This window comes from Malania oleifera, chromosome 13, assembly GCF_029873635.1.
Source record: "Malania oleifera isolate guangnan ecotype guangnan chromosome 13, ASM2987363v1, whole genome shotgun sequence".
NCBI lineage: Eukaryota > Viridiplantae > Streptophyta > Magnoliopsida > Santalales > Ximeniaceae > Malania > Malania oleifera.
In genome coordinates, this window is record NC_080429.1 from 33,536,536 (window position 1) to 33,680,714 (window position 144,179).

Consider the following 144,179-nt stretch of genomic DNA (forward strand, 5'->3'; position numbering starts at 1 on the left):
TATTAAGATAGAAGCAGTGGTTGATTGGGTGACACCAAAGAGCGTACAAGATGTTCGGAGTTTCCTAGGACTGCCTAGGTATTACCAGTGGTTCGTGGAGGGATTCTCTAAGTTATTTGACCCTCTAACACGGTTGACGAGGAAGGGTGTGAAATTTTTTTGGAATGGCGAGTGCGAGCAGAGTTTCCAGGAGTTGAAACACTGACTGGTCACTGCTTCGGTTTTAACCATCCAATCTGGGGATGGTGGTTTTGTGATTTATAGCGACATATCGCTGAAGGGGTTGTGATATGTGCTGATGCAATAGGATAAGGTAATTGCTTCTCAACAACTCAAGGAGCACGAGAAGAATTACCCTACGCATGATTTAGAGTTGGCGGCAATAGTATATGCATTGAAGATCAGGAGACACTACTTGTACGGTGTACATTATGAGATCTTCACGGACCACATGAGTCTCAGATACTTTTTCACACAGAAGGAGTTAAACATGAGGCAGAGGAGGTGGCTAGAACTAATCAAGGACTATGATTGCACGATTAGCTATCACTCGGGAAAATCTAATATGGTAGTTGATGCGTTGAGCCGGAAGTCAAAACACGCGTCAGTATTTGCAGTGATAGGTCAGCATCATATCAGACAAGATCTAGAGAGTCTTGCGTGGAGTTGGTGGATGGTAATCATCAGGCTTTCATTGCTAGCTTGGCGATCCAACCGACATTATTTGAGAGAACTAAAACCACGCAGGCTAATGATGCGGAGTTAGTCGAGGTTGTAGAAAAGGTGCAATAAGGGTTGGTTGCAGATTTTAACATCTCAAAGAGAGGTGTGTTGAGGTTTGGGATGAGACTGTGTGTTCCAAATGATGAGGGGATAAAGAGGACGATTCTAGAGGAGGCTCATCGTTCTTTGTATACGGTACATCCGGGTAGTACGAAGATGTATCAAGATTTGCGCAAATATTTCTAGTGGAGTAGCATGAAGCGGGAGATTGCTCGATTTGTAGAGCATTGTATGACGTGTCAGCAGGTGAAAATTGAACATCAGAGGCCGGTAGGGCCATTACAGCCATTGAGCATCCCGAAGTGGAAATGGGAGCACATCTCCATCGATTTTGTCACCAGGTTACCATCGGCACTACATGGGTAGAATGCCATCTGGGTGATCGTGGACAGGTTGACAAAATCTACTCACTTTATATCAATGAAGATTAGCTACTCTTTGAGTAGGTTAGCAGGGTTGTGCATGCATGAGATAGTCAGAATGCACGGGTACTGGTGTCCATTATTTCTGATCGAGATCCAAGGTTTACTTCTCGATTCTGGAAGAGCTTATAGGAAGCACTGGGGACGAAGCTTACTTTCAGTATAGCATTCCACCCCCATATGAATAGACAATCAGAGAGGACGGTACAGATCTTAGAGGATATGTTATGGGCTTGTGTATTAGACTTCGGTGGTAGTTGGATTCAGTTTCTACCATTAGTGGAATTTTCCTATAACAATAGCTTCCAGGCTAGTATCGGGATGGCACCATTCGAGGCATTATATGGTCGGAGGTGTCGATCTCCTTTGTGTTGGGACGAGGTCGGTGAACGATAGGTATTGGGTCCCGAACTCGTACAGTAGGCGTCTGAGAAGGTCAGATTGATCAAGGATAGGATTAAATCAGCTCAAAATCGGAAGAAGAGCTACTCAGATGTTCGCCATCATGAGTTAGAATTCGAGGTTGGGGGTAATATATTTCTGAGAATCGCTCTGATGAAAGGGGTGATGAGATTCAAAAAGAAGGGCAAGCTTAGTCCAAAGTATATCAGACCATTCGAGGTATTGGAACGAGTGGGTCTAGTGGCCTACAAGATTGCACTACCCCCAGTGCTCTCGATGATCCATGATGTGTTTCACGTATCCATGTTGAGGAGGTATGTGCCGGATCTGTCACATGTGATTAGTTACGAGTCCTTAGAGATTGGGGATGCTTTGGCATATGAGGAGATACCCGTTCAGATTCTAGACCATAAAGTTCAGAAGTTGCATACCAAAGAGATACCGTTAGTGAAGGTATTGTGGTGGAATCAAGCGGTTGAGGAGGCTTCTTGGGAGTTAGAGACGGAAATATGCCAGAAATATACGTAGTTGTTCCGAGTAGTAGTTTTGATAGCAGGATCGGTATGGATATGTATGTATGTATTTAATATTCTGTTATCATAGTAATGATGTGTGGTTAGTCTTTGGGAGATTATGTGATATTGTGAGTGTAACGACCCGACCCTTTTATATGGACCCAGGTGACACGCACTTATACCAAATACCTATGTTCAAGATATGGAAATAACCCGCCCTAAACAGGGACATACGGGTATAAATCATACAAAATCATGATGTAAATGTCGCGGAAAAACATAAACATCCATTGGGATTTCTACTGGACTTATACCTGAGCTTACTAATACATCCATAATTTACATAAATTTGGACTTAGAATAATTTTCATTATTACAACCCTCCAAAAAGGAACTTCATCCAAGTTTAATGCAAAATTCATATGCTTACGTAAGCTAACCAAAATAATCTCCCCAGTCCCTTTAGCTACTAGGACCAATGGACTAATGGACTTGAAAACAAAGGTTGTAAGATAGGGTGAGACACCTCTTAGTAAGGAAGAAGGAGTTACAACAGTGTGTGACTACATACATACATATTTTAATAAAAACTCATGCATTCAAAACATTTTTTTATAATACTGCACATCAATAATTAAATCATGCATATGAATATTAGAACAACTCCAGCTTGGTAGACAGTTTGCTTATTTATCCCCTGACACGGGTTATGCACTGATTGCCTCTGATAGTGTCTTGTTCGTGCAGACAAAAGCCGAGCATCTTTTATGATCCGACCCCCCCTGGTTTATTTTTACCAGCAGCTTACTAACTCCTCGCAGGTTGACCATCTAACGTACCCATACTGATTTCTCATGTATGGTTGCACTGTACTGCCAGCATCGGTACCTAGCCCTAGGAGTTTATTTCAACCCCCGAACTGGAGTATTTTTCAACCCCTTTTACTAAAGTTTCTTTCGACCTCCTTTGGTGACAAGCTGTGGTTCCAATATCATATATACAATTTATAGAAAAACAGTAACCTGTGCAATTTCAATATTTTTCACAAATTCAGATAATCGCATTGGGTTCAAATCGCCGCCTTTCCACTCGGTTTACCCCTCTTTGTTTACTGATTCAGCTCGGTGTATCACCGGCCTCCGTTTATCACATTCCCAGTATAACAAATTGGAACTTCGTTCCCATATTCTATATCAATAGTATAGAAAATCCATTCATTTCCGTTTCAACATATATCACACAAGTTTAATCCAAAAACCCGCTAAATGATAGAAATCAAGTAAACATCATTTAAATGAACAAGTAAAGGATTCGAGCATCTCCTATTATCGTATAAATGAAAATAACTGATTTTTGTAAAGTTTGGAGATCATATGCCAAAATCCTCATTTTTACCAAAAATCGTAAAATCGTAAAATCAACTTTTCTACTTGGTAGAATTTAGCAAATAAGCAGTTAAATCATACATAATAACATAAGCTAGCTTTTTAGCGGTTTAGTTTTCCAAAAATGTTGTTGTAATCAAATTCCCCTTACCTTATACTCAAAATAAAACTTCCTACGAACACAATCCAAATCGATAACCCGGAATCCCGAAAACCTAAAACCACATAACAAAATCTTACTACAACTTCGACTACTATCCAAATATCTAATCAAAACTAAGATCAGATCCCTACCTCAATTTTTGGGAAAAACCCAAAAATCTTCGAAACGACAATCTGATCCGCTGAAATTGTAGAGTTTTCTTTTCTGATCCACACAATACCCTCCGTTTTTGGAAACAAACGACGAATGGCGAAGAATCCTAGAGAGAGCGAGAGAGATTCGCATCTTAGAGAGAGAAAGAGAAAGAGAGAGAAAGAGAGCTTTTGGGTGAATCTTAGCTCCTAAGCAACTTAAATGAGATATTTATAGGGCCTTTGACCCCGTCCAATTCGTCGACGAGGCCCTGAATTTTGTCGATGAGGATTTCCCGAGAACCTCCCAAAATCCCTCGGCATTCTCTCGTCGACGAGGCTCTAAATTTCGTGGACGAGGTTTTGAAGGACTTCGTCGACGAACGTGATCCTTCGTCGACGAATCCAGCTTATAAAGGTTTATGTTTCTACAGTGAGCTCCTGAGACAGTGTATGTTTGTAACCACGACATTTCTTTGCCATAAATGAGGGTATGTATGTATTTGGAAAGGGGCTGCAATGTGGGTGGCCTGCCGACTCTTCCTAGAGTTGGGTATGCGTTTGGGTATGTAGTCAGCTGGTAAGTGAGAGATTACAAATATCGAAGACAAAATTTTTGTAAGGAGGGGAGGTTGTAAGAACCCGACCTGAGGTATGTAGATTGACTAAATAGCGAAAGGGTAAAAAGGTAAATTTTGTACGCTTCATCAACAAAGTCATTGTTCACATCGACGAAGGCCCTCGTACTCTTCATCACCGAAATTTAGAGCCACGTTGACAAAGGGATACCGAATGTGTTGTAAAATATCAAAATAGGGTTCGTCGCCGAAGGAGCCAATTCGCCGACGAAATGTATGGATGATGATTCGTTGACGAAGGCGTCGTCTCGTCGATGAGGTTGGCCGAGTCAAAGGGGCTATAAATATCCTATTTCATTGCTTAGGTGCTAAGAAACCTCAAATTCTATCTCTCTGTCTCTCTAGAACCAGCGGGATCTCTCTCTCTCTCTCTCTTTCCTCAATTCTTCGCTATTCTTCACCTAATTCGACGATCTGACATTACTGCATGGATCAGGGGAGGAATATCTTTGAGAATAGTGGACCTGATCTTCGTTTCGAGGATTTTCTGGTTTTGATCCAAAACCGAGGTAAGGGTCCAATTTCAGTTTTGTTTCAGTTTATACGTAGTAGTTAGAATTATAGTGAAGTATAGTTCTTGGATGTTTAGGTTTTGGTGTCTCAGTTCATAGTTTTGGAGTCGTAGAATTCGTATTCTGGTATTCGGGAAAGGCAAGGGGATTCTATTTATATCAATTTATTTTTGAAATCAGGATTGGTAAACCTTTAGTTTATGATTGTATGTATGTTTTAATTACTTATTTGGGAAAATTTATCGGGTAAAAATGCAAGATTTTCGGGTTACAATTTTTGCAAAATTTGGGGGTTTTGGGTATCATCTCTATTTTGTTAGAGAAACCATATGTTGTATTAAAATTGTAGTATTGAGATGACCGTACCCATATATGTATTAAATTGTATTCTTGAATTGAAAACAATAGGATTTGTTGTATACCAAATAAGTGTGAAATGAACTGTTGTGTGTAAAATGTTCCAGGTTTTGTAAAAACAGCTAGGGGCGGCTAATTACCGTAAGTTGACGCCATGTCTCGGCTAATTACCATGGGCGAGAGTGTCCGACTCTATATCCGAGGGTGTGAAATATCGTCTGTTCTTTCCTGTTGGTCAGCGATGTGTGTGAGCTACACCGTACTAGCAATAATATCGTTATGAGGCTTCGTTATTGCAGGGTATCGGGTGCTTGAGTGTGACGACACTGACCGTATGTTTGGTATCGTATGTACTAGAATGGATTTGTGAAAAATACTGGAATTGTATTGAATTGTATTGTATTGTGTTATGTTTTACGCCGAAATAACACTTGTATGCCACACACTAATATAACCTTCTTTCTCCGTTACTGAGAGGTGTCTCACCCCAAATATACAAATGTTTTTCAGGTCCTTCGGGTAGCCAAAACTAGCATCCTAGCGTTCGGAAGCGGGGGTGTCGTTTAGCTATGTTTAGTACGTATGTAGGTACGAGTTTTGTAACCGGGTTGTCAGTGTTGGGTTTTGTAGACACCTAGAGTATGTATTATATATTGAGAACGTATATTCCAATTATATATAGATTGTGGTATGGTTTGATATATGTATCGAGAGAAGATTTTCCACTGTGTATTTGATGAGTATGGACACGTTTGTAATTTTGTATAGGGTTTATGTGTACCCCATGGGGTCGGACCCTCATTTAGTATAGTATCATGTATGTTTTAAATGATACAGAGACAGGTTAGGTTACTAAAATCATGTCTGGGACCCATTCGTGGGTTCGGGGCCTGACATATATGCCCTTTGTTATCATATTTCGGAGTTATGCAAGGTTTATTTGTGTTTCAGGAAAAACAGGTTAAAATCATGGAGTTAAGCAATACGAGAAGCCAAGGGAGTATATGAGATACTTAAAGCTCAAATCAGCTGCTAGCCAAACTCCTAGTTCCTCAACACTCATAAAAGTGAAAAAGACTATGTTCGACCATGTGGTGCGGCCAGCTAACACAAGGGGCGACCAGGTCAATAGCTAAATTCCAAGGTTCAAACTGAAGAAAAGATGTTGGAAGGCTCAACCAAATTCTCAATTAGGAAGACCTTAAGGGGCGACTAGGTCGAGTTCCTGAGCTGAACTAAAGATTGAAATACTAAGAGTCTTGACCAATTGCTCGACGAGCAAGTCCTATAGGGGTGACCAGGTCTAGATCTCGACTAGCTGCTCAACCAGCAAAAATAGGGGTGCGACCTGGTCCCCAGCGACAATCTTCTGCGCGAGATTTTGTGCTAAACTTTCCTATTTCAAAATTCAAACCTTGTAAACCCTAATGGGTATAAATATTAGCTACGATATGTTCTAGGGGTTCCTCTTTGGTCGATTTTGGGTTAATGACAAACCTAGAACACCATTTAGAGCCAATGTACATTAGTTAGATTATATTTCAATATCAGTTCTGCATTGTGCAAAAGGTGTTCGACGGCCTGTGACAATCGGCGGCGCTTTTGAATTTTCCGAGTAGATTAGATGGTCATTCCGTTGCATGGACAGTTGTTTGTGAGAGATAACTCGAATACCTAGAGATGATTTTGACATGCTTTCGATTTACTGCTTTCATTTATACACTTTCCTTTCTTTACTGCTTTGATTATGATGAAAGGCTGCATATAAGGATAAGCACTATTACAGTTTTAGTCAGGTAGAAGTAGTTGGCTACGGATCCGCGGAGGTGTTTGTGTGATCATTGAGACAGGGTATACTTCGGTTCCCGACCATGCTTTAGACGGTTGGTGCACCCTTGCTACCCTGTGCTCTCAAATGACCCTATCCCGCTTTGGCCTGAGAATCTCGGTTTACGTCCAGTGTCTGATTCTTATCTAAGCATCGCTTTGTAGGAGTAAGGTACTTTAGATTTTACATGCTTTCATTAGGACTGTTATAAAAACTCCACCTTTACACTACAAAAATCCCACCTTTACACTTCTTTTTATACAAAGCTTTAATAAACTAATCTAGAAGTGGTTGATAACTGCACTCTAATCCCCATGGATCGATATGTGACTTACCCCACTTTATACTAAACTTGAGATTAAGTTAGGTTTTATAAATATTATTTTTTATAGTTAAGGACCCAAGCCTTGGCGAGCCTACCACACGATACAAAAATGTTTTACCAGTACCACCAGGTCCATCAATGAAGAATATTCTATTGGTGCTAGTATTCACATGAGCTAATATAGTAGTGTAAGTTAATGTTTGTTCACTGTTCAAGTATGATGACAATTATTGGTCTTCTAGTGAAATGGGTATGGATAATTCATCAACAATTTCCCTTTTCTCACTAGAGAAATTATAATCATCACTTAAATGAATGACTGGTAAATCATAGTCAACTATTTTTTTCCCCCATACTTTCAATAGAGAACTTCACATCCTTAATTGTTTTCCAAATTTGTACGTGTGACATGATACCTTATTCGTATTTATAATCTCCTAATAATGCTTCATAATATTTAACCCATAATTCTCGTACATCGGATGGCTGACAATAAACCAAAATAGTAGCAAAGTGGTAGCGTAAATATTTTGGCATTTCATATGAAATTGCCTCATATAGACATTGTGAAATGTTGTCATCTACTTCTAGACGACCTTATTTTTATGCATCTTCCTTAAATGTTGTATGAAGAATACCATTATATGAATATAAATCATCATATGATGTTGGCCCCTCACATGACTTAACAACAACCTCAAATAGTATCTATCTCATTCTGAAGGATTTACACCTTTTATGTGACCAATTACTCTTTTTGCTTTTCTCTTTTGCCATACTCTACCTTCTTTTTTCCAAACATAATGTTATGAAAATTCTCTATAAATATATAATTGCGCGTCATCATCTTGAGCACATGTATTTGTGAAAATTTTTGTAAGCATTGAATTTGACAATAAATTTAAGTTAATAACGCTAAGCAAATTTTGGTGTTCACCATATGTAATGCATTGCTTGTTTGAGAGATGCAATTGTAGATTTATCACAGCTGGATACATTTCATTTAGATTGAACTCTAATATCCTCCATGCTGCTTCTTGTGTAAATACCCAATGTGCATCTTGAAAACATTATATCTCATCAATTGCTTCTTCACCATCGTTTTTGATTATATAAATTACAACTTTGTCATGACCTTTGTATATGTATTTATAAATATATTTAATTGCTTTCAAGTCAGAACATATTTCGACATTTATATGGCAATTATAATGTGATAAAAGAAAGGGATTATAAGGCATAGCCTATCTATTATCAAGAATTGCATTAGAACAATTACCTTTGGTCCCTCAACCCTCCTTCTATAAATAGGATAAGAATCCTTTTCCTACTTTGTGTTTTGACAAAATGCCTTATGATAATGATTTTTGCATTTGTCATATTTGCATGCATGGATTTTTCTTATCAATCTTTCCACATGGTCTGTGAAGCATATGTTTAACTACCTTCTCATATAAATCAGGATTTTTCATTGGATTTGGAATCTCTGCTAAAAAAAAATTTGTCAAATTGATTTGAACTTGTAATCTTATATTCTGCCTTTAAAATGATTAGTATATAAACATGAGATAGTCCCCTTTTCTTAAATTATATTATGTAGACATATGCTGCAAACTTGCCAAAAACATTTTTCTTGAACATTTGATACTTCAAATCATGTAGTTTGGTTAAGACACCCTAGATATCGATTTAGGTTTATCTTGGGTTGATTGTCCTTCCTTCATTAGTCTACAATTTCCTCCCACTCAAGATCATGTCATTGCAATAAATTCATTTGGCTTAACAAACTTTTACGCCAATGACATTGCATCTAAATATTGGCGTTTCATATCTCTAAGTTTGCCGACAAATGATGTTGGTAAAATATTTTTTTACAACTTTACAACTTTGTTTTCACCCTACAATACATTGTCTACAATATCTTGATATAGAGCAACTCGTATCCTTGATTGTTGTCTCCTATAAAAATATGGACGTGTCATTTCTAATTTTACGTACATGTCTACAATGCATTGTTGAAGTAGTCTTCCCAAATACAAAAGTGTACATCCGTCCATATCCCTAATTTGAAGTTTATAGCAATAATACTGCTGACGTGATACCTACTTCCTTATGCTACTTTTGAGAACTACATTTTCCAAAATAAAATAAAGAAATTAGAAAAATGTCATCAAATTTTAGGTTATATATCTATCTACATTTTTTTCTACTTTCAAAATCAAAATATAAAAGATAATAAGTTTTACCTTATTCTTCATGCCTTATAACATTATCTGCACTTGGAAACCCTTGAGTTGCTATCTCTTTTATGTTTGTATTTGACACACTATTTCCATAACTATTCATCCTTTTGTGTATGTTTTATTGTCAACCAACTTCTCCATGAGGGTATAGTAAAGGGTATTGCCTAAATGTTTTACTTGATGCTTTTGGCCTAAGTGTATATGGACAATCATTTTTCACTCATAAAGAATATTAGCATTATTTCCCTTCAATCCAAATAGTTGCTACTTGATCCACTATAGGACAATTGTATTCTCGCTGCACATCACTTTTTTTTTTTTGGATTACGTCGGGTTCCTCTTATCCCTATCACCACCAACGGACACTCCCCTTCGGGGCACACAACCTAGCAGAACTGGTAAGAGAGACTAATCCCATGCCTGCATACAGGACGCCCTCCACATGTGCAGAAGTAAATCGCGGATGTGCATGTGGAATGACAGGGTTCGAACTCTCAACCTCTCCGTCAAGCGGTCTACACATCACTTCTTAATATTATCTTTAATGGATCCATATGCATATTTTATAACCTCCTAAAAAAATGTGCATATGGATTTCTCTCAAAAATTCTCATAAACTTTTTGCAATAGACTCATTGAGATCAACATCTTCAAGAATTGTCATTTTGTTTCTCACATCATTCTCAATATCATAAAAATATAATTGATATTAAATTGGTCCATTCTCAGGTGGCACCAATGATGGAAGATCATGATGTATTTGACCTTTAGCATGGAATGTGTAGACACATTTCCTTGAAGCTACAAGTTCTTTATCCAAGCTCACGCCAAGAAATGTAAAAGAAAATAAACTATTGTAGACTCTTATATTCTTCCTAAAGAGTATAACATCATTACTTTATGATGTGAATAAGTCTCATAATTGATTTGGGGTTTCTTGTTTTACTAGAATAATTTAGCCCTTACAGCAACAAAAGTCTTGAGGTTCATTTTCAAATCTTTTGGTCCCACAATAACGACATGGCAACACATGCCTTCTTTCATGTTTCGTCAAACATAATCCTTTCCAAGTTAGTTCATTCCCTTTGCTTATACTATTAGAATGTACGTTGGAAGATGTTGAGACATATGTGGCACATACATTGCGTTTGTTTATATTTTGACATAATCTAAAATCTGGCCTCCCCCTTTTCAATTATTACTCACTCTTAATATGTATTGTTCTTTTTCTATAAATTAAAGTTCAACATATCTTTTTTTTATCATAATCTTGATGGCCTAAAAATTAAATGTACATGTAAAATTTGAGGTCATATTTCGCACTTAATAATGACCAAAATAATTTAGTAAAAAAAAACTCATCCATCAAAAAAAGCATAAATGTACATATACAATTTTGTGACATGATTTTACATTCAATAATAATTCAAATAATTTTATGCAAGTTAAATAATTAACATATAAGTCAAACATCATTCATAATATAAATAAACTATAATGGATCATAAAAGAAAATATCATGGATTAAGTGCTACAAATCTATCTTTGAAATTGTAATATAAATGTTGTAGACATCTAACTATATATATAGGAGAATGAATGGATTTAATACTTTTAAAAAGGAAATATATTAATTAAATAAATTTCATATTCGCACCTTTGTTTAAATCCATTATTCTGAGCTTAAGCACTTAAAATGTACTTTATATCCTAAATAAATGTTTCTTGCATTAATAAAAATGTATATCATTAGTACTAGCCGTGGGCATGAATTATGTGTGTGCTCTCCACAACTCTCTAGTATTTAAAATGTTTAAAAAATTATAAAAAACAACAACAAAAAAATTAATAGTATAAGGACACTTTAGAATAGTTATAGACAGTTATAGGGGTTTTTTATATACTTATGAGTAATTATAGGAATAAATTTGACATTATTAATTGGGATCAACGTGTCTTATCTATCTCTTTTATTGATATGGTGACACGTGGACGATCTCTCGATGTCCACTACTTTGCTGACATGGTGACACATGGATGACCTCCAGATGTCCCCTATTGTTCATAATTGTTTTGTATGTACACGTGGGATTGCTTGAAGACCATACTTGAAGACTTTTGTTGATTTTATATTTTGCTTGGATATGTTATTTCAAAATTATTAGGTGCTTGAAGACCCATGTGAAGTATTGAAGCAAGATTTAACTCAAGACCCATGTGGCCCCCACACGGCTCCATGGGCCCTCACACGACTCCATGGGCCCCACTCGAATTTGACTTTATTTTGGCTTATGTCTTTACATTTAATGCAAATTACAAGACAATTAAGTTTGCATGAGTGTGTTTAGTAAGTTGTGAGAGTTTTATTGTGTTTGTAAGTTGTGTTAGCATTAATTGTATTTGTCTCCCATGCTTGTGTGGGAAGTGTAAGATAGTAATGTCCTTGTCCCCCCATGCTAGCTAAGCTTGTTAATGCTTTGTTTCCCCTATGCTAGTTATATATATCTCTCCATTGTAAGAACTAGAAGTTTAGCAAAGTTTGAATATTGAATAGAATTCCATTGTTGAGCTTGAAAGCTCATCCAATATTCTGATTGTGTAGTGTGAGGTTATGGCGTTCTCTCCGGAAATCAAGTAGTGAGAGACCACTACTTTATCCAGCGACTCCATCTCCATCTCCTCCCTCTCACCCACACGGCCACCACCTAAACTACACCCCCACAACCACTTAACTTATACACCAACATGGTTATTATCCCTACACTCCAGTGCTGCGTTCATCTTGTGATTCAAAACTTGATGAAGGACTTATGGTGTAAGAACCCAACTCGAGACAGTTGAATTAAATAAATAAGAAAAGAGAAGAAAATTTTAAAAGGTAAAAATTAGCAGAGCTCGTTGACGAGGCTTCTTTTCTCATCGACAAAGTCTCTTGTGCAGTTCGGCGATGAGATTCAGTAGCCCGTCGATGAGGAGATACCGAGAGATTTTGGGAAATCCTGAAATCTTAGGCTCATCAACGAACTTCCTTCTACGGCCTATCAATGAGGACGTCGTCTCATCGACAAGTCTGGTCGGGTCAACCAAGTTATAAATATCTAAATCACTTGCTTAATGAAGAAGAAACCAAAATCCTCTCTCTCTCTAGGATTTTGGGTCATCTGTTGCCGGAATCAATGATTCGATGTTGCCATGTGGATCAAGAGGAGAATCTCTTCGAGGGTAGCGGATCAGATCATCATTTTTGGGATTTTCGGGTTTTGTCCCAAAACCGAGGTAAGGCTTTAAATCCGTTTTCGTTTCGCTAGATTTGTGGAGAATAGTATTGTAAAGAAGTATTATTCTTCGTTGTTTAGGTTTTGGGAACTTGGTTCGTAGTTTTGGAGCCATAGAGTTTGGGTTTTGGTATTTGGGGAAAGGTAAAGGGATTCTGTTTATATCAGTTATTTTTGAAATCAGAATTGGTAAACATATAGTTTACGATTGTATGTATGATTTGGCTACTTATTTGGGAAAATCTATGGGGTAAAAATATGAGATTTTCGGGTTACAGTTTTTAGGAAAAATTTGGGGTTTTGGGTATCATCTCTGTTTCTGTTAGAAAATTGTATATTTGTATAAACTGTGGTATTGAGATGACCATATCTGTATTTGTATTAAACTATGTTCTCGAATTCAAAACAATATGATTTGTTGTATACTCAAATAAGTGTGGATTGAACTGTTGTATGTAAAATGTTCCAGGTTTGTGAAAAACAGTTGTGACGGCTAATTACCGTAAGTTGAGAGGTATAGGAACATGAGTTCCAAAATGTTTTAGGTTTTGTGAAATTGCCACGTCTCGACTAATTACCATGGGCAAACGCTATGTCTCGGCTAAATACCGTGGGCAAGAGTATCCAACTTTATATCCGAGGGTGTGAAATATTGCCTGTTTATTCTGGTTGGTCACCGATGGGTGTGAGTGGACACTGTATTAGCAATGATATCTTTGTGGGGCTTCATCCAATGCCAGGTTATCAGGTGCTCTGTGTAATGTGGCTGATTTCAAACGAAGAGTGTGACGATACTGACCATATGTTTTGTATCGTATGTACTAGAACTGGATTGTGAAAATATTGGAATTGTATCTTGTTATGTTTTATGTTGAAATAACACTTGTATGCCACACACTGATATAACCTGTTTCTTCCTTACTGAGAGGTGTCTCACCCCCATTATACAAATGTTTTTTAGGTCCTTCGAGTAGCCATCACTAGCGTCCTAGCGTAACGGGAGCATGGTTGTCGATTAGCTGAGTATAGTACTTGTGTAAGTATGAATTTTGTAACTGGGTTGTCATTGTTGGGCTTTGTAGACACTTGGGGCACGTACTATATGTTGGAGCGTAGACTCTAGTTATGTATAGACTCCGGTATGGTATGATGTATGTATTAGAAAGAACATTTCCGCTGCGTATGTGATGTGTATATGAATGTGTATAGGGTATACGTGTACCCCACGAGGTTGGACCCTCATCCAGTGTAGTATCATGTATGTTTTAATTGATACAGAGATATGTTAGGTTACTAAATTCACACCTAGGGCCCATCCACGAGTTCAGGGCGTGATGACTTGGTACCAGAGCTAACCAGGTTGTTAGGTCTTGTAAACTTGGTTAGGTATAGTTATGTGAACATACCAAAGTATAGGATGTAGGAAATGGATAGATTAGGTCGAGGGTTGTCTTTTAGCTAGACGAGGACTCATTGACGGTGTTCTGTGTTTTTCTTAGGATGACGATTTCAGTAAAATCACGACAAACCATTGATGGTTTTGTGTCGGTGTGGTAAGACAGGCGTGGACCCATGAGAGTTTTAGTTGACATGATTAGTTTTCAATGATTGTGTTAACTGTGTACGATATAGGAATTCTAACTGATTCCTATCTTCCTTTAAGAATGGAGCCCAAGGATAATAACTTGGATAGTCGTTCCGAGGGGACTGCGAGTGACGAGTCTCCTTTTATGCCTCGGGGTTTGATGAGGCAAGTCATGCAGGTGATCAGGCGAAGTGTTAGGAGATGTGAGCATTCTCCTACTGCTATGGGTTGTACCATAGAGAGGTTCACCCGCATGGACCCTCCGACGTTTACTGGAGGACCCGATCCGATAGTAGCAGAAAATTGGTTGCAGAAGGCCGAGAAGGTATTGGAAGTTCTGCACTACATTGACCAGCAGAAGGTTCTCTATTCTACTTTTCAGCTGGCAGGAGAAGCTGAAAGATGGTGGACGGCTGTGAGTCTACTTGAGAAGCAAAGATCTGGTCCATCTGGTATGACTTGGAGCTGCTTTAGGGAGGTATTTTTCGAGAGATACTTCTTGACTTCCACTCATGATGCAAAGGACGATGAGTTCTCGAACCTGACTCAGGGACCCCTAATGGTGTAGAGATATGCTTTCAGATACATTGTGCTATCTCGTTTCGCGCCTTATTTGATCTCGAACAAGTATGAGAAGACTTGGAGGTTTGAGAAGGGTCTAAGGAAGGACATCCGCATGCTTGTGGGTATGCTACAGATTCGAGAGTTCTCTGTTTTAGTGGATAAAGCCACCATAGTTGAGGCCAATCTCCAGGGGGATGAGGTGGTACAAGAACAAAAGAAGATGCTAGTATCTTCTGGTTCTCAGACTGGTTCTCGGCAAGGACCATGGAAGAAGAAGAAATATGGTGTGAGTTATCGCTAGAATATCGAACGATGAGGTCCTTAGGGGATCTATCTTTCGCACAATGCACCAAGTGTCGTAAATGGCATGATGGTGAATGTCAGTCGTTCGTGGGTAACTGCTACAATTATGGCAAATCAGGCCACATGTCCCAAAACTATTAGGCACAAAGGAGAGATGCGCCTGCATCAAGCCAGAACCGTGCAAGTAATCAGATGCCTCGGGAAAACTATCAGGCAAACACGGCTCTGGCAAGGGTGTACTCACTTACTCCAGCCGATGCTGAACATACTGGAAACGTGGTCACAAGTACCATGTTATTGCTTTCGAATAAAGCTATGGTCCTATTTGATTTGAGAGCAACCCATTCTTTTATATCTGCAAGTTTTGTGAAACTGTATGGGGTTGAAACCCAAGTGATGGATGAGTGGTTGTACATGGCTACACCAACCGAGAGTGTAATGATTTGTAGTAAGATGTTAGGAAATTGTCCAGTGGTTATTTAGGGAAGGTTGCTACCGGTGAACCTAGTAGTGTACGACATGTGTGGATTTGACATCATACTGGGGATGGATTGGTTATTCTCTAGTTATGCGGTGATTGATTGTCGTAGGAAGGTAGTATTGTTCATATGTCCTAGGGAGCAGGAGTATGAGTTCATAGGATCGTGTGTGCATTCGATGCCACAAATTCTATCTGCTATACAAGCGAGAAGGCTACTTTAGATGGATGTCAGGGGTATCTAGCTTACGTGAAGGAACCACCTTGGGATGATTTGAAGCTCGAAGATATCTGAGTGGTTAACAAATTTCTAGATGTATTCTCAGAAGATTTACTCGGTTTACCTCCTGATCGTAAGGTGGAGTTCGCTATTGAATTGCTGTCGGGCAAGGTACCGATTTCTAAAGCTCCATATCGGATGGCTCCAGCTAATTTTGGAGAGTTGAAGGAGCAGTTGCAGGACGTACTGGATAAGGGCTTTATCAGACCTACTGTTTTGCCTTGTGGAGCTCCAGTATTGTTCGTAAAGAAGAAGAACGGGTTGATGCGAATGTGCATTGATTACCATGAGATCAACAAGGTAACAGTGAAGAACCGATACCCATTGCCTCGTATAGATGATCTATTTGACTAGCTGTAGGGAATGCAGGTCTTTTTGAAGATCGATCTACGGTTAGGGTATCATCAGGTGAAAGTTAGGACGGAGGATGTTGCAAAGACTGCTTTTTGGACCAGATATGGTCACTACGAGTTTTTGGTCATGCCATTTGGGTTGACTAAAGCTCTGGTGATATTTATGGATCTAATGAACAGGGTTTTCCATGAATACATGGATCATTTTGTAGTGGTGTTTATCGACAATATTCTGGTAAATTCTAAGAGTTCGTAAGAGCATGAAAACTATCTAAGGTTGGTACTTCAGGTTCTACGGAAGAAGAAGTTGTATGCCAAGCTGAGGAAATGTGAGTTCTAGTTGAAGCAGGTCGCATTTCTTAGCCATGTTGTGTCGGGAGGTCGTATCTCAGTTGATCCAGCTAAGATAGAAGCAATGGTTGATAAGGTGAAACCAAAGAGTGTGCAGGATATTCGGAGTTTGCTAGGACTAGCTGGGTATTACCGGCGGTTAGTGGAGGGATTCTCTAAGTTATCTGGCCCTATAACATGGTTGACGAGGAAGGGTGTGAGATTTGAATGGATCGACAAGTGTGAGTAGAGTTTTTAGGAGATGAAACACCGACTGGTCATTGCTCCGATTTTAACTATCCTATCTGGGGACGGTGGTTTTGTGATTTACAGTGACGCATCGCTGAAGGGTTTGGGATGTGTGCTGATGCAACAGGGGAAAGTAATTGCTTGTATTTCTCGGCAACTCAAAGAGTACGAGAAGAGCTACCCCACAAATGATCTGGAGTTGGCAGTAATAGTGTATGCGTTAAAGATCTAGAGACACTACTTATACGGTGAGCAGTGTGAGATATCACGAGAGCCTCGAATACTTTTTCACGTAGAAGGAGTTGAACATGAGGCAAAGAAGGTGACTGAAACTGATCAAAGACTATGATTGCACCATTAGCTATCATCCGAGGAAAGCTAATGTGGTAGCCGATGCTTTGAGTTGGAAGTCATAGCACGCGTCAATATTTGCAGTAGTAGGTTAGCATCATATTAGACGAGATCTGGAATGTGTTGGCGTGGAGTTGGTGGATGGTAATCATTAGGATTTCATTGCTAGCTTGGTGGTCTAGCCAACGTTATTTGAGAGGATTAAAGCCATGCAAGCTAGTGATGTGGAGTTAGTTGAGACCGTAGAGAAAGTGCAACAAGGGTTGGCTGCAGATTTTAACATTTCTGAGGGAGGTGTATTGAGGTTTGGAAATAGACTGTGTGTTCTAAAAGACAAGGGGATAAGGATGACGATTCTGGAAGAGACGCATCGTTCCTTGTATATGATACATCCGGGTAGCACGAAGATGTATCGAGATTTGCGTGAATCATTCTGATGGAGTGGTATGAAAAGGGAGATTGCTCGATTTGTGGAGCAATGCCTGATGTGTTAGTAGGTAAAGGCTGAACATCAAAGGCCGGCAGGGCCATTGCAGCCATTGTACATCCCAGAGTGGAAATGGGAGCACATCTCCATGGACTTTGTCACCGGATTACCACTACCAGTTCACGGGCAGAATGCAATCTGTGTAATCGTGGATAGGTTGACTAAATCTGCTCACTTTATACTAATGAAGGTTAGCTACTCCTTGAGTAGGCTAGCAGATCTATACATGATGGAGATAGTCGGAATGCATGGGGCACCAGTGTCCATTGTTTCAGATCGAGACCCAAGGTTCACTTCTCGATTCTAGAAGAGCTTACAGGAAGCACTGAGGATGAAGCTTACTTTCAGTACAGCGTTCCACCCCCAGACTGATGGACAATCAGGGAGGACGATACATATCTTGGAGGATATGTTATGGGCTTGCCTGTTAGATTTCGACGGTAGTTGGATTCAGTTTCTACCGTTAGTGGAATTTGCCTATAAGAATAACTTCCAAGCTAGTATTGGTATGGTACCATTCGAAGCGTTGTATGGTTGGAGATGCAGGTCTCCTATGTATTGGGATGAGGTCAGTGAACGACAGATATTGGGTCCTAAACTCGTACAACTAGCTTATGAGAAAGTTAGATTGATCAGAGATATAATTGAATCAGCTCAGAGTCGGCAGAAGAGTTACGTGGATGTTCGCTGTCGTGAATTGGAATTCGAGGTGGGGGGGTAACATATTTCTAAGAATCGCTCCGATGAAAGGGGTGATGAGATTCAAAAAGAAGGGCAAGCAGAGCCTGAGGTATATTGGGTCATTCGAGGTACTCGAACGAGTGGGTCTTGTAGCCTCCAGGATTGCACTACCCCCAACGCTTTCTCAGATCCACGATGTGTTCCATGTATCCATGTTGAGAAGGTACATGCCGGATCCATTGCATGTGATTAGTTTCGAATTCTTAGAGATTAGGGATGCTTTGGCGTATGAGGAGATACCTGTGCAGATTCTGGACCATAAAGTTCAGAAGTTGCGTACCAAGGAGATATCGTTAGTGAAAGTGCTATGGCAGAATCATGCGGTTGAGGAAGCTTCTTGGGAGTTAGAAACAGAAATACATCGGAAATATCCACAGTTGTTCTGAGTAGTAGCTTTGGTAGCAGAATCGGTATGGGTATGTATGTAATATTCTGTTATCGTAGTAATGGTGTGTGATTAGTCTCTAGGAGAGTTTCATAATATTGTGAGCTACCGATATGGTATGTATGTAACCATGGTATTTCTCTGCCATAAGTAAGGGTATGTAAGTATTTGGGATAAGGCTATTATGTGGGTGGCCGCCAGCTATTTCTAGAGTCAGGTATGCGTTTAGGTATGTTGTTGAGTTGGTAAATGAGAGATTACAAATTTCGAGGATGAAATTTTGTAAGGAGGGGAGGTTGTAAGAATCCGATCTGAGATAAGTGAATAAATAAGAAAAGAGAAGGAAAATTTAAAAGGTAAAAATCAGCAGGGCTCATCGAAGACGCTTCTTTTCTCGTCGATGAGAATCAGTAACCTATCGACGAGGAGATACCGAGGGATTTTGGAAAATCCTGAAATCTCAGGCTCGTCGATGAGTCCACTTTGACGTCAACAAACTTCCTTTTGTAGCCTGTCGACGAGGATGCTGTCTCGTCAACAATTCTGGTCACTTGCTTAATAAAGAAGAAACCAAAATCCTCTCTCTTTCTCTCTCTCTCTCTCTAGAACTCGAACACACACTCTCTCTCTCTCTAGGATTTCGGGTCATCTGTTGCTGGAATCAATGATCTGACATTGCCACGTGGATTAGGAGGAGAATCTCTTCGAGGATAGCAGATCAGATCTTCATTTTTAGGATTTTTGGGTTTTGACCCAAAATTGAGGTAAGGCTCCGAATTCGTTTTCATTTCGATAGATTTGTAGAGAATAGTATTGTAAAGAAGTATTGTTCTTCATTGTTTAGGTTTTGGGAACTCGGTTCATAGTTTTGGAGCCGTAGAGTTCAGGTTTTGGTATTCGAGGAAAGGTGAGGGGATTTTGTTTATATCAAGTATTTTTGAAATTGGAATCTGTTGACCCTATGGGTCATACCCTATTTTGATTATGACAAATACTCAGGTATTTAATGATTGCCAAGTTGATGTGCAGGTTTATCTTGGCAGTATCCTATGATGGCACTCGGAGACCCGGAGGAAAACGAAGACTCTGAAGACCCTTGATATAATTGAGTTGTTGTAATTTATATTCGGGTCTGTAATAGTTAAGTAGGAAAGGTCTGTAATAGTAAATAGGTCTTTGGTTTGTGATAAGCTCACACACATCACATGCATGATAATACGTAAGCTCAAACCAAACCATGAATGAGAAAGGACCTTAGACAGACCCCAGGGTGTACCCTTCGGTCGACCGACACCGGACTTTTTCAGTGTCTTCAAAATTGGACCCCAAGTGGCCTTAGGACACACACATATGCACATATGTTTATTAGGCACTTAAAATTGATTGAGTTGGGTCAATTCGGGACCGAAATGCACACTTGGTGCACTTTCGGTCGACCGAGCCAAACAGTTCAAATTGGCCCGGTCGACCGAAACCAGTCCGGGTCAACTATTTGACCCGGTCCCGGTCGACCGACCTCTTACAGGTCATTTGACCTCGGTCGACCGAACCACCTGGGAGTCAACCATTTGACCCCCCGGTCGACCGACCACTTTTGTACTCCAACAACTCGGTCGACTGAAGCGCCTCGGGAGAATTCCCAACAACTCGGTCGACCGAGCCGTGCAGTTCAAAAAGGCCTCGGTCGACCGAAACTCGGAGATTTCAAAAATCGCCCTACCCGGTCGACCGACCCCTTAGTTCAAAATGCCCTCGGTCGACCGAGCTACTTGAGTCCCGGTCGACCGAGCTACTTTTGGTCGACCGGACCTCTCGGGTTGCCCTATTTTTTTACCACGATTAAATGGTTTAAGCAGGGTTAAAATATTTGAAAGGTCATTAAACTTTCCTAATTATTCCCAATAGGTCCCCAACGGTTATATTTCAAGGGTTGTCTATAAATACCCCCTCATTTGGGATAATTAGTATGGGATTAAAAATATTGATTAAGAGAAATTCTCTGAAAATCCCAAATCCTATAATATTCATATCCAATCCCCATTCACTCATGCTTACCTTCTTCGATCTCTTAAATCCTCTGTAAGTCGATTGAGTGTTTATATTTAATAGGTTTGCTCTCCCATTCATATTTGATTGATTTATTTTCATTGAGAGCTAAACCTAAGTATTCTTAGGAGACTTTGTTAATAAGTCTATCCTAAGAAGACTTTGATAGATCTTCTAAGATTTGCACCTTCATTGCAACATCTTAAGAAGATTGTATTTGTTTTTGGTTGCAAAACATTTTCAAAATACATTCAAATATCTAGCGTGCTTTGTCTTGATAAAGCTTTAAAGAGATATTTGTTTGTGTGAGAAAAATCTTTGTTGCAATATTCATTGATTTATATCCATAGTTGAATACAAAGATTAAACTCCTTTTGCAAACCAAACTTATACATTGCTAGAGCTTCATATACATATATATATTGAGAAAACTTGTTGATTGAAATATATGAAGTTTGGATAATATCTTTGTTTGAACACTTAGATTGAATAGCCTATGATACAAAGATCATTTAGGTTTGCACTCTCACGTACTCATTACAACGATAGTAAATCTATTTGAGAATTGACATCTTAGACCACATTGAGCTTACATATTGAATCATACTGTGGTGTTTGTAATTGCGCGTATTTGGGTACACATCCGCTTTACTTGAAAGCCTATTCATTGTACCATTTGATTGTATTTCAAATACTGTTGTATTTCCAGGCACGGGCCTGAAGAGGGAGACTAGCCCTGGAATAGTCTCGGATTGGCTTAGACCCGGTTAGGAAAGCTAGGTGCGTCGTCCTGTTAAGGCGTGTAGGTTGAGGTCAGCCCCGCTAATTGACCTGGTTAAGGTTGAGGTCAGCCCTGTGTTAATTTGACCTGGTTAAGGTTGAGGTCAGCCCTGTGTTAATTTGACCTGGTTAAGGTTGAGGTCAACCCTGTGTTAATTTGACCTGGTTGTAAACGGTGCCGCTCCACCCTTAAGTGAGCTGTTAGTGGAATCCTCTAGCTTGCGAGCTTGAGGCGGGGACGTAGGCACGGTTGGCCGAACCCCGATAACATATCGTGTGTTCATTTTTATTTCCGCACTTTATATTTACCGCACATGTATGTTATGGGTGAATGATGCGTATGACTTAATTTTCACATTATATTTATCTACGCATTTGGAAATTGAATAGGCATACCCTAGGTTGTGTATATATTGCCATTTATCCAGTTCAACCTAGGTGATAAATTTTAAAATTCCAATTCACCCCCCCTCTTGGGAATACACCAATTATAACAGAATCGGTAAACATGTAGTTTACGATTATATGTATGATTTGGCTACTTATTGGGAAAAATCTATCGGGTGAAAATATAAAATTTTTGGGTTACAATTTTTGGGGAAAATTAGGGGTTTTGGGTATCATCTCTGTTTTTGTTGGAAAATCGTATATTTGTATAAACTGTGGTATTGAGATGACCATACCTGTATTTGCATTAAACTGCATTCTCTAATTGAAAACGATATGATTTGTTGTATACTCAAATAAGTGGAATGAACTGTCGTATATAAAATATTCTAGGTTTGTGAAAAAACAGTTGTGATGACTAATTACCGTAAGTTGAAAGGCATAGAAACATGAATTCCAAAATATTCCAGGTTTTGTGAAATTGCCACGTCTTGGCTAATTATTGTGGGCAAATGCCATGCCTCGGCTAAATGCCGTGGGCGAGAGTGTTTGAATCTATATCCGAGGGTATGAAATATCGCCTGTTTGTTTTGGTTGGTCATCGATGGGTGTGAGTGGACACCGTATTAGCAACAATATCTCCGTGGGGTTTCAACTAATGCCAGGTTATCGGGTGCTCCAAGTAATGCAGCCGGTTTCAGCCGAAGAGTGTGACGACACTGACTGTACGTTTTGTATCGTATGTACTGGAACTGAATTGTGAAAATATTTGAACTATATCTTGTTTTGTTTTATGTCAAAATAAAATTTATATGCCACACATTGATATAACATGTTTCTTCCTTACTGAGAGGTGTCTTACCCCGATTATACAAATGTTTTTCAAGTCTTTCGAGTAGCTGTCACTAGCGTCATAGCATAACGAGAGCGTGGTTGTCGGTTAGCTACGTATAATACTTGTGTAAGTACAGATTTTGTAACCAGGTTATCATTGTTGGGTTTTGTAGACATCCGGGGTACGTACTGTATTTTGGAGCATAGACTTTCGTTATGTATATACTCCGGTATGGTATGATGTATGTATTAGAAAGAACATTTCCGTTGCGTATGCGGTGTGTATGTATGTGTATGTGAATGTGTATAGGGTATACGTGTACCCCACGGGGTTGGACCCTCATTCAGTATAGTATCATGTATGTTTTAATTGATACAGAGACATGTTAGGTTACTAAATTCACACTTGGGCCCCATCCACGGGTTCGGGGCGTGACATACGGCGTGCTCTAACTCGTGTTGAACAACATCAAGTCATCCAACGAATCTATTGGTAAATCAGTATTTGTTTGAATCCTTACTATATTTTGTGAACTCTTGCTAATAGATTAAAATCACATCTTTAAATAACCCATTTGAATCAATAGATTGCAACATTGACACTTGCTAGCAAAAATCAATTGCATGAATATTTGTTTTTTAAGCTAGAACTTGTAATATTGATTTTGAAATTAACGTCTATATGCATAAAACTTGATTCTTTGATATGGAACCTTGGGACTTATTTGCTGAACAAAATCATACACCTTCTCAAAATACAACAACATGTGAAATGTCACATAGTTTATGGTACTTATGTTTGGTTAATTAAATTCTTGAATCAAAGTGTTTTGAGTGTATGTGCTTGTGTGAGGGTTGAATCATAAGACATAGGTCAACCAATCTCGTCCTACATCAATTATGATAAGTGTATTTTTGGATAGTTGCGGGTAGTTAAAGAAGTATTTTGTAATATATGTTGGAAGATGTTGAGACATATGTGGCACATACATTGCGTTTGTTTATATTTTGACATAATTTAAAATCTGGCCTCCTTCTTTGATTGTTACGCCCTCTTAATATGTACTGTTATTTTTTGAAAGATCAACATATCTCTTTTATTATCATAATCTTGGCAACCTAAAATTAAATGCGCATATAAAATTTAAGGTCATATTTCACACTTACTAATGACCAAAATAATTTAGTTAAAAAAAACTTATACATCCAAAAAAAAATTAAACATAGATACAAAAATTGGAGATATAATATTATGCAAGTTAAATAATTAACACATAAGTCAGACATCATTCATAATGTAAATAAATTATAATGGATTCTAAAAGAAAATATCATGGATTAGGTGTCACAAATCTCTCAAAATTGCAATATAAATGTTATATATATATATATATGTTATATGTCTATAACATTTATATTGCAATTTTGAGAGATTTGTGAATGGATTTAATACTTTTAAATATAAAATATATTAATTAAATAAATTTCATATTCGAACCTTTGTTTATATCCATTATTTTGGACTTAAGGACTTATAGTGTACTTTATATTTTAAATAAATGTTTCATGCATTAGTACAAATGTATATCATTTTTTTTTTTGGGTAACGCCGGGTATCCACAGCCGTCAAACTCGCGTCCGTTTTACGGTCCGCACGCACCGGCATGTGACTAATCCCACGCCCTGTAGCAGGAGCCCCACCCACCACAGAGAAGTAATTCAGGCGCCCGATGCAGGAATCGAACCCGGGATGCCAGGATTAGGCTCACCTCGTGAAAGGAAATCCCGGAGTCCGCCCTTACCAACTGAGCTCAGCCCTGGGGGCTAGAAATGTATATCATTAGTACTACTCATGTGTGCATGCTACATGACTTTTTTTTTTTTAAATATAAAGAAAAAATAAATAAAGTAAGGGCATTTTAGAATAGTTGTAGAAAGTAATCATTAGTAGGTATAGGGACAAATAAGAAATCTTTCAAAGATGGAGGAATAATTCCCTTAGAAATGTAAATATAGTACTAGTCATGGGCATATACTATATGAGGGCTCCACCTGTCTTTAATTTTTAAAATTTTTAAAAAAATTACAAAAAATTTAATAATATAAATAAATTTTAAAGTACTTGTCCAAAGTTATATAGTATTTTAAAATAATCTTCAATAAATTTTACATTCTGTTTTTTTTTTAAATTTTTATGTCAGGTTCCTCTCATTCCCATCACTACCAGCGGACACTTCCCTTCAAGGCACGCAACCTAGCATATGGGACCGGTGAAAGAGACTAATCCCATGCCTACACGCACGACGCCATTCATACGTGTTGGAGTAAATTACGGATGTGCAATCGGAATGGTAGTGTTCGAGCTCTCAACCTTTTTGTCAAGCGACCTACGAGACTCTGTCCTTACTATCCCGACCTTATGCGTGGGGGCATAAATTTCACATTCTTGAAAGATGACATGAAGATTTTTTTAATAGAGAAACATGTAATTATAACATTCAATAATATAAAAAGGAATGAAATGCTGATTCCAACATTTATTTTCATTTTAGTGTTTGATTATGTTTTTTAAAATGGAAATACTCATTTTTTGGAATGCTCAATCCTACTAAAAATGAAAATAGGGATTCCATTTTATGATCGTAGGAAATGTGATTCTATCCTTAAAGCTGGAGTCGCCTCCAAGTCCCTCCCGACTCTCCCCGAGACTCCGCTCGCTCTCTCTCTCAACACTCTTCCATCCCTCTCTCCTCTCTTTTGCGGGGATGAGCTTCTAGGAAATCTGGGTGCTGCAAGTCGTGTGTGCTGATTTACAGGTGAAGTTTGGAATTGTAGCTTAATTCTGGGAAATACTTTCATTTTAGAAGTTCAAATTCTTCCAATTATCTATTTTTTTTCGTTTTTTTTTTTTGGCTTACTGCTTCATTATGCTAATGACTCGGGCAATGACCTTGAAAGGGCAGAGCGATTGAGTATTCCGTACTCTTTAAATTGTTGCTTCTTTCTTAGAGCTATTGAGAACTATTGCCCAACAAAACATGTTGGCAGCCTGTCAATCCTGCCATTGTTGTTTTCTTAATTGTGTTTTTTTTTTTTTTGTTAGGGACCATTTTGATTAATGAGTGAATAATTTGTATTATTATGTGTGAGATTGGTATTTGTTTAATTACTGGTTACTGCTGTATGTATTTGGCTGTTAAATTGAGTTGCCAGATGGTTGTGCTGTGTCAAGGTGTCTGGCAGGCAATGCAATCGCTTGACTTTTTGTTTGGAAACCCCATGGGAGAAGGGTTGGCCATACTTTGCTTAACTTCTCCATTCCCCTCCATTAGCTCCTGTTTTGGTATTATATATGAATATATTTGATGCATATGGGTTGTGATTTTGGATCATCAATGAGGAATAGCTGAACATCTGCATTTCAGGGTTTTCTGCCATCACTGCATATTTACTAATGCTATTGGGTACAACTATTTTTCAATGAATGCCATTTATTGAGAGATGTTGGATTGGTGCCATCATTGTGTGATTGACTAATACTTCACTCTGTAAAAAAACATGCAGGAGATTATGGTATGCCTGCCTGGTTAACATTTATCAAGCAGTCAGCAAATTTATGTGCGAAGTGAATCTTGAGTAGTGATATGGAAGATTCTCATTTGCCACTAATTTTATAAACAAGAAACTCACTACATTATTTTCCATGTCAAAATCATAGTTCTACTAATAGACAATATATGCCACAATAAATGTGATTTTGATTTACTACATATGGAATATAGGTGTGGAAGAAGAATATGAGTATCCCTCCTAACTTAGCTAACATGTAGTTACAACTGAAAGCTACCCCTGCTGTGGCCTCTGCCGAAGTCTACAAATATTTACGCAGTTACTTGCAAACAAGTCAAAAGTTAAAATAAAAATGTTTATTTTAACTTAAATAAACACTTTTGGAAACACCTTTGAACAAACGTTAGGCTTAATTCTGGCTTTAAACAATCCCAACATCTGCAGATGTATCTGTATCATCTCTGTGCTTTATGTCCATGAATCAAAGATAGTGGGTAGCCTTTCCTTCAATTATTTTTCATTTGGCTAATACGATTTTTGAACCTCCTTCTTGTTACCTTTTTGATGGGTGATTTTTAGTCTTATTGCTTACCACTCACTGCAACTTGATACTGTTGTTAGCCTATTATAATATTCAATTATCATTAAGCTTCATGCTGATCCACGTAGCTGCCACTGTCATTTTTCTTCCATAAGCTCCATGCCAATCTTGATTTGAGTAGAATGAATGTGACTATATGCTTGTTGAACTTAGCTTCCCCTTTCTTCAGTGTTATTGCTTAATGTGGTGACTATTATGTTCCTGCAATGGATATATATAGAGAACAAAATCCTGAGACTTGTTCTTCACTAAAGAAAAATTGCCAACCAAAATTTTTTATTGTGGTATGGTTAAATTTCCTTGATATTGTATGACCTTCTGTGGATAAGTTAGTTGTAGCTCAATCATAATCTGACAATCAGAGCCCCTAGGTCCATGGAGGCTGTAATCATGGGAAGAAAATGGAGGTTCACTATAGTTGAAGGGCTGGTTTTTTTTTTTGTTGTTTTTTGCTGTTCTATAATTTATGAAGTAGAACAAAAAGTAAAGATAAAATATTTGCAGGATAATAATGCTATTGAAGTTGTTTTGATGGTTTAGAATATGTGAATAAACATGGTTGAAAATAAAGCTGAAAAACAATTGAAACGAGCTAGCTAGGCAGAGTGTAAGGCCACCAGAAAAAAACACACAATCCCAGTCCCCAAAGTTACAATCCAGCAGTATAAGGTCATATTGCAGGTGCCAGGTATACATTAATACCTGATCAAGCCAAGAATAGAATAGGGCTGATTATTTCACATCACATGTGTTTACAGAACTCCATGACCCAAGTGTTGAATGCACAGCAAGCCACTCAGGCACCAGCAAAGCCTGCCCCTTTGGCCAGAGCCTGAAACTCCTTCAAGGTCCTCTCTTTTCCTCCTGGATTATGGGCCAGCATTATGACATCAATATAGACCACCCCCCTGGGTTATGGGCCAATATGATTAATTAATCTCATCTCATCTCCTCCTTCTATAACTCTATAAAGGTAGATGCCATGGGCTGTCTTCTAGTTTGCAGACAAGGATAAATCCCACCTTCACATATACCTATGCCACATGGATTGCTGCAAATGTCTGTCTATTTCACAACCCCCCCCTCTAGTATTTGATGCTTAATTTTTACTCTTCTTTTATGTGCATGGACTCTTTTTCACTTATTTCCTATGATATTTCTGGTTCAATCCATTGGTCACAAAAACAATGGATCAAGACGTGTATGGTCTCCTGCATCTTTAGGTTGATGTTCCCGAGTCTTCTCACTGCAGTTCTCCACTGTTTTTACTACAGAAAAAGAAGATTGAAAACTCATCGTTAAGGGCATGACTTTTTTGTTATTGGTTTTCTTTTTTGGGGGATCAATAATGATCTTTTTAATTTATTTATTTTTTGCTTCTGTACATGGTTAAACTAATCATTGAGACACAAGTAATGCAGTCATCGTATTATTATTATTATTATTATTATTATTATTTTTATAAATTTTGTCAAAATTGATTTTACTGAAAACAAAATAAGAGGATTTCTATGGAGATGGCTTTCTATTTATTTTCATTTTCAAAGATATCATACAGAAGTAGTAATATGATCTATTATGATTGAAAGTTAAGGTGTAGTCCCAAGAGGGGGGGTGAATTGGGTTTATAAAATTCTTTTAAGTCTTTTTACAAATTCACAACCTTTTGTATACTTGGAAAACATACAAGAATATTTTAATTTTAAATGCTCAATTACACCAACCACAATTCACACTCAATATCAATCACAAACCAAATACCTTTAACAATAACAACCAATCAATCACACAATACTTAACCAATTGCTGCAGCACTTTCTTATTTCAGCGTTTGCAAAAACTCAGTTTAAAACCCTGTATGAATGAATGTCTGTGCCCTTATTTTAACCAAGATTTCCGCAAACAATTAATTAACGTACTCCCTTTAAGGTTTCCGCAAAAGATTAATCAACGTACTCTCTTAAATTAAAAGTTTTTTCTCAATCTCAATTTTCAGCAACCTGCATTTAGAAACACAATTTATATATGCTGAAATTTAAAGAGTAAAGGTTAAGAGTGAGACCAAGATTTTTTACGAGGTTCGACTTATACGCAGCCTACGTTGTCGCCTTAGGCAATACCACCTAAGGATTCGACTAACACGTTCCTTTGTGGGCGGAACAAACCGTTTACAATCTCTCCTTTAGGGTGGAACCCCCTCTCCAAGCGATATCCCATGCTCGGTTACAACGATCCAATGACCTGAACCGTCAAAGAAACAAGGAAACAAGAAAAGATTTCTTTTGTACAAGAGATGCTCTCAGATAGAGCTGGTTAGTACAAATAAAGCTCAGCTGATATACTTCAAAACAAATATCAAAAAGAAATTGAATTGAAGCTCAAGAATTATTTCACCGGATTTCTTCTCTCGATAAGAATCAGCAATTCAGAGGTTTGAACTCAGAGAAGATTGATCAGAGACTTAGAATATCTCAGCAATTCTCAGTATGAAAGTATGAGCAAGAGAGCTTTGAGAGAGCAAGAGCAATATGGCTTGAAAGCAGTTTTTTCAATTCTTGGTACTGATTTGATTCAAGAAATCATGTATTTATAGGCCCAAAAAGGTTTAATTCGTGTTGCCCAAGTTACTTGGAGTGTTTCCCAAGTTTGTACAAAGTTTGGAGCATAAGTAATATAAATTTGAATTTTAAAACTTTTAAAAATTATAACCGTTAACAGTGGTTAGGCACCTGAGGTCTCAGGGTCAGTCGCCTGAAGTTTCTCAAAACTGTGAAAATTCAGCTTTAAAATAGGGTCAGGCGCTTGAGGTTGCAAGGGTCAGGCGCCTGGGCCTACACTGCCTCTTTAGAATTTGTTCAGGAAAATCTTTAGGCGTCTGAGGTTTGAACTTCAATTGCCTGAACAGTTATAAACACTGTTTTTTCAGCTTAGTTTCAAAAACCTCTTAGCCATCTTGCTTTGTTACTTTTAAAAAACATTTTCCGGGGTTTTAAAATAAGGTCTCTAAGTCCATGACAACCCCTAATGAGCTTCAAAGCATTTCAAAATGATATTTAGTATGAAGTACTTACATAAGTTATCCTAAAGACTCAAACACTCTAAGCTTGAAGTTTTCATATATGTCTTTGCTTTGAATCCTCTTAGACTTGAGCTTGAGTCATCTTTAAGCTTCCATTTGCTTTGAACATTTTGGTCCTCTTGAGCTTTCTTTTGATCACTATGTTGATGGAGTATGGCTTTATGGTGCTTGGGATCTTGAATTCTTATTTCTTTGATCCTTTTGACCTTTGTCATATAAGGTTTCTTGAAATATCATCACTTAAACACAAACATGTTAAATTAATCTTTATTTGTTATCATCAAAACAAGATTCGAAAGCCATGTTAGGCCAACAATGATTTTGATAAAATTGAATATGATCCAGTTGTTCTATGTGAAATTGGTTGTGCTCTATTTTTGCATTTGATATGATATTTAGATATATGAAAAAATTACAGTCCATGAGTTAATGCAGTCATTTAATGTTTTAAGGAATGGTAACTAATTTTTACTTTCCTTAAGGAATGCTAGCTAATTTTTACTTTCATATCCAAATGATGGATCATTAGATAAATGTTTTTTCTTTCTGTTTAAATAAAGATTGAAGGCTCACTTATTTGTGCCCCTTCCAAATTATTGTTGTTTTAATTTCTTTTTTTTTTTTTTTTAAAAAGTGACAAAGATGTTAAATGTCTATACTGCAGTTTCTTGTTGCTTGAGCTGTTTCTTTTGCCTATTCCGCTCGGAGGCCTATTTAAAATAGTTTCTATTTCTTTTCAGCTAATCAGGGCCTATTTTGCATTCTTGGAGGTTCTATTCAACAGCCTTATCGTTTTTATATTGAATCTGGATACCAACACCTTTATGCATATAGTTGGATCTCTTGAATCTGGTCTTAAAGGCTTGGACACAAATATCTCATCACAGGTGTGTGTAATTCCATGTATTTATGTTAACATCTTGCATAAGCATATCATTTAAGTCAACTTGTTTCTGCTAAAAGTATGAAATCATATTATGTATTTACTTTCAAATTTTCATGTCAGTGTGCATCTGTTGTCGATAGGTTGGCATCCTCTTATTTCAACATTACTTTGGGGGAGGCACCAACTTCACCAACTGCTATTAATCTAGCTTGAGACATTGTGGACTGCCCCAATTTGTTTCTTGAAGTAAGTGAACTGGTTCTCATCTTATCATATGTTTTAATTATTTCTGTGACGTTTCATGGTTCCAGCTCTGATGGGGATCATAATTTAAGTCTCAAGGGAATTTCACATTTATCGTAGGTGGATGTGTGATTTGGAATTTACTTTTTAGACTTATTTTGTAATTTTAGTGCTCAGAATATTTTGCCTTTCCTTTATTTCCATTATTTCTTTCATTTTCTTCCATTGTTTCATCCTTGCCAATCAGTGCTGAATCAATTGGTATTGGAGCTTAACCAATCCACCTGCTGCCCCTTAGCATTAGACAGTTCACGAAAACAATAAAACAAGAGAGAAAATTCTCCTTTAGAAACCAAATACCCTCAAACACAGTATTCCTAAAATGAGCATTCCATGTTGATATTTAGCCCCCTTAGCATTATCTTACTGCAAGACAAAATAAGGCCTTCTAAATTGGTGTGCTTACAAACAAGCATACCTTTTTTTAAACACCTTTTTATTTCTTTTTTAAAACTAAATATTGAACAAGCATTGATATTTATCAACCACATCACTGTTGAAAGCATCAAGTTGATTAGAGAGGCTGTTGAATCAAATCAAACTTATAGCTGTATCGTTAAAATCCAGACTTGTCAATGTCTAGAAATATATTTTCTACGAATCATAATTTTTTTTAAGACTTTTTAGGAATATATAAAATATTCAACTACAACTAAATCTCAAAGAGAAATAAACTATAAACAAACAAATTAAATTTCTTTTGTGTATCACTAAGCGCATATTAACAAGGGAATCACAAAATAATTGACTTTTCAATGTTCAGAAATATGATTTTTAGTCTCCCTTAAGGAAAGTCATCCTTTTCTCCAATCCAGATCAGCCTTATTCAGTATATCTTATATGTTTATAGACTGACATGAACAAATCAAATATTTACATAAAATTGAAGCATTTTCTTGCATGATAGCGACGATAGCTAAGCTGCCAAAATCCATCTCATGATCAGAGGGGGCACATGCATCAAGGACCAAGAAGATAAATTGAATCATGGGGTCCGTATTATGATTAGAAAGGCAAGATGCATCAAGGATTGAGAACATAATTTAAATCACTGGGCCTAGTAGATAAGTCAGGATTGAAGAGAGCTTCATGATAGAAATATGAACCAAAACTTTAAAAAATTAAAATCTTTTCAAGGATCCCAAGCAAACCAGTCAAGTGACAAAAAAATAAATGGGCAATAAAAGCTGATATCAGAAGTTTGACAATATTAATTTGTGTGTATTGTGTAAATTAAAACAGAACTCACCTAAATTACAGTATACTGAAAAAAAAAACACATACTCTAGGTTACAATTGTACTCTTTGGATTTCTGAGCTCTAAAAGTTCAGCAGACAGAGGCAACACCTTGCCCTTATCTCTGAGAAGATTAATTTCCTAAACTCAAATTTATGCCCATACTAAAATATTTTATGCTTAAATTTGCACCTCAAGGAATCATTGCTTTCTTTATGGGGAAAAAGGTAAAGGATAAAAGAGAAAACAGAAAAAGTGGAACAAGGAGGATAAGACATCCTCTTGCGAGGAACAAAAAAGAATAAAAGCAGAGAGCTATAGATACAACAAGAAGGCTGCCCAATCCCGCTGGAAATCCCATTAAAACAACCAAAATAATAAGTCCACAGAGAAATAAGAAAAACAATTCAAGACCAAAGGAAATGAGAAGCCATAGAACGACATCTAAAATTGAGAGCATGTCTCTCCAACAAGAGTCCTCAAAACGCTGCAATATATGACATGATGGATGACACCAATTCATTTATTTATGAGTTTATTTTTTAGAAGTTTTCTTATGAATTTTTTTATTTTTATTTTTATTTTGCAATTGAATCAATATAATGGATTTATTAGTACTTTCTAATGATACAGGATCTATGATAGAATGATTCAATTTTCATGCAATGCCTAAATGCTATTTGACACTGCTACATTATAAACAAAATGTTGACCACATGCAGCAACGAAATTTTTGTAGCAAAAGAACTGATTATATGAGTATGGTACTTCCATTAGCGTTACTAAAAATTTCTCATCTTTGTGAAGCTACTTATAATCCAAATGGATCATTTCACCAGTAGGAGTGTCCTAATCAGTCTGGGGGAAGGCCACTTACCTAGCATTTCATGGGCATATGCAGGGAACAGTAAAAGAACCAGTAAAGAAACAATACAAAAAAAAAAAAAAAAAAGAGAGATCAAACAACATCTACAAAATTATCTGAGGGTCTTATTAAGTTTGTCAACAAAACATATATGATAGCAAGTACGAAATAATCTAGAAGAAATGTACAGTCATCAGTCCTGTATAACTGTCTATAACAAAACCCTTGGTGTTATCTAGGTAGGCTTCTAAAAATTCCTTCATTGCCTTGCAAAGCAAAAGTTGCTTAGCTGTATTAAATTTGTTAATAGTGCATATGTTTCATCTAGTTTGGGTTGGTACATGGGTTGACAGAATTGATGTGACATTAGTAATTCCATTTGTTCCAGAAGCAAATCTAAAACAAACATAGCCTTATCAAGCTAATTACAGACAAACGGTAATAGGTTGAAGCTCCTTTTTAATATCTCTGAAATAAAATCTTACAATGTGTTTTATGTCCTTATTTTTAATTTTTCATTTAATGGTAAATAGGAGATTGAAATCAAAAGGCCAAAGTACTAAAATGTACATTTTTTGGTAAATAATTGTTCAAAATCAAAATATTGTTTGGAATTTTAAACCCATTAACTTCTCTAACCATGAACATCTTAAACGAGTTCTGTCGTTCAAATTGTGGGTGTGCACGCAACTCAACACCACCATGTTACTGTACATATTTCAACAGTGAAAAGGGAAGATTGATTCTTGAGTTGTTTGATTAAAACAAAACTTCAGAGCAAGAATGGGGTCGAATTAATCTGAATAAAGTAACAGATCCAGGATCTCTTTTTAATAAGCCAAACACTTTAATAGCATGGTATATTAACATTTATTTACTCATTAATACTTGAAGGTGTTTTCCTATTTTAGTAATAAACAATTTGAGTAGTAAGACAATTACAACAACCCACATTAGGTAGTAAGAGACTTGAAACCTAGATATAGACATGGTGTCACAGGTGAGCTCAACAATAAGGAAAGAACATTCCGTACCCACAAGGGAGTTGGTAGCTTGGTGATTTGTTCATACACTTGTAAGTACCCAAGCCCTTACATTTCAAGTCATGGTCTTGGAGTAGGCTCCTGGTTAGTTACTCCAAAATTTCTTTTCGTCTAGTTTTGAAGAAAATTTCTTACAAAACTAATGAATTAATGAAGCCATTAACAAATAACAGTGTTTCTCCAGCTCTTGACCATTTTATTTTCTTTTATTTCTATTTACTCCTCTTCTCTGCAACATCCATGAGGCAAAAAAGAGAGGAAAAACTATAGGCTCTAAACATCTAATAATACATGATCTGGGACACTGTGTACCAGGGCATTTGAATGTGTGGCAGTTTTGTCCATTCTATTTTCTGACCAAACTGCAAGAGTTTTTATTTATTTATTTATTTTTTCCCCTGGAGGGAAATCTCATTTGGAGTGATTGCCCCCATGGAGAACTATGTAGCTACACCTGTGTTTGAACTGAACAAGCCACATACACAACATAAGCCGTTTTGATAATTAAGCCACACATTAAACTATATTCTTGTATCACTCTAGAGGAGTCTGGGAGAAGCAAATTGACAAAGGGAAGAGCCTGACAAGATATCAAAGAATCTTTACCAAAGAATACAAGAATGTCCTCAAAGAAATTAAAGTTTCCAACAAATAACTTTATTCCATTTACAAGGTGGAATTATAAGTAGATTTCAAATTCTGAGGACAAGAAAAAGCAATCAGGAAATACCAGTTGGGAATAAGTGGGTCCCATTACTCGAGCAATACTTCATAGTTCAAACAGAACAATTTTACAGACCTTTTTTTTTAAACAAAAGAAGGGATTGCAGAGTCTTGTATCTCTTACACAGCAGCAAATGGATGGATATCCACAAGGGAGTGTTGGCTTGGATTTGGAGTGATGACCTGCTTCTAAGCCTCAGTCACTCTAAAATTTATTATCTTCTAGCTTTGAAGAAATTTTCCCACAAAATTAATAAGTTCATGAAGCCATTGACAGATATCACTGCTTCTCCAACTCTGTATAGTTTTGTTTTGTTTTTATTTCTATATACTCCTTATCTCTACATCTCATTTTTCCTCCATTTTTTATAGCATATTTTCCTCTACTTTTGTAAATTTAAAAATTTTTAAAAAGGTCAACCCCCATGAGGCAAAAAAGAGAAGAAAATATAGGATCTAAATATCTAGTGATACATGATATGGTACTTTCTGTGCAAGCTTCTGCAAATATGTGGTGGCTTTGTCCATTCTTTTTCTAACCAAGCTACAATTATTTATTTATTTATTTATTTATTTTTTGGAAGACATCTCACTGGGAGAGATTGCTAGTATGCCAAAACAACAAACAACAATACAGTTAGAGAACCAACAAGGGTTTTCAATCATTTCATTGAACACATACAATGCATTCCAAATGTATATGCAACCAGAAAATCCATGGTGACTGGTTATATAACTGTTTTTGTTCGAATATGATACATCCAAAAAATTACAAAAATCTAAGATGAACCTGAGTTATGGTGCTTCAAAAGTGGCTCCTTTATATGATGCTCCAGAGGCTGAAATTTTGAATATTTTTAGATTATTAGATAGATTAGATTTCAGAGGAGACTAAGGTAGAAGAAAGAGAGAGAGATCTGGGAGTAGGGAGAGATTGGGAACAAATCAAATCAATTTGGAACTAAATACAAGTTGCCCAACATATCCATACCGGCGCAATGAGTCAGAATGTTGCATTTGTTGATGCTTGGAAGAAAACAATTTGAAGAAAACAGCTAGAAAAGCAGTTGGAATAAAATGACTGGAAAACAAGAGAATGAGAGAAAAAAGGAAGGGAAAAGAATAAAATAGAGGAAAGAATTTTCCAGTGTGGGAGGAAAAAATGGTTGGAAGAAAAATGGCTGGAAAATAGGACAATGAGAGAAAAATGAGGGGAAAAAATAAACAGAGCAAACAGACATACTAGTGCAGGATGAAAAAAATAATAAAATAGTAAAATAATTTTAATTAAAAAATAAAAAGCACCCAATGTAATAAACAATACCTTTTCCTTAGGCACCCCAGTGTGAAAACACACATCCCTTCTTTGTCTTTTTATAAGTAGTATAGATTATTCAAAAAAAATAAGGAAGAAGATAGAATTAGATTTATTAAAAGTAAGTTTATGTTTGTTTAATATTCATATTAATTTATGTTTGCTCCCTTGCATTTCTCCTTAGTTGCACTCTCTTTCTCTCTAGAGTGGGAGAAGCAGGGAAGAGAGCAAAGCTCTGAGAAGCGGACAAGAACAACACGAAGACGATAGAAAACTTGTTGGCGACAAGGTACTTTCTCCTCCTCCTCCTCCTTCTTTCTGTGTCACATGTATATTCCCAAGCGTTTACATTTTTTGTTTTCGCCGGAAGCTGTGGAATGCACAAGGCGTCGACATAGTCATTAAACACTCTAACCTGGTGCAATGAACCCTTTCTGGGATTTATTTTCAGAATTTGGTTAATGGATACTTTAGAAATGAATTTGGTAGACCTGAAATCTATATAGAGGTATTTTTTCCAGGAGAAAGAATTTTCCTTCCTTAGATTGATTGACATTGCTTTTGGCACAACTTTTGTTGATCAGTGTTTGTATAATGGCATTCATGCTTAAAGGCCCAACCAGTGTATTTAAACAAAAAGACAACATTTCATTACCTGAGGCTTGGAGATGGAACAAATGCTGTTTTAAGAAGCGAAGATCCATAATGCCGGTGGCGTCCGTTTCACAATTTCAACACATTGAGAAACATTCAACAGCGTCACAAAGTGTCGGGCTTCCTATCATGGTAAGCAGGGGTTAATATATCTTACCCAAAATTGTTCTCGAATTTACTTACTCATTTTCAGTGTTTGATGCGGATGTATAATTTTCCAGTCTTGAGTCATCTCCACCAGTATAATCTGCTTATCAAATAAAGTCTGATATGCGCACAAAGTACTAATGCTATCACTAACATCACTTCATAGCCTTAACCTTATTGATCATCAAGCTTTTTAATGGTTTTCATATTTTCCATTTGGTCTGAATCTCTTATCCCACATGTTTTTTGATTTATTGCGCTCCAATTGTTACCTATTTTTCATTTTGCTGTCCATAATTTCTTCTTGAATTTTTAGAGTTAAAAATATATATATATATATATATATATATATATATATTGCTTTAGATTTGTTCCTTTAGATGTATCAATGCTTCAGGAGGCACAATCATGACTTGCCTTGTGCCTTGCCTTGAGGCTGGGTGTACTCTGCAAGCACCACTGCTTAGTTAGAATCACCTAATTCTGAATCTTAAGAGGTGACTATCTCACTATCATTGCAGCGAGGCATACACCTCATCCCAAAGACATACATTGACACACCTCATATGCATTTCTGATAAGGCGTATTCCTAGATTCATGTTCTTGAGCTACCTTTTTGAACTTTCTATGGTTTTAACAAGACAAACAACTGTTTTTTTTACATGTAAAGTATTTAAGTTGTACTATACTTTCATTTCAAATCATTGTTTATAATTGGTGAGGCCTTATACTTTAGTATTAGTTTTAGTGTATTGCAAAATGCAGGCTCAACTTATATGTATGCCCTCGTTTCATAGATACATACATGCACGCCGCCCCACACACGCGAGCACCCGTGTGTGCGTGCGTATATATATAATATATATTATTTTTAATAGCATTCTTTGATAGTTTGAATCATGAAAAATTATCTTATAGCATGGTGAGTTCACACTTTTTTAAGCTTATGATGGTCTTCTTCTGGTTTGGAGTTTAAATATTATATTTGTTTTTGAAGTTTTTCTTTATTTTGCTGTTAGCGTGTGGATTTTTTAACAACTGTATATGTAGCTAAGGAAATTCATGATAGGCTTGTGTTGTAAAGTTAGAGATGGAGAAGAGAACAAAAGGAGAGAAAAGTCTGCTCTGCCCTCTTATATTAATAATACAAAGACATTCAAGAGCAAAATACCCCCACTCACACCACATTATTACTAAAATAGCATATTATTCTAACACTCCCTTGAAGCAGGAGCTGCATAAACATCTTCTTACTCTATCCTGTTAAACCATTAGAAAAGGCAAACTTAAATAAATCCTTCTGAAAATATCACCTAATTGATAAAAGGAATTCACAAATGGAGCCCGTACAACCTTTTTCAGCACAACATCCCTCATTAAATGACAAACAACTTCAAAGTGGTTTGTCCTCGTGAAATTTTGGGTTTCTAACAATATAAATGGCATCTTGAATATTATAAGACATTTCTTTGGGTTTTGTTACCAAGAATCCTATCTCTGACATAAGAGAGGCTTCAACCACATAAGCTCACTCATTGAGTCATAGCTCAGTCTTTACTTTAGCACTAAATTTTGCTATGGTAGTTTGTTTCTTGCTATGCTCTGTAACAAGATTAGCTCCGGTGAATGTATCATGAACACAACCAGCTTGATCTGCATAAGAGTATCCTATGATATCGCGGTTTCTATTATTTTTATATATCAAACCTCTACACTAATAGCCTATGAGGAATTATGTTTTTTTTTTATTTGGATTTTTTGTAAACTGACTCACCACCCCTATAAAGAATATGTTAGGTCTAGTATGAGTCAAGTGGGTCAACATGCGAACTAACATACAAAGTGCCAATATGGATGTTTGTCTTCAAAGTCTGGCTTGGCATCCCTAGACAACTTCATGTATCAACTGTATCGATCTCATTTAGCAAGTCCAAGGTATATTTTCACTAATAAAGAGTCAACCCTCCTTACATCATACAATCTCAATACTAAGAAAGTAGAACTGATTTGAAATTTTTTGCTTGAATCCACATTTGTAATCCTGTTTTGGTCATTGTGAGTTATTATGATATCATCCACATAAACTACTAGAAGTTTCACCCTATCTCCTTTTTGCAGAAAAAGAACGAATGATCAGTGTAGCACTCGATAAAACCAAATGCAAGTACCACATTAAATTTGTCAAACTAAGCTCAAGAAATTGCTTTAGCTTGTTAATGGCCTTGTGCAACCTATGTACCTTTCCATCCTCCCCTTGAGCAACATACCCAGGAGGTTGCTCCATGTATACCTCTTCCTACAAATTTCCATACAATACATCTGACTAGTACAAGGACCCATTAAAAAATTAATACATGAACATAATTTCGTTGTGCAACATAGGAGATAAGGGTGGCAAAATGGGTTCACGGGCTGGGTTTGGGCGGGTTGAAAACGGGTTAGGTTGTAAACGAGTCGATGTTAAATGGGTCTTAACCATATAAACCCTAACATGCCGGTTTATTAAACGGGCAGGTCATGGGTTACCCGTTTAAAAATAATTATATATTTTATATTTTTTATATTTATTTTTTTAAAGAAAAGTACTTATTTTATTTATTGATTTTTTTTTAAAAAAAAGGTGAAATGAAAAAAAAAAAAATCAAAAGCAAGCATCCACTTGTTCGAAGCTGCCCTTTGCATTTGGATTTGGTTCACAATTTTTGTTTTCTGGTAGAGAGTTGAGAGAGGGGGTGTTGATGTCGGAGTCTGAGAGAGCCGAGAGAGGGAGATTGACACTGAAGTCTGAGAGAGCCGAGAGGGACCTAGGGAGATTGAGAGTGAGAGGGAGGGGGACGGGTCGGATGGCGTGCGGCTACGGGAGTGAGAGGGAGGGGGACGGGTCGGATGGCGTGTGGCGACGGGAGTGAGAGGGAGAGTCGAGATTGTGATCCAAGAGGGACTTAGGGAGACTGAGAGTGAGAGGGAGGGGGATGGGCTAGACAGCATGTGGCGATGGCGACGAAAATGGCGTGCGGTGACGGTGATGGCATGTGGTGACGACGATGGCGTGCTGGGCTGCCTGGGGTGTGGGCCATGTGGCGCGCGGGCGGCATGGAGTGTTGCTGTGCTGGGCAAAGGGCAGTGGCAATGGGTAAGAGTGTTAGACAGATTAGGGTTTCTTGTTAAATGGCCAAATGGGTATATATATGTACGGGTGACCCGACCTGAGGTTGACCTGTTTATAAATGGGCGGGTCAAGGGTTGACCCGTTTATATACGGGTTGACTTTCAAAGACCCAAACCTGTCTTAACCGGGGGGGTCACGGGTGACCCATCGGGTCATGACCCGTTTTGCCAGGCCTAATAGGAGAATGTCCCAAAATAATCAATACCATGTGTTTGGGTGTATCCCTTGGCAGCCAATTAAGCTTTAAGATGAAGATATTTGATGGTGTATACCCAATGATATAACCAACTCCTTACTTGGACAAAGATCCACCAAAGTCTCATGTTTTCTTGAAGTGGTCTAGGCATCCATTACATGCTTACACCAAGGTTAACAAGGTTATCATGCGCTTTAACATGTAAGGAGGGGATAGAAACATAGGGAATGTACGAGGGAAAAAATGAATAGGACTATAACTGAAACATAATGAGCAATAGGATAAACAACTAATGACTGTTGAGTGCATGTTTAGGTACCTTTGTAGTGAGCAATTTCCATATCCAATGTTGGGATGCATCTCTATAACCAAACGTTGAAATAGTGAAAGGCAAAAGAGGCAGCTGTGTGGTGTTGGTGGTGTTTGTGCATGTTTTACATTATTATTTTTTTTATTAGTTGAGAGAAAATATATTAGCAAGGAATCAAGGTGATGCCAACCTGTGGTACTAAACATCAACCACTTTGTAGAGTGTCTCGCAAACATCAAGGATTACGTTATGATCATTAACAATTTGTCCACTAATCCAGTTTGAAATAGGAGCAATCCAATAGTCTTTGCAAGTCTGAAGCGAAGTAGTTGAATCTTTGAATACTTTCTTATTTCTTTCTTTTCAAGCACAACAAAAAAAGCTGGTGAAAGGGATGAGGTTCAAAGCCTTTTGCTTCTCCTTGGTGGCTTTGATGCCTTTCCAAGCCCAAATCTCCCCTCTAGCTGAATTTATTCACTATCCTTAATTGTATCTTTGGGTTTATAAACCATATTAAGAGAATTTTTAGATTTCATCAATGTGGATGCTCAAGGGGAACCCAGTTGCAATGGTAAAGTTGTCGTCGTGTGACTTGGAGGTCATGGGTTCGAGGTATAGAAACACCCTTTTGCAAAAATGCAAGGTAAGGCTGCGTTCTATAAACCCATCATGGTCTGCCTCTTCCCTGGACCCCACATATGCGGGAGCTTTGTGCACCATGCTGTCTTAAGCTAAGTATCAATGTGAATGCTCTCATTCTTCCTCTTATGGCTGGCACCTTCACTTGGTTGGCTGGTCCAATTCTAGATAGCCATCTTCATTCTGGAGGGTCGACAAATTCATACTTTAAGCAGATTGGGAAACTCACTTCCCTAGAACCACCTAGAACATCCTTCCTAGGGTCATATTGTACCATTTATCCACTTTTATTGACACAGGAGGGGTTAAATGGGGGCCGTCCCCTTTTCGCTTTGAGCACATATGGGTAAAGCACGATGTTTTTGGGATCTCATTAAACTTTGATGGCCTCTGCTTCAGATAAAGGGGAAAGCTAGCTTCGTGCTAGCATCAAAATTGAGTGGGTTGAAAGAAAAGCTAAAGTTGTGGGACAAGAACACCTTTGGAGATATCCAAGCTAAAAGAATGCTGCCCTTCATGGTATCAAGGATCTTGATGTACAGGAGCTGGAACAAGGGCTTAATGTAGATGAAAGGCCAAACAAGTGTCATTGAGGAAAGAATTGACCGAGGTTATTATCCTTGAAGAGATTTCCTGGAGACAAAAATCCAGAGCCTTATGGCTAAAGGAGGGCAATCATAATACTAGATTCTTCCATTGGACAACGAATGCCCATTGTTGATTGAACATCTTCTCTAGTATTGATATTGGGGAGTGCACCCTAACAAAGGAAGAGGAAATCAAAAAGAGCGTATGGGAGTTCTATAAAGTCCTTTACTCCGAACCTGAAGAATGGGGACTTGTGGTAGACCGAATCAACTTTAGATCTCTTTGGTCTTTAATCGTTGAGTGGCTACAGAGACCCTTTGTAGAAGCAGAAAATCCTTCAAGCCATTAGAGATTGAAATGGGGATAAAGTGCCGAGTGTGGATGGTTTCTCTTTGTCTTTCTTTTTGTCAAAATGGGGAATTCTAATGCCACTTTTTGAACATTGGTCCCAAAGAAAATGAGGGCTGTTAAAATCAAGGATTTTCGTCCAATATGTTTGGTTGAAAGCATCTATAAGATCCTTGTGGAAGTTTTCTCCACAAGGATCAAAAGATTCATTCATGAAGTCATTGGGCACTTCCAACATGCCTGGTGGCTAGAAGATAGATTGTAGATGCTGCCCTTATTGATAATGAAGTTGTGGATTCTTATTAGAAGGAAGGCAAAAAAGTGGATTTGTGTGCAAACTTCATAAGGAGAAAGCTTTTCACCCCATTAGCTAGAATTTTATCCTTTACCCCCTAAGGAAAATGGGCTTTGAGAAACAATGGTGCAGCTGGATCGCACAATGCATCAGAACCCCAAGCTTCTTAGTGCTCATAGATGGTTGTTCTTCTAATTTCTTTCACTCCTCAAGAGGTTTGAGGGAAGGGAATCCTTTGACCCCTTTTTTGTTCATCGTGGGGATGGAAATGTTGAGTCCCATGCTGAAGAAATCTATCAAAAGAGGGCTCATTAATGGTCTCAGAGTAGGTGAGAATGGCAGATCCATGGAAGTGTCACATATTTTGTTTGTGGATGATACCATTATCTTTTGTGAAGGTGACCTCTTCCATATTCTCAATCTATGATGCATTTTGGCAGGGTTTGAGGTTCTCTTAGGCTTGAAAGTTAATCTTAAAAGCGAAATCAATCCAATTGGTGATAATACAAGAAGGCTTTTCTTTGTGGCCTTCTAGGATGCAAGATGGGGTCTTTCCCCATCAATTATATTGGGCTCCCTCTTGGAGCTAAATTCAAAGATTGAGGAGTGTGAGACCGTTATTGGAAAATTCAACAAAAAAATTGGCAGAATGGAAAAGAAACTTCTTGTTGAAAGTTGAGAGACTCATGGTTATTAGAAGTACCTTGACAAACCTTCCCATCTATTTCATGTTTCTCTTTCCTCTTTCAACTTCAGTTGCCAAGAGGCTGGAAGGAATTCAAAAGAGGTTCTTATAGGTTGGTGTGGGAGTAGAGTTCAAATTCCACCTTGTCAAATGGGGCATAGTCAAACAACCCATTGGCATGGGAGGTTTGGGGTTGAAGCCCCTTCACATTTTCAATAAAGCACTTCTTGGGAAATGGTTGTGGAGATTTATGAAAGAGAAATACCATCTTCAGCGGGGTGTCATTGCCTCTAAATATGGGTTGGAGCATAAAGAATGGATTACCTAGGCTGGGAGAAGGCCACATGGTGTAGGTATGTAGAAATTCATCAGGAAAGGCTGGTATGACTTCTTCGGTTCTTTCCTTTTATCAAATTTCAAGTGGGGAATAGGGATGACATTCGATTTTGGCATGATGTGTGGCATGACCTGGATGCCCAAAGTTCTTTATTTCCTTCTATGCACAACTCGGCCTGCAATAAGGAACTTTTTATCAACCATCACATTCAAATTTCTGAGTGGGGATCTTTTGAAACATTCTCTTTTGCAAAAACATGGAAGATTGGGACATCCATCATCTTATAAGTTTTGTAGCCTTCTCTATAACTTTCTACACCAAAACATACCCAATCAACCAAAGTTAACCATTCTCAAAAACAGAATTTTCTCATCTAAAGGAAGCTCTCACCAATGGAAACAAATCACAACAATCTCCTTTGGGCTCACATTAGGAATACGGGTGCCCCTACAAAATTAGCTTTTCTTGCTTGGGAGGCAACACATGGTAAGGTCTTAACTTTGGATAATTTGCAAAAAAGGGTCTGATTGTTGTCAGTAGGTGCTCCCTTTGCATGGCTGTTGCAGAATCATTTGAACATATCCTCCTTCATTGCCTCTAGACAAGAAACCTTCGTAGTATGGCTCTAAATATGATTGTACAAAGGTGGGCTACGACTAGCTTGGTGGTTGGGGAACTCTAGGTATGGAAAGGGACTCAAGCAACCAAGGAGAATAAAAAGGCTTTGTCTCTCATCCCTTCTACAATTTTCTAGTGTGCTTGGAAAGAAAGAAACAAGAGAGCATTCAAAAACTCTCTCATGCTGCTTCAGACTAGTAAAGAGTAGTGGATTAATATGATTTCCAGCTAGCATAGTAGGAATGTAATGAATGACAATGATGTAATTTTAGATTTTTGTGACATCTTGTGTGAGGGATGATTCTGTGTGATTTGGATTTAATGGGAAGCAAGAGTAGCGGATGTTACATAACAGGAAGCGGGTGTAACGGCTGTGAATTTTTTTCAAGCACGCACAACCTTGTGCATATTAGTGTATTTGAATGTTGTAAGCCTTTAACCCTTTTTTAAGAGTTTTAGTGTATTTTGGATTCTTTAGTTCAACTAAGTTGTTTGGTAAGGGCAAGAAGTTTACATTTGTTTTAAACCACCATTCATAGAAAAATTACATGTACAATACTCCTCATTATACTTATGCTTGATAAATTCTTATCTGTGCTAACTTAATTAATAAAACAAAATACATTATACACTCCATCAATCTATTAGACTCATAAGGCTATGAATAATACAAATATACAATAACTAGAAAAGAAAGAAGGTTGAAGTTGAAAAATATAGAACATAAATATCAAAATTCTAATATTATAAAAATAAAATATTTTCCTAACAAGTTAGTACTTTATAATTGTTACTTAATGCATCTTCTGTGAGGATTTTAAAAAATAGTAAGTTTTGTATCATTATCATCCTCATTATAATCTTTTCTCCCTCTCACCACGTAGTATATTGAGAATAATAATTAATGAAAGTGAGGGAAAAAACAAAAGTGAGAAGAAAAAGTAAAAAATAAAATAAAATTTTTGGGCATAACAGTCCTGTAGCGGTCTTTACGTAATGGTCGCAGTCCGTAACGGTTGCTACGGCCGTGATTTTTGTTCCCACCGATTTCGTGGCCGTTATTTAGAACCATGGTGCCAAATGTATCTTGATTCTAGGGGATTAGGGTCTCTCCCGATCAACATAGAACCTGGGTAGCCAACCCATCTTTTCTTAATCACTGGGCAATAGAATCAGTTAAGGAAAGATAAAAGTCATCATACCATATTTATGAAACTTAGATTTGTTGACTTGAAACTGCATTTGTCTTTCCTAAGAACAAGACAGTTTGAAATGGATGGAGCTTCCATTGTGCATCAATAAGAAGGAACTACATATTCACAGTAAAGAAGAGAACTAAGGCTATTTAGATCAAGCCCAAACCAAATGAAGGGTAAGACATAGTTACTAGAAAACATGAAACCCCCAGCAAGCCACGTGGTGGTATGAATTTTCCAAAACATGGAACATTTTCGTTCTGGAACACTAAATTTAGCATCCAAAGTTTTAATTCAATATTTTTCATTTAACATGAAACTTTTTATTTGTTAAAAGTGAGCAATCGTCCCAATTTAATTCCATTGTTGTCATTGTTAATCTATTTCTCATCAGGATATCTTTTCGACCTTTAGAAACAACTTAACATTCTCTCTAAAATATATAAGTAACTTTACTCCTTTTTCACCAGTATATCTATTTATGTATACCCGTAACTTTCCACATTTTAGAGCATGTGCAGTACCGCGATCCCATTCCCGTTCCATGAAACTGAACGGTCCACATTCTAGGTAACATTAGGTAAGCATTTCTTTGAACAGTAGGAAAGCATTCCACCTCGGATGAGGAGTAGTTTCAAATAGAGGTCAAGTAAATTGATTCAAGTTAGCCCAAGCATAGGGGCAATCAAGCCTTGGAAACTAGTGAGAATAGAACTCAAAAGCAATCCAACTTCCATTGAAGCGGTCTCCCAAGAACTAGCTTCCAGCCTACCATTTGGTTCCATTTCTTCTCCTGGAGGCAGGGCAATAAATTAAGATTAGGTGGTAAGCTATTGAACTGTAGGGCAAGGGCAGTGAGTGAGCCTTAGGTAGGCTACTTCAATAGGTCAAGGGGACGAGTTTCTCGTAAATTCAGCTTTTCAAGAAGTAGGTGCAAGGGAAATGCCTTAGGAGTAAGTATTAGACAGAAGTCTTCTTAGGATTCTGCTGGAACTAACTTCTCTTGTCCGAAGCTACGTTTCTATCCGAAAGGACATAAATAGACGCAAGCACATTTGTAGATATAAGTGATTGAGATCTCTCAAGAGATTCCTGTTTCTCAAGGGTTCCTAGCCTTTGCTTCCTCGGACATCTATATGCTTGTTAATGCCTATTCAGTCTTGGTGCCTCAAATCCATTACTAATTGGACATGTATGGTATGACCTTCCTATGAAGCCAGATTCCTGGAGTCATTCCTACAACTATTCTCTGGTCTTTTTTTAAGTTTTTCATCAATTGGAGAGAGGTTGTTAGGCCTGTAGTTGTACTTAGTAGCTATGACTTTGGAACTATGGGCAAGTGGCCTATTGGTAGCTGCTTTCCTAATCAAGAGGGCAAACTCGATTGCAGGTATGTTATATATGCGGATATGCATGTATAACTTGATCTTCTTCTGTAGTTGTGGTGAACCCGCCTTGATATAGCAAAGCCATATGCTTACCCATGCATATTTCATTGTCTTTTTGGAGATTAGTTAAGGTAGGTCTACTATTGTTTGATTGGGGTTAGCAAGGCCGTAACAAGGTGGCAGTAGGGGAATAAATCCTAGTTTATCTTATTTGGGACTAAAACGAAGCGATGATTTCATGTAAGGAGTTGTAGGGAGGTTGACTCTGGATGGCACTGAAGTGCCACACATTGGGAGATATTTGAGGAGGTTGACATAGGGAAGTGCTCGATTGGAAACTAGGAGGAGCTGAAGACTGAGTTGAAGACTCATTTCTTACTTGGAAAGGTGTCGTGGATGGCTCATCATTTCTTGATGAATGTGTGACCGACTAGAACACTCTGACATTACAAAAAAAATACTTTTCTGTGATAATGCTCAATATAATGGACATGTTAGATGAATACTTGGAAATCACTTCGAGGATGACTCCCATACGATTCTTGTGAGAGCTATAGAAGCATCTGTGGTTATAGCACCATATCCATATAACTGCTTGCCATCTATGCTCTGTCATCCATACCAAGTTTAGGAACCTAGGTAATAGTATTTGATCAAACAATTGACGAAAGGGATGAGCGGAACAAAGAGTAAACTAGACGTGGTTCAACTAGTAGAGACTCTTGGAACATTTGGAGTAAAAAGTCCTTAAGTGAGCTATTATTGGGGACTATCACATCCGGCAAGGATCTAGGGGGATCTCATTGTTGCATAGCTCAAGTTGGAGCAACGTGCCATGGGCCTTTCAACAAGCAATCTCATAATCAGGCATGATTGTACAGAAGTTGTCATTGTATACTCCTACGGATTGGGAGGCAGTGGGAGGAGGAGGGGGACACTGGGTGAGATTTAGCAGCTGTGAATTCCCTATACAAATTAGGGTGCCAACCAAAATGAGAAATAGACTTGACCATGGAAAAACTTGTTTTTCAATTTTTGAAGGAATGAATGACCCAAACGAGCATGCTATTGATTTAGAGAAGCACCATGAGTTGATATTGAAGAGGCCATGTGACAAGAATTGGATATACCACCATTGCCATTGAAATGGTGTAGGTCATTCTTCTCACTCCCTACACCAATCCTTGTCCCTGTATAACACAATGTGAATGAAAGAAGGTCATGTAGCTCTTATGAGATTTAGTTAACTACAGTTGACAGTTGAGGGAAATTTAGGCACATAGAGCATATATGAATAAAGAATAGAATGTAATGAAAGAATATTACCACAACAAGAAGTCAGGGTAACTGAACCATGAGCAACAATAATCTTAGTGTGAAGTGGTGGGATTCAAGGACTGAAATACCTTAGGACTACATGTGTCATATGGGATGGGGCACTAGAATCAATAACCATAGGTGAGGAAGTTGAAAAAGCAAGAAGCTTTGTTGGATCCTAGCATATACTTCACTCATGGATGATACGGATTCAGCAGCAAAAATCTAATCACGGATGGATTGAAGCTCAATGCTCAACCCAAAAACTTGTCAGCCAAGAGTTCAGCCAAATGCTTCTTAAATCATCTCAATGTCAGAGCTAACTGGTTAATAGATATTAAGTTCCTCACGCAAAACCCTTCAAAGTGCTATAATGCTCATTGATGGACCTACCTCCTTGGTCATATTTGAAAAACTTCTCATGCATGTCAAAACCATGGGTTTGTTTTTTATCTTTTGAGAAGCTTTCACGAAGATCATTCCTTGCAACCTTGGCTGTTCCACAAAAGCATCATATTTGAAATAATTTGTCTTCCCTGCCTTTCCTCAAACACTCAAGCAGTCGCCAGTCTCTTTCATCCAACCTTCATAATTCTTGGAGTTTGGAGACTGAGGAGAATGCAGTAGATAATTGGGCTTCCCTTTTGCGTTAATATACACGTACACTACCTGAGACCACAATGAGTAGTTGGGGATTCAAGCAATTTCTTGGCTTTGATTTGTATGTTAAAAGTATCCTGAAGCTCTCTCTGTGTGTAGAGGGCAATCAGCAGAACCACCATTAATACACTACAATCCACACAAACCAGTATCCGAAATGAATGACAACAAAAATATTGCAGAATAAGGTAGTATACACTAGCACAGAAAAGCACAGAGCTTCAAAGGTCTGGAACTTCAAGATGCAGCCAGGATCACAGAACTAAAGTCGCAATATCCTAGAGGAATCACTTGACCAAATAGGGAACAACAAAGCATGCAGGCACTTAAACAACCTGGCTGCAGGCATTATGGTTAGTAGCAACTTGAAGCGAGTGCAGGAAAGAGAAGGAAATAGAGTCATTCAAGACCACTCTAAACCAAATAGCAACTATACAAGATGGCTAAGAATGTTGTAGTATGTCTATTATTATTATAGTTTTAATTGAGTTTTAGCTGAATAATCTACTCTCTTAACATGAAAGGTTTAAAAAAAAAAGGTTTATTATTATAACCATGAGTAAATACATCCCAACAATAGTAGAAAAAAGAGTCAACTATAACATTTTCAACTGTTTAAAAATGAATGAAGAATTTCCACTGGAATCCTCGCTTGAAACATTATGTGATGCTACTTTTGAAACATTTGTTTGAAACATCAACTAGAGGCTGAGCTTGGGGTACTGGAGCTGCTTTGGGAAATTTCATAGATAATATTGCAAACAGGGCAACCCCCAGTCCCTCATCCAAAAAAATTAAATAAGAATTTAAATATTTTTAATATCTGATTTATAAAGGTTTAATAGTTGTACCACTAGTAAGTGTTGAAGACTCGAAAAATTACAATTATCTGTGGTAGGACTCTCATATTACAAAAAGAAGAAAAGACAAAGTGTTCAAATGGTTGCATTCCTAAATTAATCAAACCAGCTTACAAAGAAAATGAAATAATTGCGCATAAAAAAAAAAAAAAAAAAACAAGAACCTAATTTTTGGCACAAGCTAGTCTACAAACAACCACATAACATGAATATCCATTTTTTGTTTTCAAAAAAATTCATGACAAACAAAAGCTAAACTATCAAAATAGCTTCTACATTAAATGTCCGCATCCTAGCCGCCATTTGTCTTATTGATATCACCAAGACTATCATCAATGACTTAATCAAGGCCATCATTAAAATCAGCATGATCATTATCATTATTATTGTTAAATGCATCATTGTGTTATTTACCTATATTTTTTCTTTACTTTTAAAGTTTGCACCACTTAATAATGACTGATGAACCAAAAAGCAAATTTTTGAGTCATAAGCTTGTCAATATAAGATAAACCAAATCATTTTTTAAGTTGTTCATTTCATGTATGAGTTATACAACACAAAAGCCCTACCTATATAAATGCTTTTTAGTTAAAAAGATTTTTAAAATATGAAAGAATGTGGGATCTTATGATCCTACCAGTTTGCGATTCTAGGTAGGATTAGAATTGTTTTAGTAAAGTAAGATCGGAGGATTGTAAGATCCTGTGGTCTAGATCGTGATTTTAACAACCATGGTTGGCGGCTCTTTGGGTTGTGGGGAACTTCCTGCAAGGGAGATATTGGGCGTTTTTGCAAAACTAGAAAGGGAAGAGATTTATGGAGTTGCAAAGGGATTGGAGTGGGAGGGCATCTCTATTGTAATCGAATGTAACTTTTCTCTCTGTTTTTCAGGAGGAGATCTTGTTTTGCTCTCATTGTACCTTGATTCCGTTGTTAATTTATTTTTTCTGAGGAGGAAAAAAAATAATAATTGAAAGTGCATTCTTAGTATACCAAATAGATGGTAGAATTGTTTACATATTGTTTACCTCTTGAACGAGTATGAACCTTTGCGCCTAATTTAATGCATGCTAGTCTAAAACCATTGTGTAATGGCCGTTGGCTGTTAGATTGGTGGCTTTCAGACCGTTTCAAGGTGATATCTTGGAGGTTCTCTGATTCACAACTGTATGGTCTGGTATGGGCAGGTACATTGTCAGACTGACTTTGACTAAAATAGGTTTATGTCTCCTTTTTTTTTTTTTTATGCATTTCCTCATTTTTTACCTTTATTGAAGTTGAGAAACTCAATTTTAAGTTGGTTTATTTTAGTGAGTAATTTTTTAAAAAAAATAATTTTTGGGTTAATTTTCCTTAACAATTAGTATATATTTTTTTTTTAAATAACTAGCATTCAAATAAACCTGATTTTTCCTCTCATTGAATTACATATTCTAAATTCTTTCAATTTTGTTTGTTTTTGTTTTTTTAAATGTTTTTCTTAGACCTAATTTGAAGACAAACACATTCTATTGCTATGCAATATTTTTTGATAATAAAAGAAGGTATATTGGACTGAGAAAGAGAAGCTACAACCAAAGGGGACAATAAGTTCACCTGAAAATATAAAAAAAATAGAATAAATAAAAAATGAAAAATAAAATAGAAAATTAAAAAAAATAAAACATGAAAAATAAACAAATAGTACACTTAACCAAGAAAATCTCTTTTCAATCCTTTTCCGTTGCAATTTACGAGCACTTTCAATTTTCTAGCTCCTCTGATCCTTCTTCGCTTTATACTTAACCCCCATCAAAGCACACTTCAATTCCACCAGCATCATACATTTTTAAATCCAGTTTATGTGTTATATCTTGGGCTTCTAAGTCCGTCCAAGAGATCACCTCCACTGGTGAGGTAAAAATCCATCATTGCACTGCAGTTTATTATCCAACCCATTGCTCTCAAAAATAAGAACCCCTCCAATCCTTCCAATGGGGCAGGATGTGCATACAATAGCTCCCTGTGAGCATCACATGTCAGAAACATATCCATATTGTTCCCAAATCTCATCCAACAGCAAACACCATCACAGTCAAACTCACAGACGTCATCACTATTGTTATCTGAAAAATCTCCTCATTTTTTAGGCTCGTTTCCTTTTCTAACTCCATAACTATTGTATGCATTTTTGTTCTTGTTTAATATATGAACATACTATATTTTGTAGGATGAAAAAAATTCCATTAAAGACTGAAAGAGTAAAAATGATGACATTCTATATTTATATTTCTTTATATTTATGATTTCTTAGATTAAGCTTCACTTATAATCTATAAAGTAGTGGAAGTTGCTAATATGCATGCTTCTTCTTGCCAATGGCAACTAAAGCAACAACGATGATGTTCAATTCTTGTAGTATATGTTATATTTAAAGTGATTAAAATTTACTAAAAACTATTAATCATTAGTATATAGGATTCTGGGGTCACAACATGTGAATCTGTATGTTTTTAACAAGTTCACTAATGGGAAAAAATGAATTCACGGATGTGGTGTTTATCACCTGTTATGTAACGCACATCCGTGATGGCAGCAACTGTTACACCACGACTGTCACCGCCACATGGATCGTTACCATTATTTCAAACCATGAATGCATCCATCATGAAAATTACAATTATTTTAGTTCCTCTCCTTTTTCTTTCGTTTAGTATTGTATATTGAAGGAATGTTGTATGTGGTGGAAATATATCTTTTTAAAAGGGATGGAAACTACATTATTTGAACACACTTGTGGTGTTTTAATATTTTACATTTTTGTGGTTTACTTCTTGCAGGTGAATGGATGTACTGGCAAAATGGGTAAGGCAGTTATAGAAGCTGCAATTTCTGCGGGGCTTCATCCTGTTCCTGTGTCATTTAGTTGTGCAGAGGACTCAGGTAAAATTGTCCAAGTAGGTGGGAAAGAGATTCAAGTCCATGGCCATTCTGAAAGAGAGAGCATTCTTGCATCCCTTTTAAGGGAATATCCAAATTTGATTGCAGTAGACTACACTGTGCCTGCTGCTGTAAATGGTAAGCATGCGTGGCTCTGTGTTACATTTGAAAAATGCAAATTTTTTTATTATTTTATTTTTGATAATGATAAGAAAATTTTATTATGAACCGAAGCAATGTACTGTAGTATGAGGACAAGGTGTCTTCTAAGAATAATAAGCAACAACCTAAAAAGACTACAATAGAGCTGCCTTCCAATCTCTTTGAAGGTGGAACAGTGAAAAGCCCCAAAGAAGAAAAACCAAAAAACTAGTAGGCCCTAAAAGAAGCCATGGACACCACTCTATTCCATAATAAACAAGAACAAGTTGGTGATGCTTAAAAGTTCTCGCGTCTGTCTTTATCCAAAGAGTCCATTAGATAATTGCATCAACCCATAGAACACAACCCTTTCTATTTGAGCCAAGAACACAAGGTTTCCTGAGCAAGAGGCCTCCCATATTTTGAGGCACTGCTCAAGTTTCACCAAGTAAGAGAAGAGAGCATTCCAAAGATGGGATGTTACCTTACAATGTAGAAAAAGGTGAGTTATTGTTTCATTGGACTTGTGGCACATCAAGCACATGTTGAAACTGAGAGCCATTTAGGTCTTCTTATCTGTGTAGCATATTATGTGTATAAATCCTATTTGGAGTTAAAGTCTAGATGAAGGTCCAAATATTTAGAGGAAGCTTAGCCTTCCAAATGATGTTGCCACTAGGTAAAAAAAAGTTTCTATTTCTAGTTTTTTATTTTCGTTTCTCTTATTTTTTGACAGTGATACCAAATGACCCCTAAGTTTACGACTCTCGTGTGCAACATAATGGCCATCCCATAACAAGACACAAGCAAGGGCATAGTATGATGCATCTGTTTTACCTCAAAGGGATGTTTGGAAGAGCAAGTACTGAATCTCACATCATGGTTTCTTTCAAGTTGTTAAAGGCTTCCTAACATTCTTTGTCTAGTTCTACCTATGAACTTTCTTCAATAGTTTTGTCAATGGGGTAGTTCTCCTGGAGTACCCCTCCACAAACTTGCAATAGTAGTTGGTGAGTCCAAGAAGGGAATGCAACTCTTTTTTACCATCATTGGGATCTCTGGTCTTGATTCTCTTGAACAGCTCTCATATTCTCTATCCATCCGAATACGACCTTGTTTAATCACACGACCAAGGAATTGATACTCTTCTAGATGAAAGAGCACTTCTCTTTCATATAAAGGCTGTTCTCCTTGAACTTGTCAAACATCCGGGTACACCACGACAAACTTGTCGAGGTATTTATAATACCTAGTTCATCAATGTGCATAATGTAACTGATGCATTCATTAACCGAAAGGGCATCACTAAGAATTCATGCCTTGTACCGTGTCAAGCAAGTAGTCTTTGGCTCATCACCATTTTCTATCCTCACCTAATAGTAGCTTGATCACAAGTCAAGTTTGTTGACGTACTTGGCATGACTTGGATGATCAAACAAATTAGCAATTAGTGGAATGAGATACTTGTTGCGCACAGTCACTTTGTTGAGCATGCAATAGTCCACACACACCTTCATGTTTCCATCATGTTTTTACTAAAACAACACTAGTGCTCCAAACGGTTCTTTGGAAGGATGTATACTCGCTTCCTATAGCTCATCAAGTTGGTTCCTTGACTTGGCTAACTACGGAGGCAACATCCCCTTTAGCAGGAGGCTTCACTCTCGATAACAACTCGATCTCATGCTCCACACTTCGCCGTGGAGGTAAGTTGTGAGGTAGCTCGTCCGAAATCACAATTTTATACTCATCCAACACAACTTGGATTCCAATAGACACCCGCTCTTGGCCTACCTCCTTATTCATCACCAATATGGTGAGATATGTCTGTTTCCCCCTCCTCGAACTTTTCCTGAGATGCATGGTTGGGAGGAACTTCTCATCGTCCCTTTTCTTTGCAACGATTTGCACCACGCAAACGTGGTCTCCCATTATATGAAGGGAATTGGCAAACGACATCAGTACAATCTTAGTATCCCTCAAGAATTCCATTCCAAGTATCACTGTTTGTGAAATTCGCATGTCCTACCCATTGTCCAAGTTTCATTGTCACTTGCATGGCTACCCTTAGAGTAGGCTGAGCTGCAGAGTTAACCGCTTTCATGCGTCATGAGTCCTTTTCTAAGTTCAAGTTGATTCTCTACACTTCCACTTGTGAGAAAAAGTTATGGGTAGCCCCATATCCAGCACAGTATGGGTGATCTTCCCATTGACCCTCAGATGCACAAACATTAACCCTTTCGCTTGGGTAACTTTTGGTTCTTTTGCCTGCCTTTCCAACTTATTGAGTAACTGCCTTACACCCATCCTTGGTATTTCCTCATCATCCTCTTGTGCCTCCTCCGCAATGGAAGCTTGCAAGGCATTGAGCGATGACTTGTGAGGGCAATCAACAACTTTGTGAGGGTCTCGACATAAGAAGCACGCCATCTTACCATTGGTTGTGTTAAAATACCGAGATGATGAAGATTCCTTTAAAGTTGATGCCTTGATGTTGATTCACCCACATTTTGGTTTATCATTTTTGACAAACTTTTTGTTGCTTCCACCCATGTTGCTCTCTTTGAGCATTGTGGATCACTATCTATCATAGTCAATCAAGTGTTCCACGGTAGCTTGTGCGTTAGACAAGTCTTGAACTCTTTGTTGATGAAGTTCTACTCTTGCCCACTCACAGTTTTAACCCCTTATGAAAACAAAACAACTTGTCTTTCTTTGACATGTCCTGGATAATAGATATATAACATCAAAGCAGAGAACTTTTTCACAAACTCTTTGATAGTACCACTGTATTTGAGGTCTTGCCTTCTCTGCTGAGCATTGTAGTCTACATTCTCAAGAAAAAATTGGACCTTGATCTCTCTCTTTAAGTCTATCCAACAATCAACTTCACACCGTCCATTTTGTATCTCAACATACTTGGTATGCACCACAGCTTAGCGCCACCACTTAAATACATTGTCACTGTGGATACTTTCGCCTCCTTTGAGTTGGTCTTCATGGCAAGAAAGCATTGTTCTATGTCAATTAAGAAGTTCTCCAACTCCTTAGCATCCCAAGCACCCCCATATGCTTGGGGTTCCGGCACCTTTGTTCATCCATACTCTATTCCCATAGAGTTGGAATTTCCCATAGCATGAACCATCATGTTTGTGCACGAACTAGATCACTCATCTAGATTTATAGAATTTCTACTGTAGCATGGAAGTCCTCTGACATCTCTACCATAGATCCATTTTGATGCTTTTTTCATCCCTCCAATGCATCAATATGGTCAGCTAATTTTGCAATCTCTATGGCCACATTGTTGGTTGTCTCAGCTATGCCTCTAGTGCTTCAATTCTCTTGGTATTGGTTAGCATGGTCTCTTACCGATGCTTCACTCAATCCCACAATACGAAGGCAACCAAATTCACAAAGCAATAAACCAAGCTCTGATATGAACAGAATTCTTCAAGTAAAAGGTTTAAATATTGCAACTCAGTGTCCCAAATTGTTGAAGAATTGAATAGATTTTTCCCCGCTGAAAAAATATTGTAACTCAGCATCCCAAATTTTGGAAGATTCAAATAGATTTCTCCAACTCCGATTATCTTTGGAATCCTCATGCAGTATACCTTTTAATTTCATCTTCTGTTCCTTCCTTGGAACTGTCCTTAAACCATGAAGTCAATGCCTGTGAGTTTCTTCGTACTGTTGACATAAGCACCAAGAAATTTCTCCATATAAGTGGAAAAAACAAACAGATATTGAGAAAATTTTGGTTGAAACAGTCAATAAAACAACTAATTATGCTCCAGATTCAGAAATGATGCAGAAAACACAATGGATCGGCGCAAGTTAGTTCAATAATACCAAATTGCGCCAAGAGAAATAAACTTGCCTGCTGAAATTGATTTTTAAAAAAAAAAATTTGTCTAGTCTAATAAAGTTAACAATCTGTTGAATAGGAGGCCTTTTGAAGTTTTATCTCTGGATTTTTGTTCTTTATGTTTCGATACTTCAGAATCTGTCTCCCATTTTTTCCTGCATTGAGTGAGTGGAACAATTTATTTGGACTATTGGAGAGAATTGGGTCTGTCCAGAGTTGGTGGAGGATCTATTGGCTATGTCATTTTCAAGTTTGGGAGGATAGAGATGGTTTGGCTTTATGGAATTGCAGGCTTTCTGCTGTATTTTGGGGTATTTGTTTGGAATGTATATTTCCAGGAAAGAAGATATGTTCATTTATGACTTGGGATAGGATTTTAGTATTTGGCCTCATTGTGGGATTTTGCTACTGATTGTTTTAGAGGATCGCCTTTTTCAGACTTACAGCATGATTTGGAGGGCATTGCTTTTGCAATATTTCTCTTTTTATTTGTTAGATTACCACTTTGCCTAAAAGCTTAAGCTGTTAGGTTGTGGGCCAACAATGTATATCAAGCTTTGACACTCCCCCACACGTGCAGCCCGACAGCAGGTCGAGAGATGCACACACAATAGATAGCACCCATTACAGGGAATATAATAATTTTTTTTAAACGCCACATAATAAATGCAGGCAATGAGACTAGAACCCAGGACCTCCTGGTAACCAGCTCTAATACCATGTTAGATTATCACTTTACCTAAAAGCTTAAGCTGTTAAGTTGTGGGCCAACAATATATGTCAAGCTTTGATATTATTCTTGTATATTCCAAGGAGGATGTTAGTGCTCTTTGTTGTACTTTCTCTTCTTTTTAATAAATTTATTCTTCTCTAAAAAAGAAAAGCCAGGGTTAGGTGATTATTTATACACCTCCAGCCTGAGGGGGGTGTTAGAAAATATAATGTGATTTTAGCAATTAGGTGGCGTAAGTTGGTGTATTTTTGTTCTTCATGTCCTATTATTATCAATATATAAAGAGAGCGGACCTGGGGCTGTACGCAAGCTCCATAGAACTGCCAATTAGGTCTTCTTCCTCTAATCTCTTCTTCCCTTTTCCCTTGCTAACCCTAGGTGCTGTACTGAAACTTCAATTTATTTCCAATTTCCAGCATCCCAAACTCATACTCAATGTTTAGTTACATTATGGGCTTCCTATGTTCCTCCTGTCCTCAAATATTCCAAATGAATAGAGTTGAAACTTTCTTAAATTCAAATGATATTTAAAATTTCCTACCATGCATTCCTTTAGAAGGATCCACATTCTTGTGGATCATGCATAGGTTTTATGGACCGAACACTTAACACCGTGTGAAGGGCTGTGCAGCACTAGTTGCAGAACACAAGCTTGACTAGTCAACCCCCAAAGTAAACCTTGGATTCATCACATAAAGAAGTTCACAAACATAGAATGCAAGTTACATGGAAGCAATAAACAAGCATGAAAGTAAACATGAGTCAAGTGGTAAACCATAAAGCAGCGCAATTCATCTTGTTAGACCTCTGTGGGCAATGTGTGTTTAGCGAGGGAGGGAAGTAGGCTAAACATGTTTACAATAGTTTGTGAGTTATACAATGATGAACATTCACCCTCCCCTAAAGAGCTTTCTATGAAATTCCTACTTCAGCACGAGGAAACATCAATATGACCAAGGATTCATGCTCACCCTTTTCACTAAAGCATCACCGTACTTAAAGAATAGAACCTACGCTAATATTACATGACTGTTGCCCATCAATGTACCAAAGATGAATGGTCTCAAACAAGCATAAGGCTCTGAGTAAGCTTGGCTCTTACCAATAGGTAATGGATATACCCTTTCTCAAAATTGATCCAGTGGAATGCCTGCGTACTTGACAAATATACTTTTCTGAATGATGAGGGCTTTGGATGGTTGTGTTGGTGAAGTAACAGGAATTTGCAGTGCATTTGAACTTACCTCTGCAAGGGGAGAAGGTATTGGTTAAATGTTGTTCCTATCCTAGTCTTTAGTATCTAAGCCATTTGGTTCATGCAAATTTATTATGTTCATTATTTAAATAAGGTGTTTAATATGATATTATTTCCTTTTTGCTGCTTTGGATTTCTTTATCAAATTTCCTTTAGTTTTATTATGCAAAATGCAGATAATGCAGAGCTATATTGCAAAGTTGGTGTACCCTTTGTAATGGGAACTACTGGTGGAGACAGGGAAAAGCTGTATAAAACTGTAGAAGAATCCAAAGTTTATGCTGTGATCTCTCCCCAAATGGGAAAACAGGTGATCAGAATTTATTATCCTCAAATTTATTGTAGTTCAGTATAAAATTCTATTGATGGTATTTTCCATTTTCCAATAGAAGTTGCTTGGTCTGTTTTGTTCAGGTTGTAGCATTTCTAGCAGCAATGGAAATTATGGCTGATCAATTTCCAGGGGCCTTCTCAGGCTATTCCCTTATGGTACTATATTTCTATCTCTTTTTTTGTTTTTGTTTTTTTAATTGTGATTTGTGATGTATGAGTTATACTGTGTATCTGAATTTTTTATTTGATATACTTCAATGGCATTAGACAAAAATTCTAAAATTTTCTGGTTCAATGAGGGAGTGCTCTCAACCTGCTCATTTCTGGTGTGGGATACTTGTTTAGGAATTTTTTGGCTGTACATGTGTAGCTGAAATTCAACTTCTCAAAGCTAACTATAGATAATCCATTCTAAATGAGCATACAACATGAATTCTGCAGAATGCAGATCGTAGTGATCCTAATTGATTGCTGAACGTGAAGAATCCATTATTAATTGTTGGTGATTTGGTGGCGATAGGATCATTTTTCTTTCTTTCTTTTTATTGATATCAATTCTGTAAAATTTAAGTAGCAATCAGTGACATCATGGTGAAAAAGTGATTATTGATGGGACAAAATGCTCTAATTTTTTTATATTATTTATTTATTTGTTATATATGGCTGCGCTTTGTTTTTTTGAACCTTTTTATGGGGTTATAGATGGGGCATAATGCTCTAATGTCTGTGGAGGAGATGTCATCTCTTAGGAGCCTGGCTAATCTTCGATACCTTTGAAAATTTTTAGATAATTAAATTGATATATTTTCTGTTGATGTTATAGAATATAATTTAATTTTTAATTTTCTAATTTGGTTGTGCGAACAGTTTGTGCCATCATAAATATAGCATTTTTTGCAGCAAAATCTTGTATATATTTGCCATCTGCTTGTACCAAAGATGTTATGATAGCTCCCTCATGCTAGTAATACTATGGCTGGCAATATACATGGCTAGCAAGGAGGATGGAAACCTCTCTTCTGGGAAACATGAAATTACCTTGTTGTAAGGGATCATGCTCTTGAGGAGCTTGTTGGGGAGGGTACTTTCAGGACATGATCACCCCCATTCCACTCTAGGAAGGGAGCTAGATGGAACCGTTGGCAGAAGTTGGAACAATTGTTCTCATTGAGGATACAAACATCATTAAAGAGACTTTTGGAATAGACCAAACAAGGCTAGATGGCATCTTGAGGGTTGGCATGGAATGGATTACTATTGGTACTATTACCCCGCCCTTGATCTTTATCAATGTTGATTATTCTTGTATGGACCTTTCAGGTGTTGCTAACTCACAATTTAAAAGAAATTTGTAGTAGTTAAGAAGGAAGCTTAAGCCTAATGTTTGTTTATTTATTTATTTAAAACTCAATAAGCTTCATGGTGCAAGGACCATTAGTACTAGTAGAAACCTAGGTTTAATAGGCTAATGCCCTAATGTTTGTTGAGGAGATATCATCTGTTAAGAGCCTGACTAAGCTTTGATACATTTTGAAAGTTTTTAGATGTTTAAGTTAATATATTTGCTAGCGGTGTTATAGAATAGAATTTAGTGTTCATTTTTCTAAAATTTGATTGTGCAATTGGTTAGTGCCATCATAACTATTGTATTTTTTGCAGCAAAATTAAGATATGGAGAGTGATGAGGAGAATTAGGTGATTTTAGGAATATCATCCTATATAGTATATTCCAACATTTGTTCCAACTTCCAAGTGCTTTTGTTTTGCATTGAGATTGGTCGCCACCTTCTGGTTTGCTTGCTTTCTTCATTTTCCTTTAATCCATCAAAAGTTGCAACTCCTATGTGAACCTAAAGTTCAAGTTGAGTGGTAGACCCTGAGGAAATCCCATTAGAGGAAACTAGCACGTGTGTGTGTGTTTTGTAAAACGAAAACCATGGTATATGTTGTGCAAATTAATGTGCAGTGGAAACAAACGGTCTTACAACGCAGCAACCAACAGTAAAATATACAGAATACACAATCATGTGGATTATATGAAAGCAATAAAACAAGGACACGAAGAATTACGTGGTTTGGCAATGCCTACATCTATGGGAGCAAACGACAGTAATTTTTGACTATCTTCTGTCAAAAGACATATGGATTACAACATACATGTATATATAACCCTCTTGAAGGTTTTCCCCCCAAAATCTTACCTGTACAACTTCCCAATTCAAAATTTGAAAACCAGTGCTGAGTAACCGAGCAAAATCGCTGACGGTTTCAGACATACCATCGACGGTTTGAAGCCGAGACCAAGTAGTCGATGTAACACAGCAAAACAGTCGACTGTTTCTTCTGCACCTAGACAAAACTGTCGATGGTTTCAGGCAAACTGTCAATGGTTTTTTCCTCCAAGTCAGCAACTCTGTTTTCCACCATGTTTTCTCTTTGTACATGCATTCCACTCAATATATGAGCCACATATTACAACAATCTCCACCTTGGCAAATATATGCCCTTTAGGAGAAAGTCGAAAACATAATCCGCTGCTCCACTTGGGACAATAGGTTGGGACCGCCTTCTGTCTAGCAACTAGAGACATTAAGTGAGTCTAAGCAATGCGTGGTAACTGGCTTCGTCAATACATCTGTTGCATTTTAAGAAGTGTGAACTTTCTCAAGTACAGTTCACATGAAGAAACCAACTCCAGGATCCTGTGGAACCTCACATCTTTATGCTTGGTTCTCGCATGATACACTTGGTTCTTCGCCAAATAGATGACACTTTGACTCTCACAACGCAGCTGGACTCCACTTTGCTGTATGCCCAGCTCCTTGACTAAACCTGTAAGCCACAATGCTTCCTTGGCAGTTTTGGCGACTATCATATACTCTGACTCAGTTGTTGATAGTGCAACTAAATATTGTACCATAGACCTTCAACAAATAGGCCCTCCCACAAGGGTGAACAGATACCCTATTGTAGACCTCATGTCATCCAGATCTGCTGCATAATTTGCATCCACATATCCCACAATTGACGGATCACTTTGTTGCCTGCCAAACATGATGCCATAGTGAGAAGTACCCCGCAAGCATATGAAAATCCATTTAACTGCATCCCAATGCTGTCTACCCAGATTTGAAAGAAACTTACTACATTGACAGCTTGTGCCAGATTGCCAGGTCTGGTCTTGTACATACCATACATTAAACACCCTATTGCACTAGCATAGGGGATCTTTGACATGTCACGGATATCATCATCCATCCTTAGACACTGAGTGGTCGACAATTTAAAATGATTCGCTAATGGTGTACTTACCGGTTTTACATTAACTATGCTAAACCTCTCCAACACTTTCTCCACATACCTACCCTGAGATAACCACAATCTCCTTGCAACTTTGTCCTTGCGAATCTCCATCCCAAGAATTTTCTTGGCCGTGCCAAATCTTTCATGTCAAACTCTTTAATCAACAAAGTCTTCAACTGATTTACCTCAATCATATCCTTTGCAGCAATTAACATGTCATCAACATAAAGCAATAAAAAAAAAATGAGAGAACCATCCTCAAGACTCTTCACATACATGCAGCAATCATACTCACACCTCCTATAGCCTATCCGGATCATGTTGGAGTTAAAACGTTTTACCACTGCCTCGAAGACTGCTTCAGTCCGTGAAGTGACTTCTTCATTTTACAAACTAAGTGCTCCTGTCCAGGTTGACTAAACACTTCTGGCTATACCATGTAGATCAGCTTCTCCAAATCACCATGGAGAAACACTGTCTTTACGTCCATTTGCTCCAGATGCATATTGTAATGCGCCACCAATCCCAACACTACTCCGATAGCAGTGTGTCTGATCAAAGGGGAGAAGATTTCATCATAATCAACTCCTTCTTTTGTGAGTAACCCTTTGCTACTAATCAAGCCTTGAACTTCCCTCATTCTTTTTCTGATACTGCTTCTTTCTTCCTATACACCCACTTGCAACGTATCGCCCTCTTCCCTTTTGGAAGCTCCACTAACTCCCACGTCTGGTTCTTATGCAATGATTCCATCTCCTCCACCATAGCACCCATCCATTTACTTTTCTCCTAGCTATGCACTATGTCACGAGCTAAGCTTGTTCAGGGCATTATGCTTGCCTGTGTCCGCTTATCTCGTGTGCTTAGGATGGGTTTCCATCATGTAAATACTAGTGTAGGGTTATTTTCTGCTAGTAGAGTCTTTGTAAGCTAAATAAGGCAGTATGACTCCTCGGTCACTTTGATGTTTCCTAGTGCCAGGATGATAATTACATAAAAACCTCTTTAGGGGAGGGTGAGTGTTCATCAGTCATTGTAAAACTCACTAGCAATGGTCAACGTGCTTAGCCTACTTGCCTCCCTCACTAAGTACAACATGTCAACGGAGGATTTGTTAATGAATTACGTTTGCTTCAATGTTTACTGCTTGTTTGCCACGGCTTTCGTGAATTGATTATTGTTTCCGCTGCTATTTGAATGAATGTTAATGAAAGTGCTTCGTGGATGAATGTTGGTAAACGATAGGCTGGCTAGTTAAGCAAGAGTGCTTTAGCTAGTGCCATACGGCCCTTCACAACGGTGTGAAAATAGTCGAACCGTGACATTTGGTATCAGAGCCAAGTCGGTGACACTTGGTGAGAGCCCAAGGTTGAGTTGCTACGTGAATTCGATTGCCTTCGTTGTTGGATTTGGGAAGCTTTGGTAAGTGACCATGGCCCCAAACACTGCTGAGAGGATCAGCGTGTTGGAAGCACAGGTTGAGACAACAACCAACACTATGGCCGCGGAGGTGGCCCAGATGAGGGAACTTGTTGATGAGGTGATGGGATCACAAAAACATCAAACAGGTTTGCTAGGCGACTTGTCAGAGGACTTTCGCCACATAGTGGAAGCTTTGCAGGCCCGGATGGCAGATCTGGATGCAAAGATGAATGTGATGGTTCTTGCTATGGGGAACTCCAACACTCCGGGAGTTAGCAAGACCAAGGTGCCAGAACCCAGGACGTATGGGGGCGCCTGAGATGCCAAGGAGTTAGAGAACTTCTTGTTTGATGGGGAGCAGTACTTTCGTGTTGTGAGGATGGCCTCAGAACAGTCAAAGGTGGATACTGCGACCATGTACTTGATTGGCGATGCCAAATTGTGGTGGTGTACCAAGTACAGAGAAATTGAAAATGGAAGTTGTGTAATTAATAGTTGGGCAGACTTGAAGAGAGAGCTCAAGGCTCAATTCTTTCCTGAAAATTTTGAGTATAATGCAAGGAGAAAACTAAGAGATCTCAAGCATACGGGGTCAATCAGCGAATATGTGAAACAATTTTCTGCTTTAATGTTGGATATTTGGGATATGTCGGAGAAGGACAAGTTGTTCTATTTTCTTGAGGGGATGAAACCGTGGGCAAGAACTGAACTTCTTAGACAAAGGGTTCAAGACTTGTCAACTGCACAAGCGGCTGCAGAACGCTTGACAGACTACGCTGGTGATGAGACCGCTTTGTCCAAACTGTTTGGCGGAGAGGGAAACAGTGGAAAGTCTTTCAAAAATAGCAAACCCAAGAGTGGGGGAGCTGACTCTAAATCATCAACCTCACAGGAAGCTTTGTCGTCTCAAGGGTTCAACACACCCAATGGAAAGGGGAAGAGTAAAATTGAGTGTTTCTTGTGTCGAGGTCCTCATAGAGTTTTTGAGTGCCCTCACAATGCATCACTTAATGCCTTACAGGCTTCCATTGTAGAGCAGGCAGTGGAAGACGATGTGGAAGAGGATGATGCCCCGAGGGTGGGTTCAGTGCGGCTGGTGAACGTATTGGAAAAGCAGGCAAAAACACCGAAAGTTACATGAGTAAAAGGGTTAATGTTTGTGGACTTGAGGATAAATGGGAAGAGTACTTGCGCTATGGTGGATACGAGGGCTACTCATAATTTTGTTTCACAGTTGGAAGCAGGGAGATTCAACTTATCCTTAGAGAAGGATACAGGATGCATGAAAGCAGTTAACTCTGTAGCCCAGCCCACTCTGAGAGTAGCCAAGCAAGTGGCTATAAAGCTTGGACAGTGGAAAGGTCATGCGAATTTCACAGCGGTGCCATTGGATGACTATCCAGTCATTCTAGGAATGGAGTTCCTAATGGGGACGAGGGCAGTGCTGATGCCTTCGGCTGGTTCCCTGTGTCTGATGGGAGATCACTCATGCATGGTGCAAGTCGTTGCAACGAAAGGAGACGACGGGAAGTCCCTTTTAGCCATACAACTCAATGAAGGATTGGGTAAGGGTGAGCAGACATGTCTAGCCATGGTGGTGGTAGACAAAGAAGTAGGCCAAGAGCTAGAGCCTACGACCATCCAAGCAGTGTTGGATGAGTATAAGGAGGTGTTGCCTGATAAGCTGCCTCATAATTTGCCTTCACGACGGACTGTGGAGCATGAGATCAAGTTGTTATCAAGAGTGAAACCACCTGCTAAAGGGCCATGTCGGATTGCGCCTCGAGAGATAGTAAAGTTGGGGAAACAGCTTGATGAATTGGAAGCGGGATGTGTTCGCCCTTCCAAAACACCGTTGGGAGCATCGGTGTTGTTTCAGAGGAAACATGAAGAGCATCTACGGATGGTGTTCGACAGGCTGAGGGAAACAGTCTGGATGTGAAGAAGGAGAATTTCTCTTTCGCTCGGTGGAACAACAAATTCCTTGGTCAAGTCATTGAACAAGGTCGTATCCGGAGGGGTGTGGAGAAGGTAAGGATGATTCAAGAACGGAAGATCCTCACGACAGTGAAGGAGTTGCGTTCCTTTCTTGGCCTTACTAGATACTACAGGAAGTTCGTTGAGGGGTATTCGCGGAGAATGACTCCAATGACAGGACTACTGGGAAGGTATTATTGGCCGCACATGCGGGATGATGTGGTTGATTATACCAAAACTTGTCTCACTTACCAACAAGACAAGGGGGAGCGGAAGAAGTATGGTACTTTCATGGCCGCACCAAAGTACTGTTTGGCAGAGGAGACGACACAATTGTTCCTTGTGACTATTGTGAAACGTTGGGGTGTTACCCAAGTTATTATTTGTGACCAAGATTTAACGTTCACTGACAACTTCTTAACAGAGTTTTTCAGGATATTCAGGTCACACCTTGACATCTCTTCGAGTTATCATCAACAGAAAAACGGACAGATGAAGAGATTCAGAGAGCTGCTAGAGGAGTACTTGTGCCATTGTGTCAACGACAACCAAAAGAATGGCGTGCAACTACTTGATGTGGCTCCGTTCTGTGGCAATGCCCAAAGGCGCTCAACAATCAACAAGAGCCCTTTTGAGCTTGTTACAGGCCAGCTGCCGCTGTTACCTCACACAGTGGGCGAGCCGTACAGATGAAAGAGTCCTAGGGCGTACATCTTCACCAGTGAAGGGAGACAGAATGCAGACTTTGCCCAAGCCTATCTGGAGAAAGCTTCTAAGCAGATGAAGAAGTGGGTAGATCATGAGAGAAGACCGCAATTTCATGTCAACTGCCTTAAGCCATTCAACGCCAACACCAACGACCTGAGCAGAAGTCAGTCAAACAGCGTAGAGTTGAAGACAGTGCAACTTGACAGACATGAAGTTGAAGAGATCCTTGCAGATAAAAAGTTCATATCCTCAAGGAAGAAGCGGCATAAGTTCCTAATGAAGTGGAAGTGCCTTGATGACAAAGAAATCAGCTGGATTTCTGCGGAAGATTTGAAGCCATTCGTGGACAAAGTTGAAGTGTACCTATCGCCAAAAGTCTACGAGGATGTCGACAGCATAAGTGGGGGAGAATGTCACGAGCTAAGCTTGTTCAGGGCATTATGCTTGCCTGTGACCGCTTATCTCGTGTGCTTAGGATGGGTTTCCATCATGTAAATACTAGTGTAGGGTTATTTTCTACTAGTAAAGTCTTTGTAAGCTAATAAGGTAGTATGACTCCTCGGTCACTTTGATGTTTCCTAGTGCCAGGATGATAATTACATAAAAACCTCTTTAGGGGAGGGTGAGTGTTCATCAGTCATTGTAAAACTCACTAGCAATTATCAACGTGCTTAGCCTACTTGCCTCCCTCGCTAAGTACAACATGTCAACGGAGGATTTGTTAATGAATTACGTTTGCTTCAATGTTTACTGCTTGTTTGCCACGGCTTTCATGAATTGATTATTGTTTCCGCTGCTATCTGAATGAATGTTAATGAAAGTGCTTCGTGGATGAATGTTGGTAAACGATAGGCTGGCTAGTTAAGTAAGAGTGCTTTAGCTAGCGCCGCACGGCCCTTCACAACGGTCTGAAAATAGTCGGACCATGACACACCGCCTCTTGAAAAGTAGTAGGACACCAGATCATCAAATCCATACCTAGACGGTGGCCTGATAGTGCGTCTGGGTCTGTGTATAGCGATATTGTGATCTTGTTGGTTTTCCAAGTTTGAACTCCCTGCATTCTGAACACTGTCATCACTGCCCTGAGTCTCTAACTCCATTTGCACCACGTGCTCATTTTTGCTCTAGTTTTCTAGCACCCATTTCTCTTCATCTTCCTTTTGAGTATGTTTCACCATGACTTTCTCATAAAAAACCGCATCTCTTTTTGATCACCACCTTGTTTGCCATTGAATCCCATAGTTTGAACCCTTTCACACCTTTCTGATACTCTATAAAAATGCAACGTCTAGAATTTGCATCAAGTTTGGATCTCTGCTCACTAGAAAAGTGCACAAAGGCTGGACAACCAAATACTCTCAAACTGGAGCAATCTACTGCATCACCTGTCCACACCTCCTCTGCAACTTTCCCCTCTAGTGATGCCCTTGGTGATCTTTTAACCAAGAAACACGACATACTCACTGCCTTGGTCTAAAAATTCTTTGTAAGCCCTGCATTCAACTTGAGACACTGAGCTCTTTCAGCTAGAGTTCGGTTCATCCTTTCTACCACATTATTCTGTTGCAGTGTCTGACGAATTGTGAAATGTATCCTTATGCCATGCTGCTTGCAAAACTCCATGAACCTTGAATTAGCGTACTCGGTTCCATTGCTCGACCTGAGACATTTAATTCTCCTCCCGGTTTGGTTTTCCACCTCAGCTTTCCACAATTTAAACCTGGAAAATGTCTCTGACTTGTTCCGCATGAAGTACACCCAAACGTTCCGTGAGTAATCATCAATAAAATTCACGAAATACATATGTTCACCCCGTGATGCTACCCTCACCGGCCCCTAGACATCTGAATGAATGTAGTCAAGAATACCCTCCCTCTTGTGAGTGGCTGTTTTGAACTGCACCCTGTTTTGTTTTCTTAGAATACAATACTTGCAGAAATTTAGCCTGCATGTTTTGACACCCTTCAAAGTATTCCTCTTATAAAGTTCCTTCATCCCATGCTTACCCATATGCCATAACCGCATATGCCACAAAACAGTATTATCTAACTCAGAATCTACAGATCCAACTCGACCCACAACTGTAGTACCCAGCAGTGCATGGATATTTCCCACTAACTTCTGCCCCTTCATCACCGTTAGAACGCCTTTACGCACCTTCATTACCCCACTTTCAGACTTGTAACTAAACCCGTTACAATCCAAAGTGCCCAATGAAATTAAATTCTTCCGTAGATCCAGTATGCGCCTTACATCACATAATGTTTTCACAACACCATCATATATTTTAATTCTTATGTATCCTATTCCAACAATTTTGCATGAAGCATTATTTCCCATCAGAAAAAATCGAGAATTAACTGACCTGTTGGTGCTGAACCATTCTTTATTTTATGTCATGTGATGAGAGCATGCCGAATCTAGGATTCAATAATCCGTAAGGCGATCTGACCCTGATGAAACATAATGCATATCACCATCACTACTCTCTGAGTTTCCTTCTTCTACTACATTCGCTGATTTAAACGAACCCTCTTGATTTTTTGCATCCCCCTTCTTCCTTTCCGGACACTCCGGTTTTATGTGTCCCTTTTTCCCGCACTTAAAACACCTTATGTCCTTCATCTATTATATAGCGACCGAGACTTATTACTACTTGATCTACTTCAGAATTTGCTTCTCCCACGTTCCTGGTTACTCTTCACCACAAGTCCTTCACCTTGTGAAATCTCATCGCTGACCTTCTTTCTTTAATGAAAACCCAACATAATGCTTGTTACTTCTTCCAAATTCAAGGTTTCTTTACCCCATGTTAGAGTCGTAACCAGATTTTCATACATATGAGACATAGGTATGGAATTCAATAGCATCAATGCCTTGTCTTCTTCTTTGAACTTCACATCAACCCGCTTCAAATCACTTATAATTTGATTGAATACATTGATGTGTTGGTTCAAATCTGAACCCTCCACCATCTTAAGCCAATACAACTTCTTCTTAAGATGCAATTTGTTCGTTACAGACTTAGACATATACTAGCTTTCCAGTTTCAGTCAAACAGCCACAGGAGATTCCTCATCCATGACGTGATACAATACATCATCGGCCAGACAAAGCTTGATAGTCGCCACAGCCTTCGCTTTCAATTCCTTACAACTTGTTTCATCCATGCCTTCCAATTGATCTCCGTATAATGCCTTCACCATACCTTGCTGCATTGACAGACCTTTAAATCTTCTTTGCCATAATTCGAAGTTTCCCGTGACTCTGATACCAATTTGTTGTGCAAATTAATGCGCAGCGGAAACAAACGGTCTTACAACGCAGCAACCAACAGTGAAATATACATAATACACAATCATGCGGATTATATGAAAGCAATAAAACAATGACACGAAGAATTTCGTGGTTTGGCAATGCCTACATCTACAGGAGTAAACGACAGTGATTTTTCACTATCTTTTGTCAAAAGACAAATGGATTATAACATACAACATGTATATATAACCCTCTCGAAGGTTTTCCCTCCGAAATCTTACCTATACAACATCCCAATTCAAAATTTGAAAACCAGTGCTGAGTAACCGAGCAAAATCGCTGACGTTTTCAGACATACCATCGATGGTTTGAAGCCGAGACCAAGCAGTCGATGTAACACAGCAAAACAGTCGATTGTTTCTTCTGCACCTGGACAAAACTGTCGATGGTTTCAGGCAAACCGTCAACGGTTTCTTCCTCCAAGTCAACAACTCTGTTTTCCACCATGTTTTTTCTTTGTACATGCATTCCACTCAATATATGAGCCACATATTACCACAGTGTATTTATAGATACTAGAGACTAGTCACCTCATAAAAGCTACAGCTATTGTGGAGACTGGAGACCAAAAAAAAAAGAAGACACGTGACTGAGTTGCTAATTTTTTCTATAACTAATTCATATCATATTTATCTAGATTTAAAACAAAAATGAGAGAGAATTTCTGAGAAAACATGGAACTAAAAGAGGAAGTGGAACGCTATAGAGAGAAATTGAAGAGTGCTTTTCTGCTGTTTGTTTTGCAATTGTCAGACTGATCCTTAGCTTTGATATTTCTGTACACTGAAAGAGTTTCTTGTAGATTAGTTAGTGTAAGGTCTGTTATGTGTTTGCCGGGATTGTTGGATGTAGTGCATGTGTCAAGGATATGCAAAACTTTTGAGGTTGTAAACAAACGAATGCCCAATTTGCAGTCCACTGGTTCAATGAATCTTGGATACAAGTTCAACTCTTTTTTTTTTTAATTGGATAAGAAGAAGTATATTAATAGAAAAAGAAAAAGAATGTATAGAATAGGAGAATGAGGAATCCTCCAAAAAAACAGGGAAAAGCTCAAGTTAAAAAAAAAAAATTAATATAAGACAGCAAACCAACCCTGCTGAACATCTTCATGACAATCCCTTGAAACAACCAGCAGAAACAGCCCATAAATAAGCCAAACAATAATCTTATCCCAAACCAAAACCCAAGATGTCATCTTCCCCTTCCAAATGTGATTATTCTTTTCTATTCTAATTCCCAATAACACAGCAAACAAACCACAACTCTAAAGAGCCGCATTGGCTTTGCTCCTCCTGAACCCAAAAGGGAAGCGGCCAATATATCTTCGGACAACCCTAACTTTCCCCACTAAAACCAAATATCTTGTTCCAAATCCTCCAAGAAAAATAATGATACTCGAACAAGTTTAACTTGAATTAGGTAGACTTAGAACTAATTCGTGTAGATGTGGCTGCCCAATTTCTGATGGTATTCTTTTTTTTTTTTTTTTTTTTTTTTTTTGGGGTTGGGAAGGGGAGGTTGAAGGTAAGCTTCAAATATTGACAATGAGGGCCATCAGCCTTTTGCAATGTATATGACAGATTCTATTACTTGGAGAATGTTAGATTCTGGGGTAATTGAGTATAAAGAACAAACCAGGCTATCCTGAGAAGTTCCGGCATGTGCTCAGTTTTCATGAGACCTGAGAACCAGTTAATGTTCCTATCCAATCTTATTTCAGTCCCTCAGCAAGGTAGAAACTCGATACTCTTTATCTTGGAGCAATTAAGGTTTACATCCAAAGCAATCTATTAGAAGATGGAATTCAGGTTAGGATCTATACCTGAATATAACATTGATGGAGAACCCCCATTGGAGAACTTTAGTTGTTTATATTGTAGCTAAGTTTTTTATTTTTAGTATGGGAAAACTCTGTTTATTTTAAAAGTTTAGTAATTTAACATTTTGTGTGTAAAGTACTTTGGGGTTATTTTGTAATTTCATTTTTTATTGGGGTTTTTATGTAAATATGTGTTTTAGTTCGTAGTGGGCATAAGTACCTGATATGTAAGTTATTCTTCTTCTTCTTCTTCTTCCTCATTCTCCATGAGTGCTAAATAGCAGAAGACTAGATAAGCTTAGCTGCTTCCCCCTTTGAATTGCCAATGTTACTTGGCCAAGTAATGCTACCATCCCATTTGCAATCAGCTCCCACAATTCTCAAATCAGTATTTGCTTTGAAATAGATCTGTTGTGTGGTTTGACACTCAAAAAACAGAGGATTTCTTGTTTCAGCACTAATTCTACACTGCCTGCAAGTATCATAATTTGTTTTACGACAAGCTACCAATTTGTCCTATGTTGTGAGCCTGTTCAGGACAGCCAACCAACAGATGAAAGCATGTCTTGGAATAGCATGCTTTGTCCATCTTATGGGTATTTTAATATGCCCACTAAAATCTATTGGCAAACTCCAATGTTTTTATAAGAATTTTTGTTTAGATGACTTGAGTAAATGGTGGGAATATACAAAATTCCTATTGATCAAATTCTGTAAAATCTGATTATCTCCCCTTTTCTTTATGTGCAATAAACGTCAAGTGGTCATACTTTTTGTGATTTTTTGAATAGGTCTGTTAAGATTTGATTAGAATGAATGACCTAATTTGAAGATAGGTCGCATCCTTTATTTATAATACAAATTAAATACATTCTTATGGCAATAATACTTTTACTAACTCTCACCAATAAACATGCTAACACACTCAATAATAATAATAATACTAAAAGACATATATAACCTCTTAACCCTCCCCCTCAAGCTAGAGCATAAATGTTATATGCTCCTAGCTTGTTACAAATGAATATAACACGAGCACCCCCCAACGCTTTGGTTAAAAAATCTGCAAGCTGTCTGTCCGACTTCACATAAGCAGTTGTAATTAGCTTATGCACAAGTTTCTCCTCGAACAAAGTGGCAATCAACTTCAATGTGCTTTGTCCGCTCATGAAAGACTGGGTTGGAGGCAATATGAAGAGCAACTTGATTATCACACATCAACTTCATAGGCTGAGAATGCCAAAAACCCAATTCTTCCAACATGTTCTTCAACCAGTCACAAGCAGTGTGAACCATTGCTTTGTATTCAGATTCAGCACTTAACTTTGCTACCACAATTTGTTTCTTAATCTTCCAAGAAACCAAATTACCACCAACCAAGATGCAGTTTTCGGTGGTGGATCTCCGATTGGAAGGCATTCTAGCCTAATGTGCATCTGTATATCCATGGATATGAGTGTGACCTTGATCATGATATAAAAACCTCTCCCGGGTGCACCTTTGAGATATTTCAAGATGCGAATTACTGCGTCCCAATGACTTGCCCTCAGAGAATCTAGAAATTGACTCGTTTTCTAGATTTGCAACACTTGTTGCAAAAGATATATCCGGCCGAGTAACTGTGAGATAATTCAACTTTCCAACAAGTCTTTGGTATTGTCTAGGATTAAGTAGCAAATCACCCATATCTGGCATTAACTTGTTGTTAGGACCCACGGGTGTATCAACTGGTTTAGATCCCAACAAGCCAGTTTCATCCAACAGATCAAGAACATACTTCCTCTATGACACAATAGTTCCGATAAGAGATCCAGGTACTTCTATACCCAAGAAGTATTTCAACGGTCCCAAATCTTTAGTCTGAAACTTAGATTGTAGGAAAAGTTTGAGACTCTGAATACCTTTATCATCATCACTTGTAATAACAATATCATCCATATAAACAACAAGAATGATCCTACCCGATGAATTATGACAATAAAACATATAATGATCCGCAAAACACCGCCGAAAACCAAACTCAAGTACTAAGCATTGAAACAACCAAACCATGCTTTGGGAGACTGTTTTAAATCATATAAAACCTTCTTGAGCCGACACACTAATCCTGACTCCCACTGAGCAACAAACTAGGTGGTTGCTCCATATAAACCTCCTCCTCAAGGTCAGCATGCAAGAAGGCATTTTTCACATTTAGGTGATGTAAAGGCCAATGAAAATAAGTAGCCAAGGAGATGAACAAACGTACTAATGTAAGTTTGGAAACTGGAGAAAAAGTATCAGAATAATCCAGACCATACACCTAAGTGTATCCCTTAGCAACAAGATGGGCCTTTAGAAGAGCCACATAACCATTAAGGTTGACTTTCACAGTGTAAACCTAGTGACAACCAACCATAGACTTGTCAGGAAGAAGAGGTACCAAGTCCCAAGTACCATTGTCATGTAAAGCGTTCATCTTTTCAACCATTGCATCCCTCCACTCTGAATGGGCTAAGGCTTCCGAAACAGATTTAGGAAGGGTAGTATATGATAGAGTAGTGACAAACAATAATAGGAGGGTGATGAGGAGTTATAAGAAACATAGTTGGAGACGGGGTGTTGAGTACATGTGCGTTTACCTCTCTGAACAGTAATAGGAGGATCAACATCATGAGAAGTATGATCATCGGACGAGGAAACCAAAGGTGTGGTAGTAGCAGCTAGAGGGGACTCTCTTCCTTGGATTTGTCGTCGTGAATACACTTGCAAATTAGGATGATCAAGGCAATGAGAAGGACTTGAATTACATGGAGACTTAGATGGTTGGTTGGGCAAAGATGACAATGTATATGGAAGATTAGGCAAAGGAAGAGACTCATTGATCTTAGAAGAGCTTAGTGGCTGGGTGTAGTAAGGTGTAGACTCAAAGAAGGTAACATCGACGGAAAGAAAGAAGTGACGCAGCACAGGACTGTAACAATGATATCTCTTTTGAGTATATGAGTAGCCTAAAAAGACACATTTTATAGCACAAGGATCCAACTTATCCACCCCAGGAGTTAGTTGATGAACAAAGGACACTCAAATATATGAAGGAGGAAGAGAAAATAAAGGTGAATTAGGAAAGAGAATGAAGTAGGGAATTTTACCACTAAAAGCAGGGGATGACATTCAGTTGATCAGATAACAAGCAGTAAGTACAACATCACTCCAAAATACGTACATGCATTTGATAAAGTAAGGTGCAAGTGATTTCAAGAAGATGTCTATTTTTCTGCTTTGCAACCCCATTTTTTTAAGGAGTGTGGGCATAGGATGATTGATGAACAATACCAAATTGAGTCATATAAGTACTTAATTGTGCTCTTAAAAACTCTTTAGCATTATCGCTTCGAAGTATTCAAACTGGCAGACCAAATTGAGTCTTTATTTCAGAACAATAGGCACAAAATACATGAAATAACTACGAACGATCTTTAATTAAATATAACCAAGTCATTCTTGAATAATCATCCACAAAGGTTTCAAAGCACTGGAAATCCAACTTGGACACGGCCCTACTAAGACCCCAGACATCTAAATGAACAAACATAAAAGGGCTTGCAGCTTGTTTATTGACTTAGGAAGCGAAAGAAACACGATGGTGCTTTCCCAATTGACATGACTCACAGTCGAGACTAGATACGAACTCAAACTAGAAAAAAGACATTTTAACTTTTCCAATGAAGGATGACCCAGGCGACAATGAATTTGGAAAGGTGTGGCAGCAGCAGTGTAGGCGGTAGAAGGAGATAGTGGCTCAAAGTGATAAGAGTCCACTAGCTTCACGCCCTCCACCAATCATCTTCTTCATCTTCAAATCCTGAATAACCACAGAATCAAGGAATAATTTCACTAAACGATTCATGGATTTAGTAATTTTGTTAACGTACATAAGATTGAAAGGAAATTTGGGAATTATAAAATGGAAGGAAGAGAAATAGAAGAATTGGGATTTATAGTCCCAATTCCCTTGACTGCAGTAGTGGTTCCATTAGCAAGAGTAGCAAAAGGTAAAATTGCAGGATATTGAAGAGTGGAGAAAAATCTAGGTATACTCGTGATACGATCAGTGGTAGCGGAGTGTCTAATCCAAGGACTAGGACGAGAAGTACTGGATGACAAACATACCATGCGATAACCTGTTTGGGAAAGAGATGCAATGGGAAGAGAAGTTTGTTGTGACGCTTGATATTGCTGGAACTTGGAATACTCTTCCTTTGACATAGATATAGTGCGTTGCCCCCTAGCTTGACCCCAAAGGTGAGGATTCGGTGGTGGCTGCATTGGTTGTCTTATGGTTGCATTGACAACATGTGAAGGTCTGCCATGAGATCCCAACACTGCTTAATAGTATAATTATTTTGTCCACAATGAGTGCACTTGCGAGGAGTACCTCTGCCTTGTCTGTCTTTACCATTATGACCACTTGAACCACTGTGATAACTTTTGCAATTGTTTGATAGAGAACTAGAATCACTCTATGTAGCAAAGATTGTCCTCTCAGAGCCAGATGTAAGAGCAGAAGAATGTGTGGTAAAGGAAGTACGAAGGTCACGAGAATAAACAACGGAAAATGATGGCAGCTTGGCTCTATTGAGTATCTAGGACCGAACTGCCTTAAACTTCGGTCTCAAGCCTGCTGGAACACGAAGAATTGTCATCTACTCCCTCTGCTTCTGCATCTCACGAATGTTGGCGGTTATAGGTTACATGATATTAAGCTCCTCATGAATACACTTCATCTCTCCAAAATAATTTGCAATGCTCCTATCTCCTTGTTGTAACTAGAAGTACTCATGAGATAAATCATATGTACGTGTAATATTACTGGAATATAGAAGTTTGACATAATCACAATTCTCCTTGCACGTATCTTGATGCATACATATTCGTGCAATCTGTGGCTGCATCGAACTCCATAATAGGGTAACAATTAAGGCATCTTCCTCAACCCATACGTCTTTTCTCTTCTCATAAGAAGAATCAGATTGGAGCAAGTGGTCATATTTTCCTAATCCTGCTAAATAATTCCAAACAGCTTTGGACCATTGAATATAGTTCTTTCCATCCAACTTTTGAGTAGCTATTTGTGGCAGCGATGTAGGAAACAAATTTTTGGGATTCATAGATTCCATCCCAACACTCACAAATCAGCAACCACATCAAAAACAAGAAGAACAATCAAAACTAATCAGGACAATCAGAAACTATGTTAAGCACTTAACAACAGACAAGATCAACAACTCACTGACGGACATAGTGCTTCCACAGCACTCACAACTCAGCAACCACACCAAAAACAAGAAGAACAATCAATAATCGGGACAATCACAAACCATGTGAAGCACCGACGCAACCACGGACGAGGTGAACAGCTCACCAACAGATATAGCACTGCCACAGCCTCACAACTGAACATATGAACGCTGCCATGACTCCAAAATACTCACAAGGAAGCCTTTACAGACCCTGAACAGAAATTAAGAGAATGCCGCTAGTGCATGGTCGAAAAAGGTTGAATTTTTGAGCAAAAAACTGGCCTAACAGCTTAATAATATAGTCTAAAGAAGGAATCAGAGCCTGGCAGAGGGGAAAAAATTTGAAAAAAATGGCCGGAACTTCACTCATGCGCTGGCGCGTGGGGTCAGCCCTGCCGGAATTTGGCCGGTGTGTGGGGGCGCGTGGAGTGTCCTCCGGTGATGAGGTTTTGTGGGGTGGGCCGTCCACCGGTGCGTGGGGGTGTGTGGAGTGTCCTCCGGTGATGAGGTTTTGTGGGGTGGGCCATCCAGAGGGGGTGGGGTGGTTTTATGGATGTATGGTTGGTTTTGTGAAATAGTATGGGATGGAGGTGGATCTGGGAGGGACAGCTGGATCACGCTCTGATACCATGTTAAGATTTGATTAAAATGAATGACCTAACTTTAAGATAGGTCTCTTCCTCTATTTATAATACAAATTAAATACATTCTAATGACAATAATAGCTTTACTAACTCCCACTATTTAACATACTAACACACTCAATAATAATACTAAAAGACATATATAATCTCTAAAAGGTCTAATTTATCTTTTCCTCTATATAGTTCCATTTTGGAAGGCCAAAATCGCCTTTAAAATTAAGGATTTTATCTGGTTGGTTGCGCTTGATTGAATTAATCCCACTTGCTGCAGGTTAGTAGACCTTTGAAGGCTATATCTCCATACATGTGTTCTCTGCTTTAATTGTTCAAAATCATCATTGCATTTGTTCATTCATTATGACTATGGTTGGAGTTGGAATAAGTTATTTGGTATTTTAGGTGAATGTTGGGTGAGTTCCACGAAAGTGGAGGATTTTCTGGCAGTCTCTTTTGCTGGATTTGGCAGGAAAAAGGAAAGGGCAGCGTTTCAGAAATGTGTTTTTTTTTCAGTCTTTTGGGGGTTGTGGATGGAGCGTAATGCACACAATTTTATAGGGAAGAAGTTGTCCCAGTTGCTGGTTTGGGAAGAGATACATTATTTGGCTTCTCTTTAGTGTGTGAGGCAAGGGAATTTTAAGAGGGTGAGCTTTTTTGATATTCAGCTTGATTGGCGTCATGTGTTGGAGTGTTAGTTTGTGCTGGTTTTTCTCTCTTTTGTATTTTATTCTTTAGGTTGTTTTCTTGTGTTTTCTATCTGGATTCTACTTTGTTAAGGAGATGTCTTATTCTTCTAGCTGTATATTCTTATTCTATCAATGAAATTCTTTTATTATCAAGAAAAAATATAAATAAAGTGGATGATACAGGTTTTTTTTTTGGGAGGATATTTGTCTTCAGGATCATTGTTTTTCTATTGCTTTTCCTTCTCTTTGTCATCTTGCTTTGCATCAGGATGCACCTATATCTTTGATTTTGCTTATTGGCAGTCGCATTTCCTGTGTTTTTCAATTGTGTATGAATATGAATGATGAGGGGGCAGAGGAGCTTTCTTTGCTTAGTTTGTTGGAGGCCTTTTGTTATTCCTATAGTGGGGATGTCTGGGTCTAGAGTTTGGATGGTTATGGTGCTTTTTTTTTTTGGAAATCTGTTTTATTCATATCTTACCCATTCATTTCACTCTTTTTCCTCTTTTTTAATCAGTTGTGGAAATCTAAAGTTGTGTTTGGGAGCGTGGATTTTCCTTTGGAACCATGCCTGTGTGTTGGAGCGAATTGGATGATCGGGCCGAGGGCTGCCCTGTTTTGTCTGAATCCACACTCAAATCCCAGGCCTGAATCCAAGCTCCCACACAGAGTCAGATTCTTTCTTAGGCAAGGCATTTGGGTAGATGGCTGTTCCTTGTAGAGTTAACACAAACAATCTGTTATAAAGTAAAAGACCTTACATGTTTCTGTGACATGTTATGCCAGTGGTGAATCTCATTGATGCAAGACAGGAGAGGAAAAAAAGAAATAGAACGAGTAGAAAAAGTAGAAGATAGAAGAGAGAAAACAGGGAGAGGAGAGAATAGAGGGAAGAGAAGATGATGGCAAAAGCGAAGAAAGAATGGTCATATGTCAAGAGCCATGTATGAAACTATTGATGTAATTTGGAACGTCAAAAGGTCATGTCAAGAAGTGATGGAAAATGTAAAGAGTTCATGTCAAGAAGTGATGGTGAGACTCATTGATGTAAGACAAGAAAGTGAGAATAGAATGAAATACAAGATAAAGGAGAGAAAATAGGGAGAGAAGAGAGAACAAAGAGGGAAGAGAAGATATAGAAATCCAAAGCAAAGAAGAACTGATGAGGAACCTCAAGAGGTCATGTATGGAAAGATTGAGGTATTTGGAGATCTTTGCCTTTACCATATGTGTAGGCATAATTTAGTATTGTTGGATTTTAGTTATGTAGTTTCCAGCATTTAGGGATTCGTGATTATGTTTCTGTTAGAGCTTTATTTACATTGTTGGTCCACAATCTATCCTTCATCAATTTGGTATCAGTCTATTACAGCCTTATCTCAATTCCCCAGCACAGCTTCAGTAGCCACTATTCAGTCACCAGCCCTGCTTTGGCTTCCAGTATCCCAGCCTTTGCTGCCATCATTCTGCTCAGCTATTGACGCATATCTTCTTGTACGGTCTCTGTCGCAGAACCAACAATTTGGTCTCTGCACGTGTATATGTACATTGAATAGAGCTATATTCATTATTTGCTTTGTAACAAGCAAGCTGCTTAAGTTGGTGCAGCAGTAACTCACAATTAAAATGTTTCTGAGGTCCTGTGTTCGAGCTTATGAAGCTGCTCCTTCTGTTTTTGGCGAGCACAGAGTGCAGCTGGGTCAGTACCAGATTACATATCACCAGTTCTGGATGCTTGATGTACCAGCGGGCCTAGAATGGGTTTTAAAGCCATGGTTTTTCTTTAGGTGGTTTTGGTGGTGGTGGTTTCTGATATTCGGCCTGAATGGGAGGCTTTATTGGTCTAATTTTCCTTCTTTTTTTTCTGGTATATATTTGTTTTTATTTCTTTTTATTTTCTCTGTTTTGTGTTAGGAGGTTTTCTTATCCTTGTTCTTTCTCTTGAAAGTATTTTGCTGTTCATTCTACAAATATTGTGAAATGTTGTTATCGTGTTAGTTTTTAATTCAACATATACAAGCACTTTTCTATATAAAAATACTATACTAGTGTGATGGTGTTAGATGATTTCAATTTGTTGCCTAAAATAAATGAAATTCATTAGTTATCGGCAATGGGTTTTTATTGAGTTCATTTTCTCTAACGTCTTTCTCTATTTTTCCAGGTGAAAGAGTCTCATCAAGCAAGCAAGTTGGACATATCTGGAACTGCCAAGGCTGTCATCTCTTGCTTTCACAAACTGGGAGTCTCCTTTGAATTGGATCAGGTTGGTCAAGAACATCATTGGTTGTTGTGTGAGTTCTTGGAGACAACTACTTACCCAATTAATGTGGAGAAATCTAGCTGTCAATTCTGACATTTTATTGAGTTGCCTGAAATTGATGGGAACACATCTTGGTGGTGTTTATTGAATAGTATTTTCTTAATTTTGAGAAATTTATTGAGGTTAAATCATACCAATTCACTACCTTCATATGCTAGTTCCATATCTACTCCTACCAAAGTACCAATCCTTCTAGTCCATCTCATCTTAAAGAGTTATAAGTGAAGCGAGAAGAGTTGATAAAAAACACAATGCTGCTGAATCCTCCCCTTGGTTTTATGTTTGCTTTGTTGTTTGTTGTTGGGACTGCTAAAAAGCTTGATATGCTATTCAAATATGGCTTTGTCATCGTGTGTCTAAAATGCTTTTCATTGATATGTGTTGACATAATGAGAAGAGCAGAATAGGAGTCTTTGCTTATTGGATGGTGAAGGTTGATGAGGTTCAAAACCTACTTAGATGCAAGGTGGAGTGAGCCCATCGCCACTGAGCCAGCACATATTCTCTTGTCATTATGATGTTAATTCAGAGATTCATGTATGTGGGGGGATGGTACTGTCCTGAAGACTAAGGCAAGGGGATTTGTTGCTTTTCTCAATGTCCATTTATTCAATTTTTATCTTCTTGGAAGATCTATTCCTTGTTTTCTTATAGGCGAAATGGGAAAGGACGACTCCAGGGTTTCAACTTAGGTGGGTAATGTTGGGAGCAAACCCAAGTGCCTCCTGGCCGCCATTGGGGGAAGTGGCTATTTTTCCATTTTTTTGGGAGTCTGGGAAAGAAGGAATACTGTGAAGTGAATGCATTCATGGTGTTTTCTTAACATGTAAAGTTTTTCGTTTTCTTAAAGAGGGTGCTGATTTTAGGACAGAGGGAGCGTGTCTGTGTGTGTGCATGTGTGTTTGAAGCATCCTTTCTCAACGAATTTCATTTTCTTATCAGGTGCAACAAATTCGGGATCCCAAAGAACAAGTTGAGATTGTGGGTGTTCCCGAAAAGCACCTCTCTGGCCATGCTTTTCATTTATATCATCTGATTTCACCTGACAAAACGTAATCCTCTCTCTCTCTCTCCCTCCGAATTATGTAATTTCCTCTCTTTTCAAGAAGCATTATTGGCATTTTATGCTCTTTGTTGGCAGAGTTACTTTTGAATTCCAGCATAATGTTTGTGGTAGATCAATATACGCTGAGGGTACTGTCGATGCTGTACTTTTTCTTGCAAAGAAGGTGATAATCCTAATTTTAGCCCCCTACTTGGTTGCACAAGTGTTAAATCTAATTTTATGACGGCTAATCATGATGAGGTGTATGATAATCCTAGTACTTAAACCGTCTCAATGCTGATTGTATTTCATCATCTCCTCTCATTTTTCATAGTAATTTGCAAAAATTAAAAATCTTATATTTTACGTCCATCAGAAACTGTCGGTTAAAAACATTAATGGGGGATTGCCTCTTTTAAGTTCAGCAGGGAATTCCTATTGATAATGATGGTTGTTTCTCATGTTATACGTTAAAACATTAGAAGGGTTTTGCTTTCTTAACTACCAATATACTATTATGGTAGGGTATTATTTCTTCATCTATTTATTTATTTTCACGATGAAGTTTGATCAGTAGAAGCTTTTGCCAATGCAGGTTGGCTCAAAGGCCGACAAGCGGATCTACAATATGATTGACGTCTTGCGCGAAGGCAACATGAGATAAAATTTTGTTTTGGGTGCAGAGTTTTTGTTGTATTATGTTTTATTATTTAGCCTACTAAATTTTAAAATTTTTCCGAGAAAGAAATTTTACCTACTCTACCCTATCCATCCCCAAGAAAAAAAGGAACATATATCATGAACAATTTCTGCATTTTAATTATCATCTCCGGTACTAATTGTTTTGTTGGGGTTGAGGTGACTCACTACTCCCTCAATGATTTTGTCAGCTGTGTCTATTTTTGCATATGACCAGTGTGTGGGTAGAGGTGGAACATCTGAGTAATTGGATAGGAAAAGTTGGGAGGTTTTCATATTGTATTTGGATTCATTGAAGATATTATTTTATAGAATATTAAAAATAAGCAAATGCACTTAAAAATATTGTTTTTTAGAATCTTAAAAATAGGGAGTAAAATCCTAAGAATATTTCTGTGATAATAACTAATTATATATATATATATATATATAGATATATATAATATATATGTTTCCTTGTATATTTTATTTTCGAATACAAATATTTATAACTAAATAATTAACTAATTAGGTCCTAAATTAACCAGAACACCTAGGAGAAAAGACCTACCATAATTTTGTCCCATATCAAATAGTAAACAAGCAAGAAGAGGAATGGAATGGACTTAATAATTTGTTATTCTGCACATAAATTATAATTTGTTTGGCCTTTACTTAAGAATAAGATGAAATGGAATATAATAGGTTTAACTAATTTTATATTTGTCATATAATTTTTCATTTCGATCAACAATCAATTTATTTCATTCCAATTTACTAAACATTAGTAAATCTCAGGTTTGATTTGTAAATAAATGAAAAGTTGAATGGAATTTTAATGGACATCAACAATCATATAATACTAGCACGGTACTCGTAGCTTGTCACCTAAAAGAGGTCTAATGAGATTCTCAAGAAACGAGACCCTTTCATCATCTATATATATATTTGTAAATCTTGTACTAATATTTTTGAAACGGATTGTTGACCTGATAGGTCATATCCTATTTTGATTATGACAAATATTCGGATATTTAATGAATTTGTGTAAGATCAATTGGAGGTTTCAATATGATGTATATGGACTTGAAGAAACTAAAGACCCAGTCTATTTATTTGTTGTAATTTAATTAAGGTTTATTTGGGTCTGTAATAATTAAAGATTAATGGTCTGTAATAATTTAATGCACTGCATGCATGATAAGATAGATAAGCTCAAAGGCCTTAGGTTGACTATATGACCTACAATTATGCATGAAAAAGTTCCCTATAATCTTGGAATTAACTATCATATGAATAGAGACAATTTTATAAAAAGAATAAGATCGAAACGCACAATGTTGGCATGTTCGGTCGACCGAACCCCAACACTCTATGCACTTTGGTCGATGCACTTCGGTCGACTGAAGCTCCCTAAGGTCAATGGTTTGACCCTTTGATCGATCGACCTCAAAATAAGCAGCAACGTCCTGGTCGACCAAACTTTTAGTAGAAAATTGACCTGGTCGACTGAATACCCAAGTTCGATCAATCGAACTCAATCTAGTCGACCGAACCTCGGAGGTTCTGAAATCGCTTCAAGATTGATTGACTGAACCTACAGTTCAAAAATGCCTCTGTCGACCGAACCTGGAAATTGGGTCGACCGAACCTCAAGTACGATTGACCGATCCTCTTGGGTTGCTTAGATTTTACTGAGGTTAAAATGATATTAATTTTTATTTATCCTATTTAAACTTTTCCAAAAATGTCAGATAGGTCCCAAACGGTTATAATTTAAGGGGTGTCTGTATATACCCCCTCATTTGCATGGATTAGGGTAAGATTAGCAAACAAAATTAGCAAATTTTCTCAAAAATTCAAAAATCCCATTTCTTATATTCAAGCATCCTACTTCCATTTTTACTCATCCTCATTGCAAATCTTGCTAAGTAAGAGTGTTCTCATGATTTTCTCATTAAACTTACACTCTCATTTGTTCTAGTTGATTAAGATATATTTTTATTTGAGAGTAAGCTAAAAGTCTTTCTTGGAGACTTTATCAATAAGTCTTCATTGGGAAAACTCCTTAGAGCTTGTGAGTTTTGCATCATCATTGTAATACTCAAAAGTTCGTATTGCTTTTTGTTTGTGAAATAATTTTTACAAACTATTTTCAAATATCTCTTGTGCCTATTTTTAAGAAAAATATTTTTGAGATATTTGCTTGCGTTGTGATGATCTTTGTTGCTGCATTGAGATTGATATTATTATCTTGACACAAAGATCCTAACACATACACTCTCACGTACTGATTGTTATATTTGCATTAATCTTTGAGAGTAAACATTAAAATAGCATGGAGCTTATCATATCTTATCATACAATAGTGTGTTAAGTGAGCCTTAGTGTAATCTTTGTACTTATGAGTCAAAGCGGGGACATAAGCACTGTTGTCGAACCTCGATAACATATCTGGTGTTATCTCTCTTTTACTGCTTTGTTGTGCATGCTTAATTAGATTACTTGTGCAGTTTAATTTCCTCTAAATAGATGTTGATTTATTTTATCCGCACTAGATTGACCTTAGGTTTGTGTAATATCGCTGTTAGTTGATTGATTTAGGGGATTAATTTTTAAAATACCAATTTACCCTTCTCTTGGGATTACAGTAAAGCTAACATGGATACAAATGATTGCACAAAATTTTACGCACACAAATATTTTTCTCTTCTTTGCAAACAACTGCAATAGTTTTAGAAATGATTCATTACAAGCAAGTGAAAAGGGCCACAAAATAATGTTGTGAACAAACCTTAAATTAAACACTATAGTAATTAGATAAACAAGCAAAACAAGTGGGAAAGGAAATAACAACAGGAAAAACATAAAGAAAAAACTAATATATGTATGATTCATCTTTGAAATCCACACCAAAAACCTAAGAGGAGAAAATTTCATCTATGTATTAAACAAAGGCATAAGAAATCTTTCATAACTAAAAGCATTTACCCATATTTAGAAAATTCAAGACACATAGCATAGGAAAGCACTTGCAAAAGGTATTACAAATGAACCAATTGTTGTCCCCATTAAGAGGTCAAATTTTCTAGTTTAATTTAGCTTATCATTAATGAAGGAGGAATTTGATTGTGTGATCTTATGGAAAGTTTTCATATGAGTGAATTAGGACGTTACTTTATTTGGATAACTAGGAGAGAAAATGAAAAGTGGTAATTTTTTCTTCAATAAAGAGAAAGAAATAAGAAGGGAGTGATTTCTAATTTGTGTTTTTTGGAAAAATAAAGAAATGAGAGAAGAATGATTATATAAGATATATTGCTTAGCTAGGAGAAGAAAAAGAGAAGTGATTAGGAATGAGTGATTTCTTGCTTACATTGTTTGAAAAACTCTGTGGAAAAGACTCTCTTTACATTTTGAATAGAATGAGAAAAAAGAAAATATTTACGCTTTATTGGAAATCGAGAAAATGTTAGGAAAAAGGAAAGGAAAATATCAAGGAATCCATATTTTCATGTTTAATTATCAAGGAAAATGAAAGGGAAAATAAAAACATACCAAATCTATGAATAAAAATTTGATTTCACACATAATTAATATTTAATTTTTTCTTTTTTTAGTCATATTAAAATAAACTTTCATTTTTGTGAGTATTTAATAAAGAAGGAAAATATAAGAGAACATAAATTTCCTACTTATTTTCCTTTTTTTTTTTTTTCCTTTTTCTAAATAAAATCTTTGATCCAAACAGACCCTTAATATTATTTTACCAAATTAATATTTTATTTTCTAAGTAAACTAATTAACTCTCTCTTTACATTACATTTTTTTTTTTTTTTGGTTCTTGAAATTTACAAAAAACACAACAAAACTGATTTCTTTTCTAACCAAATCTTTCTACTTTTGGGGAGAGTTCAAAATGAGTATTTCTCTTCTTCCTTTTCTCTTACTTTCTATCCTTTCATTTTACGAAAGAAAATCCGAACTAGTGATTTGGAGAGAAAGGACTTTGTTTGGTTTCCCTCCTATGTGGAGAATGACCTACATGTATAAAATGATCCTCTTAGAAATCTTGATCAATGCCCAAATATAATCCATGTTCAAGTGGAAGCGAAGACCTTTGTGTTTAGTGGTATCCCACTTGTTGTCTTGGAATGAAGTGATTTATTAATTAGTTGATTGACTTTCTTTGGAAGATTGTGGATCATCTTTGGAGAAGCAAAAATACTTAATTTGGGAAGTATTGCTGCAAGAATTGAAGTTTTGTGTATCCTCGGGACAACTAAGAAAAGAGAGAGAGAGAGAGAGAGAGAGAGAGAGAGAGAGAGAGAAGAAAATAGTTTGCTAAAATTTTAGGATTGAAGGTGCTTGTGCAGTCAGCTTGATGTTAACGATCAGATCGTGATTTCTTGTCCGATTGAATTGAAATTTTCGACACGTTGTTTGTGACTCATCATTCTTCATTCTGGTCTATCTAATTGTCATTTGGAGCTTTGTAGATTTGGGTTGCTGGCTTGAACAACAACCTCTATTTTGGGTGAGACCTCTTCATTTCTCATTCAAGTTTGATTCCATCTTGATGGAGATGGCTCATATTATTTTCTTTACCAAGAATTTGCGATTCTTGATGATTGTTGTTGATGTATGCCTCTAGTTTTAACTAGAAAAGACCTATTGTAACCTACTATTTTGAAATAGTGGAAGATTGGAAGTGGACTTTGGTCTTGTGGTTATTTCCTTCATGATGAAGGGTTTTCCACGTAAATCTTGGTGTTCTCTTTGTGATTGTGTGGGTGGTTTTGTGTCTTTGGTTGCAATGTATTTCTATTTTTGGATAATTAATTATTCTACTTAGTGTTGATTGGACTAGGGAAAGGTTTATTTTTGGGCCATTGTGTTATGGACATCACCTCTATAACCCTCTCTTCTCCAACAGTGGTATTAGAGCTTGGTTCTTTGTAGTCATGGAGGTGAACACTACTAGAATGATTAGTTTGAATGTGAGTAATTATCACATTTGGAAAGGAAAAATGGAGGACCTACTTTATTGCAAAAATTATCATGCTCTTATTCTTGGTGAGTCAGCCAAGCCCAGTGATAGAACTGATGATGATTAAAAATTGTTAAATAGGCAAGTATATGGTTATATTCGGCAATAGGTTGATGATAATGTCCATAACCACGTGGCTGATGAAATTGATGCACTCTCACTTTGGACAGAGCTAGTTAAGCTTTATGCCAGAAAAACAAGGTGAAATAAATTGTATATGATAAAGAAGCTTATGAATTTGAAATATAAGGATGGTATTCCTATTGCTAATCATTTGAATGAAATGTAGGGAATTATAAATCACTTGGCACCTATAAAAATTTCTTTTGATGATGAGGTGCAGGTTTTATGGCTTCTTGGTTCTTGGTCAGATAGTTGGAAGACTTTAAGAGTTTCCATCACAAATTACTTAGCCCCTGAAGGAGTAGTATCTATGAGTTTGGTAAAAAGTAGTCTGCTAAATGAAGATACAAGGAGAAAAACTACAGGTTCTTCACCCCTTTAGTTAGAAGCCTTTGTCACAAAAAATAGAGGGAAGCAAAAGTAGAGGTTCTGGAAATCATGATAAATCCAGAAGCAAGTCCCACTCAAAGAAATATATTGAATGCTTTGCTTGTGGTAAGAAAGGTCATATAAAGAAATATTATCTAAAGTGGAAGAAAGAGCAAAGAAAAGAAAAGAAAAAATATGACAAGAAAGATGAAGATAAAGACAAACCTGCTACGGTTTCTGATGGCTTTCTTATTGTTTGTGAGAATGATGAAATTAATCTTACTTGCTAGGAGACTAGTTCGGTAATAGACAGTGGTGCCTCTATTCATGCAACCTCCAGAAGAGATTTTTTTCTCATCATATACATCAGGTGACTTTCGTGTAGTGAAGATGGAAAATGATGGCTCATCTACAGTTGTTGGCATTAGAGATGTAAACTTGCGAACTAACAATGACAGTAGGGTAATTCTCAAAGATGTAAGACATATTCTAGACATTAGATTAAATTTAGTCTTTATAGGGAAGCTTGATGATAAGGGATATTGTAACACCTTAAGTGATGGGCAGTGGAAGCTCACTAAAGGTTTTATGGTTGTTGCTAGAGGAAAGAAGCGTTCTACACTTTACTTGATGGAGGCAAAGCTCTCCAAGGGCATGGTCAATGTGGTGGAGAATGATTCAAATTCAGAGTTATGACCCAAAAGAATTGGGCACATGAGTCAAAAAGGAATTGAATTTCTAGTCAAGAAAAAGCTACTTCCAGAAATGAAAGGTATATCTTTGAAGCTTTGTGAACGTTGTTTAGTTGGAAAGAAACACAGAGTATCCTTTAAAAGTGCTCCTCCATCTAGAAAATTTAATGTTTTAGATTTGGTGCATTCAAATGTGTGTGGTCCCATGAAAATTAATACACTTGGTGGTGCATTGTACTTTGTTACTTTTATTAATGATCATTCTAGGAAAGTATGGGTGTACACCTTGAAGACTAAATATCAAGTGTTGGATATTTTTAAACAATTCCAGGCTAGTGTTGAAAAAGAAACAGGGAGAAAATTGAAGTGCATCAGATCAGATAATGATGGTGAATATTTAGAGCCATTTGATGAGTATTGCAGAGCTTAAGGCATTTGACATCAGAAAACTCCTCAGTTGAATGGTTTGGAAAAAAGTGAATAAGACTCTGATAGAGAGAGTGAGATGCATGTTATCACATGCTAAGTTGCCAAAATCCTTTCAGGGTGAGGCATTGAGTACAACAATCTATTTGATTAATCTCTCTCCATATATTCCCTTGCAGTGTGACATACCAGAAAAAGTTTGGAGGGAGAAAGATGTTTCTTGTCATCACTTAAAAATGTTTGGCTACAAAGCTTTTGTACACCTTCCTAAGGATGAGAGATCAAAACTTGGTGCAAAAACAAAGTCATGTATATTTATGGGATATGAAAATAAAAATTTTGGGTACAAGTTGTATGATCCATTTGAGAAGAAATTGATTAGAAGCAAGGATGTTGTATTTGTTAAAAACTTTACTATTGAGGACATTAAAAAGTTGTTGAAAAGGAAAAGACAAATAGCAATGTCTTAGCCTTGGTGTATTCCCAAGAGGGGGAGGGGGGTGAATTGGAATTTATCCAACAACCAGTATTACACAACCTAAAGCCTCTCTATGCAGTTCCAATATGCGCAGATAAATGTAATGTGCATAAATTAAATCATGCGCAACATTCACAATATAACATATACGTGTAGAAATATAAATTGCGAAAATATAAATAGAGTACACACGATATGTTATCGGGGTTCAACCAACTGTGCCTACGTCCCCGCCTCTAGATCGCAAGCCCGAGAATTTCACTAATACTCACTTAACGGGTGGAGCGGCACCAGTTACAACTAGGTCAATTTAAGGTGCCGACCTCAACCAACACGCCTTACCAAGATGTCGCACCTAACTTTTCTAACCGGGTCTAAACCAGTCCGGGACTATTCAACAGGGCTAGTCTCCCTTTTTAGGCCCATGCCTAGAATACAACATATTTGATAAACAATTTTTGCATACACGGAAATGCTTCTTACACAAGCTGATGTGTACCAGTATGTTCAACTAAATAATGCACTCACAAATGATAGGATATTAAGCTCTAGTGAGATTTCATTAACTCAAGTGTTAACTCTCAATCAAATGTATATCAATGTGTGTATATGAGAGTGAGGCTTTTGAAGTCAAGCCGATATGTTTGTGATGAGATTAATCAAAGACTCTTAATAACCTTAACACATATCTCAAATAATATTTCTCAAGTAATAAGCACAGTAGATAATAAGGTTTTCACGCTTGCTCAAAAGATTTTCATCAAAGCACAAATCAAGCATACAAACACTTGCAATGAAGATACAAGGTTCCCAACCACTCAAGGATTTTTCCCAATCAAATATTTATGAATGAAATATAATGGGAAAAACCTTAGGTATCTCTCCAAAAATCAAACATGAAACCATTTGAAAATGGGAGAGAATAACCTATATCAGAGATATAAGAAATACTACCTTTCAAGTTAAGTAGATAGATAAGCACAAGAGGTAGATTTTTAGCTCTAGGTTTTAAGGATTATAGGCGTATGAGGATTTTGGCCAAAAATATTTTCTAAGAATTTTCTTAATCATAAAACCTAATCCATGCTTAATTTTAGCAAATGAGGGGCTATATATAGATATGGAAGAAAATATAGCCGTTGGGGATATGCTGGGTATTTTTAAAAAAGATTAAGTGAGTTTGATAACAATTAACCTAGTTTAAATGTTTTAATTGCGGTAAAAATAATATAGCAACTTGAGAGCACCAATCGACCGAAGGTGAGGTTCGATTGACTGAGTATCCAAGTTTGGTCGACTAGGTAAGATTTGAACTAGAAGTTTGGTCAACTAGACACAAGGGTTCCAAGGCAATTTTTCCATTTTTGCGTGGTTTGATCGACTGTGTGAATTTGAACTAAGTGATTCAGTCGACTGGGAAGTTGGCCAAACACACATGGGAACTCGATCGACCAGATGGTTGGCTTAATCATCAGGTGTAGTCGACCGTATGGTCAAATGTTTGACCTGAAGGGAGTTCGGTCGACCGGTTGACTTGAACTAGGCAGGTTTCGGTCAACCATGCAGTGGTCAAATTGTTGACCTGGTGACCAGTTCAGTCTATCGACATATTTATACTTATGAAGTATGGTCGACTGAACATGCATTTTAAGTGCATTTTAGTTCTATTTCCTTATGTTATCACCCTATCCATATAAGCATATATGTTTGTGCATGTATGAGTGTCCTAGGGTCATTCTAGGTCTTTTTTGTTTTAAGCTTACCTATTATATCATGCATGTGATGCATATGATTATTACAACCCAGATCCTATTTACTATTACAGAACTATAATGAATAATGAATTTAAATACATCATAAATAAAGTCTTCAAGGCCTTCAAATTCTACTTCTTGTGCCATCATTTTGTTTTTCCAACTGTACATCTACACATATCCTCAAACTTCCATCAAATATAACAAGTATTTGTCATTATCAAAACTGGGTGTGACCTATAAGGTCAACACAATGACTTGGTTGGTTTGGATCGAATTCCTAATTCTATGATTTTAGATCAAGTTGGAGATGATGCACATGATGATCAGGGTGATTCGGGTGATGTAGATCCACCTACAATTAGTGATGAGGTAATTGAGCCAAATGAGTGGCCAATTATAGAAGATAGAGTGTTGCCAATTTCATCTGATATACCATTGAGAAGATCATCAAGGGATCCTCAACCCTCAAGTAGGAGTGTTGGAATTGGTGTGATCCCAAAAGGGGGGGGGGTGAATTGAACATTTAAAACTTTTCGGCTAATTTAAAAACATTTTGCCGATTCACCACATATTATATCCCATTCAATATTAAACGTGTGTATGTAAAATGATTAAGCTATTGGTTCATGCATACACGTGTATCTCATTCAATGTAAATATGTGCATGCAATTGAATATAATAGTAAACAAATAGGCATACATATACTGAATTTAAAGTGTAGTAATTTAAATGAGATAGGGAGAGAGAGAGACACAAAATTTGTTATCGAGGTTCGGCCAAAACTAGCCTACGTCCCCACCTTGGGCATACCCCCCAAAGATTCCACTATATCTGCTCCACTTAACTGGGCAAAGCAAAAGTCTTTTACATCCTCTCCTTATGGAGCAAGAAAAACCTTAACTCAATTACTAGACTGAGCAAAACTAGTCTCACTTACAGGGCTGAGACTCTCCAGTTCAATTCCGGGCTGAACCGAACCAGTCTCATTTACGGGGCTGAGACTCCCCAGTTCAATTAACGGGCTAAACCCAACCATTACAATAAAACCATTTTTGTACATGAAAATGCTTCTGAAAAACAAGCAGAGATGTACACAAAAAGCTCAATAAAAAATATGCACTCCAATGACATAAAGTAATGCTCAGGGGAGTAAGGGTGCTTAATTATATTTAAACCCTAATAAAAGGTTTTCTCCAAAAAGGTATTTCAATAAAAATATAGGAGAACATAGGGTTTTGCTCTTTCAATGATCTTTGAACAAATAAAATGTGTATGAAAAATGAGTATTATGTTCTCCAACAATGATTTATGCAAGTTAGAAATACTTGGAGAATCTAAGAGTTAAGCTCAATAAAATATTTGTGCAATAAATAACTTCTCCCAAAATATATTTATCAAGGAAATAATATGGGAGAAAACCAAAGCTATACTCTCAAAATGATTTAAAAAAAAAAAAAGAATAAGTGAGAGTAAGCATGTAAAAATAAATACCCAAATATAAATGTGCTCTCTTCAAAAGTAATTTTGAAATGAAGGAGTGGAAGAGAGATGGAGAGTTTTGTATAAAACTTTTTCCCCAAAGAAGGAATTTTTGTAGTAGAAAATGGGTTTGGGGGAACTTTGATTAATAAAGGATTAAAAAGAAATTTTGGGTTAATCAAAGTTGCTAATCTAGAGTTATGAGGGAGTATTTATAGATTTTCAACAAATATGACAATTGAGGGACACACTTGGTATTTTGAAAAAATCTAATTAAATTTTAATGATGTTTTAAAGCCTTTAAAAAATTCCAACTCGAGAGCACCAGTCAACCAGAAGACTTTTAGTTAACCGAAGTTCTTATGGCTTGGTCGACCAGGCCAATTTTGAACTTTAGGGTCGATCGACCGGGAAAGGTGTTTTTTCCAAATAGCGTGGTTCGGTTGACCAGGGTGAAAATGAGCTAACTGGTCGATCGACCAGACTGTTGGGTTCCCACACGTGGGAACTTGGTCGACCAGGTTGGTGTAATATAAAAACGTCTTGGTCGACTAGGAAGTCAAATTGTTGACTTCAGAGTGTTTTGGTCGACCGTGGTCAAATAAGCTTTAAGCGCTCGGTCGATCGGGGTCAAAATGAACTCCTTAGGTCAATCAACCGAAGGTGCACAAAATGTGCATTTCGGTCCTAATTCATTTTACATTCACTCTATTCAAGTGCCTAACACATACAAGTGCAATAATGAGTGTCATAGGGTAATTTCTAGGTCCTTTTTGAAGACACTAAAAAAATCTAGTGTCGGTCGACCGAAGTTTTCGTAAACTTTGTTTTAGCCCCAATTTTGACTCTAAAGCTATTCCAAAAACTTTGTATGCTTTTAGTCTTTTCAGAAAAAGGTTTTTGGTGAAATGTGCTGGTCCTTAGGATCTATCTACGGTCATTTTGAACATTCAAACACATCATGCAAATGCATGCATTATTACAGACCAGAGATATAAAATTTAATGCAATTATAATAAATAAAACGTCTTCTTCATCTTTTTGCTCTTTTGACTTCATGGAATGCGCTTGATCGTATAGTCTTTAAATCCTGCAAGCTTCCATGTCCTTTACCTTATATGTGTGCTGAATCATGAACCTGTTTAAAAACACTAAATGCACACATGAGATACTTGTGATTTGTCAGCATCAAAACAGAGATCAAACTCAAAAAGTTAATAAGGAGAACCAGAGTGCTATTAGGAGGCCTAGAGCATGGGCATAAAGAAGAGTGGTTGAAGACTATTCAAGAAGAGTTGAAATCCCTACTTAAAAATGATACTTTTGAGCTGGTAAAGTTGCCAAAGGACAAAAGAACTTTGACGAATAAATGGGTATATGGATTGAAGACTAAAGAAAATATTTGACATCACAGGTACAATGCAAGGTTTATTGTGAAAGGCTTCGGCGAAAAACATGGAATTGATATTGATGATATATTTTCTTCTAGTTGTGAAGATGTCAGCTATTAGAGTGATTCTTGATTTATCAGCTAGTATGGATTTGGAGATAGAGCAGGTGGATGTGAAGATTGCTTTTCTTCATGGTGGTTTGAAAGAAGAGATCTACATGGAGCAGCCAGATGTTTTTCATGTGAAAGGAAAAGAAAATCTGGTTTGCAGGTTAAAGAAGAGCTTGTATGGGTTGAAGCAAGCATTGAGGCAATGGTATAGGAGGTTGAATTAGTTATGGAGTAGCATGGTTATGTAAAAACTACTTTCGATCATTATGTTTATATTAAAAGATTTTCTGACAGTGATTTTCTTATTTTATTACTTTATGTTAAGGATATACTAATTATTGACCATGATATGTATAAGATTAATAGGTTGAAGAAAGATTTGAAAAAGTCTTTTACCATGAAAGACTTAGGGCTAGCAAATAAAATCCTTGCAATAGAAATCGTACGTGATAGGAAAGCCAAGAAGCCGTGGTTTGTTGGTGTATATGTGTGAAATGCCCACCTCCCACGAGTTAATTGCACACTTACCTGACGTATGGTTCAGATGAGGTCAAAGTGGTAGACTGCAATGGTACTACGAAGACAAAAGACGTTCCCCTAAGAGACAACGGGGTCCGAGGGCAGCGCCCCCAGTGGGGGGTATGGGGGGCAATGCACCCCCTCCCCGAGATGGTATGGCCTATCCAGTGTGAATAGTGGGCACGGTATGTCAAAGATGACCACCAATGTCAAAGAGGACCACTAATGTCAAAGTTGGCCACTAATGTTAAAGTCTGCCATGGTAGGTGAGCTACCACCACCTTCCATGGTAGGTGAGCCACCCATGTGCTTCTTCCATAGACTAGAGGCTATAAATAAGACCCGCCACCGGAACAACACACACATCTCGACTACAAGATTGTGTCCTCTTCAATTTTTCTATTTGTTGTTTTTTCGCCATTGAAACTCATTTATTGAGTGCATGGTTGAACAAATTGTTGTAATCTGATTGTTGTAATAAAACTTCGTGTTATCTCTTCAATCGTTTCTTCAAAACAGATCTTGGTGTTGTTATTCTACATGGTATCAGAGCTGAAGGCTACTAAGAAGAAACAACTATAATTGTTGAGACGTTGTAATGGCAGGAACTTCATCTTCCGCTACTGCATCTCTACCAATACTTTAGATACATCTACCAACATTCACAGAAGGAAAGTTAGACACATGAACTGCACTTTGTGGAAGTTCAAGATGAGTGCTATTTTGGATTCATATGAACTACTTGATACAACTCAAGGTATGGATCCAGAATCGATTGGCACACCTGATCCCACCAATCCTAAGGTTAACATCCCTCCAGATGTTGCCTTCGTCAAAGCATGGAAGAGGAGGAATGCAGATGCACTTTGTGCTATTGTCACAAGTGTATCTGATTCTATACTTACGTTGATCCAACATACATCCAAGGGTGTGGATGCTTGGAATGGTCTAAAGAATCAATATGAAACAAGGAACCAGACACGCATTCAAAACTTGGAGAATCAAATTGCTACAGAAAAGCTACATGATGGAGAATTGGCAGAAGTATTCATCACCAGAATAAAATAATTGTGTGATTAGATGGCGGCAATGGGCATGGAAAAGACCAGTGAGGAGTTAGCTCGAAGATATATTCGATTGTTGCCGCCAAAATATGACAGTCTGGTAACTACTCTTAACACGCAGATTAGAACTCTTGCACTAACCTTTGAGGAATTTTGTACTTTACTGCTAGAGGAGGAGATGAGGCTGAGAACCAGAGAAAATGAAAGTAGTAGTGCTTTCACCATGCAAATCAAAGGCAAGGACAATAATGTTGAAAATAAGATGGGAAAGAACAAGAAGAGATTTTCTAGTACGTGCTACTACTACAACAAGAAGAGGCATGTAGTCAAGGATTGCAGAAAACGTATCCATGATGAAAAAAATAGCATGTTGAAGCCTACGTGGAGTGTCAGATAGGTAGCAAATTGTGCTGAACCAAAATTAGATCTTTTCATGGTTACAGAAGAAATGTGCTCAACTGCTTAAATAGTTCTAGGAGATTGCTCGTGGGTACTTGACAGTGGAACTTCTTGACACATGACTAGCAAAAAGGACTGGTATGGTTCCCTTAAACCTCTACATAAACCTATGAATGTGATTGTTGGAAATAATGCAAAGTGTCCCGTAGAGGGCACTGGATTCATTTCCTTAAAAATCACAAATGGCCAAGGTAAAACTCTTTCAGATGTCCTTTATGTTCCTTAAATTAAAAGGAATCTTTTATAGTAGCTGCTATCACTGACCGTGACTATGAAGTACGATTTATGAGAAAAAAAGTTGAGATCATTGATTGAAATGGCAATATTGTGGGTGAAGGTATTCGAAAAGATAACCTATATGAGTTTGTGGCACTTGCCGCAACAACTAGATATACAACAAGCAGACTTTGGCATGAAAGGTTTGGACACATCTCCTATGCAGTTTTGAAGGAGATGTAGAGAAAGAAAATGGTGGTTGATCTGCCTGTAGTAGTTGATACTGCAGAGCCTTGTGAAGCTTGCATGCTGAGCAAGCAACATCGTATGCCATTTCCACAAGAGAGCAACAACAAATCAAAGCTTCCTTAAGAGCTGGTACATGTAGATCTTTGTGGTAAAATGACTACTCTTGTACTAGGAGGATCTTTATATTTTATGTTGTTAGTCGATGATTATAGTAGAAAATGTGGGTGTAATTTATTCATGATAAGGCTGAGGCTTTTGTAAAATTTAAAGTGTGGCATAAACTTGTTGAAAATGAGACAAGTTTGCAGTTAAAGAAACTTCAAATAGATTGAGGAGGCGAGTTCACATTAGGGGAGTTCAACAATTATTGCAATGCATTTGGCATCAAGTGCCAATTGTCTTATGGAATGACGAAATCGTGATGGAGATGGCTAGAGCAATGATGAAGGAACAAGACCCTCCAAAATCGTTTTCGGCAGAAGCTGTTAATACAGTTGTGTATATCCTCAACCGATGCTTCACTAAAGCTTTGGGGAACAAAACACCTCACGAGGCTTACTCTGGTAAGAAACCCTCCATTTCTCATCTTAGAACATTTGGTTGCAGATGTTTTGTGCATGTTCCAGATGACTGTCAAAGGAAGTTAGATGACAAGAGTCGAAAGTACATCTTCTTGGGATATAGTACGGAATCGAAGGCATATTGTTTGTATGATGTAGAGGCAAAGAAGATCGTCACAAGTTGAGATGTGGTATTTGATGAAGGACCACACTCAGTGTGAGATGGAGATCGACCCACTTTATCATCAACCGATAAAGTAACCCACCATATGCCTCACTCAGAGCAGCAGATTGAGGTGAATGATGAAGAAATTCAAAACCAGCCTATTGTACCAGTAGCATCTGTTCAGAAGCCACACCCCAGGTGGGTACAACAGCTCCTTGACAAAGGCAATCCAGAACCTGTGAATCAAAGTTCACGACTTGATGGACCTAGAAAGTCGAAGAGAATAGAGGAACAACATTGATCAACAGAACACTTAGTAAATATGGCCTTAATGGGTGATATAATCAGTACAGTTAAGGAACCAAGTAGCCTCGATGAAGTGCTGGCTGATTCGAAGTGGAGAACGGCTACGGAAGTTGAATACGAAAGTATCATGAAAAATGATACTTAGGAGATTGTGGATTGTCCCCTTCATAGGAAGGTAATCGGCACGAAGTGGATGTGGAAGGTAAAATATAAAGCTGGTGGTACTTTAGAGAAGTACAAAGCATGCCTTATTGCACAAGGATTTTCTTAGGTGGAAGGTTTTGATGTTACTGAAACCTTTGCACCAACAGCTCCTATGGAAACAATCCATATGGTTTTGGCTACTACTACATATAGAAGTTGGGTGCTATTTCAAATGGATGTGAAGTCTGCATTCCTCAATGGTCATCTTAAAGAGGAGGTTTATGTGATGCAACCACTTGGATTTGAATTGCCAAATTTAGACAACAAAGTGTGCAACTTGAAAAAAGCCTTGTATGGGATGAAACAAGCCCCTAGAGCTTGGTACTAGAGGATTGATTCTTTCTTCTCCAATTATGGATTTTGTAGAAGTACCTTTGATGTAAATTTATATGTACTGAAGGAGAATGAGATGTATGTAATAATTGTACTATATGTAGATGATCTTGTGCTTATAAGTGACCACGAGGAGAAGATCAACAACATCCATGAAGGCCTATGCTCAAAATTCGAGATGATAGACTTGGGGCTACCCCACTTCTTCTTAGGCATTAAAGTGTGGCAGCATCCAAGAGAAATCTTTATTTCTCAGCAACAATATGCTCAAGAGTTAATTGAAAGCATTTGGGATGGCAGAATGCACTCTAGTGGTTTCTCCAATGGAAGTAAACATTAAGCTCTTCATTGAAGATCCCTCTCCACTTGTTGATACAAAGAGGTACAGAAGCCTAATTGGGGGTTTGGTGTACCTGTGCAACACAAGGCCCGATACCAATTTTGCAGTTGGTATTCTGAATAAATTTGCAAATAAGCCATGAGAAATTCATTGGAAGGCTGGAATGAGGGTCCTTATGTATATAAAAGGGACACCTTATTTTGACATTTCTTATACGTCAGGGAACTCCCTAATTGGATATTGTGACTCCGATTGGGCAGGAGATATTGATTCCATAAAGTCGGTTTCTAGATATTGTTTTCTCTTTGGGAATGGAATTATCTCGTGGACAAGCAAGAAGCAACCAACAGTGTCGCTATCATCCATAGAAGCTGAGTACAAGTCAACTTGTCTCACTTCATGTGAAGCTGTCTGGATAGGAAGACTTCTTACTGATATTGGGATAACGATAAATGCTGCAACTCTAATTCATTGTGACAATCAAAGTTGCATATCTATCAGTAAGAACCCGATGTTCCATGCAAGAACCAAGCACATTGAGATTCAGTATTGTAGACACCCTATTTTTGCCCTAGCCAAATAGAACAAGGGGTTCCCTTTTTATTATTATTTTATTATTATTATTAGTATTTTTATTATTACTTTCTTATAATTATTTATTTATTTATTATTGTTATTATTAATTTACTATAATTATTATTATTACCTTATTATTATTATTATTATTATTTTATTCAAAATTGATACTTTATTATTATTATTATTATTATTATTATTATTATTGTTATTTGTTTATTATTATTTATTATTATTATTATTATTATTATTTATTTTCCTATATTATTATAAGTAATTTATTATTATCACTATTATTTATTTATTATTATCATTATTATTATTTTATCTTTATTATTTTTATTTTTACTATAATTATTTATTACTATTTACTATTTAGTAGTATTATTATTATTATTATTATTATTACCTTATTGATATTTATATTATTATGATTATTATTATTAATATTATTTCCTTTTTCATTATTACCATAAGAATAAAAGCATAAAAAAAAAAGAGAAAAAGAAAAAATAAAATCAAGAAAGGAAAGTTTCTTAGGGTTTTCAAATTTTTTTTTTATATAACAGTGGGGCGCTGCACAGCAGCGGGGAGAGCGTACGAACACAGGCACGGCCGGAGCAAAAAAAAAAAGCAAAAAAAAAAACCCTTTTTCATTCTTCTTCTTCTTCCCGGAGACACTGCAGCAGCCACCACCGTCTCCAATCGCACACGACCATAATCTCCCAGCCCAGTCTCCCTCACATCATCGCAAAACACATGGCCAGCATCCCAGCTGGTAGCTCTTGCGTCCCACAGCAGCCGCACCACCTTCACAGCAGCAAGCAAGGGAGCACGCTGCAGAATCTTCGACCACGATGCTGCAACAACCGTCTTCACACATAGTAGCCACAGAGGAGACGCTTGTCACCATCTCCATCTCCAACCTCCATCACCATCTCCAACCTCCTCCACACCAGCAGGTCACACCCGGCCACCCTCCGGTCTGCACCTGCAGAAGACCATCACGAGCCTCCACAACAGTTCCAGTAGCCCGTCCCGGCAGCCACCATCAACACGGCCACCCATTGCCACAACAGGCCTCACCTCTCCGTCACACCAGCCTCCGGTAACATCAGCACCTCATGGCCAGCCCTCCATCCTACCTCAACGGTGAGTCCCCTACTTCCCTCTCCTATATCTGCACATACTCATTCACACACACACACACACATTGTACACGGACAGAGCACACACACTGTCACACACATGAATTTTGTTTTATTTTTATTTACTTGTTTATTTATTTATTTTACATCTTTATTTGTTTTGGAATATTTGAGACACTAACATTGTTGCTTACTTTTGCAGGCACATGTATATGTCTATATATATATATATATATATATACATATACATGTAAAGTTTAATTTTTTTTTTATATACATTTAATTAGGTTTATATATATATGTATATTGGTTTTATTTTAAGTCTTAAAGCTCAAGTTTTTATTTTTATTTTTTTTTCTCTTTTCTCTTATTTGCATGTGGGTATGTATTAAAATAATATCTATTGTGGTATTTCATGTGTGTATATTAATATAATACTTGTTGTAGCTTTTAGTTAAATATTTGCATATAGGCTATGTGTATATATGTATATTAATACATTATTTGCTGTAATATTTAGTTAATGTTTATATCTAGGCTATGTATGTGCGTATGTTGATATAATATTTGTGGTAGTATTTAGTTATTATTATTATTATTATTATTATTATTATTATTATTATTATTATTATTATTATTTTTGCTAGTTTTGGTTTGTCCTAATATCTAATGTCTTGATTTTTATTTTTTTTCTTTGCGTATGCAGGTACATAGGTTTTTTATAATTTTTATAGTCATTTTAATTTTTGATACGCAGGGTAAGTTTTGATTGTATTATTCATATAAGTTAATTTTCTTGAGTGCGGAATTTTTATAGTTGGAACTTGTCTAGATATTTAAAGTTTAATTTCATTTTATTCGTTGAATTGTTAATATTATTGTTGCATGTTTAATACGTAGCTAGAATAGTTATTGTAATTATTTACTTAATCCATATGTTTAGGGCTATTTAGGGTTTTCATTGTTGATGTATGTTCAATTTTAATTACTTAGGGTTTTCTTTATGTGTTATCTATACTCATATTAACATTTTCTGATATTTAGTATTCATATTCTAATATTTTATCATGTTTACATATAAAGGTATAAATCATTATGGTAAGTTTAGTGTTTTGGTATATATTTTGCTTAGTATGATATTGTATATAATATTATGATATAATTATTATTTAGCTTCACTTATTAAGGTTTTTTTTTTTTTATATAGATGGTATTACCTTGTATAGTATATTGAGTATTTTAATATATATATATATATATATATATATATATATATATATATATATATACATATACATATGGTATTTTATTGCCTGTTTTGAAAGTTGTAATATTTTAATAGATATGCTTATTATCATTACTATTTTTATATGCATTGTGATAATTTAATATTTTAACTTATTATCTTATTAATATATAGTAAAACCTCCCATACTAGTATTTTCCTATAAAAATTTTATATACAATTTCAAAATTTGGGAGCGTATTTTCTTAGATATTTTATTGATTTTTATTATCCCTATGATTTTATTGCGGGGGTATGAGCTAAGCTCTGAGGGAATATATGTGTATATATTGTATTTATTTATTTATTTATTTTTTATGTGTATTTATAAATTCATAAAAAGGAGTAATTTAAAGACTTATTAGATTAACTTAGGGATAATTTCAAATTAATTAGGTACCGTTCGTCAGAACGGGCGCGTAGGGGGTGCTTGTACCTTCCCCTTGCGTAACCAAACTCCCGAGCCTAACTTTGGTAACATAGACCCATTCTACCCCTAACGGGGTAGTAATCACGTGTTCTAACCACACTAAAAGGTTAGTGGCGACTCCGACATTCTATGTTTTTCCATGAAAAAAAAAAATGATTTTTGATTTCACCGCCCGGAGCACACGTGCTCCCGGGACGTCGCGACAAGTATCACTGCATACGAGAACTCATTAGGGATGAGGTTGTTAAGATGGAGTATTCCCCAACAGAAGATAATCATGCAGATATCTTCACCAAAGCATTGTGTAGTTCCGACTTCCAGAAGCATCAGGATGCTCTTGGTGTTGGTCCAAGAGTGTAGGTGGACATTGAGGGGGGGGGGTGTTGGTGTATATGTGTGCAATGCCTAACTCCCACGAGTTAATTGGCACACTTACGTGATGTATGGTTCAAATGAGGTCGAAGCGATAGATCATAATGGTACTACGAAGACAGAAGACGATCCCCTCTGAGACAAGGGGGTCTGGGGGCAGCACCCTTGGTGGGGGGTATGAGGGGTAACGCCCCTCTGAAACGGTATGGCCTATCCAATATGAACGGTGGGCACGGTATGTCAAAGACAACCACTAGTATCAAAGACGACCACTAATGTCAAAGTCGGTCACTAATATCAAAGACGACCACTATTGTCAAATTTGGCCATGGTAGGTGAGCTACCACCACCTACCATGGTAGGTGAGCCACCCATGTGCTTCTTCTGTGGACCAGAGGCTATAAATAAGACCCCCCCCCATCGGAGCAACACACACATCTCGACTGCAAGATTGTGTCCTCTTCTGTTTTTCTATTTGTTATCCTTTCTTCATTGAAGCTCATTTAGTGAGTGCATGGTTGGACAGATTGTTGTAATTAAACTTTGTGTTATCTCTTCAATTGTTTCTTCAAAACAGATCTTGGTGTTGTTATTCTACCTGTGGTTATCACATGAAAAGTACATCAAGAAGGTGCTTGAAAGATTTAACATAGAGAGGTCTAAGGCAGTTAGCTCTCCCCTTGCTAATAACATCAAGTTGAGTTCCAAACAGTGTCCTTACACCAATAAAGAGAAGGAAGTGATGATAAGAGTTCCATACGCTTCAGTAGTTGGAAGTTTTACCTATGCGATGGTTTGAACGAGGCTAGACATTGCTTATTTAGTTGGTATTGTTAGTAGATTTCTCTCCAATCCTGGTAAAGGGCATTGGAATGCTATGAAATAGATTCTCAAGTATCTCTGAGGTACCTCCTCCTCATGTGTTTGCTTTGGGAGTAGAAAACCTTTATTGGTTGGTTATACATATGTAAACATGGCTGGAGATATTGATGCTAGAAAGTCTACTTCGGGTACTTGATTACTTTCATAGGGAAAGTTGTGGCTTGACAATCAAAGTTAGATAAATGTGTGGCTATTTCTACTACTAAAGCTAAGTTTATTACAACCACTAAAACTTGCAAGGAAGTTTTGGGGATGAGAAGATTCTTGTAGGAGCTTGGGTTCAAGTAAGAGAGGTATGTGTTGTAGTGTAATAGTTAGAGTGCGATTCATCTTTGCAAGAATCATACTTTTCATTCTCAATCGAAACATATCAATGTGAAATATCATTGGATTAGAGATGCATTGGATTCTGACTTGTTAGAAATTGGAAAGATTCATACTAATGACAATGATTTGGACATGATGACAAAATTTCTATCAAGGGAAAAACATAAAACGTGTTGCATGATTGCCTGTATGGTGAACTCCTCCACATAGTCAAGAGGGGGACATTTGTTGGGTTTCCCTCCTATGCGGAGGATGACCAACATGTATAACATGATCCTCTTTGAAGTTTTGGTCAATGCCCAAGTGAAATCCATGTCCAAGTGGAAGTGAAGACCTTTATGCTTAGTGGTATCCCACTTGTTTTCTTGTTATGGAGTGATTCATTAATTAGTTGGTTGTGGTTTTCTTTTGAAAATGGTGGGTCAGCTTTATAGAATCAAAGCCATTTAATTTGGAAAGCTATTGTTGCAAGAATTGAAGCTTCGTGTATCATTGGGATAGCCAAAAAAAGAGTGATAGAGAGAAGAAAATAGTTTGCTAAAATTTAGGATTAAAGGTGCTTGCGCAGTCAGTTTGAGCCTGACAATCAGATAGTGATTTATTGTCCGATTAAGCTGCACTTTTGACATGTTGTTAGTGACTTATTCTTCTTTAGTTTGATTGGTCTGATTGTCATTTGAAGCTTTATAGCATTGGTTTTGTGGCTTGGACAACAACCTCTGATTTGGGTGAAATATCTCCATTCTCATTCAAGTTTGATTCCACCTTGATGGTGATGGCTCATATTATTTTCTATGCCAAGATTTTTGATTCTTGATGATTGTTGTTTATGTATGCCTCTATTTTTAACTAGGAAAGACCTATTGTTACATACTGTTTTGAAATAGTGAAAGATCAGAAGTGGACTTCGGTCCCGTGATTTTTCCCTTCACATCAAAGAGTTTTCACGTAAATCTTGGTGTTCTCTTTGTGATTGTGGGGCTGGTTTTGTGTGTTTGGTTGTTATGTATTCTACTTTGTATTGATTGGACTAGGGGAAAGTTTATTTTTGGGCCATTATGTTTTGGCCATCACCTCCATAACTCCTTTTTCCCCAACAGGTATTATATTTTTTTTTTTTCTTTTTTCTCCAAACTGTTTCAATTTGGATTGACATGTCCATCCAAGTTAGCTCATGCATTTGAAAATTTTGAATAGCCAGATTTATATCAAGAAGTAACAACTCTTAGTTCAATTTTATCCAAATCAACTCATGCATTTGGCAGTTTCAATTTTAGAACATACCACTGCTATTAGCTAAAAATGTTTTTTGATGTGGTACTAGTGCTAGTCAACATCCCCAATTTATAAAATTGGTTTGCACTTCCAACTCAGCGAGCCACCACCGTTCAGGGAACCACTCCATTTATATTTTTAATAAGTTCCTTTAGTTCCACAAAGGAAAAAAAAAAAAAAAAATACCTTTTGTAGTTACTCTTCCAATCCTATTGCAATTGTTCCAAACTAATCTACTTAGCACACCCAACTTGTAGTGATTTCCAAAAATAAATAATAAATAAATAAAAATAAATAAATAAAAATAAATACATAAATAAATAAATAAATTAATTAATACTAATTAAATAATATATTAATATATTAATATAATATAATATTATAATATATATATAACTCCCCCCATCACACCAACTCTCTCTCTCTACTTTCTCTCTCCACAACCACTCTCTCTCTCTCTCTCTCTCTCTCCTCAACTTCTTTCATGATTCTCAGCCGATTGAAGAACGAAAAATATCACTGGGTTTTATTCTCGGCTGCCAACATTTTAACTAGAGTGGATTCGTAATTAGAGCGTCGTAGACACCATTCCTGGGATAAGGTAAACTCTCTCTCTCTCTCTCTCTCCTAATTTTTTTCTCAAATCTTTAGCCAAATCGACAATCGAACACCACCACAAGGTCCTAATTTCGATTCTTGTCATTTTAATCAGAGCAGATTTTTAATTTGGGTTTCCTAGGCACTACTCCAAGGTTAGAGAAAGGATAATGAAATTATATCCGTTAATTATTTTTAAAGTTTAATTAGTTATTAGGAGTGTCTGGGCTTAGGAAATATTAAAATAATTATAATTCTAGAGTTGAGTTGATTGAACTGGGAAATGTGAATTCAGAGTTTTGAGTTCCGAAATGCCGCAAGCTTGGGTTTTAGGATCTTTGCAAGAATTCTCTTAGTAAGCAGGTAAGGAGTTAGATTATGTCAGGTATTTTCAGAAAATTCACAGATTAATTCGTAGTATTTAATTAAAAAAATGATATATATAATTTTCAGAATATTTAGACATATGAGAATTATGATTATGAGTTATTATATTTTTGGGAAATCAGGTGTTTGAATTGAGTAAACCCTAGAAGTTGATTTAATATTATTTCTCAGCAAAATATATTTTTCCCGAGTAGTTTACGATATTCCGAAATTATAATTTAAATCGTGTGGCATGAGAATAATATGTTTTATTGCATAATTGAATCAAAATATTTTTATGGTATTATATGGTGAAATGGTACTGATTTTATGGAAATGTGATTTATACAGACATGACATTTTTATATTGAGAAATGAAAAGATAGTTTTTATACTGAGATTACATGTGAAATTGTGATTTTATACAGGAATGTGATTTTATACTAAGTATGGATTTTATACTGAATTATGAATATATACAAAGTTGTGATTTTATATTGAGTTATGTTTGTATACAGAGAATGTGGTTATGTCGAATTGTGAAAATGAGAACATGTTACTATTTTATTTATAAACAGTATTATATGGTATTATATGATGAAAGTTGTGATATTATACTGGTTTCTTGATTGGTTGGGAATACTATGAAAATTGTGTTATGAAGTTTGTACTGATGCTGGTGGGGGAGGTATGCTCAGTACGGAAATTTATGTTATGAAGTTTGTATTGATGCTGATGGGAAAGGCATGATCAGTACGAAAATTATGTTATGAAGTTTGTACTAATGCTGGTGGGGGAGGTATGCTCAGTACAAAAATTGTGTTATGAAGTTTGTACTGATGCCGGTGGGGGAGGTATGCTCAGTACAGAAATTATGTTATGAAGTTTTTACTGATGCCGGTGGGGGAGGTATGCTCAGTACAGAAATTATGTTATGAAGTTTGTACTGATGCTGGTGGGGGAGGTATGCTTAGTACGGAAATTTCGATGTGAAAATATATATATACGTAGATTTATGAAAATAGAATTATTTATTTAGCTAAAAGTATGCTTGAGAAGAAATGTGTATTTTAAGTGGTATAGGTGTGAGTCATAATATATATATAGATGCCTTTTCAGTTAAAGTTAAATTAATGGATATGTTTTGCTTAAATAAGAACTCAACTGTCACACACTGATAATAATCTATTCCTTCTTACTGAGAGGTGTCTCACCCCAATAATATTTAATATTTCAGGGAATATCAGAAATCAAGCTTAGGAGGTTTTGGAGCGAGTTTAGATAGTGTTTGGTTTTGAAGTAAATACTGATGAGATGCATGTATATAGTTATGTTTTGGTTTACTATAGGTTGTATAACATTTTGAGGAGATATGTATGTAATTTTGGTAATTTTAGAACTCTAGTATTGTACTTGGGATATTATGTGTATGATTCGTTGCATGGTAGATATATTTGATGAACAGGTCAGCCCGGTACCCACTTAGGGTTGGGATATTATAGCATGATATCAAGGTTTAATATATATATATATATATATATATATATATATATATATATATATATAGAAGAATATTCGAGTTGTAACACAACTCATATCATAAACACATTGCAATATCATTTCATTTAAAACAAATTTTGTGAATAATTATTTCTAGTAATGCATTACTGGTAGTTTCTTATAATTGGAAATTGTATGAAAATCTACCAAGTCATGTATGTAGATCATAGAGAAGTAAATACTGATGCATAATAGTTCATGACATATTTTTACTTTAACTTTTTCTTTTTCTTTTTTTAATCAATTCTCATCAATTAGTTATTAGTGAATACCAAACACAATAGGTTCAAGTTAATGACAAATAGTCAAGACTAAAAATCAGTAAATTAGTATTATATGTTTATTTATGAATAATAAAATTGTACTAAAAGATTGAAGACAATCTCATTTCACAAAACTTAATAATTGACATGCTAGAAATTTTTTTGATTGTCCTCTATCGATGACTATTTTTTGATTAAATGATCATTGGAAAGTCCTCCCCCCCCCCCCCCCCCACACTAGTTCTTACTCTTTGCTTTTAGCTTTTCTACTTTATTTTTGGCATTCTTGAGTGTAATGGGCAATCATAGACGGTCCAAAACAGCAAAGTGGGGTCCAACATCATATTGATTTTGACCTCGTGTATATAAGTTGAGATAAAACCTCTATCGTTCCTGGCTTTTCCGCTCTCTTTCTTAGCAGACATATAACCATACATCACAAAAAATGATATTTAGCACACACTAGGAATGCAACTACCTTTTGAAGTATCTTAGTCAATGCATAAAAAATTGCACTACAAAACCTCCTAAAACATCTTGATAATCAATGGTTGATGGTTATTGGGTTCCAACTACTATGTAGTTGTTTGTCTTTGTTTGCTTGCCCCCAAAGATCTTTGTAAGGACAAAGTTTTAAGTTTTGGGGCTCATCTTCTCATTTAGTAAAATGTCGTTTGTTTTCAAATCCCTATGTATAATCCTTAATCTAGAATATTGATGAAGGTAAAGAAGCCCTTTAGCGATTTCAAAGATGATGTCAAAGCATTTCTCCCACTCTAAAGTTAAGCACAATGCTTGATCTTCCATTTTCCATTTGAAATAATTTCAATAAACATGAAGAAAGAAAAAAACTTTGATTTTTTGACTAGTATGGCTGAGTCTACAATTGTAGATTGCCTACATTTACTCAAGAGAGCAATCATGTCATTTGAAGTTCGTAAAACATATTCAAAATTAGATTTGGAAAACTTTTTGAAATCACTTAAAACTCTTAGTTGAAAAAAATCTCCATTTTTGTTGAAAAAATTTGATTTTCAAATTAACTCTTTGCAAAATTATAGCTTTGAAATCAAGTTTTAGTTTAGAAAAAGACACTTTTCTACCTTCAAGCCACTTCACAGTGATTACTTTGAAAAATGTCATTTTCCTCCTTAAACCTAAATTTTTTTTTTGGGGGGTGGGAGAACCACAAACCCATCTAAAAACCCATGTTTGAAGAACTTGAAGTCTTTGGAAAATTCCCAAAGCAACATCATGGGCATTCGTTCCTTAATTATGATTTGAAAACTTGAGAACACTTGAAATTTTTTGAAAACAATTTGGAAAATTAGTTTTTAGTTTTTTATGAAAAAATTATGAAACAACATCATGAATTCAACAAACCAAAGTCAATCATGTGTGAGTGTTTTGACCTATTAAAATTATGAAAAATTAGAAAACATTAAGAAAAAATGACAAAAAATATGACTTCCAAACGGATGGTTGACCGATTACAAAGGCCAGTCAACCGCTTATAGTAGCCAACGTTTACTTCTTTTGAATACTCGAGAGGCGATCGAGTGTGCTTACAAGCTAGTCGAATGTCTACATGTATTACCTTTGAAAAGTGAAATTCTAATGCAATTTCAAACAATGTTTTCACAAATTTAAACTACAACTTCACTCTAAACAAATCCTAAATGACATCTTTCCTCACAAACACAAAGCCGTAGTTTTTTATGCAAGAAAAAAATATAAGCGTCTTACATTACAACATGCATAATTTCATGTAAATGCCAAACTGTACTTTAAAATACAAGGGAAAAGTGATTGAGCTAACCTTGTATGTAGCAAGGGTAGACCAAGTGGGGTTTCACTCTTTCAAATGCACATCCTAACAATTCAAAGACAAAAAGAGCAAATGTATGTAAACTCTTCCAAAATTTCCCCAAAATTAAACTTTCTTCTAACACCTAAAAGCACTTGAGTTTTCTTTTTATCTCTTTGTAAGTCTCTTCCTTACCTCCCATTTGGATGTGTCTCAAAATATCTCCCAAATGGTCTATTTATAGACCATTCAAAAAAGAAGGGAAATAACCCCTAAATTTCAATTTTTAAAATTTTAATTTTAAATAAAAAAACTACCTCAGTCGTTGCCTGACATATGGCAACAATCAAGACACTTGGCATGTCCAAATCCAATAGCCAATCAAAATAAAATAACTCAAAAATTCGAATTTTCACTCGCCAACTCAACTAGCTATAGAGGACTAGTCGATTGCTTATTGAGAGGTGCCAAAATAAAGAAGGGAAATGGGACTAGTTGACTGTCATTAAATGGCCGATCGACCGTATTGTGCAACATTCTTTTCTTTTTTTAGTTTGATTTTCTTATATCGAGCTAGACCAAGTTATTATTTTGGGTAAAAAATATCTATTGACACTTAGCAATATTGCAGATGTAGTTGGAAACCCCCTTCATATGGGTTGCTTTAGTAGACAAATGAGATACCTTGCTTATAAGTGTGTGTATATATATATATATTTAGAAATTAATCTAAAGGAGGATCTCTCTAATTTTCTAACGTGTTAGCTCCTTTAAGTAACTCTTTTATTATAGACATTGAATATACTCTAAGGCCCTAGAGGTGCTCCAATTTCTTTGGTTGGGGTCACAAATCTAAGGACTACAAATCTAAGAAGATGTACGAAATCAAAATCTAGATAAGAATCACGAGAGAAGGTTGAGGATGACATTTTGTTAGGACCGTGTGAGCAACCAGAAAGATATGACACCAGAAATTTAATGTGGTTCAGTCAAGATCGACCTACGTCCACGGAGCACACCACAAATTCACTATTAGACGGAAAAATACATCTCTATCACTCTCTTCCTCCTCTCACTCTCTTCCTCCTCTCTTTCTTCTCTCTGCTCTCTGAGCTTCTCTCTTGTTCCTCTTGTACATATGACAACTTCCTCAGCTCTCTATTTATGGGGTTGATATTTAATCACAATTTAATACAATAAATTAAAATTTGGGAGGTTATAATCATGGAGATAATTGGTGGATAAATGTCCAGCTTGCAACGCATAAATGGTGGATAAATGTTCAGCTTGCAACGCCAATTCTTCACGCCTAGCTCTAGCTGTATCTCCTGTCTCCAGCTACACTAATCTCCCACTTGGAGACAAAGACGCCTCCTCATGAATAAATGATGTGCTAAAAAAAATATGTCTTCAAGCATGAAGACCAACTGAAGTTGAACACAACTTCAGCTTCTCTGTAATCACCACCTTAGTTAACGTATTTGCCAGATTTCTGCTACCTTAGATTTTTTCAAGTATCAACACGCCGTCCTCTACCAGAGATCTAACGAAGTGGTAACGCAATCCAATATGCTTAGTTTTAGAATGAAATGCGAAGTTCTTTGCCAAATGTATTGCACTCTGACTGTCACTGTACAAAACATTCCTCTCCTACTTTTATCCAAGCTCCATTAACAAACCCTGAAGCCAAATCATCTCTTTATTGGCTTCTATCACTACTACATATTTAACTTCTATAGTGGATAAAACAACAATCTTCTGTATCTGTGACATCCAACTAATAGTTGTTGTTCTAACAGTGAATATGTACCCGGTGGTACTTCTGCGATGATCAATTTCACTTGCAAAATCAGCAACTACAAATCCTTGGATTTTCATATCACTTTTGCCGAAACATAGGCACTTATCAATAGTGCCACGAAGATATCTCAAAATCCACTTCACTGCTTCCTAGTGTGTTTTCCCAGGATTTGACATATACCTGCTAACAGCTCCCACTGCTTGGTCAATATTCGGTCTGGTACTAACCATAACATACATTAGACTTCCAACGGCTGAGGCGTATGGTACCTTAGCCATGAAGTCTTTCTCTTCATTTGTCTGGGGAGACTGATCCTTTGAGAGATGGAAATGACCTGCCAATGGTGTATTTACAGTCTTGGCGCTGCTCATGTTGAACCTCTGTAAAACACGGTTGATGTACTCTGACTGAGATAACTGCAACGTTCCTTATTGCTTATCTCTAGAAATCCACATCCTAAGAATTTGCTTTATAGAACCCAAGTCTTTTGTATCAAATTCCTTTAACAGTTGCTGTTTTAATTTTCTAATCTCTCCAATATCTGATCTTGCGACTAGCATATCATCAACATATAACAGTAGAATAATATAGCTATTACAATAACTTTTGAAGTAGCAACAATGGTCGGCATTGCACTTCTGAAAATTGTTCCTGTGATGACCCAAAAATATATATATATATATATATATATATATATATATATGATTAAAGTACAATAATAATAAAATAATAAAAATAGTCATTAAGTTAATATCCATACATAAGTGTTTTTCTGTAGGATCCTTGATTCCATGTTTGATGCCTAAGAAAGACCTTGTCTTAGCGAGTGCTCAGAGACCATTGCGGCTCAGTCGCTCCCTAGAGGTCGGCTTGGTCAAAATGGAATTTCATAGGATAAACAGGATAGACACTGTTTGTACATTTAAATAAGTATATATACATAAAATAGTGTTTTGACAAACATAATTTATAGAAATACATAATAAGATGATAATAATATAGGTATCATATGTGGGGCCCACAAGACTATGTGGGGTCCACATGAGTCCCTGAGCCACAAAACACTGTTTATATACGTAAATGAGTACATAAAATAATGTTTTAACTGATATAATTTGAAGAAATATATGATAAAATAATAATAATATAGGTATCCTATGCGGGGCCCACAAGACTGTGTGGGGCCCACATGAGTCCTGAAGCCGTATGGAAGTTTACACAAGTCTCAAAGCTATGTAGGATGCATAAAATCGTATAAGAGTTATTCGAGTTACATAGGATCCATTCGGGTCTCGAAGTTGTGTGGGGCCCACAAGACAATGTGGGGCCCACATGAGTTTTCAAAATTCAAATTTAATTTTTATTCAAAAATAAATACTAAAAATGGTTCAAAATTAATAACAATGATAATAATAATGATAATAATGATTAAGAAAAATAATAAAATAATAAAATAATTAATTAACTTATTGATTAATTAATTAGGTAAGTGATTAATTAAAAATTTATTTAATGGGAATGGTGGCAAGCACTCCCACATGGCCTTCATCCTCATCCCATACTCAACCCATACCTTGGCCATCCCTTGCCCATTCTTTAATTTTTAAAAAATTTTAATTTCACCAATTTCCCCACACTTTTATAAATTTCATTTCTTCCCCAAAATTTTCCTATAAATAGGGAGCTCTCAACCTTCATTTTTCACAATAATTTTTTAAGGAAGAGAAGAATTAGTGAGTGAAAGAAATTGTGGTGGAGAGAGAATTTTTGAGTAAGTTCTCAATCACCCACTCTTTCCGATCTCATTTCTTAGAGATAGTTACAGTGTTCGTAAGGAAGAAGGTAAATAAATTTTGATTATGTTAGTTTTTTTTTATTTAAAATTCATACCCGAGTTTATTTTATAAGTAAATTTCAATTATGTTAATTAGTTCTACAAAATTTCCATGAGTTTATTTTTTCGCGTATTTAATTATACCAGTTTTATCTTTAATATACTTGCATCTATTTTTGGGTTAAGAAATGTTCTAATCCCCTCGAGTAAATTTTCAGCATTTATTTCTATTCAAAAATAAAATTATATATATTTTTTAACACAAAAATTGTGTGGCATGAGTTTATTTTTACCTTACATTTTTTATAAAAATATGAGTAAAGATGAGATTTTCACGATATTATTTTAAATTGCATAAATTATAATAAGATGATTTTAAAACCCCTTATGGCAACAAAAGTTTAAAGTTACAGATGATCGGTACCGCAGCTTAAAATTTATACGGATCAGAGTGCACCCACACTGTTTACAGAGTGGTTATTTATGTTAATGAATTTCTCCTGAGTGCACACCTGGTTCCGAACCAGGACTTAATAAGGAAAATCTCACTTAAGTTTACGTACGTTGATTTAGTTTGGTCGGCCAGCCAGCTAAGTCCAGTCTTCGGACTGCACAACCCAGTCATAGGGGTAACACATGACTTACGGCAAACAGGCCTAAGGGTGAATTTTATAATATATGTTTATACATATTTAATTACGTGTACAAAGTTACTAATGATTTGAAGGAAAAGTGTAAGTTTACGTGAAAATGATTATTTTGGTGCTTAAATGACGATCTAAGGAAAACATATAAGGAAAAGTATATGTATGTTTATCATTAAATATTTTTACAGTTTTAAAGTTAAAAGTTTAATTTAGCAGTTATAGTATATGATTGTAAAAATTTACTGTTGAAATTGATGACAAAAGTTTTATGCAGAAATTTTTAGATCTATATTTATTCTAAAAGCAGTCTTGAAGTTATAGTATTAAATATTATTTTACGAAATTTTTTAAAAGCTCATTTTGGCCGCACACTAATAATAATTTTATTTACTTACTGAGCGTCGTCTCACTCCAATCATATTTTTATTTCAGATAACTCTGAAGAGCATGTTGGAAATCAGGCTTAGCAAGCATACGAGTGGGGATAGAAAAATAAAGATTGATTAGAAATTTTAGTATGATTTCCGATATTTATGTTTGTGTAATTTTTCTTCTTTTGAAATAAATGATTGTAATATGGATAATTAGTGCTCTGGTTTAATAAAAATTGAGTTTATTTTGCTTCCGCTGTAAATCAGTAGTAAAAAGTTAATATCCCAGGCCCGCTCGGGGTCGGGGTGTTACAGTTCTTCTGCATACAGCTGTTGAATTTCTTGTACCACTGTCTAGGAGCTTGTTTGAGACCATACAAACTCTTTTTTCTATCTGCATACAAGATTCTCTTTACCTTTTTCTGAGAAACCTTCTAGCTGTAGCGTATAAATTTCCTCATCAAGATCACCGTGAAGAAATGCCATCTTCATGTCCAACTACTCAAGATGTAAACCCTCTGAGGCAACAATACTCAGAACAAATCTGATGGTTGTCAGCTTCACAACTGGTGCAAAGATGTCGATGTAGTCAATTCCTTCCTTCTGCTCGAAGTCTTTAACTACCAACCGAGCTTTGTACCTCCTAGATCCATCATGTTATTCTTTGATACTGTAAACCCATTTGTTGTGAAGAGCCTTCTTACCATTGGGCAACTTAGCTAGTTCCCATGTTTTGTTGGAGTTAAAAGACTTCATCTCGTCTTTCATTGCAAGCTCCCACTTGCTCGCATCTCCTGCTTGACATGCTTCAACATAGCATTCAGGTTCTCTTCCATCTGTAAGAAGTAAATGGCTCATATACCTCCTATTTGGTATGTGTTGCCAAGAAGATATCCTAAGGTCTAGCGCTGGAATAGGAGGTGGTGGTGCAACAATTTGCTCCACATGTTCCTCTGCTTGAGAAATCTAGGTATTCTGTTGAGGATTCTCGGTGTTTTGCTGACGTGTCCTTACACCTTCCAAAACATCATCCACATCTACAAAGGTCATTTCAAGCTCTGTAGATTTTGTTGTGTGTCTATCTTTGTACATCACCTTTTCATTAAAAGTCAAATCTCTATTTCTGATCACCTTTATGTTTTCATCATCCCAAATACAATATTTATATTCATCTCCACCATAACCGATGAAAGTGCATTTTCGGGATTTCAGATCTAACTTATTCCTAACATGATCATTGATATGTACATATGCAACACAAACAAAAACTTTCAAATGTGAAAGTCTTACCTCTTTGTTACTCCAAACTTCTTCTGGTAGACTATAGTCCAATGGTACTGATGGACTTCTGTTAATTAAATAAGCTGCTGTATTGACTACTTCTGCCCAAAACAACTTTGGCAAACTTGACTGCATACGCATGCTTCTGGCTTTTTCTGTCAACGTTTTGTTCATCCGCTCGGCCACGCCGTTGTGTTAAGGCGTACCTAGCACAATTCTTTCCATTATGATACCATGCTCATAGTAGAATTTTTTGAACTCGGTGTCAACATACTCACCACCGTTATCTATTCTCAGATTTTTGATTTTCAAACTAGTTTCGTTTTCTACCATCGCTTTCCAAATTTTAAAAGCATTAAAAACATCAGATTTATACTTCAGGAAGTAAACCCATACCTTCCGTGAATGATCATCAATATATGTGACGAAGTACTACTTTCCTCCTATAGACGAAATGGTTGTTGGTCCTTATACATCTGAATGGACTAGCTCAAGTCTCTCCTTCTTTGGGGTACTGATGTTTGTCTGGAAAATGACTCTCTTCTTTTTCCCAAATATGCAATCTTCACATATGTCAATCTTCACCGACTGTAAATCACTCAACTTACCCTTTGAGTGCATTACCCTGAGTCCGTTCTCACTTAGGTGTTCGAGTCGTTGATGCCATAAGTTGCTATCATCATTTCCTGTAGCAACTGTAATAGACATACATGCATCAGGAGTTACATAAAGAGTACCACTTTTCTTACCTCGAGCAATTTTTAATGCACTCTTCGAAATCTTCCATTCATCACCAATGAAGGTTGTATTATATCCTTTATCTGGCAATTAACCGACTAAGATCAAATTCTTCCTCAAGTTTGGAATATACCTGACATCTCTCAGTTTTCATACTGACCCATTCATTTTGATCTTCACTGTCCCCTTACCGGCACTGTCGTAAGGTTGATCATTGCCTAGATATACTTTATCAAAATTACCTGATGTATACTCCTCCAGGCAATCTCTGCTACAAGTGGCATGGAATGAAGCTCCAGAGTCTAATAGCCAAGACTCCTTTTTGCTCTCCAAAGAGTAGATCAACAAATCATCATTTTCTGAAGCAACATTTGCTTCTGTCTTTGCCCTCGTCTTGTGTTCTTTCTTCTGACTTTTGCACTGGTTCTTGTAATGACCAGTTTTTTCACAATTCCAACACTCAATAACTTTTGTGCCCTGGGAACCTGTGTCCTAAGAACCTCTGGTATTTCTGGATTTAGATCGCCTGGACCTAGATCTGCCGCAATTGTTTGATTGTCCATGCCTGTTTCCTCTGCTTCGAATTTCCATGTTCAAGGCTGAACTCGAAGTGGAGCCATGGTTCGAATGCATTCTAATTTCCTCCGTAAAAATCATACTGATGACCTCATCGTATACAAGCTTTGATTTTCCTGCGGAGCTACTGATTGCAGTAACAACACAATTCCAACTTTCGAGCAACTGACTGAAAATCAGTAGGGCACGAATATCATTATCAAACATTATCCCAACTGAGACGAGTTGATCCGACAACTTATTGAAATTATTTAAATGCCTTCTGAAACTTTCACCTATAGACATGCTCATAGTACTAGTCTTTTCATGAGATGTACCTTATTTTCGGCTGAAGGCAGCTCGTACATATTAGAGAGTGCATCCATCAGAGACTTGGTGGATCATATATGCTTAATACTAAACACCACAGACTTTGACAATGCCATTCTGATGGCTCTGAGAGCTTTTCGATCAAGCAACTCTAACTCGTCCTCGTTTGTAGATGCTAGCTTACCCTTCAATGGTAAGTGCAATTCCTTCCTAAACAAATAATCATCTATCTTCATCTTCCAAAAACCAAAATTGTTGCCATTGAACATTTCGATTTTTGAGCTCTTTTCATTTGACATATCGATTTACTGATCTAGAGATGGAATTAGCTCAAATGGATAGCACAGTTGGATCTGGAATGGTCGAAAACCTTAGAAATGGTTCAATTTGTTTGAAAAACGAACCTAAAATGACTCCGAAAAGCTCAGTCAAAGTTATGGTCAAACCTGGTCAAATTGGTCAACTATGCTGACGTGGCACGTTGACGTGGCAAGCTAACGTGGTAGTACTGACATGGAAGTGGGGTCCACCTACTGACGTGACATTATGGGGCCAGCTGACGTGGCGGCTGACTCAGTATCGCTGATGTGGCGCCTCGGGTCTAGATCGATTTAGTTCGGATACAGATCCGTGGATGGGTTTTGGGTTGATCCGGTCTGAGTGAGTCTTCGGGTCTGGTTGAGGCAGTTTGGGCGAAGAAGATGCATGGCAATGCGTGGGGCGCGTAAGAGCAGGTCACCGGTGCGTGGTGAAGTGTCCTGCTTCGGTGAGGTGCGTGGTGGCGCGTGAGGCTTCGTCTGGGCTTGTTTCGAGTTCCAATTTGCATGGTTCTCTTCGTCTTAGCAAGCTGAAGGTGATGGTGGCCTCAAAACTCAGTTTTGAGCCACTGGATAGAGCTCTGTTTTTGGTGTACCACTCCGATCTGGTCTTTCTGCTCCAATCGGGCTCTGATATCACTTGTTAAGACCCTGTGAGCTACCAGAAAGATATGACACCAGAAATTTAACGTGGTTTGGTCAAGATCGACCTACGTCCACGGAGTACACCAAAAATTCACTATTCGTCAGAAAAATACAACTTTCTCACTCTCTTCCTCCTCTCACTCTCTTCCTCCTCTCTTTCTTCTTTCTGCTCTTTGAGCTTCTCTTTTGTTCCTCTTGTACATATTACAACTTCCTCAACTCTTTATTTATAGGGCTGATATTTAATCACAATTTAATACAATAAATTATAAATTTGGGAGGTTATAATCATGGAGATAAATGGTGGATAAATGTCCAGCTTGCAATGCATAAATGGTGGATAAATGTCTAGCTTGCTACGCCAATTCTTCACGCCTAGCTCCAGTTGTATCTCCTGTCTCCAGCTACAACACATTTTTTATTTAATGTCCTTTAGGCCTTAGCATATCTCCCCTAAAAAAGGGATATAGCAAATTAAAAAAAAAAAATGTGGGTTCAATTGCTCCTAATCTCAATGGTTTTAATGAAAAATATTCAAATCTCGATAGAACACTATCAAGAAAGATCTTATTGATGCTATTATAGGATCCTTAAATTGGTAAAATTCCACTTAGTGTTAGTTCTCGAGATTAATTGAGAACCCTAGAAGACATGTTTATTTCACATCTATATTTTAATTAGGAAAAAAAGACACTAACTTCCCCTAAGGTTGCAAAAAGACACTAACCTCCCTTGAGGTTTGGAACATTCCAAGAGCCTCCCTTGAGGTTTCAATAATTCTATAGGCCTCCCTCAATATTTGTCAAAAATGCATAAATCTCTCCTTATGTTTTGTGAAAAAAAAAAAAAAAAAAAAGATCTCCCCTTATATTTTGCTTAAAAAAAAAATCTTTTAAGAGGTGTTAGTATCTCAAAATCAAATGTCAGGGAAGGTTTATGATATTTTAAAAATCTTTGGGGAGGTCCCAATTTTTTTGCTAAACCTCAGATGAGGTTAGTCTCTTTTGGCCTTTTAATTATTGCAACATCTTGTACAAGTGAAGCAAGCAAAGCAAAACTTAGAGGTGGTTTTATGTATTTTTCTTTCGTAATTGTCTAAAAGTCCAAATTGCACACCATGCACCAAGCACCACACCCCATTAAAAAGTTGTAATTATGAACTTTTTTCAACTTAGATATCGAAAAATACTTAGAAAAAATATACCCATAATAAAGTTAGGACAAACACCTCAAATCTAAGCATAATTTTGGCCTATTAATTTCATTTTATCTAACCCATGTACTTATGAATCATGATTTTAAGAAAAGAAAATGGTATTTTTATAAAAATTTATAAATTTTAATAAATAATTTAATATTATTTAACCTATTAAAAACATGCACATCGATAAAAATAAATAAATAACTAAGTATGTACACATAAAGATAAGCATACAAAAACAAATATGTTAAATTTTAAGAATGGTGATAAAGCAATAAAAATATTTCTTAATAATAAAAATATTAGAATTTTAATTATTATTATTATTATTATTTGGATCGAAATTGATTAAAAATGGTTTTTTTCTTTACATTTTTTTAATGTCTGCTAACAAAAATGTCTTTCACCCTAGGTCTCGCTGATCAGGTTAAAATCCGGATGCGAACACGACTTTCGTGTATTAGTTGGACGTTCGGCTAACCCGATCCCCGTGACACATCTCAATTACCATTCACGGTCTCCGCTGACTCATAGAGCGAACTCTCACCATTCACAGGTACCACTAGTACCGTAAGTATATCTACTTGGAATTGAACCCTCAATGCTTTTTCTTACATGGTGATGCTTTTCCACCGCACTATGCCCGTGGGGGCCAATAGTTTTAATTTTGTTTTAATGTTGCTTTGTTGTTTTCTTATGGTTTTGTTGTACTTTTCCCTTCCTATTATTTTGTTTATAAGAAAATATTAATTAGAACCATGCATAAACAATATTGTACACGACTAAAAAAAATGGTAATTCATAAACATCAATTAGGGGTATTTTGATAATTGACCAATCCACGGTATACTTCAAGACTCTCTCCTTTGTATTACTCAATATTCATTTTTTAGACATAAACTTAGTTTGATTCTTGGTAGATGAAAAGGAGTTTTTAAAATGAAATTATAGAGTTGACTTCGGCTGTTTCTAAAATTTAGAGGTGGCAAAATGGGTTGGCGGATCAAGCTTGGACGGGTTGTAAACGGGTAGGGGTTAAACGAGTTTGGGTTCAGGTTGACTCGATTACTAACGGGTGACTAATTTATAAATACAAATCCGCCCGTTTAATAAATAGATACTCGTTAAGAACCCGTTTAAAATATAATGTATTTATTTTTAATTTTTTTAAAAATTTCATATAAAGTGACATTTTTTAATACAAAAACATCACTCTTTTATTTTATTTATTAATATCTTAACAAAAACAACCATAAAATATAAAAAATAATACATCTCTTCAATTAATATATTTTTAATGTAATACACACACACACGCACACACACAAATATATATATATATATATATATATATATATATTAAATGGGTCACCTAGCGGGTACCCGACCCAAACCCGCCTAACCCGTTTATTAAACGGGTTGAGCTTGGATTGATGGGTCACCTTTTACAAAATCCAAACATGATTTAAACAAACGGGTCACGGGTCATCCTTTGGATTCCGATCCTTTTTGCCACTCCTACTAAAATTGTTTGGCTCCCCAAAATAAAAAGAAGCTATTTGAAATAAAAATTTAATCACGAACAATTGATAAAAAAAAAAAGTTGAATGGTGCCTAGTAAGTGTTGAAAATGACCAAAATAGATATTCATTTAAGAAATTTAATTAATGCATGAAATATTTTTTTAATATTTAAAAATTTTGAGGACACCTATGGAATGAAATAATCCATTAGGAAAACCTAACTTTCGTCTTTAATTTTAAAAGATCAAAATCTATAACTCTTATTTTTTTTTTTTCTTAAAAATCTAAAATTTAACATTTTTAGAAGTTAAAAGAGTTGTTCGCCCAATGTGTGATCCAAACAGCCCAACTTACTTTTAAAAAGGAAAAGTTCAATCCATAGAGGGGAAGGGAAATTCAAACTCACCTTAAGGTAGTGTTTGGTTTCATGGGTTGAATTTGGATTTATGTTAAACCAAAAAGAAACTTATCCTATGTTTGGGTGGGTGAAATTCGAACTTTGAATTTAGATTTACGTGAATTTAAACCGAACACAATGTAAAATTGCATTAAATTTCATCCAAACGTTAAGTATCATATGACTAAAAAAATCCATACACCAAATTGTAAAATCATAAAATCCTATGGGAAAACAAAGTATCATTTTTTAATCTTTAAAAATACTAAAAATAAATATGAAAACTAATTTTCTCATCTTGTGAGACAGATCCTTAAGCATGGTAGAACTAATCCCTTTCACCTGTACATACCATGATTAATTTGATGTTTATTTTTACCATCTTAAATTTCCTCATCAAAATTTTAATTCTAATAAACAAAACTACTAGTCTAGTCAATTAATTACCAAAAATATTTTCTACAATTAAACATTTTGGGCACATACCAAAGCTCAACATTCATAATGAGGGGCTTTGGTTGTTCTTGCCATGAACTACCCTAAATTAATGAATTGGGAAACACAATTATAGGGAAGATGGGCTAATATATACAGAAATAAACTCAACTGTCGATTTTAAACAAAATAGACTTTTGAAAAGTAAGTTTTAGTTCAAACTTCATTTCAAGCATTTAAATGGAGAGAGAATTGACTTCTGAAAAGTAGGTTCTGTATTTAAAAATTATTTATGACTGCATTGAAGTCAAGGGATTAAGATACAGAAGAGAGAGAACCGACTTTTGGAAAGTCGGTTCTTAGTATAAAAAAATAAATGTGGGGAGAGAACCCACTTTTAGAAAGTTGGTTCTGTATTTAAAAATTATTTATGATTACCTTGGAGCTAGGGGAGTTAGAGTTAGAAGAGAGAGCATTGACTTTCCAAAATTCAGTTTTCTATTAAGAATTTATTAAAATATAAATTTAATGGAGTAAGAGGGCGTTGGAATCAGGGGAGTAAGAGGAGAGAGAACCGACAATTGGAAAGTCGGTTATTCCCCTCCATGCATGCAACATGCACATTTAAATTTTGTTGTAGTTGCTTTTTATTAATAAATAAAAAAATTAAAAAATATTGTAAAAAAGGGTTGAAAGGAAATTTCAAAAGTTGAATTAATTTTTTATGTTTACAATATTTATAGGAAATAAGAGAATAACAAAAAATAGGTTTTATGCTTTTTAAAATTTTTAAATAATTACAAAAAAATGACACCTTACTTTTAATTTATATATATATATATATATATATGAAAGTTGAGAGAGAGAGGGGGATCGATGAAGTGGTTCCCACTGCTTTGTGTTCAACAAAAATTAGTTATGCCCTGTCGATTTAATTAAATATAAATTTGCATGGATTTTAGAAAAATTGACTTCTCAAAAGTCAGTTATACCTTTTCCATGCATACAACATCTTTCCAATTTATGTTTTCATCTTTTCCATTTTCCTTAAATTTTTTGTTTTAATTTTGTTCCAATCTTTATCTATTTTGGATTTATTAATAAAAAGAGAAATTAGGAAAATATAGTAAAAAGATTGAAAGGAAATTACAAAAAATGAGTTAATTTTTTTTTACAATATTTATAGGAAATAGAAAAATAATAATACACAGTCTTCATACTATTTGTTTGTGCAAATATTTTTAATTTTTTTAAATAATTACAAGAAGCTACCTTACTTTTAACTTTTAGAGAGAGAGAGAGAGAGAGAGAGAGAGAGAGAGAGAGGTGGGAATTTATAGTTTAAGTTTATAAAAACTCTAACGTGCACCAAATCAACAATTTGCAAGTTAGGAAAAAAGATGTATATTATATTTGTAAGTTAGGAAAAATGCAGGAAATCAACAACTTTCAATGAAATAAATGGGTGATAATTTTTAGTTGTTGCTAAAAATAAATACTATCTCTGCACAACTGTCAAGTTTAATGGAACGAGCTTTCTTAAAAGACAAACTAATTTAATCTAATCAAAAAATAACAAAACAATTATCTGTCGAGTCTTATAATATTACTTTACATAACTATATGTGTGAGGGACATAGAATATTGATGTCGATCTGACAAGTGTTGGAGTGCATTGAGAGCATTAATAATTTGTTTCTAATGTTTAATGAGCTCTTAGAAAGATTATAAGTTAAAGAGTACATGAATTTCAGTCTTTCCAATACTTTTGAAATCTCTAAAGAACACCCTCACAACAGCTCGAATTCAAATTCACTCATAGTAAATCCCCTTATTTAAATTTTCCAATTTCTGATGAGAAATTCTTCTATAGCCTGCTATTTTGTAATATTCTGTTATTGTATGTTGTATTCCCATTTATAAATGTAGGTTCACTAAAATGCTTACAAGCATACTTAATGAAGTTAAAATGAAGAAATAAAGAAAGTGTTTTGCATTTATTAATATGGAATAAGTGTACATATACACTGTAAAAAAAAGGAACATATACATATAATATAACGTACTAAAAAAATATACAATAATGCGCCAAAAAAATATAATCATGTCCCACAAGGTTGCGGTCTTATATGCCTTTGTGGCCGTTCACATGGTTGCTGCTGCTTTGTGGGCACACTGTGCACATGTCGCCGTATCCCACGTCCATGAGCATCCTTGTTAACATGTGATGTCTCTAGGATCTGTTGCTGTAAGCTAGCATCATCCTCCAGCATCTCATCGAACCAATCAAATGGGATTGGTGATGAAATCTAGAAATGCTAGTGTTGCTCAAGTCCCTAGTAGATTGGGGTAGGTCGAATAAAATGGATTGCAGTGGTTTCGGCACATACAATGTACTACTCCATATGAATCCTGAGACGCATGAATGGAGGTATATCTGAAAAGGAAGGTGTATTCCCAAGAGGGGGGTGAATTGAGATTTTAAAATTTCTTTATATCCTTTTTAATTTACTCTTTCTTAACTCTTTTCGGTTTTAGAAAATGCAAATACAAAGTTGATTTACAATCACAAGTTCAGCAAAAAATTAATTTAGTTATAAACCTTTATGAATGAGAGTTCTAACTTGAATACTTCTTTCAACAATTTAGTTCAACAAACCAAGATTGCCAAAACAAGATTCACAATATAGAATGTATTTAGTAATGCTTCCAAGATTTAACAATTGAGTAACTCAAAGTAGAGTAGCTAATAAAAAACCCTGTATTAATAAATTTGATTTCTCAATATTAAGCACAATTGAAATTTCCAACACTCTTCCAAAAACTTAGAATTTAAATAAACTTTCAATTAATGAGTCTTGAGTGTTAACCAATCAATGTACTTCTTTATGATTTCTGCAATAAATATTGATCAACCAATATACTCCCTTTTTTGGTTTTCGCAATTCCAAAGTCAAATTAGTTTTCAGTTTATTTGTAATCCAATCCATGTAGTTTATATGAACAGAAAAATTAAATTCCAACCACGCAATTTATATGAGCTGAAAATTAAACGAGAGTAGGGAAGAGAGTGAGATGCGAGTTTTACGAGGTTCGGCTATACCCGCCCATGTCCTTGCCTTAGGCAAACACATCCAAGGATTCCACTATACCACTCCTTTACGAGTTGGAGCAACCTTACACACTCCTTTGACGGGTAGGAGCAGCCTCACAATCTCTCCTTCAATAGGTTAGAGTTCGCCTCTCTAAACAATACCCCAAGCTTGGTCAAACAACGATTCAAAGACCTAAATCATCTACAAAAAATAAGAGCAAATTTGGTGTACAAAGACACTCTCAACAAAAGCTAATTAGTACAACAATTAAGCACTAAAATATACTTCCATTCAAAATAACAATTGAAAGAATTTGAAGCCTTAGAAGTATATCACCGTGAATTTTTTTTTTCTTGATTGAAAGAATTCAGAATATGCTTAGAATTTGTGAGAGTTTCATAGCAAAACTCAGTAGAGAACTTTAGAGAATTTGAGAGCAAGAGAGCTTGTTTACTGTGTATTGCTTGGTGTAATGAATCCTTAGCCTTGGGAGGGTATTTATAGATGTTTAAACAAGATTATTTCGTATTCTTCAAGTGACTTGGAGTGTTTGCCAAGTTTTCATAACGTTTAGAATTCAAAAAGTCAAATTTGGAAACTTCCCGTTATGTTTTAAAATTTGAAATCTCGAAAAGTCAGTCGACTGGAAACAAGGAGTCAGTTGCCTGGGTCATTAAAACACTGAGACTTTCAAAGATAGCAAGGAGTCAGTCGACTGGGTCATTATGAGTCAGTCACCTGGGTCCTCTTGGGTTCTCCTAAAATCAGTGAATTTTCATGTCAGCCGCCTAGACAGACAAAAAAAAAAAATTGATTTTTCATTTTGTTTCCAAATTCTTTTTGCTCTTTTCCTTTCCCCAAATTAATTTAATACTTTTGAAAAATATTTTTCGGGTTCTTTCAAAATATGTTCTCTAAGTCAATGAGTTTCCTAATGAGCTTCAAATCCGATCAAATCATCATTTGAATGAAGTACTTACATAGACACTCTCTTAAGAATTTAAACACATTCTAAGCTTGGAGTCTTCATGCTTTCCATTTGCTTGAGTCCATCTACCTTTTAAGCTTCAATTCTCTAAGATTTCATCAAATCATCGTTGGACTTCATGCTCTCATGTTCTTTAAACTTTTATTCCCTTTCTTGTAGTCTTTGCAATGAGCTTCATGTTTACTTGAACTTGAGTTTAAAAACCTGATTCCTAAAGTATCATCACTTTCAACAAAACATGTTAAATTACCTTTTATTTGTTATCATTAAAACAAGATTAGTAATCCATATTAGGCCAACAATATCACATATGTGAATGGGAATAAGAACCCTCAACATGCTAGGGGGAGGTATGTGCAGGTATAAATTACTTCGCCGATAGTACTGTATAATCATCAATCCCTTGGTTGCACTGTGGCGGTTAGGCCAGTGCTCCCCTAGCGAGGCCCAACATGACATCCCTTATACAAAGCTTGCTTAGAAGCTACGACATCATCATAGGATGCAGCATCATGTGTACCATCATTTTCAGTAGGGGCAACCCTATAAACTGATTGAAGAGCCTTATCTTCAATGAATTGCATACAAGATGCTACCCTAAGTTTAGTCGAACATGCTGGGACGTAGTCAGATAATTGAATGTCACCCATCATTTGCTCCTGTAACAAAATGTTATAAAAATATTAATGAGTTATTAAAAAGAGTTGTATGTTAGTCATATGCATTGAATAATTTATTGACTCACGACTATCATATGTAGATCAGCGGTCATGCAGATGCAGCTGTTGTATTTTTGTGTAGCTCTTATACTTGTTGGGGTTCATAAACAAAGGAAGAAAAGTATATGAATGAAGACTTTGTGCTGTGTAGTATTTGCACAAAAACTTCATTTTACTCATGCCACACAATTTAACAACATATATTCATACATTCATTGAAAATAAGCAAACCCATAATCATCATTAATATATTGAAATATACATTTACTTTCTTACACAATTAACCAGAAAATCTGCCATTTTAACTTTCCATTTTCACAAATAATATCTAATACCCCAGCCCTAGGCTCAGAAATTTACAACTCAAACGGTTGGCGTTTCAAAACCCACATGAAATTCATATACATATATACATAATTTTTCCATTTTCACCAGTTATTTCCTCAAAAATCTTGATTTAATATATTCCCTTTACCTGATTTCTTGAACTACACCAACAGGAACCCCAAAATGATGCCTGTGGCGCTCACCTGAACCCGAAATAAAAAACCCTAGTTTAATCAGATAAATCCCAAATAACCTACTATTTCTACATTTTCTCAGCTCATAAACCTCGAATAAACTTTTAAAAACCCAAAAACTAGGAGTCTAAACTCTTACCTCAACTTTGGATTGTTTTCTGAAAAGTCCAGTTTAGAAATCTGCTCCGCTAGATGTGTAGAGAATCTCCCCTAGAACATCGTAGCGGTTTTCGTTTGTTGATTCGGGTTGAATCTGAGCCGAAAACTTAGAGAGAAGGTAGAGGAAACGTTTTAGAGAGAGAAAAATGAAAAGAAATATGATTTCTTCACAGAGAAGTTTCCTCCAATCTTTTTATACACGATGTTGCCACGTGGCTTCGTTGATGAGCAGACATGATTCGTCGACAAACCATAGAAGGGAATTCATCGATGAGAGGATGCATTCGTTGACAAAACTTAAAATCTGAAATTCACTCACTCGGGATCTTTTCGCCAACGAGAGATTGAACTTCATCGATGATCCCTAGTAGAAGACGATCCCTAGTAGAACACTCGTTGACGAGGTCTGCTGTTCTCTCTTTCAAAATTTTCTATTTTCCCCTTATTATTTATTTATCTATTCTATTTATTATTTTTCCTAATTTTTAAATAATTATAAATTTTCGGGTCTCTACAGCTGGTCACGATACTTGTCCCTTTCAGCAGGTGTCATGTGGCTTCACTAGGTGGTGGAGGGCGGCACTGTGTGTTTGCAGGAGAGAAATTTTTTGTGTATGTTTGACTTAAGTCCCCACTCTGTTATGCCTGAAATCCACGTACAGTTGATGTGAATTTTTGTGTTGGTCCACGATTGCCTAACTTGTTCGACTAGGACTGTTGTTGTTGTTGTCCATAAAAGGCCACTTGATGAGTGAGAGGTGTACCTTGGACATTGGTGCGACTAGAGAACCAATTGCACCTTTGATTGAAGCTTTGGCGTTGAGAGACCAACTCAGTGTAGGATGGTCTTGGGGGCTCCAACATGGTTGTTCTGAATAGTTTGTATTGCGGACCAAGACTAGTGAGAAGACAGAAGACCTTTTCTTGGCTTGGAACGGGCTCCTAATTGTTGCTAAGTTGTCACAAAGACCTTTGAAGGTGCAAATATGTTCTGTGATTGTTATGTGATTTTCTTTCCGAAGATATGTAATATATTGGCGTAAAGTAAATTCACGTTCTTATGATTCTAGGGCATATGCATTCTTGAGAGCCTCCCACACTACATAAGCTGTGTTGAGGCCAATGATGAGTCTGAGAGTTTTCTCAGAGAGTATCCTAATGATCCACCCTTGAAGGAGATGGTTAGACTTTTTCCATACTATGAAAGCATCTGATAATTGAGGATTGATGGTATCTACATTTGTGGAGTTGCTTGGGTTTGGCATGATGTATTTTTTGGGTGTAGGGTCTTCATTCGTAGGATGCCCCACTAATTCTTGGCTCTTAGCGAGACCCAATGCTTGCTCATGCTGTAAGGGATAGTTGTTTGGGGTGAGTCTGAGAGTGATAAAGTTGCCAACATTGAGGGATAGTATAGTCATGGTGAAGAAAATAAAAAAGGCGGAAGATAAGCAAAGGGATTGAGGGATAAGGCAGACACTTTGATATCACTGATATGTGTGCTTTTTTTTGGGTGTTCACAATGGCTCTGATATCATGAAGAAAAACTGAAAAAAGACAGATGAAAATAACATATCTTATTTCAAAGGATGGTTACGTGAACACTCCCTATACAAGGATTGACTCCCTTTTAATAGAGTTACATGGTAATGTTATAAATAAAGAAGATATCATGAATAACATATATTCCTTAGATTTTGCGTTTGGTATCTGATCTTAAAATAATCACAGAAAAAGGATCCTCGGCTGAGATGGTTGAATTTGCAACAGTCAAACCTATTGATCGTTCGACCCGGGAGTATTAAGTCCAGGACAGAGGTGAATGGACTCTTTTTGCGTATTTGGGCTTTCTTTATAAAATAAAACTCTTGGCAAGATTCAAGCAATTGAATCACAATATACAATATATAAATCATGCATGAGACAAATAAAATAAAGAGTAGGGAGAGAAAAGCTTAACATTGGAAGTTAACGTGATTCAGCACCAAGCCTAAGTCCATGCCTTAGCACCAAGTCAAGGATTCCACAATCCACTATGAATACTTCTTCACTGGCGGAGCAAGCCTTATAACTCAGGTACCAAACCCTACACTCAAGAATAAATCCCTACCGCGCTCACCAAGAGCTTTCAATTCACCAAGAACCTTCACCAAGTGGTTCACAAAAAACCTTTACAACCAAGAAGATGATTTACAAAGAGATGCTCCTTTAATTTGAGCTAATAACAAATACAAACCAAACCTCACACAACTCTCTCAAGGATTGAATCAAAGAGATAAATGAGCAAGAGAGAACTTGAGCACTTGTGAATGAGTGAACAAAGATGCAAAGTGCCTAGGTTTTGTATTCAAGGATATTTTTCACTATAAGCTTGTAATAATAATCAAAACCATACTAAACAAGTCTATGGACTTGTATTTATAGCCAAAACACCCAACTAGCCGTTATTGGACCGTTGGGAGCAATTCCCAAAATAAACTAGCCATTTTCTAGCCGTTGGTGTGTTGTGCACGAGGCCAATCATCGATGAGTCCCCTGCTCTTGTCGACGAAACACCTAGACTAATAACTCGTTTTGGCTATTGGAATTGTTCGTCAACGAGCTAAAACATGTTCATCGACGATTCCCCTATATTCGTCGACTAGTCTCCTAGGCAAATCCTCATGTAAGGTTACTGGATTCTTTGGTTGACGAGTGCTTATGTCGACCAATCCCCTGTTTTTCTCACTAAAGAGCCTTTTAATGACTTAAAACATATTTGGACAAAAGTACTTGAAATATATTAAGTCTAATTAAGTTAAATACTTGTCCAAAAGGGTTTTCCCATGAATATAAGATATCTTGATTAATAAAACATATTTGAAAACTTATTTTGATATCTTATATACTTCTATGTCCTTTGAAGAAAATATACTTGACTTCTTTGAAGTTTTAGGACATAAAACTCATTTTGTAAAATTCAGGACTAAGTACGAAGATGTTCAAAATACCAAGATGTTGGAAACTTGTCCCTTTGAAAAACAACTTTGAGTTTAGGATTCTTTTGTCAAACTCTTTGAGTTGACTTTGAAAACCATAAATGTAGAGTTTGTTGACTTTAGGTGAAATCCTATAAACTCATGTGTCCTAGTATGCATACGTTTTGCTCAACTCTCGCTCAAAAAATGTACATGAAACAAAACTGCAAGAGTTACAAAATATATTGCCTCAAACACACCCCATTACAAATAAATAATTTAACATTAAGCTTCCTTGGGTGCTTTAGTCCTTCGGAGTGAGTGTTCTTTTGATCTTTCTATCTTGATGTCAACTCGGTTCAATCTTTGCTTTCGATCTAGTACTTTATGTACTTGTCACTTGAACCTGTACTAAACATGATATGTAAAGATGGAATGCACTAGGAACAACAAATAGGTTAATATCATCAAAACATATTAAACATGATTATGTAGCCCCCAAGGCTAACAAAACCGTCGACAAATTCTTTCTAGAGTTGTCATTTGTTTGAAACTGGCGATGTAACCGTCGACAGTAGGATCAATGGTTTTCTTTTGAAGTAATTTCTGTCTGAAACTAGCGATGTCTCCGTCGATGGTTTCATATCAAGGTATCAAAGGATCTTCGTGTTGACGTGAATCTTCATTTTTCTGGTTTGATTTTATTGCCATTAGCGTAATCTTTAGGCTGATTTGAATCTTCCTTTTTTGGTGTGCATTTAAATATATTCCATGCTGATTTGAAGTTTCCTGATTTGTAGGAGTTGTTAGAGTAGCACTGTAATTTGAATTTATTGACGTTGGAACTCTAATATCCCTCAACGGTTCTCCACGGATTTTGGTTTGATTAGTTGCCGTATTGAGGGAGTTGAGCAGTGGCACATTTGAGCCATTGAATTGAAAGACAATACAACAAAGGCTAAGGGAAAAAAATAAAAAGAAAAAAAAGAGGAAGAAGAAGACAATTCATCAAAGGGGGCCAAGGGGGAAAAAATGGCAAAGCTACAAGAGTCACAGAAGTCTAGTCTTGAGGGTACATTTGTGGAACATGGAAGAGATTTCACCATTACTGTTGACACCAACCTAAGGTACCACTACTGATCCACAGCAAGTAACCTGCTAAATTAATGTCCATAACCATAAAGCCAAATAATTTTCAATTTGATTGGTTACTATAGCAAAAAATTTGACAAAATTTTTTATTTTGGTTTGAAGAAACACTGAAACTTATAGTTAGATGTAAATTATGAGCAAAACCTCAGATAAGGTTGAAATAGATCATTGAGCATAATTTAGAGAAAAAAAAATTTCTAAATGATTATGTATGTATGTGCGTGCGCGTATAACAATTTTATACTATTAACGGTGTACATGCATTGCATGTGAAATAATTATTAGATGTATGTATTAATTTTATCTGATTACCTAGAGAATAAAATATTTATTTGACAAACAAAAAAAATGAATAATAATTTTAATAGTGTGCGAACAAAGTGTAATAATCACAAATTAAATGTGTTTTGTGCATATGTGTATAAAGATAATTACATCTCTCCCCTAAAAACTTTAAGGTTAGTTTATGATATTCACAAATGCATTTCGTTAATTATGCCAAATAATATCTAAATAATTTTAATTTAAAAAATTAAAAAAATAGAATATTATTAAGTATAGAATCAATAATTAACTTGTATGCCCTGAGCATGTATATGTATAAATTCAATATTAATTAGAAGCAGTAATAAAAGATTTTCATATACTGTAATGTATTATAGTCTAGAGTTCCATTGATGGGGGCTATTACCTAAATAGAAGTTAGTGTTCATATCCTCTCTTTTAATAAATTCGATAAAAGCTAAACAAATTTTATCAAAATTAATTGTGACACAATTGTGATTAAAGACTCATATGAAACAATAAATAAAAAATTAGTACCAATTGAGATAATTATAAAATTGGCAGACATCGCAAGAGTTTTTTCATTATGAAATTCAAAGCTCTAATTAGTATCAATTAAGAATAATAATTTTGTTAAAAATATTTTATAGCCCTTAATTGTAGTTCGAGCAACGTATCACAAAATTTGCTAGTATTGAAGGAAATTATTAAGAATTAAGAGTGGCATTAGGCAAGAAGGTTATCTCAGGTTGTGTATTCACTTAAAGAATACAACAACAACAAGTCTTAAGTTCCACTCGATAGGACTGGTTACATGAGATGAATTCAAAATTATTCAAGTCTTGTAATCATCAATTAATGACATTGGCAAACAACCTAACGTCATTTGATTATAATTCATGACAATTATAAGTAGAAAGTTCATATATATTCTTTCTCTAGTCATTAATAAACAATTCGTTGACCATAATTTACGAACCTATTTCCCATAGGGATCCTTTTCGTCAATTCATTTGATCGAAAGTGTTTGCCTATGTTAGATAAAGGGTTATTAGATCCTTTCTTAAAAATGTCAACACCTTTATTTTAAATATGAAAATAAAGATAAAATTAGTTGGGATTCAAAGTTCATGGAGAAGTTTTTTTGTCTCATTAGCTTGGGAATCAACTAGTATTAAGAAGGCCATCACCATTTGGCCAAATATACTTAAAAAAAAGTGTCATTCAAAGGGATTCATTTATTTGTTAACTAGTTATTTGACATAGATTATCTACAAAGGGAAAAAATATTAGTTGTATGGGATCCTTCCTATAGTTTGTGTAAGGCTGAAACAAGAAGTTATTTGTGTTTTTGATTGCATGCACAAAGACATTTATGGAAAAATATGTTAAGTTCAGAATGCAAGGGGCCATAATGATTTGGGAATCAATCTTAACTCGCTAATAGGCCTTGGTAATACAAAATTAAATGAAGGTTTAAAGCTAGCATGCTCTGATACAAAATAGATCATACTAGGAAAATGAGAAATTATGTGGTTACTGAAACTAAAGTTGGTATTAAGTTTACATTCCAATTGATGATTAAAAATATAAAGTTTAGGCATATGAACATCAAATGTTTTGAATCAGAATAGGTTCAAAGAATATAAATAATATTTAAGATAGAAACTTTAAAACCATAAGCATAAATTTATCAACCAAATTGTTACAAGGGGGAGGTGGAGTCTTTAGTCTTTTAAGAATACTGTGATGTGAAGCTTATAGATTCAACATTGCTAACCATACAAAGATAAGCAACTAGTAAAATTGGCCTGCACTTCGCACCGAACATACATATGTACTTTAATAATTAGTTTTAACAATAATAGCAGAATTGAACACATTATTTTACATCATTTGGTCAACATAAAAACTCAAATATTAAATTCATATGACTAATATAATGTTTATAAAAATTGCATGTAGTACATAAAATTTTAAAAATATTATGAACATGTACATATGATATAAATTTATTTATGATGAACTAATTTAAATAATATATATATATTGACTGTTAGTTGTCCCAACCCCGAGAGTATATAGTCTAGAGGGGGGGAGAATAGACTCTTTTGGTGGAATACATATTTCTCTACAAAATAAAAACTCTTGACAAGATACAAAAAATTATATCATAATATAAGTAAATGTAAATCATGCACAAGACAAATAAAATGAAGAGAAGGGTAGAAAAAATTAACACCGGTATTTTTACGTGGTTTGACAACAAGCCTACGTCCACGCCTTGGGACCAACCCAAAGATTTCACAATCTACTAAGGAACTCTTTTACCGGCGGAGAAGCCTCACAACGCAGGAACAAATCCCTACCACGCTCACAAAGAGCCTTCATTCGGGAACAAATCCCTACCTGCTCACAAAGAGCCTCTTCGGTTCACAAAGAACCTTCACCAAATGGTTCACAAAGAACCTTTACAAGAAGTTGATGGAAATACAATATGATGCTCCTCAAATGACAAATATTAAATAAAAAACAAACCTCACACTATCTCTCAAGTAATGAATCAAACACAATTAAAGAGTAAGAGAGAATGAGCACTTGTGAATGAAGAACAACAATGCAAAGTGTTAGGTGCTTAGGTTTTGGTATAAAAAGATGTTTTTCACTAAGAATGATTAAAAGTCTTCAAAACCATATTAATACAAGTCTAATAGCTTGTATTTATAGCCCAAGAGCCAAAGAAGCCATTAACTAGCCGTTTGGGGGGGGGGGGGAAGAAAAGATATTTTATTTCGTAAACTAGCTGTTTTCTGCTCGTTAGCGTCATTCTGCCCGTTGGACTTGTCGACGAGTCTCCTACTCTCGTCGACTAGTCATACACTGCCACCAGTTGATGAATCCCATGTGTTCGTCGATGAGTGACCTGAATTAGAAAAAGTTATCAATATGAAAGTTGTGGAATTTTATCTTAGTTTTCCAAGGACACTAAGATCGTCCTTTTGAACTTTTCTAACAAAAGTTATACCCTAAATACCGAAAGGTATTTATGACTCAAGGCTGCACTACGGTTGTGATGATTGCTTTGTTTTTCCTTGTCAAAAAGCATTTTAATGACTCAAAATATTCTTGGACAAAAGTATATGAAATATATTAAGTTTAATGAAGATTAAAACTTGTTCAAATGAGTTTTCTTTTGAATATAAGATATCTTGATTAATAAAACACGTTTGAAAACCTATTTTGATATCTTATATGTTTAGTATGTCCTTTTATAAATATACTTGACTTTCTTTGAACCTTTAGGACATAAAACTTATTTTAACATAATCGACACTAAGTATAAAAATGTTCTTAAAACTAGGATGTTAAAAACTTGTCCCTTTGAAAACATATTTGAGTTTTAGGATTCATTTGACAAACTCTTATTTTAACTTAGAAAATTATGAATATTGAGTTTATGACTTTAGTGCAATCCTATATACTCATGTGTCTTAGTATGCATGCATTTGTTTAGCTCTTACTCAGAAATCATGTAAAAAACACACTCACAAGAGTTACAAAACATACCACCTCACACAACCATTATTACAAATAATTCTACAATTAACCTTCCTTTGGTTATGCTTGGGTCTTTCCAAGTACGTGTCCATTTAATCTTTCTTTCTTGATGTCTACTCGGTCCGATCTTTGCCTTTGATCCAATAATTTATGTACGAGTACCTGTACTAAACATGATTTGCAGAGATAGGAAAACACTAGGAATAATGTATAAGTTAATATCATCAAAACACATTAAACAATGATGATGTAGCAATTAAGACTAACATTCTCCCCTTTTTTGATGATGTCTAACCTATTACTAAGTTACTTAATCTTTGCATTGTTATTTATACAAATCATGGTTTGATAAGCAAAGATAAACTTACTTAAAACCACTAATGATTTGTTATCATCAAAATAATGCAGTTAAACTCGCATAACTTCTAAGGCTAACATAGACCATAGAGAATTTAAAATGTAAAATTTGTGTAAAATTAACGTATGATCGGGGAGTGGAACACTTATTAAATTTACATGCGTATGTGTTTCTATATAATTTTAATATTTTATTATTGAAATCTTTTTGTGAAAAGTAGGTGAGGAAAATTGTATCATATTGTAAAGATTGTATTGAATATTTTAAAAATAATTCCAATCACTTTTCTAATTTTAATGTATAATAAAAAATGTAATACAATTTTATATATTTATATATTTTTGAATAATATAAATTAAAATTAATTCTATAATTTTAGTGGATGTAAATAAAAACCAAAGATAAAGAAAGTAGGAATTTTCAAATTTTGTCTTATAAAAGAGAGAACATCCTCATGTCCTCCTAATCAATTTTTATTTCATTAGGACTCGTTTGATATCATTGATGTTTTATATATTTCTATTTTTATTTTGTTATAGTACAGAAACAACTTATATATTTTGTTTGTTTATATTACAATTTTCTATTTTTGTTACCAGTTTTTAAGTGTTTGCAAACAAACTAAAATCTAGATTTTATGTTTTTAAGTTGTTTTCGCAATTTCTTGTTAGAAATTTTAATATTCAAAAAATTATTTTTTAAGATTAAATCATTCATTTTATACACTTTTAAGTTAAAATAAAATCTCATATAAATTTAACTGTAATTAAAATAAAAAAAAATATAATTTCAAAATAATAATAAAAAAGGAAATTATAAAATATTTTTTCTATTTTCCAGTAGCCATATACAATGAAGTTTTTATTGTAAAGTGAAATATGAAAGCCTAAGAAATAAATAAAATAGTTATTTTAATTTTAATTTTTATTATATCATTTTAAATGTGTATTATTTTACAATTTTATTATTTAGTCATATTTTTATAATATTTTTTAATTTTAACATGAAAATGAGAATTTTTAATTAAAATTTTAATTTATTTTACTTTTTAAAATATTAACCAAATATGTTGTTAGTTTCTTTGTCCTCTTCTGTTTCAAAATAAAAATTTCAAACTGTAACATAAATATAATTATCTTTTATTTCTCTTTTAATTATAAGTAAATTTCTCAATTTGAGACTCGATGAAAGAAAATTTAAGATTTTTATTTGAATTAAGAATTTTATTTAAAAATAAAAAGCCTATTTTTCATCATATTTTCTTATATGAAATAGTATAAAAAATAAAAATATTTTCTAGTGTGATTAAAGTTTCAAATATTGTCATTGCATCTATATTTTACACATGACCATCACGTGCGGGATATAGCTCTCCGCAGCAAGCCTTCTCACCTCTCTGCTTCGCACCACTGTAGCTGGCTTAGTCACCGCCGTCGTATGGGCCGCCTGACAAGCCACCATTCTTGCGCCGCTGCAACTCAGGTGAACTCTCTCTCTCTCTCTCTCTCTGATATGTATATATTCTGTCCCTAATCTGTTAATTTCTCTTCGTCTAATCTCTCAGATCATCCTCTATTCTTCCCTCTAGATCTCTTCTTCTATGATGCGTTCTTCAAATTCGGTTATAACAGCGGCTGCCAATGGCAAAGGGTCGTTGGACATTGTTGGCGGTGGACGTCAGGGGTGGTTGTGCTGGCCGTTAAGAATTCTTCCGTAATTTTACAGTCTTCTGGTTCCTCGAGAACACCGCAAGACATAGGAGGTCGATTAATGGCGTTTGTGAGACCCCCAAATTCATCGGTGCAGTATCTGCCAACAACGTCGAATGTACCACATTACATCATCAAGCACGTCCTTTATAGTAAAAGAACTCCTTCCATCTATTGTAGCCGCAAGTTTCGAAATTGCTGCACTTCACTACAGTTCCAAGACAATCCATGTCAGAAATCCATTATTAAACCTGATTCTTTGTATAATCCGCATTTACTTGATGTTTCGTCGGTTAAGAATATTAAGGAGTATATAGAGTATGAGTCTTTTGATGATGCAATTAGAATATATATTGAAATGCTTGAACATGGTGTTCCTCTTGAAAACTTTCAATCATTTCCGTCTCTGATTAAAGCTTTTGGAGGGCTTTCTGATGAAGAAAAGGGTCGGCAGATTTATGGGCATCTCTTGAAATTGGGTATTTTAGATGATATCTATGTAGCCAATTCGCTTTTGTCCATGTTTTGGAAATGTGGGGCAGTTGATGATGCGCTTCAGTTGTTCGAGAAAATGCCTGAAAGGGATCAAGTGTCGTGGAACACAATGATTTCTGGGTTTCACCAATCAAGATTTTTCATTGATTCTTTGATGGTTTTTCGCAGAATGGTTTGGGAATTTAGCATACAGCCGAACCGGGTAGCTTGTATTTCGGCTCTTTCATCATGTGCTTCGCTCGAGTCTTTGATCCATGGACGAGAAATTCATGGCTTTGTTGTAAAGTGTGGACTGGGTATTGATGAATTTTTGATAAACGGATTAATTGATATGTATATGAAATGTGGGGAGCCATTGAATGCTGAGCGTGTTTTTAATAGCGACATTGACTTGGTGAGGGGAAATGTTGTAATATGGAATGTGATGATTTTAGGTTATGTTTCTAATGGGTCTTTGTTGCAGGCTTTGGAGTTATTCATCGAGATGTTGATGTCAGGGATGAGACCGGATTCTTCAACAATGGTAGCTGTTCTGGTTTTGTGCTCTCAGTTGATGGATATGGTGGTTGGCAGGCAAATCCATGGCTTCATTTTCAGAGTTGGATTGGACAATGATGTTCGAGTCCAAACAGCTCTTTTAGACATGTACTTTAAATGTGGCGATACTGAGGTTGGTTTGAAGATATTTGAAAAGTTTCAAAGCCGTAATTTAGTGATGTGGGGTGCAGTTATCTTAAAGTGTGCTCAGGGTGCTTGTCCCATCAGGGCATTGGAATTGTTTGATACGTTTAGACTGGTATATGAATTTGCAGATTCTGTCATACTGTTGGCTGTGCTGCGGGCATGTTCATTGTTGACTCTCAAGCCTAAAGGCATAGAAATCCATGGTTTGGCAGTCAAAATGGGATTGCATTCCGATGTTTTTGTTGGTGGTGCACTTGTTGACATGTATGCAAAATGCAGAGATATGGAATCTGCTCAAAAAGTATTTTTTAGTTTACCAGCAAAGGATCTGATCTCATGGAATGCGCTAATATCTGGATATGCTCAGAATGAGTGTGCAGATGAAGCTTTAAGGGCTTTTCTTGAAATGCAATCTGAAAAAATTAGACCCAATGCGGTAACAGCTGCATGTATTCTATCTATTTGTGCTTACCTGTCAGTTATGAATCTGTGTAAAGTGGTTCATGGTTGGCTCATAAGACATGGATTTGAGCTCAATGTTCTTGTAAGTAATTCTTTAATAGCTACCTATGCCAAGTGTGGGGATATAAATAGCTCATGGGCCGTTTTTAAAAGAATGACTGAAAGAAATGAGGTCTCATGGAATTCAATTATATCGGGGTTTGGAATGCATGGTCATATAGATGAAATGTTTGATTCATTTGAAAAGATGAAAGCATCAGATATGAAGCCTGATCACGTAACTTTTACAGCAATCCTTTCAGCGTGCAGCCATGCAGGAAGGGTAGACAAGGGATGGAAGTATTTTAAAAGCATGGTTGAAGACTATGAACTTGAGCCTCATTTAGAACAGTACACTTGCATGGTTGATCTTCTGGGCCGGGCTGGCCATTTAACCGAAGCTTATGATTTGATCATGGCTATGTTTTGTGCCCCAGATGATCGAATCTGGGGATCATTGCTGGGATCTTGCAAAAGCCATGGTAATGAAAGGCTTGCAGAAGTTGTTGCGAATCATATTTTTAAACTTGATTCTAATAGTATTGGTTACCATGTCCTCCTTGCAAATTTATACGAAGATTTTGGGAAATGGAATGAAGTAAATCAGGTCAGATCAAAAATCAAAGGTATGGAACTCAAGAAAAGGCCTGGTTGCAGTTGGATTGAAATTGATAACAAAATTCATATATTTATCGCAGGTGATAAGTCACATTGTCATTCACAGGGGATATACACCACAATAGAAAATTTAACTGCTGAGACTAAGAGGGTTGGATATATTCCTCAGTTACATTCAGCTAATTTTGAGGTTGATATTGATCATGATGGGGGCCTCATTTCAAGTAGATTTAGGCCCCCTAATTTTTTGTTTTTGCAACCACCAATTAATGGCTGACTGGTTTTTGTCTTCGAATGATAGAGAAAACTGTATGTTACGAGATTAGATATTTGTCTATAGTCATGACTTGATACCCGGGAAATAGCATGGCTATACTGCTGTTATTAGAAGGCAACACAGTAACTGTTGATTGACTGACAATTGAGGTGACACTCTGTCAACAACATGGATGTGAGCTCGGATATTATTCCTGGCACCTACGCCTCTTCCATGCTCACAGCCTTGCAAATTGATTGATTCTTCTTTGCTGGCAGTCTCCTTCAAGGTAGTTTTTACTTGTAAGTTTGAGTTGAGTTTTTGATTTTGCTTGTACTTTGGCTGTTCATCCTTCCCATTGAAAATTGTTGTATTACATTAACTACCACATCAAATTTCCTCTTTCCTTTCATATTTGAACTATAAATGCATGAATATGTTTATTTATTAGTGTGCCTGCAAGGCTTATGATACACGCTTTGTTCTGTTATCCTTGTCAAAGTTTTAAAAAGAAAAGGCACAGGGCGCAGTGTTTATCCCGGTATAAGCCTCAAGCAGTTGAGGCATAAGCTTTTTGGGAGTTCTATCTTTCATTTATAAACATATAAGTAAGTTTCTCATTCATTCTTAAATATAAAATTACATATAAAAAATGCTTGCTGCTATTTTAAATAAGTTATTCATTTTTGGAATGAGTATTCCCTTTACCATTGGAATGAGCATTCCATTCCTTACTCTCTTCCCTTAAAAGACAAAAATATCCCTCCACAAAATCATTTATTCCATTGCCAAAATCCCTTCCAACACCGATACTCCAATCTTGATATTCCCATTTCCCTCTCTCTCTCTCTCTCTCTCTCCCCCCTAAAACTCCGTAGCCATGCTCGAGGATTTCCTTCTATGCAGGTTTTTACTTCCTTTGTGAGCTGTGATTTTCAATGGTTCATCTCAAGTGCATAACTTTAGGGCTCAAACTCTCTCTCTACAATGTTATTCCAATTCCACTTGAATTTACCGCTCAGTTTCTCAATTTCTCTCTTCTTAGGCTTGATTCCAGTTGGGTATATGCATTTTAATTTGCTGTTTTTCTTATGAACATCTCTGGCTATTTTTTTTTTCTATTGATATGATGTCGTTAATGTTTCATTGTAGTTTTTCTTAGATTTCTTCTTACGATTTTGTTAATCTTCTATTGATATTCTTTTATCAGTTTCTGTTAAAATGCAACTATATTGTTTTTCTTTGTCTAATGTATTTTATTCATATTCTACTCTCTGATACTTTAATCATTTTCTGTATTTTTGTTAAGTTTTAGCTGATGTATTTTTGGAAGGAGATTTCATTTAGCTACACAACCCATGCTGTAGATTTATTAGTATAACATAGCTTTGAACTGGTTTTTTCCATTGAAAAAATTTATAGATGAGGTTTTGGTTCTTTGTACTATTTTTTAATTTCGTACATGGATGGTATAATCTTTATGAAATTAGTAATATTAGGACTAGTGAAAATTCTGTAAAAATGATGAGGGTTTAGATTTAGCTGGTTTTATGTTTTTGAGGGAATGGTTGAAAGATATTGTTTTGTGAGTGAAAATTATTCCTTTATCTTGATAAGACAAAGTTCCTAACCTTTGCTTTAAAAGTTAAAATTCACAACTTAACGCTTTTTTTCCCCAAGTGTTTCCTTCAAAGTTAAATTGTTTAGTTCCAATTGCCTGGGTGAGTACCATTACCGGAACAACTTAGGCATCATCAAAATGCCGTAATAATAAAAATAATGTGATCAGGAAATATTCCTTGCTCAGAGGTAAGGCTGCAAATGAGCCAAGTTGAACCAAGCTTCAACATGGTCAGGCTTGGCTTGCAGAGTAAAAACTAGGCTCGGCTCGGCTATGTTCGAACTCAAAAAATTGGGCTCGAGCTCAGCTCGGGACTTAAATTGTTGGCTCAGGCTCGAGCTTGGGCTCAGTTCATTTGTAGGCTTGATCGGGCTCCAGTTCAGGCCTGAGCTCATGCTCAATTTTTTGTTTTAGCAAGTCTTTGGCATTTAACTGAACTTATAATGGTTTGAAGCTGGTGTTTATGGAGCTTAACCGAATTCATCAAAAAACTAAAAAACACTGCGTACCTCATATATGATGCAAATTTGAATTTAGTAAATCTTGAAAGAACCAAAAAAATAGTACTTATCAATTATAAATGTTTACAGTACGCATTTATGTGTTATACAAATGTATTCATATACACAAAATGGACATGTATGCAAATAATAAGTTTGAAGGAAAACGAAGTTCCTGTACTATAATAGAGATGAAAACTATATAGAATAAAATACATTGACATTGATTCCAATAAAACACATCTTATAAAATCACATCAAGCACTACCTAGCAAAGAAATCCTACCCCTACAAGAACACCCAATAATAAAAAACATGACTAGCCTTCACCATATCAGCTTTTTGAGTAGATTCCACACTAGACAACTATTAAAATCCCAAGTATCTTTGTGAATAATGAGTAAATTAGGAAAGTGGGTAAATGTAGAAGATCATATATTATTATGCAGGGGGATTATTTCCTTGTTTAGAATAGTTGATTGTATTATATAATGTAAGATTGGGATGTATATAATTAATAGAAGAATTCAAGAAGTATTGAATTCCGCTCACATGGTATCAGAGCTAGGATTTCTCAACCTTAGCTAAAGATGGCTAGCAGCACCAGGAGAGGGTCGACCTCTTGTGGAAAACCCGACGGGGATTCAGAGGCTACATCCGCTGGGGGTTTGAATGGGCTAAACAATACAGCCTTTCCACTCTTAGTGGAGAAATTGAATGGAAAAAACTTCTGTGAATGGGCTCAATCTATAAAATTGGTGATTGAAGGAAAAGGGAAACTGGGTTAACTTACCGATGAACGGAGGAGACCAGACCCTACCGATGCTGTCGCCTTGCAAATATGGAGGTCTGAAAACTCCATGGTCACGGCTTGGCTCGTCAACTCGATGAAGCCAGCGATTGGAAAAATATACTTGTTCTTGCCTACAGCGAAGGATGTCTGGGACGCCGTTCGTGAAACCTACTCTGATGTCAAGAGTTATTCGCAAATCTTCAAAATCAAAACCCGGTTGTGGCAGATGAGGCAAGGTGATAGAGATGTCACAGAGTATTTCATGGAGATGACCCATCTTTGGCAGGAGCTCGATCTGAGCATCAAAGAGGAATGGGCGTGCTCTGATGACAGCACGCGATACAGGAGGAGGCTCGAAAACGAACGAGTCTTCGAGTTCTTGGCCGGCCTCAATCGAGATCTGGACGATGTGCGGGGACGAATCCTCGGCCGGCGACCTCTGCCTTCAACCTGAGAAGTAGTCGTAGAGGTAAGGAGGGAGGAGAGCAAGAGACGAGTGATGTTGAGGCCCCAAGGAGATCGTATTGGGCCAGACCTGTCCGTCCAAAATCTGAGTGCAAATCCTAATGGGCCTGACGTCTCAACCGTTATATCAAAAGGCCCAGCGGGATCTATATAAGCGGATATGCATGTATAACTTGATGTTTTTATATAGTTATAGTGAACCCATTCTGATATTGCAAAGACATATGCTTAATGCATGCCTCTTTCACTATCTTTTCGGAGATTAGTTAAGTTAGGTCTACTATTGCTTGATTGGGGTTGGTGAAGCCGTAACAAGGTGGCAGTAGGGGAATAATCCTAGTTTATCTTATTTGGGACTAAAACAAGGCGACTATTTCACATGGGGAGTTACAGGGAGGCTGACTTTGGAAGGCACTGAAGTGCCACACATTGGGAGATATTGGAGGAGGTCGGCATAGGGAAATGCTAGATTGGAACCTGGGAGGAGCTGAAGGCTAAGTTGATGGCTTAGTTCTTACTTGGTAATGTGTTATTGAATGGCACATTATTTCTTGATGAATGTGGGACATACCAAAGTAGTTTGACATTACAGAAAGGACTTTTCTATGATAATGCTTGACATAATGGACATGTCAGATGAAGACTTGGAAATTCTTCTAGGGATAACTTGTGAGAGCTAAAGAAGCGTCTATAGGTGGAGCACCATATCTATATAACTACTTGCTAGCTATGCTCTGTCATCCATACCAAGTTTAGGAACCTAGGCAATAGTATCCTAATCAAACAACTGACATAGGGGATGAGCAGAACAGAGAGTAAACTGGATGTGGTTCAATTAGCAGACACTTTTGCAACCTTGGAGTAG

At 36.5% G+C, this 144,179-nt stretch overlaps 2 protein-coding genes across 22 annotated transcripts in view; both read left to right on the forward strand.

The window, feature by feature from the left end:
- Positions 1-25,473: 25,473 nt before the first annotated feature.
- Positions 25,474-82,825, forward strand: LOC131146298 (4-hydroxy-tetrahydrodipicolinate reductase 2, chloroplastic-like). Of its 19 annotated transcripts, none has more exons than XM_058095803.1 (13): positions 25,474-25,617; positions 25,757-25,948; positions 31,131-31,269; positions 31,409-31,514; positions 36,960-37,043; positions 37,339-37,540; positions 52,985-53,222; positions 59,261-59,394; positions 59,499-59,573; positions 80,744-80,845; positions 81,845-81,954; positions 82,044-82,131; positions 82,543-82,825. In XM_058095803.1, exons 6-13 carry the CDS (start codon positions 37,349-37,351, stop codon positions 82,609-82,611), a joined length of 1,008 nt encoding a protein of 335 aa, XP_057951786.1. In that variant the 5' UTR covers positions 25,474-25,617; positions 25,757-25,948; positions 31,131-31,269; positions 31,409-31,514; positions 36,960-37,043; positions 37,339-37,348; the 3' UTR covers positions 82,612-82,825. The 19 variants fall into 19 exon arrangements, with proteins under 19 accessions (XP_057951786.1, XP_057951785.1, XP_057951795.1 ...); XM_058095802.1 differs by having other exon boundaries at positions 25,486-25,617; positions 36,939-37,043; XM_058095812.1 differs by having other exon boundaries at positions 25,593-25,948; positions 31,123-31,269; positions 37,368-37,540.
- A 54,194-nt stretch (positions 82,826-137,019) lies between these two features.
- Positions 137,020-144,179, forward strand: part of LOC131146842 (putative pentatricopeptide repeat-containing protein At3g01580) — a 16,207-nt gene continuing 9,047 nt past the window's right edge. The window contains exons 1-3 of one of the 3 annotated variants that reach the window (XM_058096652.1): positions 137,020-137,154; positions 137,237-138,270; positions 138,340-140,224. In XM_058096652.1, the coding sequence (XP_057952635.1) occupies positions 137,443-138,270; positions 138,340-139,956 (2,445 nt within the window). In that variant the 5' untranslated portion in view covers positions 137,020-137,154; positions 137,237-137,442 and the 3' untranslated portion in view covers positions 139,957-140,224. Of the gene's footprint in view, positions 137,155-137,236; positions 140,225-144,179 lie in introns of all 3 variants that reach the window. The other 2 variants (XM_058096650.1, XM_058096651.1) reach the window with 2 other exon arrangements.

Bases quoted from the DNA above. Each gene is read 5' to 3' on its own strand.
- LOC131146298 (XM_058095803.1), top strand. From the start codon at position 37,349: ATGGCATTCATGCTTAAAGGCCCAACCAGTGTATTTAAACAAAAAGAC. The intron at 59,395-59,498 runs GTGATCAGAATT...TGTTTTGTTCAG, and splicing joins CTCCCCAAATGGGAAAACAG to GTTGTAGCATTTCTAGCAGC. The intron at 82,132-82,542 runs GTGATAATCCTA...TTGCCAATGCAG, and splicing joins TACTTTTTCTTGCAAAGAAG to GTTGGCTCAAAGGCCGACAA.